General features: G+C 45.3%; 1 protein-coding gene across 1 annotated transcript; it reads left to right on the top strand.

Annotated features, from left to right (window-relative positions):
* The first annotated feature begins 25,190 nt into the window (after positions 1-25,190).
* On the top strand, positions 25,191-141,498 carry FAM81B (family with sequence similarity 81 member B). Its single transcript, XM_077462381.1, has 9 exons — positions 25,191-25,543; positions 31,583-31,642; positions 36,042-36,279; positions 38,570-38,688; positions 61,296-61,425; positions 103,615-103,721; positions 110,163-110,298; positions 137,284-137,479; positions 140,911-141,498. The coding sequence occupies exons 2-9, from the start codon at positions 31,599-31,601 to the stop codon at positions 141,042-141,044; spliced, it is 1,104 nt and encodes a 367-aa protein (XP_077318507.1). The 5' UTR covers positions 25,191-25,543; positions 31,583-31,598; the 3' UTR covers positions 141,045-141,498.
* The last annotated feature ends 2,681 nt before the right edge of the window (positions 141,499-144,179 follow it).

The following is a 144,179-nucleotide window of genomic DNA, read 5'->3' as shown; positions in this document are numbered from 1 at the left end:
TTGATATTTGGTTTATATTTTTGTTACATGTTAAAACTATTATTTTGATTAATAAAAGAGGCTGCTACGGCCACAAAATACTCCAAAAGGAAGGTGTGGTCTCATTTAATGGGAAGGGGCAAGGTATGGAGTTGGGTGGGTGGCACTGTAGCGGAGGTACATCAGTCATACTATAGTCAAGCACAGCCCGTACACGAGCGGAGCATAGGGGCAGGGCTGGCATGAATGAAGTGGACTGGCAACCATTGGCTGAGACAGCTGGGGGGGCGGAGCCAGCGCGAGGATGCGTGCGCGCGCTACGCCCCAGCGTCCAGTTGGTTGAGGAAGTTCCCGCCCTCCCTCCCTTACATCGGACGGAGTGGTTACGATGGGGACTCCGGGGGGGGGGGGGGGGGGATCGACAGGCTAACTCATTTTCTTTTTCAGGTTTCCGGTGTTGGATGTCGTAGCGGTTGGCGGGTGTTGGTCGATGCAGGTACAGGAAGATAACCCCTCCCCACAGAGAAGTTGATGCGGGACCCATTGGAGATATGGGCTCGTTGATGATATACCATATAGTGAGGGTTGATATGGCAGATGGTGAATGGGTGCACTGCGGTAAAAGAGTTGGCTGTCTTTGAGCTAGCATGTCAGCTTGAGGCCTAGTTAAAGGAATATTACCGCAGTGCTTGGTTTGGATCAATATGCTAATGGGGTGGGGAGGGGGAATTTCCTGCAGATGACTAACGCGCTCAGGTTTTTGACGTTTAAATGATGTTTGTTGATATTTTGTTGATATTTGGTTTATATTTTTGTTACATGTTAAAACTATTATTTTGATTAATAAAAGAGGCTGCTACGGCCACAAAATACTCCAAAAGGAAGGTGTGGTCTCATTTAATGGGAAGGGGCAAGGTATGGAGTTGGGTGGGTGGCACTGTAGCGGAGGTACATCAGTCATACTATAGTCAAGACAACGTTGTGTAAAACAAAAACATCTTGGTGCCATTATGCATCTACATACCCATACAAGTGTGCAGTAACCATATAACCATGGAATGTATGGCTGGGTATACCCAATGCCCAGCAAATACATCCTTACCAGTGCTCAGCAAATGCATCCCTGCATTCTGTGCATAACAAACTCCCGATCTCTGCATTCTGAGCGGAACGCACTCCTGATCCCTGCATTCTGAGCGAAACGCACTCCTGATCCCTGCATTCTGAGCGGAACGCACTCCTGATCCCTGCATTCTGAGAGCAACGCACTCCTGATTCCTGCATTCTGAGCGCAACGCACTCCTGATTCCTGCATTCTGAGCGCAAAGCACTCCTGATCCCTGTATTCTGAGCGCAACGCACTCCTGATCCCTGCATTCTGAGCGCAACGCACTCCTGATCCCTGCATTCTGAGCGCAAAGCACTCCTGATCCCTGCATTCTGAGCGCAAAGCACTCCTGATCCCTGCATTCTGAGCGCAAAGCACTCCTGATCCCTGTATTCTGAGTGCAACGCACTCCTGATCCCTGCATTCTGAGCGCAGCGCACTCCTGATCCCTGCATTCTGAGCGCAACACACTCCTGAGCGCAAAGCACTCCTGATCCCTGTATTCTGAGCGCAAAGCACTCCTGATCCCTGCATTCTGAGCGCAAAGCACTCCTGATCCCTGTATTCTGAGCGCAACGCACTCCTGATCCCTGCATTCTGAGCGCAGCGCACTCCTGATCCCTGCATTCTGAGCGCAGCGCACTCCTGATCCCTGCATTCTGAGCGCAACGCACTCCTGATCCCTGCATTCTGAGCGCAACGCACTCCTGATCCCTGCATTCTGAGCGCAACGCACTCCTGATCCCTGCATTCTGAGCGCAACACACTCCTGATCCCTGCATTCTGAGCGCAACGCACTCCTGATCCCTGCATTCTGAGCGCAACGCACTCCTGATCCCTGCATTCTGAGCGCAAAGCACTCCTGATCCCTGTATTCTGAGCGCAGCGCACTCCTGATCCCTGCATTTTGAGCGCAACACACTCCTGATCCCTGCATTCTGAGTGCAAAGCACTCCTGATCCCTGTATTCTGAGCGCAAAGCACTCCTGATCCCTGCATTCTGAGCGCAAAGCACTCCTGATCCCTGTATTCTGAGCGCAACGCACTCCTGATCCCTGCATTCTGAGCGCAGCGCACTCCTGATCCCTGCATTCTGAGCGCAACGCACTCCTGATCCCTGCATTCTGAGCGCAACGCACTCCTTTAAAAAAACACAAACTTTTTTCTGGGCAGAATCGTACGTTTTTGGTCCCTTAGGGCTCATTCAGAGGGATGATCAGTTCCTTCCTCTGTACAGAGCTGCTGGTAGGTTTAATTACGCGTTGGCACTTTGAAAAAAATATGTTGGTTTTGTGACGCTGTTTGGGCACTCGGGCTCAAAAATGTTCGCCATCACTGCAGTGGGATATTAAGCCAGGGTGTTTTAGTTTATTTTTTTCTGTTAGTATTGAACTAACAGGAAAAAAATCATCAACAACATACTGTATATATAAGACCATACACAACAGAATACACTGTACTCCAAATCACTCAGTAATATATACAAATTAACAGCTGAATATTATTTGTTTCTGCTGCTCTGGTGATACATCTGGGATTTCCCTGTGCTGTTCCATTTTCCAGCTGACTTGCTCCAGACTTACATAATGAGATCTGTATGTGGGATGGGAAAACAGGCTTCTGTGCACCTATGTGAGTAAACCTATGTAGGTTTATCAGAATGACGTTAGACACATCAAGTGTACAGTGATAATGTTCTAAAAAAAAATAAGGGTTATTACCAGGGTAAAGTGCAATTAAGTACTGCTGAGTACTGAAAAAGTTACATTGTGCTGTAAGGAAGACTTGTAATTCAATACATAGGGGGTTATTTACTAAAGGCAAATCCACCTTGCACTACAAGTGCACTTGGAAGTAAAGTCGCTGTAGATCTGAGTGGGACATGCAAGGAAAATAAAAAACAGCATTTTAGCTTGCACATGATTGGATGATAAAATCAGCTGAGCTTCCACTCATTTCAGATCTACCCCTTAGATTTACAGCGACTTTGCTTCCAAGTGCACTTTCAGTGCGATTTCAAGTGCACTTTGCAGTTGTAGTTTGCACTTGTAGTGCAAAGTGGATTTGCCTTTCGTAAATAACCTCCACAGTGTATAACAGACAATCAAAAAATAATAAAGTCCTACAAACGAAATATCAAAGTCCGTCAAAAGTCTAGAAAATCATCATGCAGGGGCTGTGCACCAACCACCAAGTGATTATAGTGCGTCGCAAAAGATTAGTGTGCTGCTCAGGCTCGGTCAACATGGGTAATAGCACAAATAACTCCACATCCATTGGGGGAGTGCCGGCGAGGGATGGAGCTCGTCTCAGCTCCTGTGATCGATGAAGAGAAAGGAAAGAGAGATCCCTAGTGCCGCACAGAACCCTAGAGTGGTGAGAGTGGCAACCACAGCCTGGGCTCCAACCAGGCCACACCCCCAACATGTTTCGCTCTGCCCCCCCTCTCCCCGGAGCTTAGTCATGGGGATGGAGATCCCATGTGTGTGGGGAGTATATATACACATCATCGGTGGTCACTAAGGCTGGGTTCACACATATAAGAATTGGATGCGGATTTTCCTGGCATCCAATTTGCATGATAGGAGACTGTGACCGGTTCCCAATGGAGTCGGTTCACACAGCTCTGGGGCGGCCACAGTCCACACTGGAAAAGGGTCCGGTGCGTCTTTGGCTCAATTTAAATTTTTGCCTGAATTCGGACCCGATTCGCACCTGAAACGGAGAACAGGGACGCAGCGGACCCACTACTGCGATCCGTGGCCTCAAAGTGTATAAAGGGCTGGCAGGTATATGTAATTGATCGTTCTGGCTGTAGGGAGAAAAGTGATGGAGTGAAGTGAGAAAGAACGTAAGGAATAAGGTGGAATCTAAAGAGAGATAGGAGGATAGGAAAATGGGAATGATATGATGAAATGAAAAAAAAAAAAGAAATAAAAGTACAAATATTAAATAAGAAAATAAATATAAAATATAAAGATAAAAAAATATAAAAAACAAAAATGGAAAAGAAAAATAAGAAATTAAAAAATGTCTTATCTCTCCCACAAGCAGTTCACACTGCGAGTGTCAGTACAATGTTACTGACACCCCCAGATCACTTCACAGATCGCAGTGCGAACTGTGGATTTGGACAGGAATCAAAGCGCATGGGTGAGAACACACATGCGATCTGATTCCAGTGCAGGGAAAAAAAAGTCCCTGCACCTTTTTTGTGCGAATCCAATGCAATTTCAGCCATACAACTGTATGGCTGAACTCACTTTGTACAGACATCGCATGTGATCTGCACAGCAATGCGGGGGTTAATAACATGCGATGTCTGTGTTCGCATATGTGTGAACCCAGGCTCAAAGTGCAATTTCACTTGCAAAGTGAAATTCACCTTTAGCCAATCAACCTAGTCGTGTGGCAAAAAAATGCAATTTTTTTACGGTGCAAGAGTTTGTTGAACTTAAAGTGATTGTAATTTTTTTTGTTTTTTTGTTTTTTAAATAACAAACATATCATACTTACCTAGACTGTGCAGCTTGTTTTGCCCCAAACCTCCTCTTCTGGAGTCCCTCGGTGGATCTCGCAGCTCCTCTCCGCATCAGATAACCCCCTAGGGCAGGGGTCTCAAACTGGCGGCCCTCCAGCTGTTGCAAAACTACAAGTCCCATGAGGCATTGCAAGGCTGACAGTTACAAGCATGACTCCCACAGGCAGAGGCATGATGGGATTTGTAGTTTTGTAACAGCTGGAGGGCCACCAGTTTGAGACCCCTGCCCTAGGGGAAGCGCTCTCCCGGGGGGTTACCTTGTGGGCACGCTCCCGAGTCCGGCATTCAGCGTCCCTAGCTGCCAAATGTATCACTTGGCCCCACCCCCGGCGCCCACATCATTGGATTTGATAGACAGCAGCAGGAGCCAATGGCTGCGCTGCTATCAATCTATCCAATCAAGAGCTGAGATTCCTGGGCAGAGAGACAGTGTGTCCCTGTCATGCCATGTTCCAGGGCTCAGGTAAGTAAAATGGGGGGGGGGGGAGTCACTGCCAGATCTATAGGTGACTGCCAGTCACCCATAGGTGTGCACAGCCTATTGCATTAGGGTGTGCCCCCCAAATGTATTAAAACATGTACGTTGTTAGTAGGGAAGTGGATGGTGTCAGTAGAGCAGTGGATTTGTCAGTAGGGCAGAGGTTGGTGTCCGTAGGGCAATGGAGGTAATTAGTAGTTTTTTATTTTTATTATTTGATTTTTATTTGATTTTTACCCTTTGTTTAGGAGCTCTGTTGGAGGGCTTTGGTGAAATATCAGCAGGGGGAATCTGCACCACACGGGGTGATTAGAGTCCGCACAGACCCCCCCTTACATCAGAGTCCACACAGACCTCCCCTTAAATCAGAGCCCCCTTACATCAGAGTCCACACAGACCCCCCCTTACATCAGGGCCACCTTACATCAGAGCCTGCACAGACCCCCCCCTTACATCAGAGCCCCCTTACATCAGAGTCCACACAGACCCCTCCTTACATCAGAGCCCCCTTACATCAGAGTCCGCACAGACCCCCCCTTACATCAGAGCCCCCTTACATCAGAGCCTGCACAGACCCCCCCCTTACATCAGAGCCCCCTTACATCAGAGTCCGCACAGACCCTCCCTTACATCGGAGTCCCCTTACATCAGAGTCCGCACAAAGGCCCCTTACATCAGAGCCCCCTTACATCAGAGTCCGCACAGACCCCCCTTACATCGGACCCCCCTTACATTAGAGCCCCCTTACATCAGAGTCCGCACAGACCCTCCCTTACATCGGAGTCCCCTTACATCAGAGTCCGCACAAAGGCCCCTTACATCAGAGCCCCCTTACATCAGAGTCCGCACAGACCCCCCTTACATCGGACCCCCCTTACATTAGAGCCCCCTTACATCAGAGTCCGCACAGAGCCCCCTTTACATCAGAGTCCACACAGACCCCCCCTTACACCAGAGCCTGAACAGACCCCCCTTACATCAGAGCCTGCACAGACCCCCCCTTACATCAGAGCCCCCTTACATCAGAGTTCACACAGACCCTCCCTTACATCAGAGCCCCCTTAAATCAGAGCCTGCACAGACCCCCCTTACATCAGAGCCCCCTTACATCACAGTCCGCACAGACCCACCTTACATCAGAGCCTCCTTACATCAGAGTCCTCACAGACCCCCCCTTACATCAGAGCCCCCTTACATCAGAGTCTGCACAGACCCCCCCCTTACATCGGAGACCCCTTACATCAGAGTCCGCGCAGACCCCCCTTACATCAGAGCCCCTTACATCAGAGTCCGCACAGAGCCCCTCTTACATCAGAGCCCCCTTACATCAGAGTCCGCACAGAACCCCCCTTAAATCAGAGTCCTCATAGACCCCCCCTTACATCAGAGCCCCCTTACATCAGAGTCCACACAGACCCCCCCTTACATCAGAGCCCCCTTACTTCAGAGTCCTCACAGACCCCCCCCCCCCCCTTACATCAGAGCCCCCTTACATCAAAGTTCGCCCAGAGCCCCCCATATTATTTAAGGGGGGAATCTCATGTGAAGTGGTGTTCTGAGAACCCTGATTTAGGCCAGGTTCACACTGTGCTGTGCGATATCGCATGTGATTTGCACCACACTGCAGTGCAAATCACATGCGATGTCCGTGTGTTGCGATTTCAGCCATACACATAGTACAGGACCCTTTTTTTGGTCCGCACCAGAATAGGATCACATGGGTGTTCACACCTATGCAATCCGATTCATGTCCGAACTGACAGTTTGCAGTGCGATGTGCGAGCTGAAATTGGGGTGTCATTAACATTGTATGAAACTCCCCAGCAGTTTGCATAGAGCAGTGTGAACTGCCATGTGAGTCTGGTACGATGCGGAAACCCGCAGTAGATTTGCAGGGTTCCCGCATCAGTGAACCAAGCCTATAGGGGGAATGCTGTGGTGCAAAGGGAAACTGATGTAAGGGGATCTATGGTCATCAAAGCCCCCTCTTGTATCAGAGTCCACAGAGAACCCCTTAAATGTGTTTTACACAGTGCGAGGCAGGAGAGAGAGTGATCTCACTCACCCCAAGATGGACTGTCTATACCATTTATCTAGTTAAATCTTCCTTCACATCTCCCTGAGTGTGTGGGTGGGGCAAACACAGAAGTTGAGGGGCGGGAGGAGGAGGAGCAGTCTGTCCAAGCAGAGAGCAGAACTGTTCGCTCTGAGGCTAAGCTATGTGTGAGAGAGACACACACAGCTCAGCCCATGCAGCCGCTAACGTCACTTGTAGTTCCGCCGGAGAAGGCAGGCATGGCCACATAGCGGTAGGTGAGCGGCGCCTGTGTTAACCCTGTCCAGGCTGCAGTCGCCGCTTACCTCCTGCTGTGCGGCCTGCACATCAACAGGCCATGGAGCCGGCAGCCCCAGCCCACGCGATCCCGGGCAACCGGGCAAATGCCCGGTCTGCCCTATGGCCAGTCCGGGCCTACTGTTGAGCAAAAGAAGTTATTTATAACCATGGGGGAAGGGATGCTTCCAACTAGTAATTACATTAAAATGATTCTAAACCTTTTTTTATATATATATATATATATAATAATCACAATAATAATATAGCGATACCCTCACTTAAGAGGGCCGCAAGTTTGGTTTGGGTCCTGAGCACAGCTCCGCCAACCCCCCGGCAATCTGCACTACCCACTTTGGCACAGTTAGTATCTAGCAATACACATTAAATCACTTATACTCTAAATATGTGTGTGTGCGTGGGTGGATAACTCAAGCTCATAGACAATCCTTGAAAGTATATAACTGACTTTACTTATTGTTTTTATAAAAGGAATAACATGAATCAACCATTTGGATTGCAACACATAAGCAGGTCCCTGCAGTAACCAGTGATAAGATAAACAGAGTCATCAGCATAATAAAGTATTGCTATGCAACTCTAACGCTGCCCTTTTTCAGCTACTTCCCCGCATGGGTAAACTAACACCCAGCACTATCTACCTATGCAGTCAGGCCTGACTGATCTAGATGGAAGTCCAGTAAAACAATATTCGCTAGCAATCTTTCGGTGGTGCACTTGAAGAACAACTTTGTAATCCAAACGAATAATAAAGATAAAGCATCTGTCTTTAACCACTTGCTTACTGGGCACTTAAACCCCCCTCAGTCCCAGACCAATTTTCAGCTTTCAGCGCTGATGCACTTTGAGTGACAATTACGCGGTCATACAACACTGTACCCAAATGAAATTTTTATCATTTTTTTCCCACAAATAGAGCTTTCTTTTGGTGGTATTTAGTTACAGCTCGGAGTTTTATTTTTTGCTAAACAAACAAAAAAAGATGCAAAAAAAAAAAAAAAATCATGTTTTAATAGTTTGTTATAAAATTTTGCAAACGGGTAATTTTTCTCCTTCATTGAAGTGCGCTGATTAGGCGGCACTGATAGGCTGCATTGGTGGGCACTGATGGGCTGCATTGGTGGGCACTGATGGGCTGCATTGGTGGGCACTGATAGGCTGCACTGGTGGGCACTGATAGGCATAGTTAAGGCGGCACTAATAGGCACAGATAAGGCGGCACCGATGGGCACAGATAAGGCGGCACTGATGGGCAAAGATGGGCACAGATAAGATGGCACGGATGGGTGGCACGGATAAGTGGCACGGATGGGTGGCACGGATGGGCACTGATAGGTACCACAGATAGATGGGACTGATGGGCACTGATAGGTGGCACTGATAGGTGGCTCTGATAGGTGGCACTGCTGGGCACTGATGGGCGGCACTGCTGGGCACTGATGGGCGGCACTGCTGGGCACTGATGGGCGGCACTGGGGTGCAGCACCTTTGAGGCAGATTTTGGGTGGCACTGTGGGTGGCACTGCTGGGTGGCACTGTGGGCACTGCTGGGTGGCACTGTGGGCACTGCTGGGTGGCACTGTGGGCACTATGGGCACTGCTGGGTGGCACTGACAGGGGGGCACTTACTTTATTTCAGGATGGCACTGCGGGTGGCAGGTGGGCACTGGCAGGGGGCAGGTGTCCGCTTGAATTGCTGGCCGTGATCGGGACTGATGTCCCGAACACGGCCGCCGGCGATCGGCTTTTTTTTTTTCTCCTCGCGCTGTCAGCGCGAGGAGGAATACTAGCCGATTACCGGCTCCGTTTTATCACATGATCAGCTGTCATTGGCTGACAGCTGATCACGTGATAAGGGGTCGGGATCGACCCCTTACACGGATCGGTGATCAGGCGAGTCTCACGGACTCGCCGATCACAGAGCGCGCCGCGCGCGCCCCTCAGGGGGCGCGCAGGCCGCTCCTAACCGGGACGACGTCAATAGACGTAGTCCCGGCAATCTAGGTCCGCGCTAATGCCGTCATTCGGCAATAGCGCGGTACCCAAGTGGTTAAACAGCTCTCACCACCCGGACAAGTCCAAGTCCGGTTTCTCTGCCTTTTCGTCTAGGAACAGGAATCCACGACCTCCGAGTCTTCAATCCTTCTGGTGTACTGCAGCAAGGAATGAGAAAATGTCTCTCAGGTGCAACTAGGCTGGCAGAGAGCTCTTTGGAAAAGAGCACAAGGCCCAGGCTTCAGGCCTTGTCCCTCCAGAGTTCAGCACAGACCTCCTCTTGCTAGGAGAGAGGGGGGTGTCCAAAGAGAGCGAACTAGGCCTCTCCCCCTCCTTATATATCCTCCCCCATGAGTCTTTGAGGCATAACTCCAAACATCCTGGGAACCAGCGGGGTTCTGGGAACAGTAGTTTTATAGTCCTTAACCACTTGCCGACCGCCGCACGCCGATGTACGTCGGCAGAATGGCACGGGCAGGCATAAGCACGTACATGTACGTGATTTGCCTCCCGCGGGTCGGGGGCCCGATCGGGCCCCCGCCCGGTGCCTGCGGCGGTCGGTTTTCGTTCGGGAGCGATCCCGGACGAGGGGACGGCCATTCATTCATGGCCACCCCCTCGCGATCGCTCCCGACGAATGGAAATCCCCGGTGACATCACTTCCTCTCCTGTAATGTAAACACAGGAGAGGAAGTGATGTATTCTCTCCTCCGTGTCGGTATTTTTCGTTCCGACACGGAGGAGAGCGGATCAGTGAGTTGCACCAACACATCCCACACACAGTAGAACATGCCAGGCACACTCACACCCCCCCTTTACCCCCCGATCACCCCCCCAATTACCCCTGCCCCCCCAGTCACAGTGACACCAATGTCATTTTTTTTTTTTTTTTTTTTTTGCATTGGTGTCATTTGTGACTGTAATAACTGTTAGGGCAGTTAGGGTTAGCCCCCTTTAGTTCTAATGTACCCCCCTAACCCCCCCAATAAAGGTTTAACCCCGTGATCACCCCCCGTCGCCAGTGTCACTAAGGCTGGGTTCACATTGCAGCGGTTTATGAGAACGAATGTGATTCGCACCGCACTGCAGTGCAAATCACATCCGATCTCTGTGCGATTCGAGTTCAGCCATTCGCCGCACCCGCCGCACCCGCCACACCCGCCGCACCCGCCGCAAATTCGCACGGGACCCTTTTTTTGGCCCGCAGCAGAATCGGATCGCATGGGTGTTCACACCATGCGATCCGAGTTTGCAGATCGCACTGCGATATGCGAACTGATCTGGGGGTGTCAGTAACATTTCACTGACACTCCCAGCAGTTCGCATAGGGCAGTGTGAACTGCCGCCGGGAGGCATGCGATGCGGGAACCCGCCGCGGATTCGCGGCGTTTCCGCATCGCTCCAGTGTGAACCCAGCCTAATAAGCGATCATTTTTCTGATCGCCGTATTAGTGTCACAGGTGACGCTAGTTAGGCAGGTAGGTATTTAGGTTCGCCGCAGCTTTTTATAGCGCTAGGGACCCCCATATACTACCGCATAAAGCCCCCTGATTGCCCCCTAGTTAACCCTTTCACCAGTGATCACCATATAACTGTTACAGGTGACGCTGGTTGGTTAGTTATTTTTTTATAGTTTCAGGGCACCCGCCATTTATTACCTAATAAAGGTTTAACCCCCTGATCACCCGGCAGGTGTCATTTGTGACTAATAACTGTTAGGGCAGTTAGGGTTAGCCCCCTTTAGTTCTAAGGTACCCCCCTAACCCCCCCAATAAAGGTTTAACCCCGTGATCACCCCCCGTCGCCAGTGTCACTAAGGCTGGGTTCACATTGCAGCGGTTTATGAGAACGGATGTGATTCGCACCGCACTGCAGTGCAAATCACATCCGATCTCTGTGCGATTCGAGTTCAGCTATACAGATAGTATGGCTGAATTCGTGTCGCACCCGCCGCACCCGCCGCAAACTCGCACGGGACCCTTTTTTTGGTCCGCAGCAGAATCGGATCGCATGGGTGTTCACACCATGCGATCCAAGTTTGCAGATCGCACTGCGATATGCGAACTGATCTGGGGGTGTCATTAACATTTCACTGACACTCCCAGCAGTTCGCATAGGGCAGTGTGAACTGCCGCCGGGAGGCATGCGATGCGGGAACCCGCCGCGCATTCGTGGCGTTCCCGCATCGCTCCAGTGTGAACCCAGCCTAATAAGCGATCGTTTTTCTGATCGCTGTATTAGTGTCACAGGTGACGCTAGTTAGGCAGGTAGGTATTTAGGTTCGCCGCAGCTTTTTATAGCGCCAGGGACCCCCATATACTACCGCATAAAGCCCCCTGATTGCCCCCTAGTTAACCCTTTCACCAGTGATCACCATATAACTGTTACAGGTGACGCTGGTTGGTTAGTTATTTTTTTATAGTTTCAGGGCACCCGCCATTTATTACCTAGTCTCACTAGTGTACCCCTAAATTTAGGGGTGTCTACTTTCTAAAATGGGGTCATTTGGGGGGGGGGGTTTGTGCCATCTTGGCATTTTATGGCCTTCAAAACTGTAACGCCCTTAGAAAGCCTGAAGGCGGTGCTTGGTTTTTGGGGCCCCGTACGCGGCTAGGCTCCCAAAAAGTCCCACATATGTGGTATCCCCGTACTCAGGAGAAGCAGCAGAATTTATTTTGGGGTGTCATTTCACATATGCCCATGGCATGCGTGAGCAATATATCATTTAGTGACAACTTTGTGAAAAAAAAAAAAAGTTTGTAATTTTCCCGCAACTTGTGGCAAAATATAAAATATTCCATGGACTCAACATGCCTCTCAGCAAATAGCTTGGGGTGTCTACTTTCTAAAATGGGGTCATTTGTGGGGGTTTTGTGCCATCTTGGCATTTTATGGCCTTCAAAACTGTAATAGGTAGTGAGAAGTGAACTCAAAAAATTACGCCCTTAGAAAGCCTGAAGGCGGTGCTTGGTTTTCGGGGCCCCGTACGCGGCTAGGCTCCCAAAAAGTCCCACATATGTGGTATCCCCGTACTCAGGAGAAGCAGCAGAATTTATTTTGGGGTGTCATTTCACATATGCCCATGGCATGCATGAGCAATATATCATTTAGTGACAACTTTGTGAAAAAAAAAAAAAAAAAAAAAAAGTTTGTAATTTTCCCGCAACTTGTGGCAAAATATAAAATATTCCATGGACTCAACATGCCTCTCAGCAAATAGCTTGGGGTGTCTACTTTCTAAAATAGGGTCATTTGTGGGGGTTTTGTGCCATCTTGGCATTTTATGGCCTTCAAAACTGTAATAGGTAGTGAGGCGTGAAATCAAAAATTTACGCCCTTAGAAAGCCTGAAGGCGGTGCTTGGTTTTCGGGGCCCTGTACGCGGCTAGGCTCCCAAAAAGTCCCACATATGTGGTATCCCCGTACTCAGGAGAAGCAGCAGAATTTATTTTGGGGTGTCATTTCACATACGCCCATAGCATGTGTGAGCAATATATCATTTAGTGACAACTTTGTGTAAAAAAAAAAAAAAAATTTTTTTTTTGTCATTATTCAATCGCTTGAGGCAAAAAAATAAAATATTCAATGGGCTCAACATGCCTCTTATCAATTTCCTTAGGGGGTCTACTTTCCAAAATGGGGTCATTTGGGGGGGTTTTGTACTGCCCTGTCATTTTAGCACCTCAAGAAATGAGATAGGCAGTCGTAAACTAAAAGCTGCGTAAATTCCAGAAAACGTACCTTAGTTTGTAGATGTGACAACTTTTGCGCAAACCAATAAATATACAATTATTGACTTTTTTTTTACCAAAGACATGTGGCTGAATACATTTTGGCCTAAATGTATGACTAAAATTGAGTTTATTGGATTTTTCTAATAACAAAAAGTAGAAAATATCATTTTTTTTCAAAATTTGCGGTCTTTTTACGTTTATATCGCAAAAAATAAAAATCGCAGAGGCAATCAAATACCATCAAAAGAAAGCTCTATTTGTGGGAAGAAAAGGACGCAAATTTTGTTTGGGTACAACATTGCATGACCGCGCAATTACCAGTTAAAGCAGCGCAGTGCCAAAGTGTAAAAAGACCTCTGGTCATTTACCAGCAAAATGGTCCGGTCTGAAAGTGGTTAAAGAGACCCCGCTACACACTCCCCCCACTTAAACTCTTTGGTCCCCAAAGATAAGCTTTTAACACATATCCTGTACCAATTTTGAAAGTGCTTGGTATGATGTTGGTACAGGGAATTTCCACCAGAACTCAGAGGTGGGATTCCCTGTCCCACAGGTCACACTGACATGAGTGGCCTGCCTAACTGTGCCAGAGAGTGAGCTGGGGTTGCCCTCCACCAAATGGTCAGTGGAAGGATTGGAGCGTTCAGCACTTCTTCTAGCAGTCACAACAGAGTCCTCAGAGCTCTCCCCCATTTGAGAGTAGGTTAGCTTCTTGGGGGGTCTCACAACTCGGCGAGCTCTCTGTTCTCTTGGGACTTCAGGCTCTGGTGCCACAGGCTCTACTTCAGAAACACATTCTGACAGCATCACTGGTTCTGGAACATCGGTTCCTTCCTCTTCTGAGTAAATGCTAGGGATATCTTCCCAGCCTTCAGGCACACCACTAGATGGAATAAACTCTGTAAATTTTTGGGTTCAGTGTCCCATCCTGTGTATCCTCAGTAGGTGGGAGATCTATGGCAGAATTTCCTGGAGTTGATGAAGGCCACAGCCACTCAAGCTCTCCTCTTCCACCTTCACCTCGTTGGGAATCTTGTCCATCTCTAACCCAGGAGGTCTGAGACCGAGTGCTAGGTCCCGGGGTATCCAGAATGGAAACAGATTCAGGTGGATTTCTCACTGGAGGTATTCTGACTGCTTCAGTAAGCGGGAGCAAATGATCCCTGTGCCAAGTCTTCAAGGGCCCCACTTTCCCCTCTGGTTTTAGCTTATACACAGGCAATCCAGGTAGCTTTCTGCAAATGACATAGGGCTCCGATCTCCATCTATCAGCAAGCTTGTGCTTCCCAGGGATCCCCAGATTGCGTAGCAGTACACGGTCCCCAGGCTGCAGGTCTTGCACTCGAACCTTCAGATCGAAGTTCCTCTTGTTGCGGGCTCCCCTTTGGTCCAAAGCCGTCTGAGCTCGTTCATGGGCCACTTTCAAATTGTGTCTAAGTCGGTCCACATATCCCTTGTGGGAGGTAGCAGAGGCAAGGTCTAGGGAAATGCCAAAGGCCAGATCCACCGGCAATCTTGCTTCTCTCCCAAACATGAGCCGGTAGGGGGAGTAACCCGTCACATCACTTGTGGTGCAGTTGTAAGCGTGCACCAAAGCTGATATGTGTTGGCTCCAGTGTTGCTTCTTCTCTGTCTCTAGAGTTCCAAGCATGTTTAGTAAGGTCCGATTAAACCTCTCAGGTTGGGCATCTCCTTGTGGATGATAAGGTGTAGTCCTGGTCTTCTCTACTCCCAATGAGTCCAGTAGGTTCCGGATCAGACGACTCTCAAAGTCCCTACCTTGGTCTGAGTGGATTCTCTGTGGTAATCCATAGTGGACAAAGTATTTTTCCATGAGCACCTTGGCCACAGTGGAGGCCTTTTGGTCTTTGGTGGGGAAAGCCTGGGCATAACGGGTGAAATGATCGGTTACCACCAGAACATTTCCCAATCCACTCAAATCGGGTTCGAGGCAGAGAAAGTCAATGCACACCAGATCCATTGGACCCTGACTCTGTAGGTGGCCCATTGGGGCAGCTTGATGGGGTAGAGTCTTCCTCTGGATGCATCGTGCACAAGAACGGCAATATTCCTCCACTTCTGCCCTCATACAGGGCCAATAGAACCGGCTTCTGACAAGCTGGAAAGTTCTCTCCGCCCCTAGATGGCCATGCTGGTCATGTAAGGCAATTAGTACCGTCTCTCTGTGCTTCTCTGGGAGAAACAACTGCCACTTATCTTCTGAGTTATCAGAGGGGCCCCTTCGGTAGACCACTCCCTGATGTACTTGTAGCTTATCCAACTCTTTCCTCAGCAGGCGAGCCTCCTTGGAAGGGTGATGTCGAAGTCCCTCTGGATTCTCGTTCTCCAAAGCTTCAAGGACCAATCTCCCCATGGGGTCTTCCAATTGGTCATAGCTCAGCTCCTTTTTAGACAGCTTTGGCAGGAGTTCCTCTGCTAGTTGAGTTACCCCACAGTAGGGTTGAGGGACTCCCACTGCGGTGACTCCTATCTCCTCTGCTCTGGGGCCCCCTCTTGCTTGAAACTCAGCACCCTGACAGAGTGCTCGCACTCCTTCCGGTGCTACCTGGGTCCAGTCTTCCCAGTCATTGACCATGACATGAGATCTTCGGGACAGGGCATCTGCATCCCTATTTCCAGCCCCTGGTCTGTACTTTAGACTGAAGTTGAATCCGGATAATGCAGCCAACCATCTGTGTCCGGTTGCATCTAACTTTGCAGTAGTGAAGAGGTAGGTCAGAGGATTGTTATCTGTCTTTACGGTAAACTCCGCCCCATAGAGATAGTCCTTCAGTTTGTCTACTACTGCCCATTTGAGGGCCAAGAACTCCAATTTATGAGTGGGGTAGTTCTTCTCCGAGGGAGTCAGGCTCCGGCTCACATAGGCCACTGGTCGTAGCTGCTCTTCATACTCTTGATAGAGCACTCCGCCTAGGCCCTCATGACTGGCATCGACATGTAGCTCATATGGTCTGGTGGGGTCGGCATAGGCCAGGACTGGGGCCGTGGTAAGGCTCCTCTTCAAGGTTCGGAAAGCCTCTTCACACCTTGGGTTCCACTGATCTTGAACCGACTCACCGGCCCTCCTAGGTCCCAAGCCATCCTCTTCTTCTTCAGTCTTGAGCAATTCGTTTAGTGGCTTGGCAATCCGGGCAAACCCATCCACAAATCTTCTATAATAGGAGCAGAACCCCAAGAAAGATCTGAGCTCTGTGACTGTTGTCGGTCTTGGCCAAGAGGTAACTGCCTCCAACTTCTCAGGGTCTGTAGCCACTCCCCTTTCAGACACTATGTGTCCCAGATAGTTCACAGAGGATTGGTAAAACCGGCACTTCTCGGGAGAAAGCTTGAGTCCCTCTTCGCTGAGTCTTCTCAACACCTTCTCCAACCTGGCCTCATGTTCTTCCAAAGTCTTCCCGAAGACAATGACATCGTCCAAGTACACAAGGACTTCTATGAGGTTCATGTCTCCAACGGTCTTCTCCATGAGGCGTTGAAAGGTAGCAGGGGCTCCAGACAGGCCCTGAGGCATTCTTTTGAATTCGAAGAATCCCACTGGGGTTATGAAAGCGGTCTTCATTCGGTCTTCCTGGTGCATGGGGATTTGGTAGTACCCACTCTTGAGGTCCATTACACTGAACCACTTGGCACCAGCCAAACTCTGTAGGGCATCCTCTATTCTCGGTGTGGTATACTGGTCAGGGATGGTCCTCCTGTTGAGAGTCCTGTAGTCAATACAAAGCCTCAACGACCCATTCTTTTTCCTGACCACCACTATGGGGGAGGCATAGGTACTTCTAGACTCCTGAATCACACCAGTCTTCTTCAACTCCGCAAGCTGCTCCCTCAGATCCTCCAGGTCAGCTAGAGGGACCCGCCTAACCCTTTCCCTGAAGGGTTTGTCTTCTTGGAGGCGGATTTGGTGGGTGGCACTCCTAGCACATCCCACATCAAACTCATCCTTTGAGAAAATCCTCTCCCATCTAGTCAGCTGGGCCTTGGCTCTCTCCTTCCAGGCTCCAGGTAGGTCCGGGTTCTTCATGGAAAGTTTCTCCCAAACATCTCCTCCTTCACCCGTTCCTTTTACTTCTGACCAGCTGACTGGGGCCGCAGGACTCACCTGCCCCAACAGCATCCTGGCAGGGATCTCTATGGGTCTCTCCGTAGGGTTTCTCACACTCACTGGGACTCTTCCTCGAGCCTTCTTCAGGGCCTTGATTGAAATCACTTCCGGTATCACTTCCAGGCCTGAGTGGTCCTCCCTTGGATCGGATTCCAGCATGACAAAGGGGCCAGGCTGCTCCCAGGTAAGCTTCACCGTGGCCCTGAGGCAGGCTACCTCTCCGGGCTGCAGCACCACTCCCTCTCTCCCAAGTCTCCACACCTTCCCTATCCCCTCTCCTGGGGTCTTCTGCTCTAGGACCAACCATTGGTAGGCTGTCTTCAGCATGGGATGGATATTGGGATCTTGATGGTTTCTCGTCTCCACTAGAGGGGTCAGAAGTCTTCGCACCAGATCCGTATTGGTCCCTATGATGAGGGACATCTTGCTGGCCCCGGGCGGTCTAGGACACACAACTGCCAGGGTGTCAAACACCTCTGTTTTCCCCGCCACAGAGGGATCGAAGGTCAGCTTTATGGGCAGGTAACCATCGTAGGGGAAACTCTGAGCTCCCAGGCCCCATATCTCCAGCTCTTCTATCTTCTGTATAGGCAAATGGCTCAAGTGCCTATCATAGAAGTCTCTGTACAACAAAGTCACTTGAGCTCCAGTGTCCAGGAGGGCCTTCGTGTAGACTCCTTCCACCTGGATGGAGACAGTGGGGGACGGGCCGACCAATTCTTCTGGGTAGGGCCGGGTTGAGGCCACCCTCTTCTGGGGACCCGTCTTCATCCAGTTGGTTTTAGACTTTATTCTTTTTCGAGCCTGGTATGCATTGACCCTCCCCACAGTAATGGGACTACAAACCCGCTGAGGGATGTTATTGTCTCTTATTTGTAGGCATTCCTTCTGAGGGGTCTGGTTTTCTCTCTCTCTCTTCCTTCTATTCAGTTTGGAGTTCACTGAAAGACATGGGCACCCGGTTGACTCCCTCACCGGGGCCCTCTGAAGTTTCCCGCTGGCTGGCGGTTATCTATCTTCTTCTTCTTGGGACTGGAACATCTACTGGTGAAGTGGCCACTGCCCCCGCAGTTGTAGCATAGCATCTCTTCTCGGTCTCGAGTGGGGCTTGGTGTTGGTGTATCTAGAAACAACTCCTTCCTAGGACTTGGTTTCTCGGCTCCCCCTTGACCTTTCGCCATCATAGCAGTCAACATCTCCATCACCTGGGACATCTGTAACTTCAAAGTGTCCACCTCCTTATCTCTAGCGGGAGTCATGGCCGGTTTAACTATTGCTACCGGTTGTTTGACGGGCTCGGTGAGATGTTCTTCCCTTTTCTCTTCCAGTAGGGCCTCTTCCTCTCTGATCATTCGGATGAGGTCAGTGTACTCCAGATTCTTCCCATCCAGTCGGGCACGCAGTGTCCATGCAATAGGATCCATGGGTTGAGCTCCCCTCAGTACCTGTTGAGCACGGGCCTCATCCACTTTTCCTGGGCTGATCCCCTTCTTTAGGATCATCCTATGCAGGATTTTATCTAAACGTCCCATGTAGTCTGATAGTTTTTCACCTTTCTTCTGGTAACAATGCTCTAACTGATAAGCAAGCTCAGAGATTTTCTCTGTCCCACCAAACACAATCTGCAGTACATCTAGGTACTCCTGCGCATTACAGTCTGTCCTGCTCATCTTCAGGTTGCGTACGGCCTCTAGAGCAGGCCCCTTTAGACTTTCCACAATCCTCTTCTTCTTTCTGCGCTCTGGAACTTCCCATTCCTCTAGTGCCTGAGTTGCGCTATCTAACCACTCTTCAAATCCCTCTTCTTCCGAAGGTACAGGTTTCCTCCCTGAAAACATCTGGAGTTTTCTGTACCCCGACATCGGGTAATCTGTGGGATCCTTCTTGCACTGGGCCACAATCTCCCCAGGACAGCACACAGTTCTGCGCTAAGGGTGGCCGGTGCTGATCTGAGACTCTCGGGTGAGGTACGGGCCGCAGCCTGCGGTGATCCCGTTGGCGATGGCTCCTCCTTTATTGCGTGCGCCAACCTAAAGTATCTGTTGTCTTGTGTCCGTACACGGTTGCGCTTGCAAGCCTCCGGCATCCCATCCCAGTATTCCACTAGCGCGTACTGATATGAGATGTCTGATTTTATCTCCATCACCCATGGTTCATGGTCTGGGGACACTGACTTCATTAACTCCTCTACGGTCTCAGTCGACCATTTCTCCCCTGGGAGGCTAATGACCACTGACTGACTTGGGTCGGCCTTAGCCGCTTCACACCACCCTCTGACTCCCTGTGGGTCCATGCCGGTACCTCTGGCGTGTTCACCGCTGTCTCAGAAATCCCCCAAGCCAACCCCCCGGCAATCTGCACTACCCACTTTGGCACAGTTAGTATCTAGCAATACACATTAAATCACTTATACTCTAAATATGTGTGTGTGCGTGGGTGGATAACTCAAGCTCATAGACAATCCTTGAAAGTATATAACTGACTTTACTTATTGTTTTTATAAAAGGAATAACATGAATCAAACATTTGGATTGCAACACATAAGCAGGTCCCTGCAGTAACCAGTGATAAGATAAACAGAGTCATCAGCATAATAAAGTATTGCTATGCAACTCTAACGCTGCCCTTTTTCAGCTACTTCCCCGCATGGGTAAGCTAACACCCAGCACTATCTACCTATGCAGTCAGGCCTGACTGATCTAGATGGAAGTCCAGTAAAACAATATTCGCTAGCAATCTTTCGGTGGTGCACTTGAAGAACAACTTTGTAATCCAAACGAATAATAAAGATAAAGCATCTGTCTTTAAACAGCTCTCACCACCCGGACAAGTCCGGTTTCTCTGCCTTTTCGTCTAGGAACAGGAATCCACGACCTCCGAGTCTTCAATCCTTCTGGTGTACTGCAGCAAGGAATGAGAAAATGTCTCTCAGGTGCAACTAGGCTGGCAGAGAGCTCTTTGGAAAAGAGCACAAGGCCCAGGCTTCAGGCCTTGTCCCTCCAGAGTTCAGCACAGACCTCCTCTTGCTAGGAGAGAGGGGGGTGTCCAAAGAGAGCGAACTAGGCCTCTTCCCCTCCTTATATATCCTCCCCCATGAGTCTTTGAGGCATAACTCCAAACATCCTGGGAACCAGCGGGGTTCTGGGAACAGTAGTTTTATAGTCCTTAAAGAGACCCCGCTACAATAATAATAATGTTATACTCACCTGCTCTGTGCAATGGTTTTGCAACGAGAAGCCCCAATAATCCACTTCTGGGGTCCCCCGCCAGTGCTTCTGGCTCCTCCTCTTTGACGAGTGCCACCATAGCAAGCTGATTCCTATGGATGCACACATGCAGGTTCAATTCCAGGCCACACTGCCTGCATTCATAGACACAGACAGCGGGGCTCACCCCCACCCCAGCCCCCTTCTCCTTCCTCACAGAATTTGATGGACAGCAGCAGAAGACAATGGCTCCCACTGCTATTAATCTGCCTTCTAGAGAGAGAGTGAAGAGAGCCGCTACTCTCGGTCACTGGATCAGGATTAGGCTTATGTAAGTATAAGAGGGGCTGGGGGTCCTGGACACAAAAGGTTTTTTACTTTAACGCAGAGAGTGCATTACGGTAAAGCGTACCTTAAGGCTTTAGAACCTTTTAGATCTACAGCCTTACAATATTTTCTCAGTGTTTACAGTAAACATTTCCATCACTAGGAGCTTTGAGGATTGTTTTCTCCACAGTGCCAGCAGTTACAAAAGTAATTGAGAGATTGTCCTAAAGCTGATTTGGTGCCTGTTAAGAATATGCAAATATTTGAATATCTCCTCAGCCCTTTATCTTTCATGATTAGATCCTGCCGGTTAGCCCTGGCGGGCAGCGGTGGGTTGTGGGCCTCCCTGGGAATGACCAGTTCCAACAAGTGTATGCTCTGTCCGCCTGGGGCCCGGCTCACCGCTCATCTCCCTCCTTTTCCCTTTCTTTATAAAACAACAAAACTTTGGGCATCTCGTTGTAATGCATGGCCATGCGATGATTACTACCCACCTGGGTGGGATTGGTTAGCCTAATTGGTGTTGGAGGTCTTGAGAAGGGACTCTAGCCCCCGGTTCGGGAATGTTTTCTTGTTTATTTTAAGCCTATATTGGGGGTGGTCTCTCTGTATATCCCACCTGGGTGATACTGTAAGCTGTATGTTGTGAAATTCTGTATGTTCTATTGTTGTTGTCCATGTGCCTGTTATTTCTTCCGGCATTAAATAAAAGAACTACAAAAAAAATATTTGAATATCCATAGTTTGGTTATAGGTTCACTTTAAGTCCTTGTTTGGCCTCACACTGTAGTACACATTTTATAGTCCAAGTTACTGTAACAATTTTTTTTAACGTTTATTCCAAACACACTTGTCACGTACCTGGTCGGAGGCCGAAGTGCTGAGAGGGCTCCCCTTGTGGCTAAGTGCAGTACACCCCTGAAGATGGTACATAAGGTGTAGTGCCCAATGAAGCACAGATTGCCAGATGGGTACAGGAGAGTAAAGCCGGTGGTCACTTGAAGTATATTGGATGATGCAGGATAGACAGCTGGGCCAAAGTCTCTAGGGATCCTCAGTACACTTGGCAATGATGTGTGCAGAAGACGGTAGTAAAAACCAGGCCTGGGGTCAAACACTGTGGCTCAACAGGAGGAAAAGGCAGTTAGCAGAAACAGGGTCAAGCCAAGGTCAAATACATGAAGGCCAGCCAAGAATAGGTAATGGTAGCAAAGTCCGTGATGCAAGCCAGGATCAAACACAGCAGCGAAGTCAGTAAAGCAAGCCAGGGGGTCAATCCAAGAGAGCAGATCAGACAGGTCAGGAGCAAGCTGGGCCACAACAGGAAATCCAAATAGAATATGCACAGAGGCTCAGGAACACGGGAAGGCTGATGACAATCCAGCAATGTGATGGGCTCAGCAGCAGTCTTATATAGGCTAGTAAGTGGCCGAATCTGTCACATTGCGCATGCGTGTTTGCCAATTAGTGCCGTCACGCATTTGCGCTATTGGTAACCTGCGTAAGCCGGCTCATTCTTCTTGTGCCAGTGCACATGACAATGCACCGGAAGCGTCCATGCCAGTACTGCCATTATTGCCAGTTCTCCTATGGCCATTTGCCTATACAATTCATACATGCAGTCACATCAAACGCCTAACCTGCTTAGATCAACTGAACCATTTTAATGCACACAGTAGTAGTACATTTTAATGCAGTTTTGTTTTAATGGATATGGATTTAAACATACAGTATGTAATGCCACAAATTAGATTTCTATTCAAATTAACCTACATTTAGAACATTTTAAATTTGCATTGTTTGTGGCAATCATAACATAATGGTAAAGCAGGTTATATGAGGACAAGAAGTACCTGTATTCAACACCTGGTTGACTGCAGTGAAACCACAATCAGATTTCACACTGTTGCCATACTACATATTATAAATGTATCTACAATCTGATCTTTTGTGTGTGTTTGCATGGTATATTATTCCTTTTGTGAATGAAGGTTTTTGAAGCTTAAAGTGGAGGGCCACCCTGAAAAAAAAATACATTAAAAATTAGAAAAAAATCAGAAAAAAAAAAATGAAAAAAATATTTTTTTTAATTTACCAGAAATGCCTGTTGCTAGGTACATCATCCTAATCTGCCTCTCCCTCCTCCACGGAGATCTTCTATCTTCTCTCCTCCATGCCGCGTCTTCTGGGTAATGGGTCGCGCTGTGTTCTGGGAACTGTGTGTCCCAGAACACAGCGCGCCCCATTCACAAAGTGCTGCGCGACTCATGCATGCGCAGTGGGAAACGGGCACTGAAGCCATAAGGCTCCACTGCCTGTTTCCCTTAGCCAAAATGGCGGTGCCAGGACCCGAGAGAGCCGAGGGACGGGTCAGCCTCGGGTGGCCGACATCGTGGGCACCCTGGACAGGTAAGTGCGCTTATTAAAAATCAGCAGCTACAGTGTTTGCAGCAGCTGACTTTTAAAAAAAATTTTTTAAAACCGGCCCTCCTCTTTAAAGTGTTACTAAACCCAGGACCCTGCATTCACTATACCTGGTCTCCCACAGTACACAGAACATGGAAATGCTATTATTTTAGTAAATATAAACTGCAAAATACCTTTTCTCATCAGCAGTATATAGCAGTCTTGTGACTTCTATAAGTGTCTGGTTAAAGCTTGTAGGAGGAGTTTTCATTCTACTCTGACTGTCCTATGAGGCTGCATGACCCCAAATTATCTGTCTGGACAGTGCTGATGACACCCTTCCAAGAAAGAAAAAAAACCTCTTGTGATACACACCAAACTGAGCATGTGCATGGCTCCAAAGGCTCTGTCTTATCAAGAGATGGTTAGGGGACAGTGGAAGAAGGGGAGGATCAGAGGAGACAGGATCAAAAAGCCTTTTTACACAATGCAGAGAATTAACCCCTTAAGCTTCACAGTAAGTATAACAAGCATGCTTTACTGCATATACAGACTGATTTTACTGTAGTGGGTTTAGTAACACTTTAATTATCCAGATTAGGTTTATCGACATCAGTATGTGTCATTTAAATTGACTATAATTAAATAATTAAATATAATAAAATATAATTAAATTGACTAGAATTGACATATGTCTATGACAAATTTGTCTGTTTCGCAGGGGGGTCTCAGAACTAGAAGCACGCAAAGTTGCGCACTCCCAAGTTCTTTGCTGCAAGGTTCATTAACATTCTCATGGCAAGGGAACTTTTTCATTTAGACCTAAAAAGGCAGATTGTGATCATGAAGGGGTTACAGGCCTGATACCCCATGGAAATGTAAGCAACGTAAACCAGCTCTAGTATTAAAATCTACAGCACATAAAACAAACATTCGCAGGCGCTTTTCTTTTCAAAACTTAATATGCAATGCTAATTTATGCAACGCAAATTAGCACAAACAACTTACAAAGAAAATTAAACACTAGTATTTTCTTTCAACCTTTTGTATCACATCATCTTCAAGGTATTCTTTTTTTAGATAAATCAAAGTCTAAACTTTAAAAGGAACAAGTTTCCAAGTTTATGAGATGACTTTGTTTTTAACAAGCTTGAAACTCCCAGGAGTTACAATTTTCATTCCGCTGAAATGCTCATTATTAATCATAAAAAGACTGTGAGGATTATTTACTAAAACTGGAGTGTGCTAAATATGGTGCAGCACTGCATAGGAACCAATCAGCTTCCAGGTTTTATTGGCAAAGCTTAATTGAGCAAGTGAAAGTAATGCCGCGTACACATGACCGGACTTTCCGGCAGACTAGGTCCGAAGGGTTTAGTCCGTCGGACAATCCGATCGTGTGTGGGCTAGTCCGATCGTTTAAAAAAAAAAAAAAAAATCCGACAGACCTAGAAATAGAACATGTTTCAAATCTATCCGACGGACTCAATTCCGATGGACTAAAATCGGGAAAACCGTTCGTTTGTGTGCTGGTCCGACGGACCAAATACAACGCAAGGGAAGCTATTGACTATTTAGTCCGGTTTACGTCATCACGGTTAAAACGCCCATCGTAACTCCGCCGAAAGTCCGTCGGGAAGACCATCGGACCTAGTCTGCTGGAAGGTCCAGTCCTGTGTACGCAGCATTGGAAGCTGATTGGCTACCATGCACAGATCCTGAGTGCACCAGCTTTAGTAAATCTCACCCTGTGTATGGATACCTCTGATTATATCTATTGTACTTTTCTCTTCTTTTGACACACACGATTAGGCAATGCTCACACCGAGTAACAGCATACTGGAATTCTTGAATACATAAATGACTGGAGTGGCCTGCTTTTGTATGAGCAAGTTAGTTAAGTATGCCTGTAGCCTAGGAACCGCTCCAAACAAAAGCAGCCTCCTATCCAGACATAGTGATGGCAGTGTAGTAGAGGGGGACGTGTAAGTCACATGTATAAGTATGCAGGATCTGACACTTAAACAGATCATACGTGTATCTCTATGTATTTCTGACCATTCCTGTATCAGATATTAAATAGGAACGTTGCTGGGAATACTGCATTGGATTTTTCACCATGTGAATTGCTCTGATGTGCAGATAAGACTGTGGAGGACTGACCGGTTGTGAAAGAGATTACACAGAGATTACACAGAGCATGTTTGGTTACTCTGGTTTCTAGGCTATCAGGTGTACAGGTGAGGCGCTGTCATCCTGAGTACAAAGAGGGAAGGAAGAAATTAATAATAAAAGTAAGTAATACTATTTTTCTGAATGATTATATATTTTTGCTTCTTTAACTAACTAAACTCTCATCATAAACCACTAATATAAAAAAAAAAAAGAAAAAGAAAATTTTCAACCTTTTTTTCATATAGTAAACTGTTTAATCATCTAGCAGTACTTACATGATGATTAGACGCAATCATTCTCTCTACAATAATGTGTATATACTTGAACTGAGGTATATTGATGTTTATTAATTCTCATACTCCAAAGACATGCTGGTAGGTTAATTGGATCCTGTCTAAATTGTCCCTAGTATGTATGAATGTGAGTTAGGGACCTTAGATTGTAAGCTCCTTGAGGGTAGGGACTGATGTGAATGTACAATGTATATGTAAAGCGCTGCGTAAATTGACGGCGCTATATAAGTACCTGAAATAAATAAAATAAAAATAAAATATGTCAAATTCTGAGTATTACTTTTTTGTTTTTTGGGAAGAGAGGGAATCATTTATTTATTACAATTTATGCAGCGCTTTACATATTGTACAGTTCTGCCCTCAAGGAACTTATTATTATTCGAGATTTATATAAGGCCAGCAGTTTGCACAGCACTTTACAACATGAGGGCAGACAGTACAGTTACAATCCAATCCGATACAGGAGGGATCAGAGAGCCCTGCTCGATAGAGCTTACAATCTAGGAGACAATCTAAGCCTACAACCTAAGGTCCCTATCTCACATACACAAGGGTGAATTTAGACAACTAACCCACCAGGATGTATTGGAGCATGAGAGGAAACCGCAGCACCTGAAGGGAGAATAGGCAAAATGAACGCATGTAGTGTCCTCAGTATTCAGGGAACAGAGGACCCCAGTGCTGTAAGGCAGGAGAGGCTACTACTATATACTATAACTACTATACTACAGATATAGATTCCTAAAGTTGTGTGATGTTTTCAGTAAAGACAATTTTAAATGACTTGTGTTAAAATAATGATGAAAACACTTTAAGAACAAGTATAGGCAGTTTCCAAAGGGTTAGGAACATGGTTAGGGACTGCCTGTTTGTTCTTAAGTCTGATTTTTTTGTAATTCGGACGCGCATGCGCAGAACAGCGTTTTCTGATGTTTTCCAATGTTTTCCAACGTCGTTCTCCAATGTTTTCCGTTGTTTTTCGCGGTTTTCCAATGTTTTCCAATGTGCCCACCGGCGCTGCCTGCCGTTCGTAAGTAGGAGTTGTTCGAAAGTCGGAGGTTCGTAACTCGGGGACTCCCTGTAGAAATGTACAAACAATAATGGTTAGCCAGGTATGCCTGGTGAAAGACATACAAGTATTATATTAAATGTAACAGCGCGAAAATGGTCCATAAAGAATACATGCTGCAAAGTTGTTCATTTTAAGGTTATTGAAACTGACAAGGGGGCATTCATGTGAGGAAGAGCGGCTTTAACCTTCACATGGGGAGAGCTGTGAAAATATGAAATAAACTCCCACAGAAACTTGTTCTAGATTGTTTAAAAAAGCTGTATGTGCTTTAAACTGCATAGAATATAACTGACTATTAATATTTTAAGTAATAGCACCATAGATTGTAGATCTAGGGAATATTTGATTAGCTTAGGAGATCGGGAATTTTTTTTTTCTATCCTGGAGCAATTTGAACCAGAATTCAGACAGTAAATCTATCTATCTATCTATCTATCTATCTATCTATCTATCTATCTATCTATCTATCTATCTATCTATCTATCTATCTATCTATCTATCTATGTATCTAAAGCCTCGTACACACGATCGGATTGTTGACCAACAGAGGGCGTGTCCAAAGGGAGTGTGCCTGGATCTTGTCTTGCATACTAACGACACACAATTGTCGGCCAACAAACACAAATGTAGTTATGTACTACATGGAATTTCAGCTCTTGAGCGCCACCCTTTGGGTACCTTCTGCTAATGTTGTGTTTGGTGAGCATTGATTCCAAGCATGTGTGTTTGTACTTTGGACTTTTCTGTGACGGACTTGTGTACAGACGATATGAAAATCTGACAACAGACCGCTGGCTGCTGAAAATTTACTAACTTGTCATCCAACATTTGTTCATGGAAAGTTGGACAACAATTGTCTGATGGAGCGTACTAAAGGTCGCATTTTAGGCACACAGTCTGTCATCACACAATTCCCTGCCCAAATCCGAGTGTACGAGGCTTTAGGATGGGCATACATTATACAATTTTCTTGTACAACTTTCCTTCAGATTTACCAAAACCATATAATATGAGGTCATACCTAAACACTTTAAATTTGTATGCAGCCCCCTGCACTACATAGTTAAAGATACATCTAAAGAAAATTAAAGAAGAAAATATATGGTGTATGGCCAGTTTATGCATGTTTAGGGTTCTGTGGAGGCAGTTTTTCAATTTTTTTTCGGGTCCTCTTACATTAGCACGTCTCCAAAGCTGCATAATTTCCAGTGCGACTTTGGAGCGCAACTTTGATGGAACTTTAGCTCCAACTTTGATCTGGCTTTAAATTCTCTGGACCAAAGTCACATCAAAAGTCAGACCAAAAAAGTGCAGGAACCTTTTCTGAAGTTGTAGCGACTTGTGTAGTGTGAGTAGGAATTGCCCTCATAGACATACATTGAATTTTACTTGTCCTGCGTCTTGGGGTCTCACAAGTCGGATCCTATGTCGCACAAGTGTGAAAGGAGCCTTAGTTGAACTCTATTGACATGTATCTTTTTTTAATCTGACTATTTATGTAATACAAATAAGTATTGCTGAGTGTGATAAATTTAAAATGGACCCCAGCTTTGGGTCTGTTTTTCCAATTTAACTATCCTCTATCAGTAGCACAGCCCATGGCACGATGTTACAGCATGAGTACCACAAGCATGTATTTAGAGTTTATTGTACTGACCATTGCTCTTAATCCATATGATAGGATCTGTTTATTTACTTGTAGCGCCACCCCCATAGGAGCCGCGTGAGTTCTCCGTTACTTTAACTCTTCAGCCAGGCACTCAGTTTTTTCCACAGCCAGGCACACACTTAGGCTCGTTTCTTGGGTAATCAGTCTAGGGGTTTTGGTTGATTTTGATGTTTTATTTGAGAACTTGGATAAGGAGAGGAATATAGTGGGATACACCAAATTCCACTAATTACAGGGAGGACAACTTCTTCAACTTAACTGTGGAAATTCAATTTGCAGCAACATTCACTCTTGAGCAAGTCCTCTTTGATAAGGATAGACTATTGCTCTTCAGGACACTAGCCAGTATCCCATTTCTACTGTACCCAGTAGCTGACTTTCCTAGCACAGAGGGGTAGCCTACAAAAGAACCGGCCCCTAGATCTTTGGCCTGTGCTCACAGGAGTTGCAAACAGATCCTCTCTGGCATGGCTCCCCTCAGTCAGCTCTTCAGAACACATGGGTCAGCTCTCCAGCTTCCAGGCCTCCAGCCTGAGGCCTCATGGCAGCAGATGCTGAGGAGGGAAAGACACCCCCCTTCTCAACTAAACATTCCTCTCCAGGCAAAAAACACTTTGTGTGTCTCCTCATCGAATATAAATACCCATTCCCAGCATGCATAGAGGCCCCTATGCCTGAAACTGGCTGGGATGGCTTACATGTTCATAATACTGATCTGCATGAGTCATTCCTAGTGTTGCCACCTGTCCGAAATTCACCCAGAAAGTCTGTGTTTTGAATCGTGTGTCCAGTTTTCATACTGCCTGAAACCTGGACACATTATTCAGACTGGACTGTGGTTCCAAGTAACCAGGTACCACAACCATCAAGTGCATAGGTGTCTGCACAGGCCGAGTGTGCCTGGGCTCACCCAAATCTTCAGGATTGCCAACTGTCTGGAGGGCTGACTGCAGTTGTCTAAGCTGAGTGTCTATGCCACTCTCTCTCTCACACTGTCCGAAGCCAGTAGAGTTCTGCTTCCCACCCTGCATGGACAGGAGAGGAGAGAGGGCTCATTCTGCTCCTCTTCCTCCCACTCCTACCCCTCTGTGTCTGAAATTTGAAGCCCAGCAGCTAGTAAGCCTAAGGCCGCGTACACACGGGCGGACTGTTCGCCCAACTTTGTCCGCTGAACAGTTTTTCAGCGGACAGTCCGCTCGTGTGTGGGCTTCAGCGGACAGTTTCAGCGGACAGTCTGACGAACAAAGTTTTTCGGAATTCCCGTAAGACAGTCCGCTGAAACTTGGTTTGAGCGGAGAGTCCGCTCGTGTGTAGGCTTGTTCGACAAACTAAGTTTCGCGCATGCTCAGAAAGGATTTACACGGCGAAGGTTGCATTGCAGTGTATTGGACGTCGAATTTCTCGTCCCGTCGTACGTGCCGTTCACGTCATCGCGCACGCTTTCAGCGGACTGTTCGTTCATCGTGTGTGGTCAAGTCTGCTCATGCAAATTTTGAGTGGACTGTTTGTCGGATTGTTTGACAAACTAAGTTGGGCGAACAGTCCGCCCGTGTGTACGCGGCCTCAGTCTCTATCCTTGGGTGAGTGAGCTCATCATCCACTGTCTGTGACTGACATCTCCCTCCTTTCACTCTTCTCTCTCCTACCTCTGAGAGAGTTAGTACACTAAGGTAAGGGGGACTCAGATGTAAGGGGTGCTTCGCAGACTCTAATGTAATAGGGGCTTTGGGAACCCTGATTTAAGGGGGAATGCAAGTAACTCTGTTGGAAGTTTGGGCTTTGAGTCCACAGCATTCCCCCTTGCAAAAAAAAAATTGTGCCGCTAAAGTGTTCAGGTTTGGTTTGAAGAAAAGGTAGCAACCCTAGTCACTCCTGTCCACCCAGCAATTTCCGAAACTGCCTGGATACAGATGAGTCCATGCAAATACAGTAACACTTAAACAAATAGGACTCACACTGTCTGTACCAATTCAGTCACCCTGTTAGACAGGAAAACGATATACTATATTTTACCTTAGCTTCTTGTTAACCTCCCTGGTGGTATTCCTGAGTCTGGCTCAGGGTGGAATTTCAGTACCACTAGCGGTAACCCCGAGCCAGACTCAGGATCGCATTGCAGAATACAGGGAGAGTTACTTACCTTGTCCCCTGGATCCAGCGATGTCCTCCCTGCTGTGTGTGCGAGCTCCTCTGCTCAATTCACACAGTGCCGAGTACCGCTGAGCTCCGTTCCCTGCGGCGTTACGACGCACGGGAGCGGAGATCGGTGCCAAATTCAAAAAAGTAAAAACCCAAAACAAATACTGTATACTGTAATCTTACAGATCACAGTACTGTATAAAAAAAATACACATCTCCTTTGTCCCTAGTGGTCTGTCCAGTGCCCTGCATGCACTTTTATATTATAAATACTGTTTTTTCTGCCTGGAATTTGGAGATTGTCCATAGCAACCAAAAAGTGTCCATTTATGTCAAAAGTGATTTTAGACCAGCTAGAAAACAGCGATAATAAATTAGAATCACTTGCAGAAATGAGCGATATCGATTCGTGGGGAAATTCGTCAAACACTAAATCAGCGACAATTTTGCAACTCTGCAAATTTCAGTGTTTTTGGGTTTGATTACATTATTGAATAATTTTTATTATTATTTGTTATAGTTATTTATTATATTATAAACTTTATCATACCTGGGATGTCTACTAAACTCTGGTCTGAACAGATTTAAGTGAGTTATTCCTAAGTATTGCAGGCCTACAATATAAAACGCCAAATTTCCATGCAAAATAATTGTACCGCTTTCAGCACCTAAAATCCGAAATAATTATACCGCCAGGGAGGTTAAGCAGGAGACCACACTATTCTAACTATATACATCCTAGCAACCTACCTAGGAGGGTGCTACACACTGCCTGTGTTTTATTTATTGTTTATATGTGTTTTTATGCCTACCTATTTATGTATTAATGTCTGCCTGTTTCAAGGTGGTAGGGCATTATTAGTTAAAATCTGCAGTGAATTACATATGTGTAACAGTAGAAATACTGTCAGAATAATTGGGTAAAGCTGTATAACAATTCTGCAGATGATGAAGCTAAATTTATACTGCTATATTCTCCTTTTAGGTAGAACTCAAGAGAAATGTCAAAAGACACTTCTGTGCAGCTCCTCCCTTACCAAGAAAGGTAATGCTTGTTTGGTTTATAATTAAAATACAAGTAGCCATAAAGTCAGTCAGTCCACGCAAAACTCAAGTTTCAGTTTTTGGTAGATGCTTTAGAACAGCCTTTCTCAACCTTTTTACACTAGGGAAACCCTTGAGATCATTTTTAGGTCTCAGGGAGCCCCTTCTAAAATGAATTAATTGGGGGTCAGTCAGACGAATGGAACTTACATTGGTGGTCAGCGGAAAGAATGCTCCCTTACAATTGTGATCAGAATGCCATCTTTACAGACAACAAAAAAAGATCACTGGTGTTGCCAAATGCCAAGTGCTCATGGACCCGAAACTACAGTATGTAGGCATCCTCAGATGGTTGAGAATGGCTTACTTATTAGCCCATTAAGGAGATATCTGCTATTACATTCCTGGAACTGGACACTTCATGTGGCCGTTATAGGGGCTCCCACTCCGTTAGAATTGTATTCTGTTTTACTTTATATTAAGCAGAATACAACACAAGGTGATGGGCTAGAAAAATGGCAGCATGGACCCCCAAAACTCATGGATAAATAGGAATTATTGTACAAAGATATGACATAACTCATAACTAAAATACAAAGTAAAGCAATATGAAAATAAACTAAGTAAATTTCATACCGCGCTCAAACAACATATAGTAGAATGAATAAACACATGAAAAATTTCTGAATAATAGTGTCCATAAAACCACCACCAATCCAAGTGAAAAATAGTGAAGAATTCTTCATTAATTTTTCATCTGTTTATTCATTGCACTATATATTTGAGAACGGTATGAAATTTATTCAGTTTCCTTTCGCATTTGGATTTTGGTCTCAATATGATCTGCTCTACGTATATTTATTTATTACATTTATTAGTTTGTTGTTGGTTCAGGGTGTGTGGCTTATAGGCTTACAACCTATATATTTTTTTCTCACAGGTAAAGCAATATGGTTGTTCCCCAAAGAGTGATGAGCCACAATCAGAGATTAACATATCATGCCTATAGATACCTTTAATCCGCCAATATTGTGCTTTCCAATACTTTTCGGCTATGTGAGGCTTGACCTTCAACACATTTCTCCACACATGGAGAACAAATAAAGTCAGCACAGACAACTGCCAGATGCTTATTTTATGGTTTAATATATTTGATTTAAAAAAACACACACACAGACAGGCCGATGTGGCCTTTAAACAATCATAGTGACTGTTGCAGTCATTTGTTACCTAAGCAAATATCAATTGGTACTGAAAATTGGTGGTGACTTATTTGTAGCCTGACAATTGCTGATTCTTATAGTATTCTGTCTATGTAGAGGCATTGGGAGAATAGTAGATCTGCACACCTGACGCTAGTCTAAAATAGGCTCCTATGCAGCATACAAAGAAGAGGGATTTTTGGGTGTCTGGGACTCGAGATAACCGTTATTGCAGTGCTGCGCAAACAGGAAAACTCACAAAGTACTTTTACATTGAATTAATAAGCTATTTGCTAGAGTGACTCAAACTGACTCCCTGGCCCAATGAGGATTTAAATGAACTCTACAGCTTCCTTGAAGTAAGCGGAAAGTTTCAGGAGCTGATACAGGTGAGGGAAAAGTAAATCAATGTTATATTAAAATTAAAAAATAAATATTGGGGCTTTGTATTGTAAGATTCACAATTTGTAGGTGCTATAAACCATATGTTCTGTATTAGAACTTTTTTTCTCTATAAGGGCTGGTTCACACCACAAAAAACGCACTCCAGATATGTTCCCGATGCATTTCTGCATGCACATTTTTAATGTGTTTTTGACGGGTTCCAGTGTGTTTTTTTATGTGTTTTTGATGCATTTCGGGATGCATTCCAGATGCTTTTTTTTTCTTTTTTTTTTTACTGTACTGGGGTCCCATGCATTATTGATGCGTTACATAGTTACATAGTTATATAGTTACAGTGCATTACAGTGCATTTTTGCTGCATTTTACAACGTTCCAGTACAGTCCAGTGCAGGAAAAATGCAGCATGTTCTACTTTTTTTTCTGGAACTGGAACGCTCTGGAACTGACTGTACTGGTGTAAACTTTGCCATTGGAAACCATTTAACCTACTTTCCATGCATTTTTAATGCAGAAAAAAACACGCACTGGACTGCATGTGGTGTGAACTGGCCCTTAGCTATGATTTCTAAATCTCAAAAACGATTATATATCCAGTAAAATCCAGTCAATGATTTTACCCTTCTACACATGTCTGAGGAGTCTCAGGGACGATTGAAGACTACAGTTGATGTGCTACCAGTTTGTTCCTCAGTCCTTTGGGTGATCTAATTTTAAGACTTGACCTATCAAGTTGGTTTTTCGTGATCTCTTTTGAACAGTCATAGTCACTATGAGGTTGATTTACTGAAGGCAAAAAGTCTGTTTACTTTGCAAAGGAAACTCCACCAGGCCTTAATGAATGTGGTGAAATTTAATTTAACAAAGAATATCCAATCCCAAGAAAAAAAACAAAAAAACAAAAAAACAATGATTGAGTGATGGAAGTTAACAGAACTTTACCTCATTTACTAAGCTAAGGGATAATTCACTTGCAAAATGAACAGCCTATTTGTCTTTAGTAAATCAACCCCTATATGTCTCCATATACTGTCTTTAGTGTGGCTTATACTAGGAAGGTGGTACTTCTGTATATCTAGGCAGACACTCCAAATTATGGAAACGTTTTTTATTGTAGCAAATAATATTCTATACCCTCTAAATGATAATAGGCCTAATGTTTAAACCTGAGGTAAAAGTGGAGCTTAATACCAAATCAACAAGTTGGTTATCCCTGTCACTTCTCTCTGTGGGCTGCAGTATTACTAAGTGCCAGGTTCCCATCTGTCAAACCATCATGTACCTGGTAAGATAATTGTTGGCAGTGCATCACAGGATACACAAGATACCTGGTCAGAAAATGTTTCATCTAGTAGAAAAGATTGTTAACTGTATATTTTTAAATCATGCATGGTTTCAGTGTACCAGACTAACCTGCTGTTTAAAGAAACCTGCTATATCCATCATATTGGCAAACTGTAGGTCAGGGGTGTCCAACCTTTTGAAGAGTGAGGGCCACTTAAGCGACTTGGTAACTGGTCGCGGGCCACAATTAGTGGAGTGGACGTAAGACAGATCTGTGTCCGCTCTGTATATGCAGAGCGGACATGGACACAGCCCACTCTACTCTGTGGGCCCCCCTATCTGATCCAACCAGATGAAAGGAGACAGATCCCCTACTGTTTTAATTTTTTTTTTTTTTTTTTAGGGGATCGAATTGGAGGTAGGTGGGTGCAAATGGACACAAGTCCGTTTACATCTGCCACTCCATAGAGGTGAACGGAGGGACCGCTGGGTTGAACTGATCATCTGAAAGGGGCCTAAGGCTGCACCTGTGGCTTTCCAGTAGGTTAGCTGTACTTTGCCATCGATGTCTATTATATCCTGCAGGTGTGGTGCACTTTCTGAAAGCGCACCAAACCCACAGATAATACCACAAGTCTAGTGCAGGTAACCCGAAGTTGCAATGTGCTGCACTTGTGGCTCAGTTTGAAAGCAGCCCAGTAACCACTGCAGAACAGATATGCCCATATATACACTGCTTTTAATAATAAACTTACCTTTACTAACCGTCTTCCATTCAGGTATTGCCAGCTGTTGCTGTCCCAGGCAGAATGCCTTTGGTATCACTTCACTTGAGACAGGAGTCGGCGCTATAAAGGAAGCATCTGCAAAGGCGGCTTTGCTCCCTCCACAGCCCCTTGCTTCCACTCAGTCTGGCTTCATTTAAAACATTAATGCTCTGGGATGGCAGGCCGGCAGCCCATGATCTGGGCTTGAGAACCTGCTATCCCAAAGCAGGAGGTCGCGGGCCACATCAGAAGGCTCCACAGGTCACATGTGGCCCCCAGGCCACTGGTTGGGCACCCCTGCTGTAGGTCAATAAAGCCAAAATACAGCATGCATGACCTAATTTCAATAGACTGGTGGAAACAGACTCTACTGGCAACAATGAATTTGACAATAAATGACAAGACTTAATACACAGCAGCTAGAGTTTGCTGGAAACTCTACAGATATATAGGCAGAACTAACCTTAAAGACTAATTGTACAGACACAGAGCATATAATATAACTCACACATTGAATAAACATGACCCAATTTTAGCTACAAATTATTTTGACCTAAACTTCTCTAATTTGGTAGTACTGAAGATTCGATATAACATGAACAACACAGAGAACTTGTATGTGATAAAAGTCTGTGGAATTGGTTTTACAGGTTTCGAAGCATATTCCAAAATATCTGCAATCATTCATACCTTCCCATGTTTTAAAGTTTTTTTGTGTTTTACTTAGCATTATTTTTTTATTCAGGGGACAGTCCTTCCTGCCTACCATACACGGAGGTAGAATGGAGTCACTGGAAGACAGGTTTTCCAACCAGGAGAAGACAACCACCATACTCCTAGAGCAGGCCTTTAAGATTAAAGAGGATGTTTCCATGTTGAGAGGCAACCGCGGCACCCAGTGGGACTTGATGGCTCAACGACTGCTTGAAAATCACATGCAGATCGTCACACAAATAGTTAAACAGCTTAGTAAAGACATTGAGGTACACAATTGAATATGTACAAATGTTGTAAATGTGCCATCATCACCCCCTATTCACAGCAATAGAATACGGCTTCCACTATTATGAACCATCCACATGTGGCCACACTAAGGAAGTTATGGCTGGTTGTGAAACAGGCCCTCTTTGTGTGTCTTCTAAACAGGCTTTTGTATAACACAAAAACAGGTGTCTTTGAATGTCTGTTAAATATTCTTCTTATGCTGATAGAACAGACGTGAATCATGATAACCATTCAAATTGATTGTATTATCTCTTAAGCATGTGTGTGTCAGGTAAACAGGGATCAGTCAGCAGTTTGGCTGTTCTGCTCCAAATATTAGGATCCTTGTGGAAAGGCCACCTTTTGCTTATTGTATAGGGGCATTAGACTCTATACAAAGTCAAAATGCAGCATGATTTTAAAGAAAAAGACCTTGCATTTCGGGCCTATCTGAGACCAGTTTGTGATGCATTAGTGGTGTGTTTGCCATGTTTTCACACTGCATTCTGATTACATTTAATAGAGGATTATAGAACCTACAGACATATGCACCTTTGCATCATGTTGGGGTCCTCAGATTATTTCAAAGAGCACTCACTATACAGATGGGAGAGTATTTGTAATCCAATGCCCATAAGTTGGGGTGCCTATGGCTACTATCAAAGAGGCAAGAGACTTATTACAGAAAGATAAAGATCCATGCAACTGAAGAAGAGCCTGTGACTGATCTTACAGGGTCATAAATCTGATTTGTCTGCAATTACAGGGCCCACTACTACCTAGAGGATACTATTAAAAGGCCAACTACTGCTATAATACCTGAGCTACTTTGATCTTTTTGGATATCCTGTGCCCCCAATCCTCTCTCCTAGAGCTGAATAAGACCAAAGTTCTTTCTCCCCACTATACACTAAGAATCCAAACCTAAAATAAAAATGTTAGCCTGCCACACTACTGAAGAGGTCATTCTGCACCACCTCAAGAGGTGGAGTGCTACACTTCAAAATCAAAAGCAAGACAAAAAATCTGTATAGAAGCCCCTAGAGGCACCTAAATGCCCCTAGTTAATTTCATAGTTTCACCCCCATAGTTTATCAATCTCTATTCATACAGTATATACTGTATGACGGTCTCTTCAATTTTACCTCCTGTCAGGGAAATAGGCGTAACCTCGCGAGGTACGATCGCGTTAACGCGCGTCAGCGCTCACGGAGGCGCAATGTGGTTCCCAGACGAACGCCCGATGTTGCATCCGATCGAGTGCGAGTACGCGGTGTAGGACGAGCGCATAACGTTACACGTCGTAGGCGTACGAACGCGATGGCGCGCTCACGACGTAACCCAAGCACCGTGCCTATTTAAACGTTCACCTGACAGTGCCGCATCGCTGGATTATCGTCAGCTTCTCCTGAGTACCTGTGCCCGTGATTCCTGCTGTTTGATCTCCTGTTTACCGACCAGGCTTGTTTGACCTGCTTCTGTTGTTCTCCTGGCTCCGACCTCTGGCTTGTACCCTATATTCCTTGTCTGCTCCCGGCACCCGACCTCGGCTTGGCTTGGCTTCTGCTCTCCGGTCTCCAGCTCAGGACCCGTTGCTCTGACCTCTGGACTGATCTCCCGTGTTTGACCCTCGGCCTGGCCTTGACCCTGCCTTTGGACTTCCTTGCACAGTTGCCCCCGGAGACTGGTCTTCTCAGCTCTTCCATCTACTACTGCTACCCGGCAACCTGTGCTACTGTGGGCACTGCATCCCTGTGTCATCTTCAGGGTTGTACTGCACTCAGCCGCAAGGGGAGCCCTCTCAGCATCTCGGCCTCCTTACCTTGATTGTGACACCTCCCTTTTATGGTATAGAGAGGGACAACAGAATAACTTTGTGCCAGCTTTTGTTTTTTCTTTTATGTATTTCTGTTTAATTTGTTCTTTAAAACATACTCAGATAACAAATTTGCCTGTTATTGACTAAAGCGTATATACTGTTTCATATTGATCGCCTTAGCTCTAATTTTTGGCATAATAATTTGTAATGACTACAGATGGATGTCAAATTGTGATATATGTATATTGGCAAAGCAGAAAAACATTCACAAGAAAACAATAGAATCATTTATAACTAGACCAAGTTAAATCAAGTTGTTAGTACAAGGAAAACATATGTCCAAGTGTGTCAGGAGAGTTAAAGAGAAAAGCCTTACCACCAACCAGAGGACAAAGTATTAGTTAGTCAGCCGGTTGTGATCATTTGCCATTGTCAGTAGAATGATTTCAGGTTTTCTCATGCTGTTGTAGGTTTTGGAAAATGAGATCCGAGCCAGAGACACAGTAAGCACCGGGACAAGCTTTGCCGTGCAGAACCTGGATAGGAAACATCTATCTGGAATTGGTGATCTACGTGGTCGTGTAGCCAGGTTAGTTCTATGGATTTACTTTGTGTCGGCATGGAATAAGGTGGAATATAATGTTTGAATTTTGTTTTTTCCAGGTTGTCTTTCATGGAGTCTGTTAACATTGAATGGATGTTCTATACACATTTAGCATGTTAATTTAATTTCAAATGGCAACATTTTATTAAATCTGCAGCTCTCATCAAAATAATACCTGGTGATCTTGCCATGAAGATCTTTGTTCAGGTATTTCCTATTAGGGGGCACAGCTGTCTCCTAATCATGCCCCTACTGAACCTCTCAGTGTGACTACAAGCAGCCATGCTGACATACATTGCACAAACATACAGGCATACCCCACTTTTAAGTACACAATGGCGTTTATTTACTAAAGCCGGAAAGTGCAAAATCAGGCTCACTTCTGCATAGAAACCAATGAGCTTCTAACCTCAGCTTGTTCAATTAAGCTTTGGTAATAAAACCTGGAAGCTCATTGGTTTCTATGCAGAAGTGAGCCTCTATTTTCACTTTCCAGCTTTAGTAAACAATCCTCATTGTGTACTTAAAAGTGGGGTATGCCTGTATTTCACCCTTGTGACTATAAGTAAATGGACCAATGATGTGCAGTTACAGGAGATCAGCAGCAATAAGTTGCAAAAAAAAAAAGATAAAAAAAAAAATCTTAAACAGTATTCTATGAGAATAATAACAACATCTGGATATGACTTAGATCTACTTTAATGATATACATATCCAATAGAAGCACTTGTATAAAGTGTAAATATAAACACGTTCATCCATTTACATTCTGTCCTCCCATAAACATTAATTTAAAGGACCCTTGTAGTGAGCAATATATAAAGGGATCTGACATTCGGAATATGTGGTCTTTGTTGGTAGTTAGTATGGGAAGTTCCTGTGTTGTTTGTGCTGAGTAAAATGTATAGAATCATAAAAAATAATCTACAATATCTACCATATAATCAATAATATCTGCTGTAACAAATAACTAAGCATAACAATAAAAGTTCATAAAGTGCTGTGATTCTTCAATATCGTGATGATTCCTTTACAGTGCCATCCGTGCAGAAAAAGTTCAATCTGTGCAGAAATATATGGCAAAAGCGCTGTCCTCCCCTTTCTCCCATTTTAAAGGAATCATCGCAATATTGAAGAATCACAGCACTTTATGAACTTTTATTGCTATGCTTTGTCATTTGCTATAGCAGATATTGTTGATTATATGGTAGATATTGTAGACTATTTTTTATGATTTTATATATTTCACTGAGCACAGACAGTGCAGAACCTTCCTATATTAATTCTTAAAGAAGTACACGCCTTTTTTTTACAGCAGTCAAAATCGAATTTAGTTTAAATTTATTTAAACACACCACAGCACGGGGACACTCAGTATTTTGTTGGTAGTTAGTCAGTAATAAAAATAAGAGCTGCTGACAGAATATATATTTCTACATTCCAAAATCAGTCTTTTACACATGCTTCACCTACTTCTAGGATTATGTTTAAATCAAGATTTAAATTAAGCTTTAGGAAAATGTAAAGGAATGGTTCTTGAATGCATATATCAACTAAATTTACAATATCTGGCTTTAAAAAAAAATAAAAAAAAAATAAACTCCTTATGTCAGGTCACCAGAGACCAGGTGACAATTGCACTCCGTAGGAGTTGGAAGTGCACCGCTAGGTAGTGGACCTTAGGACTGACTGCTGCAGATTGTACCCAGGGAGATTCAGGACACAGGTCTACAGGATCACTAACACAGATCCCAATGGGAGCTGGAGCATAGATTCCCCAGGGCGCGGAGTCTAAGAGCCAGCTGGTGTTCGCCAGAGCCTCCAGTGGTGAGGATGGACTTCGCTGCAGTCTGGCTCCAGGTCGCGGCCCCTAGGGTCTCACAGCTCACGCTCCCAGTAGACTACAGGAGAAGGAAGCAGCAGGCTGGAATGACAAGGATAGTAAGAGGATTCGGTAGAGGTCAGGGCAACTAGCAGACAGGAACAACTGAGTACACGCCAAAGGTTCAGGATCACAGGCAGACAGGGATGGTCAGGAACATGCAAAAGGTCAAGGTCACAAGCAGACAGGAATCATTGAGAACTCGCCAAGGTCGGTAACAGAGTCAAACATAGAGCACACGGCAAGCAGGAAGCCAAACACACAATGAATACACAATGGTTGATCAGCACTGTTGGCTTGCGGTGCACAGGTTAATATAGGGTTCCCTGATAGGGCCTGGGGTGGAGCCATGCTTAGAGGAGAGGTTATAAAAACCACCAGGTGGAAGTGGCTGGCCTCTTAGTCTGAACACATGAGGGGAGCTAAGCAACCAGAGGAAGATCACTGCATAACCATGACAAAATATTCTATGAAATAAAGATTTTTATAATCTCTGCCTGAGGTTCAAATTTTAACATGATCAGACTATATACCGAACAAGACATTAAAACAGTACATAAATAACACATCACCTACTTACTTTCCTATATCATAATGATATCTCACTTAATTCCGCAAATGGAAGCATCAGAGGAAGCTAATCCAGCCAGTGAATGAAGAGCAAAAGGTGGTACTGTGGTCAGTGTAACTGTAGTACCAACGTGTTGGCTGACAGAATCCTACTGTGGCCTTAGAACACACAAGGATAAAATAATATGCGGCCATACAAAACTAAACGGCATGTTAGAAATAATGCTAGAAATTATGTGAACAAAATTGAAGAACTGGAACTACTGAGTATTTCAACTTTGTCAGAGTAACAAAGACTTGGTTTGACAACACACATGACTGGCTTGCAACTGTCAAGGGGTACTCCCTGTATCGAAGGGACAAAGTAGATACAAGAGGGGGACGGGTGCGCATGTACATCAAGAGTGATTTACTGGTGAAAACAAGGGACAATTTTACTAACAGGGCAAGGGAGGAAGTGGAATCCTCGTGGTTTGAGATTTAAAGGGAAGAAACAAAAGGGATATGAACAGTCAGTGTATGCTACAGGCACCCTAACCTGAGGGATGAAGAGAAGACCGATCGCCTATAACAGTTAGAAATAGCGGCAAGACAGGGCAGTGATATCACAATGGGGGACTTTAATTATCCAGATATTGACTGGGCAGATGGAACTGCTCACTCTAAGACTCAGCATTTCTTAAATATCTTGAAGGACAATTTTATTTGTCAATTAGCAGATGCCCCAACTAGAAACAATGCTCTGCTAGAAATACTAATTACTAGGGCTGTTACTGATTACAATTTTCGTGTTCGATTAATCAATTTTTTTTTTTATCGATTAATCGACTAATTTTGATTAATTATAACGCACATACAGATCCAACTACCTTTAGCTGATCTCTTTGCATTGCAACTCTGCATTAGTCAGTGGTAAATGTGATATACACTTTATACAAGCACCCGACACTAGTTAGTTTCCACAATCAATGACTTAACTTCACAGTTCACACAAATACTTTTTAAATTCAAACTGTAGCACTGACGTTAGTAATTTTTTTTCCACAGTAGCGTGACAATCCCTCCACCTCCGGTCTAACTAATCACTTTCACCTTATGGCATGGACCCCTGTGCAAACAGGTGGTCATGCAAGCGGGTATCAAATGGATTAACACAGACCATAAACTTCTCTCATGTCTCCTTAGATCTCATATTTAACCTTACTCTGCGTAGGGGGTTCTTTGCTGTCAGAATGGTAAGAATTGGTGTCTTTATTCAACCTTACCAACTAAGCAACGATGTAACTATGTAGGCCAACACTACACAAATAATTGGAAAATTTTGATAATTACACAAATGTTGCTTCAGATAAGAGCTGGCTCTTTGTAGGCCTGCCTATAAATAATGTAGACTTTTTATTGGCTGATCAGGAAAGGGGGATACAGAATTTTGTTGATTTTTAGTAGTGTTCGCATTTTCATATTAATATGATTATAGTCAAAATAAATAGCTAAAAACAACTAATAGCTAATGTACACATTTTAGAAATTGCCTAAGTATCAATTTCTAAAATAGTCTTTTGCTACAGGATTCAGAGTTTTATAGATCAACATGCACCAAGACTAGCGTTTGGATGTGATTCTAGAATGAGGTTTATATCTATTATATGCATTTATAAAAAGATGACGACTCATCAATGGAGCAAATGCTCTCTCATTATACCCTTATGTGACAAAATCACGGACATTGACATTAAGCCTGACCATCACATTACTGTGTTGTCAGTTCTTCCATGCTTTTTCAAAACCATAAAAAAAAAGATCTCCTAAAAGACATGCTGATGCCAGCACATACAATTATAAAGAGGCACTGGAGGTCTGGCCAGGTTCCTATAGTTTCAGAGTAGGTGTGTCACATGAATGAGATTGACTCCTTTGAACAAATATACATTGAAAGGAAAGTATTCCTGAACCTTCCAGCATTGAATTGTTTCTTTAGGGATGATTTTAAGTCCTCTACACAGTTTTCTACCTTTATGTGAAGCTTTTTTCAAGAGCCAGTCAGGAACATAACTTCTCTACCTAATGGACAGATGGGAGTGACCTGGGGAGGGGTTACGCTCTCTTTTTCTAAGCACATTTTCTCTACCCCCACCTTTTTTTTCTCTTTCCCATTCTTCTTCTACTGTTCCTTCCCCTCCAAATGTATATGTAATGCCCCATACACACAGTCGGATTTTCCGACGGAAAATGTGCGATCGGATCATGTTGTCAGAAAATCCGACCGTGTGTGGGCTCCATCTGACTTTTTTCGGTCGGATTTTCCGATGCACAAAGTTTGAGAGCAGGATCTAAAATTTTCTGACAACAAAATCCAATCGCATAAATTCTGATCATGTGTAGACAATTCTGACGGACAAAGTGCCACACATGCTCAGAATAAACTAAGAGATGAAAGCTATTGGCTACTGGCCCGTTTATAGTCCCGACTAGTGATGGCCGAATGGTTCGTCCAGTGGTCGTTTCGTGGCGAATTTTGGCTGTTCGCAGTCCGCCCGTTCGGCGGACTATTGGCGCCGTTCGCCCGGCAGACTTCAGTGTTTACTGTGTAAAAGAACTTTGACCTATGATGACACATCCATCATGGGGTACAGGACAGCCAATTGAGACATTACAGCACATGGACACTTGGACATTCCCCCTAACTTATAAATACACCAGATCCGGCGGCCATTTTACATTCTTTCTTCTGTCACTATAGGGAGAGGTTGCTGTGTGGAGCAGGGAGAGATTGCAGTGACCCAAATCGCTAGCTATTTGGTACACAAAAGTTATTTTCAGGACTGGTATAGGTGTTAGGTGTATATAGGTTTGCTGTGCTACTGATTGTTGCAGCAGCCTGAGTGTCTTTTGTCAGTTTAGAGAAAGGGACAGGATGGTGTGTCTGCTGTAGGGACAGTCAGTTTAGTCATTAGCTGTTACTATCAGGTCCACAAAAGTGCTATTCCAGTTATTGTTCCAGTAGCCTCTGTTTTGTCAGTTTATATAGGGACAGGCAGGAAGCAGTGTGTGAGGCAGTGAGGGTCAGTGTAATCAGTAGCTGTTACTATATTAGGTCCACAAAGGTTCTTTTCAGGACTGGTATCAGTGGTATGGTAATAGGCTTGTACACGTATAATATTCTTTCTTCCAAATATAGAAAGAATATTATACTTGACTGCTGCCCTTCTGCTCCAGTCTGCTAATCATTCACAACCTACTTGTTCCACAAAGCTCCTTATAAGGACTGGTAATAACCTGGTGTAGGCTGCTATAGTACATAGGGTTGAGTGAGTTACAGTCTGCCATTCTATAAGGACTGATATAGGTCCACAATACATAGGGTTGAGGTGCACTACTGCTGACCGCTGCCCTATACTGCAGCAGTCCTTCATCGGTATAGGGACTGACGTACAGTCTGCTAATTACTCACACACAACCTACTTGTTCCACAAAGGTCCTTATAAGGACTGGTAACTTGGTCTGTCTAGGGTGCTACAGTACATAGGGTTGAGTGAGGTACAGTCTGCCATTCTATAAGGACTGATATAGGTCCACAATACATAGGGTTGAGGTGCACTACTGCTGACCGCTGCCCTATACTGCAGCAGTCCTTCATCGGTATAGGGACTGACGTACAGTCTGCTAATCACTCACACACAACCTACTTGTTCCACAAAGGTCCTTATAAGGACTGGTAACTTGGTCTGTCTAGGGTGCTACAGTACATAGGGTTGAGTGAGGTACAGTCTGCCATTCTATAAGGACTGGTATAGGTCCACAATACATAGGGTTAAGGTGCACTACTGCTGACCGCTGCCCTATACTGCAGCAGTCCTTCATCGGTATAGGGACTGACGTACAGTCTGCTAATCACTCACACACAACCTACTTGTTCCACAAAGGTCCTTATAAGGACTGGTAAGGTATAGGGTACTACAGTACATAGGGTTGAGTGAGGTAAAGTCTGCCATTCTATAAGGACTGGTATAGGTCCACAATACATAGGGTTGAGATGCACTACTGCTGACCGCTGCCCTATACTGCAGCAGTCCTTCATCGGTATAGGGACTGAGAGTTTTGTCACAGGGTCATTTAAAAAATGACAGGCAGAGGAAGAGGCAGGCCCTTCCGCAGGGGTGGTAGGGGTAGGGCAGGAGCAACAGGCTTGAGCCAAAGTGGGAAGTTGCAGAAGGTGCGTTCAATTACTTTAAAGGACGCACCAGACTTGGTTGAGTGGCTCACTCAGCCTTACTCTTCTGCACCCTCCTCATCCTCTCGTGCTGCACCCTCTTCTTCACTCTCTGCTATGTGCACCCCCAAAGACACTACCACCAACAACACCACCACCACATACCTTCCGCTTGAGTCACAGGAATTATTTTCCGATCCATATCAAGACATTTCTGATGCGCAGCCACTCTTGGTATTGGATCAGGAAGAGGAGGTAGTAACAACCGCTACTCAGCAGTCTGACGACAGTACCCAGATCAGCCCAAGGAGGAGGTTGGTCCCCGGTGTTGCTGCCTACTTCGAGATCTCTACTTAAAGCGGTGGAGAAGGTGACGTCGACGATGACGTGTCTAGTGATGTCACGTGGGTTCCCACAAGAGAGGAAGAGGAGGGGAGTTCAGAGGGAGATATGGACCAGCAGATAGGGAGGAGAAGCAGGAATAACTTACATTGCACAGGAGGGACAAAGCAGACTGCAAATGTATCAGGAGCGAGTCATCGACCATGTACGGTCACATCTGGCGCTCCCAGGACACCGGCACATGGCTCCGCAGTGTGGGCTTTTTTTAACGTGTCCGCTGCTGACAATAGCGTTGCCATCTGCAATCTTTGCAGTCAACGCATTAGTCGCGGTAAGCCCAACACTCACCTAGGGACGACCGCCTTAAGAAGGCACATGAGCAGCCATCACCGAGCCGAGTGGGAGCAACGGAACACACAAAGCCACACTCCAGGCTCTCACCGTCCAGCCTCGTCTTCTACTTCTCCTTCTCCTCTCTCCTCACAATTGTCCTCCACTCCACCTTCCATCACGCCAAGCTCACGTTTTTCTGCAAAAAGGCAGGCTTCCATGGGCCTAATGTTCGAGCGTAAAAAAAAATGATGACGCCGGATAACCCTCTTGCCCAACGGTTGACGGCTGGCTTGTCAGAACTGATAGCCCACCAACTACTGCCATATAAACTGGTGGACTCGGAGGCCTTTTGCAAATTCGTGGCCATTGGAACACCACAATGGAAGGTCCCAAAGAAATTTCTCAGAGAAGGGCATCCCAGAGCTATATGGCCATGTTCAGCGGCAAGTGAATGTATTTCTGGCACACAGTGTCGGTGCCAAGATACATCTGACCACAGACACGTGGTCTAGCAAACACGGGCAGGGAAGGTATATCACTTTTACTGCCCACTGGGTGAACCTTCTGACGGCCGTCAAGCATGTAACCCGTGGCACCCGTGTAGATTTGGTTTTACCGCCACGGATTGCATGCAGGCCTGACTCTTCTTCTCCTCCTCCTCTACTCCATCCTCCTCCCTCTCCTCCTCGGCTGACTCCTCCTTTTCCGCTGCTAGCGTCTCTTCCGCTGCGCCGCCCAAGCTCCCCAGAACCTATTTTACATGCCAGGTGAGACGTTGCCATGCCGTGCTGCGTCTGTTGTGCCTGGAAGCCAAGAGCCACACTGGCCCGGCACTCCTTTCAGCTTTGCGTTCACAGGCAGATCAGTGGCTAACACCGCTCAATTTGACAGTTGGTAAAGTGGTGTGTGACAATGGTGCCAATCTGCTTAGCGCATTGAAACAGGACAAAATCACGCACATGCCATGCATGGCACACGTCTTAAACTTGGTCGTGCAGCGATTCCTTGTCAAATACCCTGGGGTCCAGGACATCTTGCGGCAGGCAAGGAAAATCTCGGCCCATTTCAGAAGATCTTACACGGCCATGGCTCGCCTTGCTGACATGCAGCGGCGACACAATCTGCCGGTCAGACGTCTTATTTGCGATTGCCCGACGCGATGGAACTCAACCTTCTATATGCTTGATAGGCTGCTCCAGCAGAAACATGCAGTTAACGTCTACCTGTATGAACTCTGCGGCAGAACAGGTTCTGGGGAGCTGGGGGTTTTTTCACCGCGCCAGTGGCTGCCCATGCGCGACGCATGCAGACTTCTGCGCCCATTTGAGGAGATCACCAAACTGGTCAGTCGCAGCCATGGCGCCATCAGTGACATGGTACCTTATGCCTTCTTTATGGAGCGTGCATTGCGTCGTGTCATTGATCAAGCTGTGGAGGAGCAGGAGCGGGAAGATGAGGAAGTCGCAATGCTGGATGAATTCCCAGGGGGGGCTACTCTATCTGAGACAAGTCAACAACAGGAGTCTGAAGAGGAGTCAGAGGAGGATGGGCGGATGAGGAGGAGCAAGAAGAGCATGCTTTAAACCTTTCTGAGATCCCTGTTGTTGTGCGGGATGGGGAGAGGGGAATGAAGAGGACGACATTATTCTGGATGATGAGCAGGAGCCAGGCCACCACACCGCTTCCACTTTAGTGCAAATAGGGGCCTTCATGCTCCAGTGTTTTAATAGGGACCCCCGTATAAAAAGCATAAGGGTCAAGGACCAGTACTGGGTGGCAATGTACTTAGACCCCCGGTAGAAACACAAAATGGCGGAAATGTTACCGCCATCACAGAGGGCTGGCAGAATGGAGCACTTCCAGGCCTTGCTTCGAGAAATGCTGCATTCTGCCTTTGCGTGCGCTGGCAGAGGAGCAATTCCCACTCCCAGAGAAGGAGTTGCGGGTACCAATCCAACAGCGCCTGCAAGAAGAGACCGGTTTGAAGATGTGTTGGTGACTTCGGATATGAGGTCATTCTTTCAGCCGACCCATCGACAGGTGTCATCCGGATCCAGCATCAGGGAACGCCTAGACCGACAGGTGTCCGACTACATCGGGTTAACGGCCGATGTGGACGCTCTGAGGAGTGATGAACCCCTGGACTACTGGGTGGGCAGGATTGACCTCTGGCCAGAGCTTGCCCAATTTGCAATCGAACTGTTGGCTTGCCCCTCATCCAGTGTCCTGTCCGAAAGGACGTTCAGCGCAGCAGGGGGGGATCGTGACCGATAAGCGTACTCGCCTAGCTCGCGACAGTGTTAACTACCTCACATTTCTAAAAATGAATGAGGCATGGATCTCGGAGGAATTCAACACATGTGACCAGTAGACCATGTATATGTCTATAAACTATTTTTTAAATCAAGCACAGAGACCTTCTTTCTTCATTTGGCTCACGTCCTTGTCCAAAAAAAGCACACCGTACTATATGCCCGTACCCTCCTCTTTGAAGAGGTTGAGCGGTTTCATATTTCTACTGGGGCTGCTTATTATGAGGGGCTCCCACCATCCCTGTGCTGTGCTGACATCCTCCTGGGGCTGTACCTCTGCTGTGCATATTATGAGGAGCTCCCACCATCCCTGTGCTGCGCTGACTTCCTCCTGGGGCTGCTTATTATGAGGGGCTCCCACCATCCCTGTGCTAAGCTGACATCCTCCTGGGGCTGCTTATTATGAGGGGCTCCCACCATCCCTGTGCTATGCTGACATCCTCCTGGGGCTGCTTATTATGAGGGGCTCCCACCATCCCTGTGCTATGCTCATTATGAGGGGCTCCCACCATCCCTGTGCTATGCTCATTATGAGGGGCTTCCACCATCCCTGTGCTATGCTGACTTCCTCCTGGGGCTGCTTACAGTGCAGGTGTCAGTGCTGTATATCACGGTGCTGATGTCAGTACTCTCTATCACGGTGCTGCTGTCAGTGCTGTATATCACGGTGCTGGTGTTAGTGCTTTATGTCACGCTGCTGATGTCAGTGCTCTCTATCACGGTGCTGTTGTCAGATGACTCTATCACGGTGCAGGTGTCATTGCTGTATGTCACGCTGCTGATGTCAGTGCTCTCTATCACGGTGCTGCTGTCAGTGCTGTATTTCACGGTGCTGGTGTTAGTGCTTTATGTCACGCTGCTGATGTCAGTGCTCTCTATCACGGTGCTGTTGTCAGATGACTCTATCACGGTGCAGGTGTCATTGCTGTATGTCACGCTGCTGATGTCAGTGCTCTCTATCACGATGCTGCTGTCAGATGACTCTATCACGGTGCAGGTGTCATTGCTGTATGTCACGCTGCTGGTGATCATCTCCTGCACCCTCTTCTTTGCCTACCCTGGTCCCTGACCTTCCCTCTCCTCCATTGCTTTCATGCGCTCCACAGTCCTGAATTGTCACAACAATTTCCCATATAAAAAAAGAATGCTTGTAGTTGTCGATCCCAGATTCACCTCATACATGTGTTATGTCATTGGCCATGTGGTGGGACTATGTTTGCACAGCTATTAATTATTTTGTGGCTGCAAATTTGACCTGTAGGTTTGCGAATTTCGCCTCCCATTGAAGTCAATGGGGCTCGCCGCGATCGTCCCGGTTTACGAACTATCGGCCGCGTTCGCGGTCCGCGAAACGTCCCGTCGGAAGTTCGTCCATCACTAGTCCCGACGTACGTGTTTGACGTCACCTCGTTCAGAACGATCGGAAATTCTGACAACTTTGTGCGACCGTTTGTATGCAAGACAAGTTTGGGCCAAAATCCATCAGAAAAATCTGACGGGTTTTGTGGTCAGAATGTCCGACCGTGTGTATGGGGCATTATTCTTATGTTTTCAGCCTTCAAAGAGAACAAAATTGTACATAATTCCATAAAGAAAGGGGGGATGATAGTTCTATAAAGTCGGCACTCTGTATTGTAACACAACAGAATTATATTGTACATTTTTTAACTGCTCTGTTTTACAACGGTTTGACTTACTATGGTGTTTCTACATACTATGGGTATAGAAAATAATTACTCCCTTTAAAATAATCATATTTTGCTGCTTTGCAGCCTGAAATGAAGAATGACACCGTTTTTGTTTTAGCCCGCTGTAACTTATAACATTCAAGTGAAAGATATAACACTAACATATCAGAAATAAAAAATAAAAATAAAAATAAAAAAACAGCATCTCTGAATTGGAAAAAGGATCACCCCTTCTAGAAGATGACTCAATCAGGTGTAGCTAATCACATTCCATTTGACTTTCAACTGTGATATGGTATTGCAACTGAAGCAAACAATCAACTATGGGTGGCAAGGCACTGTCAAAAAGATCTCTGGGATAAAGTTGTAGACAGGCACAAATCAGATGGATACAAAAAATGTCAAAAGCTTTATCAATGCCTAGAAAGACAGTGAAGTCTATCTGAAAGAAGACCCTCCCTGGATCAGGACATTGCTCCAAACTGGATGAAAGAGTCAGGAGGAAACTGGTCATAGAGGCTACTAAGAGGCCTACAGAAACTCTGAAGCAGTTGCAGGAATTTAAGACAGAGAGTGTTCCTTGTGTTCATGTGACAAAAATGGCACAAATTCTCCACAAATGTGTCTTGTATGGGAGGGCTGCAAGAAAAAAGGTACTCTCAAGAAAGGTCACGTGCAGTCATGACTGAGCTTTGCCAAAACGCACTTTAAAGATTCTGAGGTCACATGGAAAAAATGTGTTATGGTCAGATGAGACTAAAATGTAATTATTTGACCTCAACACCAAACCGTATGTCTGGCAGAAATCCAATACAGCTCACCAACCAAATAACATAATTTCTACAGTACAGCATGGAGGTGGTAATATCCTTTTATAGGAGTGTTTCTCTGCAGCAGGAACTGGAGCACTTGTCAGGATAGAAGGAAAAATAGTTGGGGCAAAATACTGTCAAATTCTTGGGGAAAATCTGCTGCCCTCTGCCAGAAAGTTGTCACTGAGAAGAAGGTTTACCTTCCAACATGACAATGACCCATAGCACGCAGCACAAAATGACCACACAGTGGTTGAAGGTAGTGGTCTAGTCTAGGGCTGAAACGATTAATCGATAAAATCGATAATAATCAATAATGAAAATCGTTGTCAACGATTTTCATTATTGATTAGTTGGTCTGCTAACGGCACACACCATCTTCCCTGCCTTTCAGTTCCGCGTCCGTCTGAGTGTTACAATCCCCTGCGTAAAAAGCCGGCGCCACTGTATACCTCTCATAGCAGCTCTCATGTGACCAGGCACGTCTCTCTCCTTCTCTCTCTGCTGATGTCAGCGTGGTATTCTCAGCCCCGCTCGCTTTGCTGCCTTGAGGGAGAAGAGAGAGAGAGTAGAGGAGAGAAGCAGCCGGTGACCGGCCATGTGAGCACCGAGCTGCAATAAAGTAGCAGCTAGCTTTTAAAATATAGTGAACTTTGCACAGCATTCATCTTGGTATTTATGGGAGGACAAGTGCCCCATCACTGGTGTTCTGGGGGGGGGGTGCCCCATCATTGCCCTATCATTGCTGTTCCTTGGGGGAGGGAATTGTGCCCCATCATTGGTGTTCCTTGGGGGGGGGGAATAGTGCCTCATCATTGGTGTTCCTGAGGGGGGATAGTGCCCCATCATTGGTGTTGGGGGGGGAATAGTTCCTCATCATTGGTGTTCCTGGGCGGGCATAGTGCCCCATCATTGGTGTTCCTGGGGGGATAGTGCCCCATCATTGGTGTTCCTGGGGAGGAATAGTGCCCCATCATTGGTGTTCCTGGGGGGGTAGTGCCCCATCATTGGTGTTTCTGGGGGGTAGTGCCCCATCATTGGTGTTCCTGGGGGGGGGTAGTGCCCCATCATTGGTGTTCCTGGGGGGGGGATAGTGCCCCATCATTGGTGTTCCTGGGGAGGAATAGTGCCCCATCATTGGTGTTCCTGGGGGGGGGAATAGTGCCCCATCATTGGTGTTGCTGGGGGAGTGCCCCATCATTGCTGTTCCTTGAGAGGGAATAGTGCCCCATCATTGCTGTTCCCTGGGAGGGAATAGTGCCCCATCATTGCTGTTCCTTAGGGGGGATAGTGCCCCATCATTGATGTTCCGGGGGGAATAGTGTTCCATCATTGGTGTTCCTGGGGGGGAATAGTGCCCCATCATTGGTGTTGCTGAGGGGGGGAATAATGCCCCATCATTGGTGTTCCTGGGGGGGGATAGTGCCCAATCATTGCTGTTCCTGGGGGGGAATAGTGCCCCATGATTGGTGTTCCTGGGGGGGGGGAATATTACCCCATCATTGGTGTTCCTGGGGGCGGAATAGTGCCCCATCATTGGTGTTCCTGGTGGGAATAGTGCCCCATAATTGGTGTTCCTGTGGGGAATAGTGCCCCATCATTGGTGTTCCTGGGGGGGGGGAATAGTGCCCCATCATTGGTGTTCCTGAGGGGGGGAATAGTGCCCCATTATTGGTGTTCCGGGGGGGAATAGTGCCCAATCATTGCTGTATCGGGGGGGGTGGGAATAGTGCCCCATCATTGGTGTTACTGGGGGGGAATATTGCCCCACCATTGGTGTTCCTGGGGGGGGGGGGGATAGTGCCCCATCATTGGTGTTTCTGGTGGGAATAGTGCCCCATAATTGGTGTTCCTGTGGGGAATAGTGCCCCATCATTGGTGTTCCTGGGGGGGGAATAGTGCCCCATCATTGGTGTTCCTGGGGGGAATAGTGCCCCATTATTGGTGTTCCGGGGGGGAATAGTGCCCAATCATTGCTGTTCCGGGGGGGGGGGATAGTGCCCCATCATTGGTGTTACTGGGGGGGAATATTGCCTCATCATTGGTGTTCCTGGGGGGGGGATAGTGCCCCATCATTGGTGTTTCTGGGGGGGGGGGATAGTGCCCCATCATTGGTGTCAGTTTGAGGAATTCACAGACCTCTCCCACCCACACTCTGGTCCGGAGCCACCACTTCTCCTTCCCACAGTCCAGTCTGGTTCCTCCAGCCCGCTTTGGTCCGCTCCCTTGCCCCAGCCCACTCCCCCCTTTTTGGGTCTGGTTCTTTGTCCAACTAAACTCCCTTTCTGGTCCGGTTCCTCTCCCACATGCCTCTCTTCCAAACTCCCACCCAACTTCTAACGCTTGATCTCCAAACTAGCTAACTCCCTCCCACCCTCTAGTACGGTCCTCTCTCCCATTCAGGGCCAGCCTCCTCACTGCATTGTCAGTAATGAATGAGGAATTTATGTTAATAGTTATGTTGTGATGCAGTTTGAGTTTAACACTCCGTTTTGCCATTATTATTTTAAATAAACAAAATTTTTTATGATTTTATCTGATTAATCGATTAATCAAAAAAAAATAATCGACCGATTAATCGATTATGAAAATAATCATTAGTTGCAGCCCTAGTCTAGTCAGAGCCCAATCTTAAACCCCATTGAAAATTTGTGGAATGACTTAAAGACTGCAGTCCACAAACGGTCACCATCAAATTTAACTGAATTTGAGCAGTTCTGCAAAGAGTGGGCAAATATTGCAAAGTCTAGATGTGAAAAGTTAAAGTGATTGTAAAGTCTTGTTTAAAAAAAAAAGATAACAAATATGTTTCACTTACCTGCTCTGTGCAGTGGTTTTGCACAGGGCAGCCTAGATCCTCCTCTTCTCGTGTCCCTCTTTGCTGCTCCTGGCCCCTCCCTCCTGTTGAGTGCCCCCACAGCAATCAGCTTACTGTGAGGGCACCCGAGCTGCAGCTCCGTGTGTCCATTAAGACACAGCGCTGCCATTGAACCCCATCCCTCTCTCTCCTGATTGGCTAACTGACTTTGATTGACAGCCAATGGCACCGCTGTTGTGTCTCAGCCAATCAGGAGAGGAATCCCGGGTGGCTCAGGTAAGTATTATGCCGCGTACACACGACCAGACTTATGTCCGACAGACTTTCGAAGGAGTTCTGCTGGAGTTCTGACAGAGTTCTGACGGACTTTCCGAATGAGCGGACTTGGCCACACACAATCACACTAAACTCCGACGGATTCGAACGTGATGACGTACGACTGGACTCGAATAAGGAAGTTCATAGCCAGTAGCCAATAGCTGCCCTAGCGTCGGTTTCAGTCCGTCAGACTAGCACACACACGAGCGGATTTCTGGGTCTGGCGGAGTTCTGGCGGAAAAATTCGAAGCATGTTCCATTTCTAAAGTCTGTCAGACTTTTGCGAATCAAAAGTCCGTTGCAGCCCACACACGATCGAATAGTCTGCCGGAATCATTCCGTCAGACTTTGGATGTTGAAAAGTCCGGTCGTGTGTACGGGGCTTTAGAGGGTGCTGGGGAGGCTGCTACACACAGAAAACTTTTTATCTTAATGCATAGAATACATCAAGATAAAAAAAAACCTTCTGCTCTTACAACTCTTTGAAAAAGACATATCCCAACGGACTAAAGGCTGTAATTAAAGCAAAAAGCGTTTCAACAAAAACTGACACAAGGGGGTGATCCTTTTTCCAATCCAGTGATTCTATTTTTGATTTTTTTTTTTCCTGACATGCTGGACTTTTACTTGGATGTTATAAGTTGCACTTATGCAGCAATGTAGTAAAGCAACAGTAAATACAGCTGGATAAAACAAAAACCGTGTCTGTCTTCATTTCAGGCTGCAAAGCAACACAATGTGATAATTTTAAAGGGTGGTGATTTTTTTGTATAGACACTGTAACTTGAAAACCCAGATTATACATAACAAATGCATTTAATAATTTCTAAGGCGGTTCGAATCTTTGAGTTTCAAATCATCTATTGGCAGGCTGAATGTACCGATCAATCAATCAACTTGGGTACAACAAGCCTGCTGGATTTTACATACGATTATCGCTAGCGGCTGGCATAGCCGCTAGCATTAATCATTGTCTTCTCCCGGCGGGGAGAGCTTCCCCTGCCAGGAGAATACAATGGCCCAACAGGAAGGATGGCCTGTGGTTGCAGGAAAGAAATTCGCTCCATGTTTGGCCTGCATAACCATTAAATTACAACATTACTTTTGATGTTTACAATCAAATGTGTCATACCTTTTCTGGATTTTTTTTTTTTTTATGACCCTCTAAATTAAATCCTATTTCTGGATTATAGTCTCTCTACTAACAGACCTTCCAGGAGTCTCAAGAAAGCCAGCGTTTCCATTTGCTTCTGCCAGTCAATTTAACCATCATTAAGGCCCCTTTCACACTGGGGTGTTTTTCGCTAAAAATAGCGCCTGTATAGCGCCTGAAAAAAATCTGGCCCTTTTCACTCCAGCGTGAAAGCCGGAGGGCTTTCACACTGGAGCGGTGCGCTAGCAGGACGGTGAAAAAAGTCCTGCTAGCTGCATCTTTGGAGCGGTGAAGGAGCGGTGTATTCACCGCTCCTAAACCGCTCCTACCCATTGAAATCAATGGGGCAGCGTGGCTGTACCAGCGGCGTTTTGTGGGCGGCTTTAACCCTTTTTCGGCCGCTAGCGGGGGTTAAAACCGCCCTGCTAGCGGCCGCATACCACCGCTAAAACTACGGTAAAGCTGTGCTAAAAATAGCGCTGCTTTACCGCAGACGGCGCTCCTGCCCCAGTGTGAAAGGGGCCTAAGGGAACAGGCTTGTTGATGGTTTGCTACACTCGTTGACGATCTCTGACCTCCGCAGAATCGTCCATGTGTCTTTCTTTTTCTTTTTAATTTGGAAAGTGTTTTTTTCACCAAGCTAACAATAAAAGATGCAAAACATAGAAATAATAAAACAAAAATGGTACACATCATGCAAAGGTGGTCTGTGGACCATTACCTGCTAAATGAAATAAGGAGAACATAGGGGGTCGTTTACTAAAGGAGAATTCACTTTGCACTGCAAGTGCACTTGGAATTGCAGTCACTGTAGATCTGAGGGGGACATGTAAGGAAAATAAAAAACAGCATTTTAGCACATGATTGGATGATAAAATCAGCAGAGCTTCCACTCATTTCAGGTCTACCCCTTAGATTTACAGTGACTGCACTTCCAAGAGCACTTGTAGTGCAAAGTGGATTACCTTTTGTAAATAACCCCCATAGTCTTGTCTGTTTCAGGGTGGGGGATATCCCAAGTATGTAATGTTTGGGGTTTAAAGAAATGGGGGGCCATAGTATCAAGAAGAAATTGCACCAGTTGTTTCCAGTATCCCCAAATTATTAGGCAAGTCCACAATAAATGAAAGAAGGTGCCTGGGGCCGTGGAATATATGGTGCACAGGGGCCTATGGGTGGGTTGGAACCTAGAGATGTGAACTCGTCTGAGGCCGCGTACACACGCGGGGACTGTTCGCCCAACTTTGTCCGTCAAACAGTTTCGGCAAACAGTCCGCTCAAAATTAGCATGGACGGACATGGCCACACACGACGAACGAACAGTTTGCTGAAACCGTGCGCGATGACGTGAACGGCACGTACGACGGGACGAAAAATACGACGTCCTATACACTGCATTATAACTTTCGGCGTGTAAATCCTTTCTGAGCATGCGCGGAACTTAGTTTGACGAACAAGCCTACACACGAGGGGACTGTTCGCTGAAACAAAGTTTCAGCGGACAGTTTTTCGGAATTTCCGAAAAACCTTGTTCAGCGGACTGTTCGCTGAAACTGTCCGCTGAAAGCCCACACACGAGCGGACTGTTTGCCGAAACACTGTTCAGCGGACAAAGTTGGGCGAACAGTCCCCGCGTGTGTACGCGGCCTTACAGTTTTTTGTTTTTTTTAATAGTCTGTACGTAAAAGGTGCTTTTGGTTTCTCTAAAACAGAGTCAAGTAGGAATCTGTAGTAAAGTCGGCTAAAGTCTATTTGATATATGTAGTAGGCTTTGTATGTTTTTATAAATATAGTTTCACTTTAAATACAAAATCAATATTACATTTGAAACATTTAGAAAGGAAGTTGAATATCTAATGAGTAAAAATGCTGATCTGTTATTTCATGGTAAGCTAAATGATGGGGAAGACAGAGAAATTGCTGACACACTGAAATGCCTTCATTTGATAAAGAGGGAATTTAATAAGCAGGCCAGCTTATTTATTAGTGTCAGAAAGGACATTTGTTAACAAGTGCTGCCAGTACCTGAAGAAATGCCCATTATTGTAATTTTACAATTAAATCTAGGAAAAGATGTCGGGCCTAACACTGAGTGACACACAGCCATTCAGATATCTTTAACTGATCTGTAGCTTTATAAAGGTCAAAATATGCATAATATCAAGACTGTTTATTTCCATATATTTCCCATTCATATTTTATAATGAAAAGTAAAAAAGTGCAGGATAGGATAGGATTTTTCTTCTGTACCTGGATGCATTTCTAAATTAGATGCTGCTATCCTCATCGTCTGAGTGATCTAGAGGAAACTTCCAAAAATGTTAAAAAATTGTGGCATAGATCTTCAGGTGATAGCCAGGCAGTTTATTAAACAAAAAGGTTCTAATTCTTCAGTGCTAATTATTTCAGTGTAATAACCAACAACAATTAATCCTAATTCATCTGGTCCTTCTCTGAAGTCAGCAGAGTTCATTTTAATTGGCTGCTATTGAAGTCAGTGTGTCAGCATAACAAGGCGCTCCCATCTTCACCAGTCTTCCTTCCGGGTTTGGCGATTCCCGCTGTGTGACAGGCCAGAGTCGCGATGATGTCATTTCAACGCCTGCGCATGGGAGTCGCATTTTACAGCACAGGGCTCTGAAGGAACAGCCTAGGTGCGGTCATGTGCACTGCTCTATACAAATCTATAGTCCCTAATCCATCTCAACCGTGAGCAAGAGAATAAAAGGAGTTTGGAGCTTTGGAGCAGACAGAGAGCAATAGAAGGTCCTTTTTTGAGTTAAGAATACATACCAGATTTCAGTACCACTAGTGGTAACCCCGATCCAGACTCGGGATCGCATTGCAGGATACAGGGAGAGTTACTTACCTTGTCCCCTGGATCCAGCAATGTCCTCCCCGCTGTGTGGGCGAACTCCTCTGCTCAATTCACACAGTGCCTGAGTGCTGCTGAGCTCCGTTCCCTGCAACGTTACGGCGCACGGGAGCGGAGATCGGCGCCAAATTCAAAAAAGTAAAAATCCAAAACACATACTGTAATCTTACAGATTACAGTACTGTATAAAAAAATACACACCTCTTTGTCCCTAGTGGTGTGTCCAGTGCCCTGCATGCACTTTTATATTATAAATACTGTTTTTTCTGCCTGGAATTTGGAGATTGTCCATAGCAACCAAAAAGTGTCCCTTTATGTCAAAAGTGATTTTAGACCAGCTAGAAAACAGCGATAATAAATTAGAATCACTTGCAGAAATGAGCGATAGCGATTTGTGGGCAAATTCGTCATCAAACATTAATTCTAATGACAGTGACAATTTTGCAACTCTGCAAATTTCAGTGTTTTTGGATTTGATTACATTATTGAATAATTTTTATTATTATTTTTTATAATTATTAATAGTTATTTATTATATTATAAACTTTATCATATCCGGGATGTCTACTAGACTCTAGTTTGGACAGATTTAAGTGAGTTATTCCTAAGAATTACAGGCCTACAATGTAAAACGCCAAATTTCCATGCAAAACATTGTACCGCTTTGAGCATCAAAAATCTGACATAATCATACTGCCAGGGAGGTTAAATGATACTTTTCTTTTCTACTTAATTATTGCTGGACAGAGGATTCCTGTGGCGAGAATCAGCAGATGCCTGTGGCTGGAACCAGTTTTAGTGGAAAGGCTGTACAAAACAATGACAGGCTGAAAGGAGCTGTGGCTATCTGCTGCTGTTCATTGCACATGTGTCAGTTACCTACAGTGACTTGCAAAAGTATTCACCCCCCCCCCTTGGCGTTTTTCATGTTTTGTTGCACAACCTGGAAATAACATGGATTGTCTGAGGATTTCCATCATTTAATTTACAGAACATGCCCACAACTTTGAAGATTTTTTTTTTTTATTGTGAAGCAAACAACAAATAGGACAAAATAACAGAAAAAGTAAATGTGCAGAACTATTCACCCCAAGTCAATACTTTGCAGAGCCACCTTTTGCAGCTATCACAGCTCCAAGTTGCTTTGGATAAGTCTCTATAAGCTTGCCACATCTTACCACTGGGATTTTTGCCCATTCCTTCTTGCAAAAGTGCTCCAGCTCCTTCAAGTTGGATGGTTTGCGTTTGTGAAAAGCAATCTTTAAGTCTGGCCACAGATTTTCTATTGGATTGAGGTCTGGGCTTTGACTAGGCCATTCCAAGACATTTACATGTTTCCCCTTAAACCACTCAAGTGTTGCTTTGGCAGTGTGTTTGGGGTCATTTTCCTGCTGGAAGGTGAAGTTCCGTCCTAGCCTCAAATCACACACAGAGTGGTACAGGTTTTGCTCAAGAATATCCCTGTATTTAGCACCATCCATCTTTCCCTCAACTCTGACCAGTTTCCCAGTCCCGACTGCTGAAAAACATCCCTACAGCTGTCACCACCATGTTTCATTGTGGGGATGGTGTCCTTTGGGTGATGTGATGTGTTGGGTTTGCGCCAGACATAGCATTTTCTTTGATGGCCAAAAAAGTTCAATTTTAATCTCATCAGACCAGAGCACCTTCCTCCATACATTTTGGGAGTCTCCCATGTGCCTTTTCACAAACTCAAAACGTGCCTTTTTGTTTTCTGCTGAAAGTAATGGTTTTCTTCTGGCCACTATGCCATAAAGCCCATCTCTATGGAGTGTACGGCTTATTGTCATTCTATGTACTCCAGTCTCAGCTGTGTAACTCTGCAGCTCCTCCAGGGTTACCTTAGGTCTCTGTGCTGCCTCTCTGATTAATACCCTCCTTGCCTGGTCCATGAGTTTTGGTGTGCGGCCATCTCTTGGTTTGCTGTTTTGCCATGTTCTTTGCATTTGGTTATGATAGATTTGATGGTGGTCCTAGGGATCATCAAAGATTTGGATTTTTTTTATAACCTAACCCTGACTTGTACTTCTCAACAATATTGTCCTTACTTGTTTGGAGGGTTCCTTGGTCTTCATGGCAGTGTTTGTTTAGTGGTGCCTCTTGCTTAGGTGTTTCAGCCTCTAGGGCCTTTAAAAAAGGCGTGTATATGTAATTAAAGATCATGTGATACTTAGATTGCACACAGGTGGACATCATTTCACTAATTATGTGGCTTCTGAAGGTAATTGGTTGCAGCAGAGCTTTTTATGGGCTTCATAACAAAGGGGGATGAATACATATACGCACATGCCAATTATTAGTTTTTTATTTCTGAAATATAGTTTAATGTATATATTTTTCTAATTTTACTTCACCAACTTAGACTATTGTGTTCTGATCCATCACATATATTTCAGATAAAAAAAAAATGAACTAAAGGCTTTAATGTAACAAAATAGGTAAAAAGCCAAGAGAGGTGAATCATTCTGCAAGGCACTGTATGTCTGGGGACAGATGATCAACTCTGAATTGCATCCAGAACCAATCATCTGTACTTAAAGAGGAAGTAAACCCTGATGAGTTTACTTCGCATTTCATTCCCTGCAAAGGTAAAGCATAATGGACTGCTATGCATCACATAGTAGTCTATTATGTGTCACTTACCTGACACAGGAGGCAGCGAAGTCACCGCTGTCCCCTGTAGTCCGGCGCATCCATCTTCTCGGTGGGTCTCGCTGCTCCGCCGCTGTCAATCGGTGAAGATGGACAAGTGCACGGGAGCAGCCACGCGCGGCATATCGCTGTTGACAGCGGCACGCTCAGTGCACCTGCGCGCCGCTGTCTACGGCGCATGCGCCGTAGACAGCGGTGCCTGTCTTTCGCCAAATATCTCCTAAACAGTGTAGATTTAGGAGATATTTCTTGGACCTACAGGTAAGCCTTAATCTAGGCTTACCTGTAGGTCAAAGTGTGTTGTAATGGTTTACAACCACTTTAACTGCTCGATGTGTGGATACATGTGAACAGCAGCAGATAGCCATGGCTCCTGTCAGCCTGCCATTGTTTTGTACAGCCTTCCCATACGCAGATTTTCATGTACATCTGTGATTCCACCCATGGGGATCTGCTGTTCAGCCCTAGTCTCAGGTGTGAGTAAGCTATTATAATCATCCAATCTTTGTGGTCATTTAATTAGAAAAGGAAATCATTGTAGTCACAACTGATATTCGTAATTAATGTTCAATAAAACCTTCGTTTTTTGTGTTTTTGTTATTACAGGTGTGATGCCAGCATAGCAAAGTTATCCGGGGATCTATTAGCAACAAAACAGGAATTGCAGGCCCAGGAGAAGGAGAATCGCAGTAGCAGTGCAGCTGTGGTGGCACATGTGAAAGAGCTGGACCTAAAGGTTAGGATGCGATATTCTCTCCACAGGAAAGAGGAATGAGCATGGCCTTTTATGGTGACACATGAATATCATAACTGCTGGTTTTCCATGTCTTGCGATTGCTATCCGATTCAGAAGCACCAGGGCCTAGTGTAGGCTGGCCCCATAACAAGGGGTGAAAGGCTATACTTACCTGATCCTTCAATCCTCCAGAAAACAGAGCTCCCCGTGTCCAGTGATAGACTTTTCCTGCCATTCTCACGCCCAGAGCCAGTCTATGGGTGTGATGATGTCAGGAACAGTCCATGCACAAGACTGCTAGCATGGGGGGGGGGGGGGGGGGGCAGGAGCGGCAGGGACCGGTCTTGTGCTTGGGGGATTGGGTAAGATTAAGATTAGGTAAGTATATTAGGTTTAGGTAAGTATATCCGCTCTCCTCACCCCTAGACAGACACAAGCAGTTAACCCCATGGAGTGTGGGCACACACAGTGTGTGAAAAACATTTCCTGGAATTCTTTTTTAAATGAATGTTTCTCTATCACAATTCCAAAATTTTGACCGTTTTTGTGAGCCAGCACAGCCAGCTGGATATCATGCTGATTCATTGGCTGAACAGAAATAAATATGCAGATAAAGAGTTCACTTCACTGGTTGCATGCTTGGTGCTCAAACACAGAAATCTCATGATTAGGGCTCATTAACACCTGTGTCCGTCTGTCAGAAGTGATCCATGGCTGACAGGCACCCCTTTTTTCATTATGATAGCTTAACCACTTCAGCCCCGGAAGATTTTACCCCCTTCCTGACCAGAGCACTTTTTGCAGTTCGGCACTGCGTCGCTTTAACTGATAATTGCGCGGTTGTGCTACGTTGTACCCAAACAAAATTGACGTCCCTTTTTTCCCACAAATACAGTTTTCTTTTGGTGGTATTTGATCACCCCTGCGGTTTTTATTTTTTGTGCTATTACTAAAAAAAGAGCGACAATTTTGAAAAAAAAAAACAATATTTTTTACTTTTTGCTATAATAAATATCCCCAAAAATATATAAAAAAAACATTTTTTCCTCAGTTTAGGCCGATATGTATTCTTCTACATATGTTTGGTAAAAAAAATTGAAATAAGCGTATATTGATTGGTTTGAGCAAGTTATAGCGTCTACAAAATATGGCATTATTTTTGGCATTTTTATTATTATTTTTTTTTTACTAGTAATGGCGGCGATCTGCAATTTTTATTGGGACTGCGGCATTATGGCGGACACGTCCGACAATTTTGACAGATTTTTGGGACCATTGTCATTTTACAGCGATCAGTGCTATGAAAATTCATTGATTACTGTAAAAATTTCACCGGCAGTGAAGGGGTTAACCACTAGGGGCAATCAAGGGGTTAATGTGCTCCCTAGTGCATATTCTAACTGAAGGGGGGAGGGGACTGTGTAGGGGAAGCGCTAGATCGCTGTTCATACTCTGTATGAACAGATGATCTGTCACTTCTCCCCTCAGAGAACCGGAAACTGTGTTTACACACACAGAACCCCGTTCTCCGTGTGCCCCAAGCGATCACAGGAGCTCGGCGGTGATTGTGACCACCGAGCACTGACATCGGCTTCGTGGGCGTCATTTCGCCCAGCCGTGTCCTTCTGCTGCAGTAAAACTGTGGTGGATGGTCGGCAAATGCTTAACCCCCCTGGTGGTATGCCCAAGTCTGGCTCGGGGTGGAGATTTTGTACCAAAAGCTGTAACCCCTGAGCCAGACTCAGGACCGCATTGCTGAATGCAGGGAGACTTTACTTACCTTCTCCCCTGGATCCAGCGATGTCCCCTCACTGTACAAGCGAGCCATGCTCCGCTCGATCTTTCACGGAGCCGCGCACCGTTCCCTGCAAGCGTTGCAACGCACGGGGACGGAGAGCGGTGCCAAATTCAAAAAGTCACACACACTATACATACAGTATAATGTAATCTTACAGAATACATTGCTGTATGTAATTATTTCACATCCCCTTTGTCCCTAGTGGTTTCTCCAGTGCCCTGCATGCAGTTTTATATAATCAAAACTGTTCTTTATGCCTGGAAACTGGAGATTGTCCATAGCAACCAAAACCGTCCCTTTACATCAAAAATGATTTTAGACCAGCTAGAAAACAGCGATAATAAATTAGAATCACTCGCAGAATTGATCATATCGATTTGTGGGGAGATCCGTCATGAAATACTGAAAAGTAATGACAGTGACAATTCTGCAACTGAGCAAATTTCAGTGTTTTTGATTTGATTACATTATTGAATCATTTTTATTATTGTTTTATTATTTGGTACAATTATTTATAGTTATTTATTATATTATAATTTATGATTTCATTTTTCAAACTTGTCTGCTAGAATCTGGTTTGGACAGATTTAAGTGAGTTATTCCTAAGAATTACAGGTCTACAATATAAAACACCAAATTTTCATGCAAAATAATTGTACTGTTTTCAGCACCTAAAATCTGAAATAATCGTACCGCCAGGGAGGTTAAAGGATACGTAAACATTTTTTTTTAAAACAAACATGTCATACTTACCTCCTCTGCGCAGTTAGTTTTGCACAGAGTGGCCCCGCACCTCCTCTTCTGGGGTCCCTCAGCAGAGCTCCTGGCTCCTCCTGTTCCCAAGTGCCCTGTCGGAGAAGCACTCTCCCTCGGGGCAAGCATGCAGGCGCGCTCCCATGTCCTGCTGCTGTGTTCATTGAGACAAACAGCGGGACTCGGCTACGTCCCCTGGCTACCGCGTCATTGCATTTGATTGTCAGCAGTGGGAGCAAATGGCTGCGCTGCTATCAATCTATCCAATCGGGACCAAAGACACCAGTTGGAGAGGGTGTACTCAACCCTGGTGCAGTAAGGATCAGGCTCAGGTAAGTAAAAGGGGGCTCCGGGGGGCTGGTGCACTACAAGAGGTTTTTCACCTCAATGCATAGCATGCATTGAGGTAAAAAAAAAACACGAGGATTTAAAACCCCTTTAAACCTTAAACTCTTTTTTTTTTGTCTTTAAAGGAAACCTGTAATAAATCTGTAATACATTTTTAAGATCCACATTTTTTCTGTTATCAAATGCTCCTACATTGAAAACACCATAGACCACAAAAATAGACTTCAGATTAAATTTGTCACAAATCCATTAAAGACGTTTGAAGGGGTTAATGCAGTGCTGGCATGTACATTGGCACGGCTATACAGAGCCTGAATGATTGTTGAACCAGTTAGGTGTTCCAGTAAATTAGCCTTTTAGCGACTATGCTCCAGGAATGGGGAATAAAGATGAGGATGGCTCTATGCTGTATTATCAGGCTCTCCCAGCATATGCTGCCTGTTGTGACACTTCCCACAGACAGTGAGGGGGCTGAAGTTGGCATCATTTCTCCAAATGAGGAATGTCTTAAAGCTCCCATATTTCTTTTACGATTAGCAGATTTATCTGTTACATAGCAGAACCTGTGTGAGTCACTCTCAAGGTGATTAGCGTATCATTCACCCCAGTCTGAATGATTTGCTTGTGGTATCTGACTGTGTGCAAGCTGTAATAGATCACTTGACTTTAATCATGCAGTACCTAAGATTAGACCAAGTGGGAAAATATTTCCTATAAATTGGTTCAATTCTGTTTGCTGGTATAGCAAATTTTACTACTGTTAAAGTGATATTAAACCCGAAAGCAAACATTTAGTAAATTGCAGCTTACCATTTCTTAGATTTGATGGCTGCGTTCTTGTTTAGGCTTTCTTTCCCTTATTTCACTTTGTAATCTGGCCAGTAATGCCCCATACACACGATCGGAAATTCAGACGGAAAAAGTCCGATCGGATTATGTTGTCGGAAAATCCGATCGTGTGTGGGCTCTATCGGACTTTTTCTGTCGGAATTTCCGACGGAAAAAGTTTGAGAGCTGGATCTAAAATTTTCCGACAACAAAATCCGATCGGACTTTTTCCGCACAAAGTGCCACGCATGCTCAGAAAAAATTTGGAGACGAAAGCTATTGGCTTTTTTATTTTATTCAAAGCCACGTTTAGGTCACACAGAGTCGGTTGCAGCCTCCCCTAAAAATAAAAACTCCCAACCAGGAGTCTTTACAAGAGATTATTTAATGTACTGATGGGGTAGTTGGCGCTACCTGGTATATGGTCCTATATCTTATACCCTAGCTTATTCAATAGAAAACAGTGGAATTTGAAATTTTGTATATATACACAGGTATGTGTATATATATATATATATATATATATATATATATATATATATATATATATATATATATATATATATATGTATATGTATATGTATGTATATAAAATATACCATATATATATATATAATGCCAGTAAAATACTCTTTATATATATATACACATGGTATATTTTATATATATATATATATGGTATATATATATATATATATATATATATATATATATATATATATATAAAGAGTATTTTACTGGCAGTATGGGGGTACCTATATATGCATATACTGGGTCATATGATTTTATTTTTCATTTTTTTTCCCATATGACCCAGTATATGCATATATAGGTACCACCCCATATAATAGTGTATAGACAGTATAAGATTTATAGTCCCCGGATGGGCGGACAATCTGATACCCACAGTAGCCACAGTGTACCCACAGTAGGTTCAAGTGCAACCTCTTGGGAGTAAAAATAAAAATAAAATTCCGGTACGTTTTTGGAAATATAGAGATGTACATACATGTTATAAAATAGATCTTGGACCCCCATACTGCCAGTAAAATACTCTTTATATATATGGCCTCTACGTAGTCCTGTTGTACGTTTTGTACGTCACCTCGTTCCGGACGATCGGATTTTCCGACAACTTTGTGCGACCATGTGTATGCAAGACAAGTTTCGGCCAAAATCCATCGGAAAAAATCCAACGGATTTTGTGGTCGGAATGTCCGACCGCATGTATGGGGCATAAGTCTTTTAAAAGATCAAGCTCTCTTGCAGATGTAGAGTTGAGACAAACCATTTACAATAGCTCCCAACTGCCTCTGATTTGAAACAAAGTCCCTCTGTCCCTCTTTCCTCATTTGTTTTTCAAAAAGTTTTCCCAATGCTCAACCTTTCATCCAATTTCTAAATTGCTGCAATTGTAAATGTCAGAAGCCAGTATAAAGCAATAGTATTGGTAAAAATAAAGCATTTGTGGGTTTAACTAATCATTTTTTGTATAAATCTCCTTTAACTACTTGAGCCCCGGAAGGATTTACCCACTTCCTGACCAGGTCATTTTTTGCGAATATGGCACTGTGTCGATTTAACTGACAATTGCGCTGTCGTGCGACACTCTACCTAAAAACAATCGATGTCCTTTGATTCCGAAAAATAGAGCTTTGTTTTGATGGTGTTTGATCACCCCTGCGGTTTTTATTTTTTACGCTATAAACAAAAAAGTGCGACAATTTTTAAAAAAAAATTTTTTTTTTAACTTTCTGCTATAAAACATAAAAAAAAAAGTAAAAAAACGAATGTATTCATCAGTTTAGGCTGATATGTATTCTGGTGCATATTTTTGGTAAAAAAATCGTAATAAGCGTATATTGATTGCTTTGCGCAAAAGTTATCACGTCTAGCGTATTATTACTGTAACCAGTGCTAAAAATATGCATTGTTATTGTACTAATGTCACTGGCAGGGAAGGGGTTAAAGCGGGAGTAAACCCGCTGACATTTTCTTTTTTTTTTTTTGACCTGCAAGGGAAAAGTCATAATGAGCTAACTAGCTCATTTTGAAATACTTACCTTAGAACGAGGCCCCGACATCTGGGCTGATCCACGCCGAGGAAGCTGACATGTTCCCTCGGTGTGTCTTCCGGGTATCGCGGCTCCGGCGCTGTGAGTGACCAGAGCCGAGATATCGTCATATCGATTTCTTTCAGCCGAGAATCCCCTGTGTGCATGCGCCGCTGCAGTCAGCGGCGCATTGTGAGGGGAGTATTTTTTTTTTCCCTACAGGTAAGCCTTATTATAGGCTTACCTGTAGGTTAAACTTATAAAAAAGACTATACAACCGCTTTAACATTAGGGGCGATCAAGGGGTTAAATGTGTCCCCTGAAGGTGTGTTCTAACTGTATTACTGGGCAAACTGGGCAAACCCACAGATCCATCTTCCTGCATAGCAGAAAGACAGGATCTGTGTGATCTCCCCTGTCAGAACGGAGATCTGCCTTGTTTACTCAGGCAGACCCCCATTCTGTCACTGTGGGGAACGATTGCGGGTGGCCGACGGGCCCGCTGATTGACTCCGCCTGCTGGGCAATGGGAGCACGCATGCCCAAAAAAGCGAGATCCCGACCCGATGTACAGCTATGGCGATTTGCGAGATCTTGCTACCTTGCCACATTATAATGACAGCTGGTTGGCAAGTGGTTAAGGGGGTGTGGTAGCAGTGTGTTGTATGCCTGCATTCTTTTGCTAATAGGTGTCCCTCATTCCCATCACAAAAAGTTGGGAGGTATGCATTTACTACTGACAGTGATCAGCTTTTATTTATTTAGGCAAAACCTTTTTCTCAATAATGAAAAAAAAAAACTGTTGCTGTACTGGCTTATAAAGTGTGAGCTGGAGTTCGGCTTCAATTTGTTGAAGTGTATCTAAATCTACTAGTACATCTAACATCCCCCACCCCCAAGATTAACAATGCTGCGGTTCAAAGGTGTGTGGAGGCATTCTAACACAGGAGGTGTATTAGTGGCCAGCTCATCAGGTGAAACCAGAGGGAAAAGAGCCTAAAAAAAACAAAAAACGAATGCAGCCACAACATCTAATGATTGGTAATCTGATATATATTGCATTTTGGCTTTGGGTTTAATATCGCTTTCCAGTCTCCCAGAGAGGGGCATAGCACACATAACAATACAATAAAAGCAACATTACACACAACAACAAAAATATTATATATTGCAGTTAACCAATTCTTAGATGTGGTAGCTGCATTATGTTTTGCACCTGTTGATCCTGCCAGTAGGATGTGTCTGTCCTTCCTTCCTTCCTTCCTTCCTTCCTTCCTTCCTTCCTTCCTTCCTGTCTTGGGGTGTCTTGGGGTGGCTCCACTTCTTGGCAGAGCAAAGAGCCACTTGTCAGCAAGATGCCAACTGATTTTTTTTTGCCTTGTATTTTAAATCTTCAGTGCAGGTGCTGTAATTATAACCAACAAGAGGAGCTGGTAGGCTAGGCTTTAGAAAGGCAGAGTTAACAAATTCACCATTTTGCATGTTAAACCTGCTTGAGACACTTGTTCATGGTTAAATAATAAGTTCAACTTTTGTAACATGTTATGAACAGAGCGGCCCCCGATCTCCCGCTCTGACAGCTAGTGAGGATCTTCTGCCCCCCCCCCCCCCCCCCCACCACTAGCTGTCACAATTTAAAAAAATCACAGTCCTCTGTGAATGGAAAACTACAAGTCCCAACAGCTTTTGTGGTTGTCGGCTTCAATAAACTACAACATCGCTGCGGTGCGCTGTGATAGTTTATTCATGCATCCTGTCAGATTGTATCTGCTTGCCTGTATGATGTACAGGCACACAGATACACAGGTACAGTGCCTTGAAAAAGTATTCATACCCCTTGACATTTTCCACATTTTGTCATGTTACAACCAAAAACGTAAATGTATTTTATTGGGATTTTATGTGATAGACCAACACAAAGTGGCACATAAATGTGAAGTGGAAGGAAAATGATAAATTGTTTAAAATTGTTTTACAAATAAATATGTAAAAAGTGTAGCTTACATTTGTATTCAGCCCCCTTTACTATGATACCCCTACCTAAAATCTAGTGAAAGTAATTGCCTTCAGAAGTCACCTGATTATTGGGTATGTCTCTGCCAGCTTTTCACGTCTAGAGTGACATTTTTGCCCATTCTTTGCAAAATAGATTAAGCTCTGTCAGATTGGATGGAGAGTGTCTGTGAACAGCAACTTTCAAGTCTTGTCACAGATTCTCAATTGGATTTAGGTCTGGACTTTGACTGGGCTATTCTAACACATGAATATGCTTTGATCTAAACCATTCCATTGTAGCTCTGGCTATATGTTTAGGGTCTTTAACCTACTGGAAGGTGAACCTCAAGCCCAGTCTCAAGTCTTTTGCAGACTCTAGCAGGTTTTCTTCTAAGATTGCCTTATATGTGGCTCCATCCATCTTCCCATCAACTCTGACCAGCTTCCCTGTCCCTGCTGAGAAAAGCATCCCCACAACATGATGCTGCCACCACCATGTTTCACATTGGGGATGGTATATTCAGTTGATGTGCAGTGTTAGTTTTACACCACACATAGTGTTTTGCTTTTGGGCCAAAAAGTTACATTTTGGTCTCATCTGATCAGAGCACCTTCTTCCACGTGTTTGCTGTGTCCCCCACATGGCTTCTTGCAAACTGGACTTCTTATGGCTTTCTTTCAACAATGATTTTCTTTATTCCACTCTTCCATAAAAGTCGGATCTGTGGAGTGCACGACTAATAGTTGTCCCATGGACAGATCCTCCCTCCTGAGGTGTGGATCTCTGCAGTTCCTCCACAGTTACCATGGGTCTCTTGGCTGCTTCTCTGATTAATGGTCTTGTTGCCGGGCCTGTCAGTTTAGGTGAATGACCCAAGTCTTGGTAGGTTTGCATTTGTGCCATACTCTTTCCATTTTCAGATGATGGATTGAACAGTGCTCCGTGAGATGTTTAAAGCTTGGGATATTGTTTTATAACATAACCCTGCTTTAAAGTTCTCCACAACTTTATCCCTGCTCTGTCTAGGGTGTTCCTTGGCCTTCATGATGCTGTTCACTAAGGTTCTCTAACAAATCTTCGAGGGCTTCACAGAACAGCTGTATTTATATTGAGATTAAATTATGCACAGGTGGACTCTCTTTACTAATTAGGTGACTTCTGAAGGCAATTGGTTCCACTAGGTTTTATTGGTTCCACTTTTTACATATTTATTTGTAAAACATTTTGAAAACCATTTATCATTTTCCTTCCACTTCCCAATTATGTGCCACTTTGTTTTGGTTGATCACATAAAATCAACAAAATACATTTACGTTTTTGGTTGTAACATGAAAAAATTGGAAAATTCAAGGGGTATGAATACTTTTTCAAGGCACTGTAGGTCTGCAGGAGATCTGCTGATCACGGTTTTAGAGGGTTCAGAAACAAAAAATTATAATTATACATTTTTTTCCTTGCAAAAAAATGTGAATTTATTATTTTTTGTTAGAAGGTGAACTTATCCTTCAAAGTACCCAAGACTAGGAAAACTGGGCTGGGGACACTGAAACAGTTACTAGGCCCAAAACGATAAATCTAAGGGAAGCCAAAAACATCCTAATAATTACAACTTCCCAATGTTAGCGTCTGTTGCAGTTATCAAATTGTTTGCGAACCTCTAGAGGACATTACAAGTACCTCAATCAGCTAAAGGCACTTTTTATTGAATGGAGGGGTTTTCCCTCGATTTCGAGGGACTGTCCCTGATTTGGAACAAAGTCCCTCTGTCTCTCTTTCCTCCTAATTTGTCCCTCATTTTGGTCTGATCTATATAGTTGTATATAAAATTCACTTTTTAACTTTCAAAATTGGTTCACAGTGCTAAACCTTTCATACAATTTCTAAATGGTTGCATTTGTAATTTTTAAAAGCCAGTATAGGGAATAGTAGTGGTTAAAAAAAGCCCTTGTGAGTTTAACTAATATATATTTTTTTATAATTCTTCTTTAGGGGGGTGTGGCAGGGGGTGAGTCCTATGCCTACATACTTTTGCTCATGGGTGTACTAATTCCCATCTCAAAAAGTTGGAGGTATGGCTAAATACATTACTACACAAATGAGCAAAATATGTAGATAGCAGGGGCAGACTGACCATTTGACTACTCGGGCACTGCCCAAGGGCCCCGGTACACTAGGAGGCCCCATCAGGGTTGCCAGCCTCAGTAAAACCAGGGACAGTATGTATAAATCTGTGTTTTTCTTACATCTGTCTCTGAAATGTCCCTTACCGACATCCTTTTGGTCTAAAATTCCTGAGATTATAGCTGCCCCACCTCTCCAGTACCTTCTCAGCCAATAGAAACATGTCTGTGTATACTGTGTGTACATGTATGTGTATACTGTGTGATTGTATACTGTGTGGCCCCATAATCTCTGATTGCCTGGGGGGCCCATAATCTTCTATTGCCTGGGGGCCCCATGAGTTGTCAGTCCGCCCCTTGTAGATAGTCTTCCAAATGATTCAGTTCAGTGGTTTCCATAGAACTGTTAAAGTGATATTAACCAGTTGCCGACCGCCGCACGCCGATGTACGTCGGTACAATGGCACGGGCAGGCATAAGGACATACATGTACGTCCCTTGCCTCCCGCGGGTCGGGGGCCCGATCGGGCCCCCGCCCGGTGCCTGCGGCGGTCGGTATTCGTACGGGAGCGATCCCGGACGAGGGGACGGCCATTCATTCATGGCCACCCCCTCGCGATCGCTCCCGACGAATAGAAATCCCCGGTGACATCACTTCCTCTCCTGTAATGTAAACACAGGAGAGGAAGTGATGTATTCTCTCCTCCGTGTCGGTATTTTTCGTTCCGACACGGAGGAGAGCGGATCAGTAAGTTGCACCAACACTCACACACACAGTAGAACATGCCAGGCACACTCACACCCCCCCTTTACCCCCCGATCACCCCCCCAATTACCCCTGCCCCCCAGTCACAGTGACACCAATGTCATTTTTTTTTTTTTTTTTTTTTTTTTTGCATTGGTGTCATTTGTGACTGTAATAACTGTTAGGGCAGTTAGAGTTAGCCCCCTTTAGTTCTAATGTACCCCCCTAACCCCCCCAATAAAGGTTTAACCCCGTGATCACCCCCCGTCGCCAGTGTCACTAAGGCTGGGTTCACATTGCAGCGGTTTATGAGAACGAATGTGATTCGCACCGCACTGCAGTGCAAATCACATCCGATCTCTGTGCGATTCGAGTTCAGCCATTCGCCGCACCCGCCACACCCGCCGCACCCGCCACACCCGCCGCACCCGCCGCAAATTCGCACGGGACCCTTTTTTTGGCCCGCAGCAGAATCGGATCGCATGGGTGTTCACACCATGCGATCCGAGTTTGCAGATCGCACTGCGATATGCGAACTGATCTGGGGGTGTCAGTAACATTTCACTGACACTCCCAGCAGTTCGCATAGGGCAGTGTGAACTGCCGCCGGGAGGCATGCGATGCGGGAACCCGCCGCGGATTCGCGGCGTTTCCGCATCGCTCCAGTGTGAACCCAGCCTAATAAGCGATCATTTTTCTGATCGCCGTATTAGTGTCACAGGTGACGCTAGTTAGGCAGGTAGGTATTTAGGTTCGCCGCAGCTTTTTATAGCGCCAGGGACCCCCATATACTACCGCATAAAGCCCCCTGATTGCCCCCTAGTTAACCCTTTCACCAGTGATCACCATATAACTGTTACAGGTGACGCTGGTTGGTTAGTTATTTTTTTATAGTTTCAGGGCACCCGCCATTTATTACCTAATAAAGGTTTAACCCCCTGATCACCCGGCGGGTGTCATTTGTGACTAATAACTGTTAGGGCAGTTAGGGTTAGCCCCCTTTAGTTCTAAGGTACCCCCCTAACCCCCCCAATAAAGGTTTAACCCCGTGATCACCCCCCGTCGCCAGTGTCACTAAGGCTGGGTTCACATTGCAGCGGTTTATGAGAACGGATGTGATTCGCACCGCACTGCAGTGCAAATCACATCCGATCTCTGTGCGATTCGAGTTCAGCCATTCGCCGCACCCGCCGCACCCGCCGCAAATTTGCACGGGACCCTTTTTTTGGCCCGCAGCAGAATCGGATCGCATGGGTGTTCACACCATGCGATCCGAGTTTGCAGATCGCACTGCGATATGCGAACTGATCTGGGGGTGTCAGTAACATTTCACTGACACTCCCAGCAGTTCGCATAGGGCAGTGTGAACTGCCGCCGGGAGGCATGCGATGCGGGAACCCGCCGCGCATTCGTGGCGTTCCCGCATCGCTCCAGTGTGAACCCAGCCTAATAAGCGATCGTTTTTCTGATCGCCGTATTAGTGTCACAGGTGACGCTAGTTAGGCAGGTAGGTATTTAGGTTCGCTGCAGCTTTTTATAGCGCCAGGGACCCCCATATACTACCGCATAAAGCCCCCTAATTGCCCCCTAGTTAACCCTTTCACCAGTGATCACCATATAACTGTTACAGGTGACGCTGGTTGGTTAGTTATTTTTTTATAGTTTCAGGGCACCCGCCATTTATTACCTAGTCTCACTAGTGTACCCCTAAATTTAGGGGTGTCTACTTTCCAAAATGGGGTCATTTGGGGGGGGTTTGTGCCATCTTGGCATTTTATGGCCTTCAAAACTGTAACGCCCTTAGAAAGCCTGAAGGCGGTGCTTGGTTTTCGGGGCCCCGTACGCGGCTAGGCTCCCAAAAAGTCCCACATATGTGGTATCCCCATACTCAGGAGAAGCAGCAGAATTTATTTTGGGGTGTCATTTCACATATGCCCATGGCATGCGTGAGCAATATATCATTTAGTGACAACTTTGTGAAAAAAAAAAAAAAAAAAAAAAGTTTGTAATTTTCCCGCAACTTGTGGCAAAATATAAAATATTCCATGGACTCAACATGCCTCTCAGCAAATAGCTTGGGGTGTCTACTTTCTAAAATGGGGTCATTTGTGGGGGTTTTGTGCCATCTTGGCATTTTATGGCCTTCAAAACTGTAATAGGTAGTGAGGAGTGAAATCAAAAAATTACGCCCTTAGAAAGCCTGAAGGCGGTGCTTGGTTTTCGGGGCCCCGTACGCGGCTAGGCTCCCAAAAAGTCCCACATATGTGGTATCCCCGTACTCAGGAAAAGCAGCAGAATTTATTTTGGGGTGTCATTTCACATATGCCCATGGCATGCATGAGCAATATATCATTTAGTGACAACTTTGTTAAAAAAAAAAAAAAAAAAAAAAAGTTTGTAATTTTCCCGCAACTTGTGGCAAAATATAAAATATTCCATGAACTCAACATGCCTCTCAGCAAATAGCTTGGGGTGTCTACTTTCTAAAATGGGGTCATTTGTGGGGGTTTTGTGCCATCTTGGCATTTTATGGCCTTCAAAACTGTAATAGGTAGTGAGAAGTGAACTCAAAAATTTACGCCCTTAGAAAGCCTGAAGGCGGTGCTTGGTTTTCGGGGCCCCGTACGCGGCTAGGCTCCCAAAAAGTCCCACATATGTGGTATCCCCATACTCAGGAGAAGCAGCAGAATTTATTTTGGGGTGTCATTTCACATACGCCCATAGCATGTGTGAGCAATATATCATTTAGTGACAACTTTGTGTAAAAAAAAAAAAAAATTTTTTTTTTTGTCATTATTCAATCGCTTGAGGCAAAAAAATAAAATATTCAATGGGCTCAACATGCCTCTTATCAATTTCCTTAGGGGGTCTACTTTCCAAAATGGGGTCATTTGGGGGGGTTTTGTACTGCCCTGCCATTTTAGCACCTCAAGAAATGAGATAGGCAGTCGTAAACTAAAAGCTGCGTAAATTCCAGAAAACGTACCTTAGTTTGTAGATGTGACAACTTTTGCGCAAACCAATAAATATACAATTATTGACTTTTTTTTTACCAAAGACATGTGGCTGAATACATTTTGGCCTAAATGTATGACTAAAATTGAGTTTATTGGATTTTTCTAATAACAAAAAGTAGAAAATATCATTTTTTTTCAAAATTTGCGGTCTTTTTACGTTTATATCGCAAAAAATAAAAATCGCAGAGGCAATCAAATACCATCAAAAGAAAGCTCTATTTGTGGGAAGAAAAGGACGCAAATTTTGTTTGGGTACAACATTGCATGACCGCGCAATTACCAGTTAAAGCAGCGCAGTGCCAAAGTGTAAAAAGACCTCTGGTCATTTACCAGCAAAATGGTCCGGTCTGAAAGTGGTTAAAGCCTCATTTTTTTTAAAACACTTTGAGCAGCTCATTTAATCATCTTTACAGCTTATTTTTCCTTTTAATCCATGCCTATGTTTCTGTTTAGGCTATTGCCAGAACCGCTGCCCCAGATTTCCTGTTACTGGAGGGCTCCTTTATATTGGACTGTCCTATGAAGCTACCCTTGCATATAGAGATCAGAATTATGTCTGCCTACACTGTGTGCATCAATAGAAACACACAGCCTAGGATGGCAAGGTACCCCCTGCTTCTCCCTCCTCCTCACCTTCCTCCCACAATTTAGGAAAGGCTCTTTCCTCTTCCAGTACGACTATGCCTTTAAACACTTGACTAATATGTTTGGGGGGTGGAGAGTGGCCTGTACAAAGGCCTGACTTCAACCCTTTTTAACACCTGGGGCAGGGCTGCTGTTACAAATCATGGGGTCCTGTACAGCCCTCAGCAGCACTGACTTTATCTGCCTATACCTTGAAAATGGAAAAAAGGCCCTCCTCTGCTCCCACCTCCTGGGCCCCTCTGTTAACCTGATGGGGCCCACAGAAATGTAATTTAAGCCCTAGTAAGCAAGTAGGAGTAAGGGTGTGGTCTAGTAAAATCCATGTATTCATTTAGGCAGAACAATAAAGCTGCCCTGGACAACAGGACTGGTTCTACTTCCTGATAAGTGATCTTGCCATTGGGATAAATTAGAAATGACAAGCAAGGTCTTCTCATCATGGGTCCAAAAACTTTTATCCATAAAGGGTTTTTGGCTGTCTGTGGACACGCTACAGCAGGCAACATCTTGATAAACTTTTGTTTATATATTTAACCACTTCCCGACCGGCACACGCAGATGTAAGTCGGCAGAATGGCACGGACAGGCAAATGGGCATACAGGTATGTTCCTTTAAAATTGCAGCTGGCGGCAAGCTCGTGCGCCGGTCAGGACTCTATGAGTCTGATCACGGGTCCCGCGGACTTGATCGCCGTGGGGATACCCGCGATTGTCTCACGGGGAGGAAGAACGGGGAGATGCTAAAGTAAACAAGCATCTCCCTGTTCTGCCTAGCAACAGTGATTGGAGCAGAGATCAGTGATGTGTAAAACACAGCCACACCCCCCACAGTTAGCAACACACTTCTACACTGCTACCTAGTGGTTAACCACTGCCAGTGTCTTTTAAACAGGAATCACTGCATTTATTGCTGTATAAATGACAATGGTCCCAAAAATGTGTCAAAAATGTCCAATGTGTCTGCCATAATGTCGCAGTAACTATAAAAATCGCTGATTGCCGCCATTACTAGTAAAAAAAAAAAAATATTAATAAAAAAATACCATAAACTATCCCCTATTTTGTAAACGCTATAACTTTGCGAAAACCAATCAATAATCGCTTATTGCGTTTTTATTTACCAAAAATATGTAGAAGAATAAGCATTGGCCTAAACTGAGGAAAAAAAATATATACATTTTTGGGGGATATTTATTAAAGCAAAAAGTAAAAAATAATGCATTTTTTTCAAAATTGTCGCTCTTTTTTTGTTTATAGCGCAAAAAATAAAAACCTCAGGGGTGATCAAATACCACTAAAAGAAAGCTCTATTTGTGGGAAAAAAAGGACGTCAATTTTGTTTGGGAGTCACGTCGCACGACCGTGCAATTGTCAGTTAAAGTGACACAGTACCGAATCGCAAAAAGTGCTCTGGTCTTTGGCCAGCAAAATGGTCCGGGGCTTATGTGGTTAATATGTAAAGAGTTGTAATTTTTTGACAAACTGAAATCAATGTGTAATATTCATGGTTCTTAAGAGCTCTAAATTCCAAAAAACAGAGAGCGTATCCAAACAAAAACGATATAATCAATTCAATCATTACATAAAATCACAATGTAAACCTTGTAATGAATCATATGATAACAGATGGCTTATACTAGGCAGATGTAGCCTATATATTGTGCTTGTAGTAAATGTGTCATTGAATTAAGAGCTTTTTTATTGACGTGTGATAGAAATTTCATAGAATTAAGGGCTAGTTGAGTTTTTTTAAGCTGTACATGTCGTGAGCCATTCGGGGCTATAAATGTAGATATTCTCGGGAATGGACGTCTGCACATTTTTCAGACACCTAAACTGTATAATTGCTGCCAAGGCGAAACAGCTAACAGGATGGAAATATGTCAAAATCCCATCGTGCTGTCAGCCAGAATGTGTCAAACAAACTAGATCTGTTACAGCCAGAGTTTTACTAGACAGAATGGCAACCACACAAGGGGAGTAAAAAAAAAATTACTCCCTTCCACTTCCATCTACTCCAGACATGCTACACAATTACAGGAGAAAACCTGCTTTCAGTACTATCTGCAGCACAATTATCACATCATTTTAGGCCAATCAATGTCAAGCCAGGTGAAAGGTAGTTTTCAGGTAAGGATCTGCCTGGTTTGGGCACAGCTGAACCTGGAAAGGGATAGGGGCAGCATAGTGCAGAAGAGGGTTAGTTTAGTGTTAGGTGTTAGTTTAAGGGTTAAATTAGGTTAAATTGAGGTAGTAGAACTACAGGCTCTCCTCACTTAACGACCAGATTCCGTTCCAACGACCAGGTCATTAAAAAAATTGGTTGTTAAACGAGGAGCCACAAGTAATCAATATTTTAAGCATTCATAACTACTGTACTGTACTGTATTGTGAAAAAAAGGTCTAAACACAAAACCCCGGCTCAATAACGTTGTTTTAATTTGCATAAGTAGAACACAAATGAAAATTCTGTCCTGTACTGCACAATACAATGATATATATGCTCGCTGTTCAGGTGGGGAGAGCTGGTCCTAAGTCAGAGTGGTTGTTAAACGAGGAGTATCTGTGTAGGCAAAACTTTTTTTTTTTTTTATTTTGGATAGAATAAGGAAGGGTTAAAACCTCTGTAAGGTGTATTTTTGCCATATGTGTCCCATTGGAGACATTTCCCTTCACTTCCTGTCCCATAACCAAAGCAGGAACTGCTAATTAAGGGAATGTCTTAGGGACCCCCAGGTCACCAGAACTAGGGTCCCCATTGAAAGATTTCCCTTCTATTACTTTTCTGGGAACAACCTAAAATTTTGGATTTTCTTTTACTTCCGTAATGAAAAATGGAACAAATAGAGAGGGTGAATCTCCCTAACAGGGACACAGACAGCAATAAAAACTAACAGATATTCTAATCCATGTCCAAGCTATCCAAAACTAAAAAAAAAGGTTTGCCTTTAGTTCAAAACAATCGGTTACCTCCAAAGTTACACATATTTTCTGTTCCTTTCACTCCTCAACTATTCTATTCTGCAAAACGTGTGCAAGACGAATTCTCATTTGACTGGCATGGGACCCTACACTTAATGTACAAAGCCATCCACAACTCTGCCCCCAGCTACATCACTAGCTTAGTCTCTAAATACCAACCTAATCGTTCTCTTCATTCCTCTCAAGACCTCCTGCTCTCTAGCTCCCTCGTCACCTCCTCCCATACTCGCCTCCAGGACTTTTCCAAAGCCTCTCCAATCCTATGGAATGCTCTACCCTAATCTGTTTGCCTATCTCTTACTCTATTAGCTTTTAGACGATCCCTGAAAACCCTTCTCTTCAGAGAAGCCTACCCCACCCACACCTAACTGTATTTTCATTTTCTCCATCAGCTCATCCCCCACAGTTATTACCTTTTGTTTCAACTTGACCCTCCCTTCTAGATTGTAAGCTCTAACGAGCAGGGCCCTCTGATCCCTCCTGTATTGATTTGTATTGTAAGTGTACTGTCTGCCCTCATATTGTAAAGCGCTGCGCAAACTGTTGGCGCTATATAAATCCTGAATAATAATAATGACCGCTTAAAGCAGAGTTTCACCCTCATTAATATCAATGTCCCATTCAATTGCTAGTACCTTGATTATACTGTAAATGTTTGGGTATGCTATTGTTTTTTATTTTTATTTTTTATACATGTACTTTTACTTTGAAATTCAAATTCACTTCCGTTCAGTCCACTGCAGAGATTGATATCATCTAGGAGGTCCCATTGACTCCTGTGATATCTGTGTCATCAATCCTGCAGGTCAATGGGAATCCTCCTCTTCCATCATTGCGTTATTTCCAAACCGCCATTTTTAAATTTCCTTTTGTTTGTGACATTTGCCTCTGCTGCTTCCATGTTCCCTGTTGTTGACAAGTTGCCATAACAAGATAAAACAGCAGGAAATTCTGTCAATGTTGCCATTGCTATGGCAGCTTGTCAACAACAATGTGTGCATGCATGAAATCACAATGTGCATGCTGGGTAGCCAACTGCACAAAATACTGGAAGACTACAACAGTTTTGCATAATTTCAGGTACAGAGTTTAATAAGATACAGTGCATCTACATGCTAATGGATAATTAGAGGGAGAAGAGCGACCCCTCACATACCAGACATGTCTTTAGCTAAAATGATGCTGGCAGACTGCAGCTCCACTTTAAAGAGTAACTTTTTAATAGGTAAGGTTGCATTTTTATGATGTTCTTGGATTCTGTTAAAATGTATGTTTTACTTTCAAACTTTTTATTGGCAACAATCAAGTTACAAAGATAAACATATTCAATTTAGCATGTAGTGATAACAGACTACAGAGTATTGCCCATCAGTGTGTTATTACGTAGATGTACAGGTACATATTTCATGTAGTAGAGAAAAAACATTATCGTAAAAAATGATCGTAAGAGAAAAAATCTTCCATGTTAACTATATTAACTCGGGCCTATGCCCTAAATACACATAGTATACCGAACAGGTGATACTCCATGACATTAGATAAATTACCCATGGCTAACAGTGTGCAACTCTATGCTGCGTTATATGCATTCAATATCATATAGAAAAAATTAATCAAGTGGAGTAGGAAAGAGTAAGAAAAAGAAGATGCAGTAAGAAAGAGTGAAAGAAGGAGAGGTAAGAAGAGAGGGAAGAAAGGTCAGACGGCTTGAGCGGAGACCCCGCCCACTACAGGTAGACTGCAGAGGACACACAGTGAATTATAACTCTAACAGGTGCTTATCAAAATTCTGGTGTGGGTAATGCTCTACCCATGGTTGCCATATTTTTAGGTGTCGTGGGACTCTATCAAGGATGGTGGCTTCAATTTTACTGTGAATCATTGCTTGGGTACTTCTATTTTTCATTTTGACTATGCTTAGCATGGGTGTCTTCCATGCTCTGGCAATTGTTTGCTTTGCTGCGGTCGTAAGTTGAAGTGTTAGATGTTTCTGTGCTTTAGTGAGTTCTTTGGGCAGAGCATTCAATAATGCTACAGAGGGATCTGGATCTAGGGGCTCTTTGAGTAGGGTGGAGGCCATGCAGAACACCACCGCCCAGAACCGCTGTACTAACGGGCATGTCCACCAAATGTGTACATGGGTAACTTTTTCGCCACAATTACGAAAGCAATTTGGGCAGTACGATGGTAGGAATTTGGCAATTTTAGAAGGGACTAAATACCATATCATGAGGACTTTATAACTAGCTTCCAGAGCTACAATATTTTGAGATGCTGATTTGGCATTGTCCCATATATTTGCCCAATCTTCTAGATCGAGGTCTACCCCCAAGTCTTTGGACCATTGCTGGCTGTATAATGGAAGAGCAGAGGGGAGGGAAGTGAGATGAGAGTAGAGATGGGAAATAATACCTGGGGCGCGCGTGTCTGAGCCGCATATGGCCTCAAATAATGAAATAGTGTCAAGCTCTGTATTGGAACCTATAACGGTTCTAACAAAGTGGGAGACTTAAAGATAGCAGAAGCATTCCCGGCTAGGGAGCTGAGCTTGGGTTTGGAGGGTAGGGAATGTTTTAATTACATTACCAGCTACCAAGTCGCATATGCGTCCCAGACCGGAACAGGCAAAATGTATGTTTTTCTCATTCAAAAGTTTTTATTTTATGTTAAAATAAATTACATGTACAGAATATAAGACAAATTATGCGATACCAGAAATAAAAAGTAGACATATTGAAGTACGGATGATACAAAGCAAAGAAGAATTTCAAGATATTCTCGTGGGAATAACAATAAATGGCCTTATATATTTTAGAATTTGAAAACATTCTTATAGCTGAGTTTTAAACATTTTAATCCCAAGAAAATATAAATATGTCTAAAAGAGCAAAATGTATGTTTTAATCCAGCGTAATATATAGGCTGTAATGGAATTATAGTACTTTCAGAAACTATCCCCAGCAACCTAGCCTAGGTCATAGCTCCCAACTGTCCCTGATTTTGAGAGACTGTCCCTGATTTATATAAAAAAAAAGTCCCTCTGTTCCTCTTTCCTCCTCATTTGTCCTTCATTTTGGTCTGATTTTTATAGCTGTATATAAAATACACTATTTATGTGTCAAAAAGTGTTTCAAAAAAATTAGATAAAAAAAACTAAAAATAAAAAAAAATGAAATTTGTGCCTTATAAAAATGGAAAATAATGCTTTTAGACCAGACTGCAAAAATGAACCCGATTAGATGCCTGTGTGGCCCAGCTTAGTAGGTTGGGTTTAAAAAACCCACAAATGGTCCCCACATGTTATGTGCTTCCCTGCAGTTGGCCGGAAGACTGACATTTCCGCACATGAATATTTGTTTAGGTCTTTCTAGCAGCACAGCAAACAAATCAGCCGGTGCCCATATTCCTTACCTAATAGGCAGACTATAATTTTCAGACTCAGTGTAATACAGTAATGTGTCATTCCCCAGAGGCCATTAAGGGGATAATTGAATTTCCTAAAATACAGTGATTATCAGACATTAAGAGAATGCCAAAAATACATCCTTACAGTTATTCTCTAGAATCTAGATGAACAAGCTTCACAGTTTAAAAGTGAATCACGGCTTGAGACAAATGTTGTGTTCTGCTTAATTAAGGACTTACAGTGCCTTGAAAAAGTATTCCATGTTTTGTCATGTTACAAAAATGTAAATGTATTTTATTGGGATTTTATGTAATAGACTAACACAAAGTGCCACATAATTATGAAGTGGATGGAAAATGATAAATGGTTTTCAATTTTTTTTTACAAATAAATATCTGAAACGTGTGGTGTGCATTTGTATTCAGCCCCCCTGAGTCAATACTTTGTAGAACCACCTTTCACTGCAATTACAGTTGCAAGTCTTTTTGGGGATGTCTCTACCAGCTTTGCACATCTAGAGAGTGACATTTTTGCCCATTCTTCTTTGCAAAATAGCTCAAGGTCTGTCAGACTCGATGGAGAGCATCTGGGAACAGCAATTTCCAAGTCTTGCCACAGATTCTCAATTGGATTTAGGTCTGGACTTTGACTGCGCCATTCTAACACATAAATATGTTTTTATCTAAACCATTCCATTATAGCTCTGGCTGTATGTTTTGGGACGTTATCCTGCTGGAAGGTGATCCTTCGCCCCAGTCTCAAGTCTTTTGCAGACTCTAAGCCCTTGTACACACGGTCGGACATTCCGACAACAAAATTCGTCAGATTTTTTCAGACGGATTTTGTCCGAAACTGGTGTTGCATACACACGGTCGGACAAAGTTGTCAGAAAATCCAATCGCTCGGAACGTGATGACGGTCGTTCGTTACGACGGGACTATGTTGCAGCTAGTAGCCAAAAGCTTTGGTCTTGTAATTTGATCTGAGCATGCGTGGCACTTTGTCCGATCGGAATTCTCTACAAACGATCAAAGTCTGATTGGATCATGTTGTCAGAAATTTTATATCCAGCTCTCAAACTTTGTTGGTCGGACATTCCAACGGAAAAAGTCCCATGGAGCCCACACATGGTCGGATTATCTGACAACACAGTCCGATCGGATATTTTCCGTCGGAATTTCCAACCATATGTACAAGGGCTTACAGGTTTTCTTCTAAGATTGCCCTGTATTTGGCTCCATCCATCTTCCCATCAACTCTAACCAGCTTCCCTGTCCCTGCTAAAGAAAAGCATCCCCACAACATGATGCTACCACTACCATGTTTCACGGTGGGGATGGTGTGTTCAGGGTGATGTGAAGTGTTAGTTTTCTGCCACACATAGCATTTTGCTTTTAAGCCAAAAATGTACATTTTGGTCTCATCTGATCAGAGCACCTTCTTCTACATGTTTGCTGTGTCTGTCAAATGGGTTCTCGCAAACTGCAAACAAGACTTCTTTTGGCTTTCTCACAACAATGTCTTTCTTCTTGCCACTCTTCCATAAAGGTCAGATTTGTGGAGTGCACAACTAATAGTTGTAGCGTGGACAGATTCTCCCACCTGAGCTGTGGATCTCTGCAGCTCCTCCAGAGTTACCATGGGCCTTTTGGCTGCTTCTCTCATTAATGCTCTGCTTGCCCAGCCTGTCAGTTTAGGTGGACGGCCATGTCTTGGTAGGTTTGTAAATGGGTAAAACCTTGTGAGCTGCCAAACTACTAACCTAAAATGGAAATTAAACTGAAAATCAACTGCAAACACTTTCCACACTTCCCTAAATGGGACAATGCAAACTGCTATAACAAATGTGAGGCGCTAGAAATGAAAAATGAAAAACTATAAAACTAATATACATGTGTAGCACAATTGCAATAAATAACTAGAAAATATATCCTGTAATGCAAAAGGTAATTATTAAAAGTCCAAAATAAAGTGCACATGCTCCATGTGTTGCACAGAATTCTTAATAATATACGTAGTTACATAGTTAGTAAGGTTGAATAAAGACACCTGTCCATCCAGTTCAGCATCTACAATTGTCCCTATCCCTGTACATTGCACACTCACACCAGTCACCCTCCCCTCAAGGAGCCCACAATCCAAGGTCCCCATTCATATAGTAGGGCCAATAGCCAATTAACCTACCTGCATGTCTTTGGAGTGTGGGAGGAAACTGGCGTACCTGGAGGAAACCCACGCAGGCACAGGGAGAACATGCAAACTCCAGGCAGGTAGTGTTGCGGTTGGGATTTGAACCAGTGACGCTTTTTACTGCTAGGTGAGAGTGCTACCTACTACACCACTGTGCCACCAATATAATATTTAAAAGTCCATGTGCACACACCCTCCACCAGATGTACCCTCACCTTAAGGGCTTTGTATAAAAGCCTGTAGTAAATAATTATAATCAGCTTCAAAAAATCCTCCTGTGATTCCTCTTTCCTGTGGTGACTAATTTTGGCTTAAATGCTGGTACAAGGATCACTCCTTCCTCCTGATTAAAGTGCAGATCAAAAGCCACTGCTTCCTCCTGGCTATCAGCAGTCTCCTCATATAGATCACATGCGGAAACAATAGAGGCTTGCAATAGTGTGATAACGTTTTTAAAACAGGTTTATTGCAATTTAAACTCCACATAAATTTACAATCACATTTTCATGATAAAAACACACCTTGGTATACAGGGGTCAAGTGCTGGGGAAAAAAGTGTGGGAACTCTCACCCAAGATCCACTCCCCCACCAAAAAAAATAAAAATAAATAAAGGTACGCTCATATGCATATATATTTCACAGAAAATACAGTACATTTATTGTAAAGTGCCAGTTTACAAATACAAAATAAGTTAACTTGTCAAACAGAATAATCAACACAATGGGTGATGATCTTTCCCTCGCAGGGAATTTCTAACACAAATACACCCTGTTCCAAATTCAAATACAGCAAATTAGAAAATATCACACAAACTGGAATAACGTTGCCCTTGCCGTGCAAGATTATCGGCAACGGATCAAAAAACTCAAGGATCGGATCATTCCTTGGATCTGAGTCACAGATCGGATCTTTTTTCGGATCAGCAAATAATAATTGAATTTGCAAAAACCTGTGAAAAATGTCACCACCATATAGTCCCCACTGCAATATACATCTCCCCTACTGTAATATCCACGTCATCTCCCCCAATAATATTTTGGCTGAGCATGGATGGGTATGGCTGGGTATTAGCAGAATATGTATTGGCAGGGTAAGTATTGGCAGGGTATTGCAGAATATTGGCAGGATAAGTATTGGCAGGGTATTGCAGAGTATTGGCAGGGTATGGCAGATTATTGCTGGGTATTGCAGATTATTGGCAGGGCATTGCAGGGTAAGTATTGCAGAGTCTTGGCAGGGTAAGTATTGCAGAGTAAGTATCGGCAGGGTATGTATTGCAGAGTATTGGCAGGGTATAGCAGAGTATTGGTGGAGTAATGCAGAGTATTGGTGGAGTAATGCAGAGTATTGGCGGAGTATTGGCGGAGTATTGGCGGAGTATTGGCGGAGTATTGGCAGAGTATTGGTGGAGTAATGCAGAGTATTGGTGGAGTAATGCAGAGTATTGGTGGAGTAATGTGGAGTAATGCAGAGTATTGGTGGAGTAATGCAGAGTATTGGCGGAGTATTGGTGGAGTAATGCAGAGTATTGGTGGAGTAATGCAGAGTATTGGTGGAGTAATGCAGAGTATTGGCGGAGTATTGGTGGAGTAATGCAGAGTATTGGTGGAGTAATGCAGAGTATTGGCGGAGTAATGCAGAGTATTGGCGGAGTAATGCAGGGTATTGGCGGAGTATTGGTGGAGTAATGCAGAGCATTGGTGGAGTAATGCAGAGTATTGGTAGAGTAATGCGGAGTAATGCAGAGTATTGGTGGAGTAATGCAGAGTATTGGTGGAGTAATGCAGAGTATTGGTGGAGTATTGGTGGAGTAATGCAGAGCATTGGTGGAGTAATGCAGAGTATTGGTAGAGTAATGCGGAGTAATGCAGAGTATTGGTGGAGTAATGCAGAGTATTGGTGGAGTAATGCAGAGTATTGGCGGAGTAATGCAGAGTATTGGCGGAGTAATGCAGAGTATTGGCGGAGTAATGCAGAGTATTGGCGGAGTAATGAAGAGTATTGGCGGAGTAATGCAGAGTATTGGCAGAGTAATGCAGAGTATTGGCAGAGTAATTCAGAGTATTGGCGGAGGGGTAATGCAGAGTATTGGCGGGGTAATGCAGAGTATTTGCGGGGTAATGCAGAGTATTGAGTAATGCAGAGTATTGGCAGGGTAATGCAGAGTGCTAGTGACTAACCTGGTTTACTTCTCGGGAGAGCACTGGGTAGAGGGGAGGGAGGAGACAGTCCGTATGCTAGCGGCGTGTGTCTGCCGCTGGCTGCGCTGGAGGCCGTATGCGCACTGCCCACTGACTCCAGTGCGTGCCCACGTGTACGGCCGATGTCATGTGACTGGTTGCTAGACGCGGAGCGGCCCTAGCCTAGCAACCAGTCACTGACTCGGGCGGCAGAGGAGCGGCGGGCTACGCACGAGCGGCGGGCTACTCGGGCTGCTAATGGGAACGGCGTTCCCGTTGTGGAAATAGTACGGGAACGCCGTTCCCATGCGTTCCCGCAGGACTCGAGCCCTGTTGGTATACTTATAGACAGACTGGTGATAATATCACCTGAAGACTGGATCCACAGCCCCGGTTCCCGGCATTCACCCCGTCCTGAGCCTGTGCTGCAAGAGACTTCTTGCTTACATCCAAGTCAGCTGATCAAGCTCCTCCTCTTGGCTACTTCTCTGATTAACGCTCTCTTTTCCCGGCCGATCAGTTTAGGTGGACGGGCATGTCTTGGTAGGTTTGCAGTTGTGCCATACTCTTTCCATTCTTAGGTGATGTATTGAACAGTGCTCTGTGAGAGGTTCAAAGCTTGGGATATTTTTTTTATTACCCAAACCTGCTTTATACTTCTTCACAACTTTATCCCTGACCTGTCTTGTGAGTTCCTTGGCCTTCATGATGCTGTCTGTTCACTAAGGATCTCTAAAAAACCTCTGAGGGCTTCATAGAACAGCAGCATGTATACTGAGATTAAATTACACATAGGTTGACTCTATTTACTAATTAGGTGACTTCTGAAGGCAATTGGTTCCACTAGATTTTAGTTAGGGGTATCAGAGTAAAGGGGGCTGAATACAAATGCTCGCCTCTCTCTTCACATATTTATTTGTAAAACATTTTAAAAACGATTTATAATTTTCCTTCCACTTCACAATTATGTGCCACTTTGTGTTGGTCTATCAAATAAAATACATTTATGTTTTTGGTTGTAACATGACAAAATGTGGAAAATTCCAAGGGGTATGAAAACTTTTTCAAGGCACTGTAACTGTATCTGAGCACCTCAAGATGAAAATGCTAAATACAGTGGTGTGAAAAAGTGTTTGCCCCCTTCCTCATTTCCTGTTCCTTTGCATGTTTGTCACATTTAAGTGTTTCGGAACATCAAACCAATTTAAACAATAGTCAAGGACAACACAAGTAAACACAAAATGCAATTTGTAAATGAAGGTGCTTATTATTAAAGGTGAAAAAAAATCCAAACCATCATGGCCCTGTGTGAAAAAGTGATTGCCCCCCCCCCCTTGTTAAAACATACTATAACTGTGGTTGTCCACACCTGAGTTCAATTTCTCTAGCCACATCCAGGCCTGATTATTGCCACACCTGTTCACAATCAAGGCATCACTTAAATAGGAGCTGCTTGACACAGTAAGGTCCACCAGAAGATCCTTAAAAGCTACACATCATGCTGAGACCCAAAGAAATTCAGGAACAATTGAGAAAGAAAGTAATTGAGATCTATCAGTCTGGAAAGGGTTATAAAGCCATTTCCAAAGCTTTGGGAATCCAGCGAACCACAGTGAGAGCCATTATCCACAAATGGCGAAGACATGGAACAGTGGTGAACCTTCCCAGGAGTGGCCGGCCGCCCAAAATTACCCCAAGAGCGCAGCGACGACTCATCCAAGAGGTCACAAAAGACCCCACAACAACGTCCAAGGAACTGCAGGCCTCACTTGCCTCAGTTAAGGTCAGCGTTCATGCCTCCACCATCAGGAAAAGACTGGGCAAAAATGGCCTGCATGGCAGAGTTCCAAGGAGAAAACCACTGCTGAGCAAAAAGAACATCAAAGCTCGTCTCAATTTCTCCACAACACATCTTGATGATCCCCAAGACTTTTGGGACAACATTCTGTGGACCGATGAGACAAAAGTGGAACTCTTTGGAAGGTGTGTGTCCAAGTATATCTGGCGTAGAAGGAACACTGCATTTCAGAAAAAGAACATTATACCAACAGTAAAATATGGTGGTGGTAGTGTGATGGTCTGGGGCTGTTTTGCTGCTTCAGGACCTGGAAGACTTGCCGTGATAAAAGGAACTATGAATTCTGCTGTCTACCAAGAGATCCTGAAGGAGAATGTCCGACCATCTGTTCGTGTACTCAAGCTGAAACGAACTTGGGTTCTGCAGCAGGACAATGATCCTAAACACACCAGCAAGTCCACCACCGAATGGCTGAAGAAAAACAAAATGAAGACTTTGGAGTGGCCTAGCCAAAGTCCTGACCTGAATCCTATTGAGATGTTGTGGTATGACCTTAAAAAGGCCGTTCATGCTCGAAAACCCTCTAATGTAACTGAATTAGGACAATTCTGCAAAGATGAGTGGGCCAAAATTCCTCCAGGACGCTGCAAAAGCCTCATTGCACGTTATCGCAAACGCTTGGTTGCAGTTGTTGCTGCTAAGGGTGGCCCAACCAGTTATTAGGTTTAGGGGGCAATCACTTTTTCACACAGGGCCATGATGGTTTGGATTTTTTTTCACCTTTAATAATAAACACCTTCATTTACAAATTGCATTTTGTGTTTACTTGTGTTGTCCTTGACTATTGTTTAAATTGGTTTGATGTTCCGAAACACTTAAGTGTGACAAACATGCAAAGGAACAGGAAATGAGGAAGGGGGCAAACACTTTTTCACACCACTGTAACTAATTTTTAATATTTGATAAAACTCGCCCATCCATCCATGTCTTATTTTGTTGAGAGGTCACTTTGAAATTCCCCCTAGCATTTCTAGTCATGGACATCTTGAGTACGGGCAGATAATTCATGTAGCATTTACTTTCTGGAATCCATCTGCCCGTAGCTCTGGCATGCAGGCAAGAGGGTGTATATAACTGATAAAAGTCCCTCCTGCAGAAAAAAAAGAAAAGAATGAAGACTCATGGGATGTATGACATCATTTTGGCATAGGCCAGAAACCAGAAAGAAACTGAAGCTAAAGTTTAAAACAAGTAGATATACTATACACCTTCCTATCTATTTACTACTGCTAGTAGCATAAAGGTTAAAAATAGCTAATGTTGATTGAGAGTTTAGTTCCACTTAAAGCGGGAGTCCACCGGGACTCCGCATATATATATTTTTTTTAAAAGCCAGCAGCTACAAATACTGCAGCTGCTGACTTTTAAAATAGTGACACTTACCTGTCCAGCGCGTCCGCGATGTCGGCACCCGAAGCCGATCTGTAGATCGTCACTCGGGTGCTGCCGCCACCATCTTGGCTATGGGAATCAGGAAATGGAGCCTTTCGGCTTCATTTCCCGATTCCCTACTGCGCATGCGCGAGTTGCGCTGCGCAATAAGGACGGTCCCCGCTGCCTCTGGGATCTGTGTGTTTCCCAGCAGGCAGCGGGGCATTTGCGGAAGGGGCGGGCACTTGCGGAAAGGGGCGTAATCTACGCCCCTTTCCGCAGAGAGCTATGAGAGCCACCAAGGAATTGTAAGCACAAGGCAAAGCCAATGGCTCCCGCTACTATCAAGCTGCCCAATGAAGAGGGAGACAGCAACAGGAGCCACTGCTGTCATGCACATCAGTGGATTGAATCAGACTCGGGGTAGAATAAGGGGGGGGGGGGAGCATCTGGGGAGGAGCTGCAGCACAGAAGGTTTTTCCACTTAATGCATAGAATGCATTAAGGTAAAAAACCTTAAGCCTTTAGAACCATGTTAACTTGTTTAAAGCGGAGGTCCACCCTAAAATGGACCTTCCGCTCATCGGAATCCTCCCCCCCTCCGGCGCCACAATTGGCACCTTTCAGGGGGGAGGGGGGTGGGGGGTGCAGTTACCTGGATAATCCAGGTAACTGCACCCACTTCCGGGATAGCTCTCTGCGGAAAGGGGCGTAGATTACGCCCCTTTCCGCAAGTGCCCGCCCCCTTCCGCAAATGCCCCGCTGCCTGCTGGGAAACACACAGATCCCAGAGGCAGCAGGGCATTTGCGGAAGGGGGCGGGCACTTGCGGAAAGGGGCGTAATCTACGCCCCTTTCCGCAGAGAGCTATCCCGGAAGTGGGTGCAGTTACCTGGATTATCCAGGTAACTGCACCCCCCACCCCCCTCCCCCCTGAAAGGTGCCAATTGTGGTGCCGGAGGGGGGGAGGATTCCGATGAGCGGAAGGTCCATTTTAGGGTGGACCTCCGCTTTAAACAAGTTAACATGGTTCTAAAGGCTTAAGGTTTTTTACCTTAATGCATTCTATGCATTAAGTGGAAAAACCTTCTGTGCTGCAGCTCCTCCCCAGATGCTCCCCCCCCCCCTTATTCTACCCCGAGTCTGATTCAATCCACTGATGTGCATGACAGCAGTGGCTCCTGTTGCTGTCTCCCTCTTCATTGGGCAGCTTGATAGTAGCGGGAGCCATTGGCTTTGCCTTGTGCTTACAATTCCTTGGTGGCTCTCATGTGCAGGTTGTTTAACCATTTGCTGGCCCTTTTATAGCCAAAAGATGCAATAGACCTTTACTACGTGATCGGCTGTGTCCAATCAGCACAACAGACTTGCTGGTTATTGGCAGTCCTTTCCTCCCACGCTGTGTCTGTGGGAGTAAAGGAGAGCTGTCAACTGGCAAGCCTGTCAGCACATCATTTACCCAGATAATCAGGGTACTGATAATCAGTGCTCTGATTATCAGTGCAACCCTATCAGTGACAATCAGTACCCAACAGTGCAGCCTATCAGTGCCCATTAGTGCCTCCTCATCAGTGCCGTCTATCAGCGCAGCCTATAAGTGACCATCAGTGCCACCTATCAATGCCACCTATCAGTGCAGCCTCATCAGTTCTGCTTCATCAGTGCCCATCAGTGCAGCCTCATCAGTTCTGCTTCATCAGTGCCCATCAGTGCAGCCTCATTAGTTCCGCTTCACCAGTGCAGGCTCATCAGCGCACATTAGCGCAGAAGAAAATTATTTACAAAATTGTATAACAGAAACTAAGAAAAACTGTTTTTTTTTTCAAAATTTTCAGTCTTTTTCCGTTTGTTTAGCAAAAAAAAAAACAGTGATTATTAAATAACACTAAAAGAAGGCTTTATTTGTGTGAAAAAAATTATAAAAATGTAATTTGGGTATAGTGTTGCATGACCGCGCAATTGTCATTGAAAGTGTGACGGCACTGAAAACTGAAAATTGGCCTGGGCAGGAAGGGGGTTAAAAGTGCCCAGTATTGAAGTGGTTAAAATGCTCACTCAAGGTCTGTGGTACTAATAAGTGATGATACCCATGCACAATATCAACCAAAGACAGTGTAGGTTAATTTACTAAATGAAAATTGACTGTGCACTTTGCAAGTGCAGGTGCTCCAGGGCCTAGTAAAGGAAGATGCACTTTACAAAGAATATCCAAACACTAGGGATGAGCCGAACACCCCCCTGTTCGGTTCGCACCAGAACCTGCGAACAGACCTAAACTTCGTGTGAACTTTAGAACCCTATTAAAGTCTATGGGACTCGAATGTTCACAATCTAAAGTGCTAATTTTAAAGGCTAATATGCAAGTTACTGTCCTAAAAAGTGTTTGGGGACCTGGGTCCTGCCCCAGGGGACATGGATCAATGCAAAAAAAAGTTTTAAAAACGTCAGTTTTTTTCAGGAGCAGTGATTTTAATAATGATTAAAGTGAAACAATAAAAGTGTAATATTCCTTTAAATGTGGTACCTGGGGGGTGTCTGTGCTATGCCTGTGAAGGGGCGCATGTTTCTGGTGCTTAGAACTGTCCCTGCACAAAGTGTCATTTGTGCAGGAAAAAAAGTCTTTTAAAATCACTTGCGGCTAAATTGTCGGCTCCCGTAATACAGAGAACACTCAATGAGTGTTCTCTGCATTAGTCGACAATTCATTCATTCATTGATGAAAAAAAAAAAAAGCGTGGAGGTTCCCCTAAATTCAATTACCAGGCCCTTCAGGTCTGCTATGGATATTAAGGGGAACCCCGTGTCAAATTTAAAAAAAATTTGACGTGGGGGTCCCCCTAAATATCCATACCAGACCCTTCAGGTCTGATATGTATATTAAGGGGAACCCCGCATCAAATAAAAAAAATTGACGTGGGGTCCCCCTAAAAATCCACACCAGACCCTTTATCTGAGCACGCAACCTAGCCGGCTGCAGGAAAAGAGGGGGGGGGACGAGAGAGCGCCCCCCCTCCTGAACCGTACCAGGCCACATGCCCTCAACATTGGGAGGAGGCTTTGGGGGTCTGTGACCCCTCAAAGCACCTTGTCTCCATGTTGATGGGGACAAGGGCCTCATCCCCACAACCCTGAGTGGTAGTTGTGGGGGGTCTGCGGGCGGGGGGCTTATCAGAATCTGGAAGCCCCCTTTAACAAGGGGACCCCCAAATCCAGCCCCCCCTGTTTGAAATGGTAAGGGGGTACAAAAGTACCCCTACCATTTCACAAAGAAAGTGTAAAAATGGTTAAATAAGACAAACACACTTTTGAAAAATTCCTTTCTTAAAAATAAAAAAAATTAAAAAAATATTCCAGCGGTGGTAATCCACTCTTGCTATCCAGCAATGGATGATCATATCCAGCGACGGGGGATCTCTCAGTCCAGCGCTGTCCATACATCCGTCTTCTGTCTCCACTCCGGAGACACTGCGGGGATCCCAGCGCTGACGTTTCTTATATTAGGAGGGCGCAGGTTTCCGTTACATCAGAGGGGGCGGGGTCACCCATACGTCACTGGGGAACCCCTGGCTCCCCTCACCAGCGTCAGAGGGGGCAGGGTCAGGTGACGGGTGGCCCCGCCCTCCTAATATAAGAAACGTCAGCGCTGGAATCCCTGCAGTGTCTCCAGAGTGGAGACAGATAACGGATGTATGGACAACGCTGGACTGAGAGATCCCCCGTCGCTGGATGTGATCATCCATCGCTGGACCCCGGAGATCCGTCGCTGGATAGCAAGAGTGGATTACCACTGCTGGAATCTTTTTTTATTTTTATTTTTAATAAAGGAATTTTTCAAAAGTGTGTTTGTCTTATTTAACCATTTTTACACTTTCTTTGTGAAATGGTAGGGGTACTTTTGTACCTCCTTACCATTTCAAACAGGGGGGGCCGGGATCTGGGGGTCCCCTTGTTAAAGGGGGCTTCCAGATTCTGATAAGCCCCCGGCCCGCAGACCCCCACAACCACCGCTCAGGGTTGTGGGGATGAGGCCCTTGTTCCCATCAACATAGGGACATGGTGCTTTGAGGGGTCACAGACCCCCAAAGCATCCTCCCAATGTTGAGGGCATGTGGCCTGGTACGGTTCAGGAGGGAGGGGGGCCGCTCTCTCGCCCCCCTATTTTCCTGCGGCCGGCCAGGTTGCGTGCTTGGATAAAGGGTCTGGTATGGATATTTAGGGGGACCCCCACGTCAATTTTTTTTTTACATTTGACACAGGGTTCCACTTAATATCCATAGCAGACCTGAAGGGCCTGGTAATTGAATTTAGGGGAACCCCCACGTTTTTGTTTTTTTTTATCAATGAATGAATGAATTGTCGGCTAATACAGAGAACACTCATTGAGTGTTCTCTGTATTACGGGAGCCAACAATATAGCCGCAAGTGATTTTAAAAGACTTTTTTTCCTGCACAAATGACACTTTGTGCAGGGACAGTTCTAAGCACCAGAAACATGCGCCCCTTCACAGGCATACTATAGATACCCCCCAGGTACCACATTTAAAGGAATATTACACTTTTATTGTTTCACTTTAATCATTATTAAAATCACTGCTCCTGAAAAAACTGACGTTTTTAAAACTTTTTTTTGCATTGATCCATGTCCCCTGGGGCAGGACCCAGGTCCCCAAACACTTTTTAGGACAGTAACTTGCATATTACCCTTTAAAATTAGCACTTTAGATTTCTCCCATAGACTTGTATAGGGTGTTCCGGCTTTTCGAATTTGCCGCGAACAGCCCAAATTGTTCACTGTTCACAGGCCACTCGGTGCAAAACTTTTGCACAGAGCAGGTAAGTATGACATGTTTATTACTTTAAGTAAAAAATGGCTTCATTCTCATGAGGCGGATCCGCTGCCTCGGAGTCCACCTCTGTCTGCCAGCTCAGCAGGAGATTTCTCTGTTGATCTCCACTGAGCCGGTGGATGACAGGTCCCTCTCTGCTCACTGAGTTTTCATGGAGAGATCGGATGAAAACCGTCAGCGTGTGCATTTTCATCAGATCTCACCCGATCCGATCCGCCAGCGACGGATCCGAACATAGGTCCATCTGTCTGCTTTTGGCGGATCGGACCGGGTCGGATGTCAGCGGACATGTCACCGCTGACATCCGCCACTCCACTCCATAGCAGTGATTCTCAACCAGGGTTCCGTGGAACCTTAGGGTTCCTCCAGAGGATGCTAGGGGTTCCTTTAGCATTGGGCAATTTCTGCCTCTCAGATAAGTTCCCACTGACACCATTCTTCCCACTGACCATCACACTAATGTATCATGAGTTGTAGATTTCAAATTTTTTGAAGGGGTTTCCCCGAGACCGGAGAACTATTTCAAGGGTTCCTCTGTGTTGAAAAGGTTGAGAAAGGCTGCTCCATAGACTAGAATGGAGCACTCGGTCAGGTCCGTTGTCAAACCTGACAGGTGGACCTGAACGTTCCGACAGTGTGAAAGGGGCCTAAAGCTAAACAATTGCTTTAGATTCTTCAGAAACAACATCTTTTAAAGAGAAGGGTAAGCAATTTCTGGTTTCACACCTAATTGCACTATAATGTTGTATACAAAGATTTTTGCACTGCTCAGTAAGGTGTTGCTGAGTGGTGGAACTCTGGACACTGGTAGCATAGGGGGCATACGTTGACTCACATTTTACAGTGACTGGCAGGCAATCAAGCACATGAATAGGGTCTCTAAGATAACAAATCTGTTTCAGAATAGGTAAAGTAAGTGGATCATTTACAAAGTAGATTCCCTCAGGTAGTGTAGAGACATCAGATCCAGTATCAAGCTTCCAGATAATGGAGTAGCCTTTGTAAGTATAAGCAGTAGACATACTGTAGTTGAACTACACCCATAGTAGTATTTGTTCTGTATGTGCAGCTCTGCATTGTGATTTAGATTGTTTTTTTTTTTGTCCCTTTGTATTTGGACTGAATATGTGCCTTACAGGAGACAAATTCACAGCCAGTATGTTTTCAGTAGTCCCCTGACTGACTCTTTGCTCCAAGCATAGTAGTTTAATTTTGGCTTGAAATTGTAATAGTCTTTGCTAGAGTTAAATCATGTTCCAAAAACAATCTTATGTGGGCTGAGTTTGTTTTTTCTACTAATTGGTCTCTCATGATTTTATCTGTTAGCATTCCAAACTCATGGGTATCAGCTAAGGCATTTTCTTTTTCCGTTCAACCACTTGATGTAGATGGGGGAATCCTGCCCACTGGGCCTTTGTACTCTGACAGTAGGTTAGACCTTCTTCACCACTATCAGAATACAGTGATCAGCATTGCAGGGTGTAGCCTGCGGCACTGATCAAGCAGGGAAAACCAGACAGGGTGGTTGTACAGAAGTTGATCGGTAGAGTATAGAAGATACTCTGTCCTTCTGCTCTCAGGTGGTGAATAAGTAAAGCACACATTCTAGCAGTGTGCAAGTCCTCCTGATTAGCAGCAGCTATATCATAGGGCGGCACAGTGGTGTAGTGGTTAGCACTCTCACCTAGCAGTAAAAAGGGTTGCTGGTTTGAATCCCAACCACAACACTACCTGCCTGGAGTTTGCATGTTCTCCCTGTGCCTGCGTGGGTTTCCGCCAGGTACTCCAGTCTCCTCCCACACTCCAAAGACATGCAGGTAGGTTAATTGGCTTCTATCCCAAATTGGCCCTAGTATATGAATGGGGACCTTATATTGTTGGATCCTTGAGGGTAGGGTCCGATGTGAGTGTGCAATGTACAGGGATAGGGACAATTGTAGACACTCACTCAGGTTGAACTGGATGGACTGGTGTCTTTATTCAACCTTACTAACTATGTATTCCAGGGATCTGCAATTAGCGGACCTCCAGCTGTTGCAGAACTTCAAGTCCCATGAGGCATAGCAAGACTCTGACAGCAATAAGCATGACACTCAGAGGCAGAGGCATGATGGGACTTGTAGTTTTGCAACAGCTGGAGGCCCGCTAATTGCAGATCCCTGATGTATACCAATCCATACAGTAGAAGACATTGAAGGCTCACCAGCATATCCAGGACTAGGGGTGGTGGGCAGGAAGGACAGTTGCCCTGGCCGCAATGGTTTATTGCAGGGATGAGGATGCCCTGACCATAACCTTATGAGAGGAGGGGGGGGGGATATTTTGGCATCTTTGCCCTGGCTGACCTCAGCACTGCTCACCATGGTGTAGGAAAAAAGGTGCAGGCTGCTGAAGAGATTGAATAGACATTATTATCACCAATATTGTTGCGCCCTGTAGTCTGGGAGACAGCATAGCTATAGAGTACTTTATTTACAAGTTCAAACATTAATGAATTTATAAGTGTATTATACATATAACAACTGTAAGTAGTGACATCCACAGGACAGAGGTATGAAAACAGCACCAAACAAATCTATGCAGTCAAACTAATATGTAGTACCCCTGATCCCCAGACCAGATGTATCTCAGAAGCAGGGCGGCTTAGCATTTCACCTCAGGGTCTAGTCCTCTGCAATAGTGGAGCAATGTTAACAGATGACCGTCAGTAATTTTTTGATGCAAGAAATTGGGTTTTTCCATTTACAAACTTTTTTTATTAGAAAGTTACAAAAGGTGGTACATAAAATGTAGCACTTTGAAATATCATCATAACATCTTAGTACAGAAGTTTGTCAAGAATTGTACAACATGACCAAGATTGTCCAGTAGAAATTGAGTTTTTATTGACTCTCACTCAATATTCCTGGAAGAAGGAAATTAAGGCACAGGACACCCATGGATTTAGCAGACTCCAAATGAGTGAAAAAACGATGTACAGTCTTCAGATAGAGAACCTTCAGGCCAACACAGCAATCTGTGAAATCAGCTCCTGACTGTAAGACACCCGTTGGTTCAGCTACCAACACACAGGGTGGGGGGGCTACCACACTTCAGTCAAGGACCAAGCTTTTCCCAATGTCTCAGGTTCCACAATTAGGCTTAATTTCTTCCATTGTACTTGGATCCCCATGCTCAGCATAGTAGGCCCCACACCTAGGCCTCTGTCCAGGCAGCCTAAGACAATCAGGCAGCCATTTACATTCCTCCTCTATGCAGGAGGCCTGGGGGCCAACTGACCTCCCAAGCTCACTCTTGAAAATGTATACCCTCTTTCAGGCAGTCCCACTCACAATCCAACTAGTGATTGGCTAGACAGATACAAATATTCCTAACTCTGACTAGTACAGTCTTCCATGCTACTGCTAGGGACACTCCCCAGCAGTAGGCAGAAGCAATGGATACCCAGAGCCCTGGAGAGACCCACGAAAGCTAAAATATCATTCAATCCGTCTCAGGCAGACCCTAAGTCTAGCAAATACTACATGTGAATAGGCACTCTTGCTTAAGGCAAGGATAACACATATATGTATACATATATCAACTCAGAGTTTATACTCTCTCATTTATGAGTATTGCATTGGTATCAGTCCAATGATAAGACAAGCAGTAATGTGCAACTTGAAGTTTATTGTGTGAATGCAAGATAAATTGACAACGACAATAAGATTAAAAGGGGTATAAAACAAGCATCAGACAAGGTATAACCATCAGGAAATTATTGTTGTACCAATGGTGCCTAGGAGTAGCTTCTGCAAAGATCACTAGTTGGCAGCACAATACAGAATAACACTATTAAAAAAGATAAGAAAATAAAATTGCTAGTAATAAACCACATAGCACAGTTCAGTCTAATGATAATACAGATACTTGGTTCTTTGGTAGGGGATGACCCACCTCTCTGCTGGTTAACCACAGGATTCTCTGCGCAGGCTCCACAAGAGTCCTACAGACGGGTATACAAGGAAGCACCCGAAGAGTTCTAGGCCAGCTAGCACAGTGCCCACACAGTGACTGAGGCTTAAGATAAAGCTGTGTGCTGTTGTGCTCTTACCCGGTGTCCCATACCTCAGAGAAAATGGAGGATCCCCATCTGGTGACAGCTAATGTACCTGAGAGAAGGAAACTGTGTAATGAAATTTCCCCTGGGAGTGTCCAGATACCCTGGGAATTGTGGCCTGCACCCACTGCTGGACAAGGTGGGTAAAGAGGAACTCCACTGCAGAGCTCTCCAGATTCCTGGAGACTAGGCAAAGTTAATACAACTACTTCTAATTTTCAAATGTCATTGAACCCAACTGAAAATACGTGTCACTTCTTTGAAAATAGGGATCCCTATCCTGCTATTTTGGTTTTGTGATTGGATCCTTTATCCAAGTGAGCAGATTATTTTTAAACATTCCAATACATGCAGGTTTCTGAGAGATCTATCTGTAACATTAGAACCTAACATCAGAATATCAGACATTTGGTTTCTTTTGCCAAGAAGACATGAACATCTGAACATCAAGGTCACTGTAACCAGTGTGGCTGTGTTGATTGTGTTGTTCTGTTCTAAGTTTCATTAATTGTAGGATTGACTGTTGTCTCTGATTAGTCCAGAAAGCTCTGGAAATTAGTGAGCAGGAATAGACAGAGCAGCGGGGTCTTTTTCACTAGCTCACAGCCGGGGGGGGGGGGGGCTACTTGCCCCCTTAGGCTATCCTGCTATACACCTGCAGAGGCCTCATCTGGGCTATGTGGAGGCCTGCTTTGCTGAAAGCCATAGAAAGCTGCCGAGGGACTGTTATCTGAGGATCTAGTCTGGTATCACAGGGAAAAAGGTTCGCAAGGATATTGGAAGAAGACAACCAGTGGCAGCTGGTGCTCAAATTTTTTTTGGGGGGAGCAAACAAACTGAAACTGAACAAACTGACAAACTGAAAAAAAACTATCAATTGCAGCCTCACTGTGCCCATCAAATGCAGCCACTGTGCCCATCAATTGCAGCGACTGTGCCATCAAACGCAGCCACTGTGCCCATCAAATGCAGCTACTGTGCCCATCAATTGCAGCGACTGTGCCATCAAACGCAGCCACTGTGCCATCAAATGCCGCCATTGTGCCATCAAATGCCGCCATTGTGCCATCAAATGCCGCCATTGTGCCATCAAATGCCTCCAGTGTGCCCATCAAATGCCGCCACTGTGCCCCATCAAATGATGCCACTGTGCCCATCAAATGATGCCACTGTGCCCATCAAATGCAACCACTGTGCCCATTAAATGCAACCACTGTGCCCCATCAAATGCTGCCACTGTGCCCCATCAAATTCTGCCATTGTGCCCCATCAAATACCGCCACTTTGCCATTCAAACGTCTCCAATGTGACCCCCCCGCCCGCTCGCCATCTGCCCATCACTTACCCTATCTCAGTGGCGGTCAGGCAGCTGGCAACAGAGGCGAGCTGTGGGACCTTGCAATGGCAAGCTGTGTCCACCATGAGTCTCCTCCCCTACTCCAACAGCGTCCAACAGCTCCTATCCTTTGTGCTAACCAGGTGATGGTTATCAGACCTGTGCTACCTGATTGGCAGGGAGGCAGTTCAGTGTTAGAAAAGTGAATATTCATTTGCTTTTCTAACAGACCTGGGTGGACTCCCGAGCACAATGCTTTGCGCTCCGAGTTCACCTTTTTTGAAGCCAATTAGAGCCTATTAGAGCCTAATCAGGTGCTTCAAAAATAAACCCTGTAATTCAGGCGCCCGGCTTCCGAAAAGGGGCCAGACACCTGAATAGGGGGGAGGTGACAGCGGCCATTGATAGATTCATGCAATGCATGAATCTATCCATCAGTCATAGAGAGGGGTGGCTGGAGAGAGGGGGCAGCACCCGTGCACCCTTAATGGACGCACCGCCACTGAATGCAACCAATTTTCCAAGGACATTTGTGATTATAGACTGGAGAGATAGAGATCCTAATGACTGTGGGCTGAGGTCATCTCTTGTGTGTCGAGTCAGCTGTGTGCATAAAGGGGACATAGTGTCCAGTGTCCTGAAGAGCTTTCATTCTATTTAATTCCCAGTGAAAGAACTTCCCTTGGACTTTCCACTATAGGAAAATTACTGTTCTTAAGTTTGCTACAGGCTCACAGTTCTATGGAAGATAAGTGTCCTCCTATTTGTAGATAATTTTTGGAGCATCCCATTCAATTTCCTATCTGTATCAAAATTCCCTAAAAATACCAAAAGTACCAAAAAGAAATCCCCTGGACTGTTCATTGAGCCAAAGAGTGACTATGATCGTGTGTCTGGGTGCAAGGCAACTATTGAAAGGACTCTGGGCAATAGTCTAAGTGGCACTTTCGGGGGTAGTGCTACATGTCAAAAAGAATTCCCTGTTCTAACCAGGAACTCTCATGACTCTGTGCTGCATAGGGTTTCCACCTTGCTGGTATTTTGCAGGCCTAGTTAGAAAAATTGGGACTTTATATTATTGTTATTATTAGAGCCCATTCACACCAGGCACTCCACAAAAGTGTACTTAACACACATTAGCTTGCATGTTAATATACGTTGCATTAAGGCAGCCAATTCATTGGAATGACCTGTCTAACGTTCCTCCTAGCTGCCTAGCGCAGTGCATTGCAAAACACAGTACTGCGTTACCTTGAGTTACAGTGAGGTGTAACTCAGGTGCGTTGTTAAAGTGTATTCCAACAACCATTACCATTGGTAGGGACTGGCCCCTACCGGTAGGAAAGAAATCATTTTTGGCTAGAAAATTTTCAACCTTAGTTGCGCCCCCTGGTGTAAGCAGAAGTTACTGCTTTGCTTGTTATCCAAGGCAGCCTGAATACCCCTCACAGTTCTCTTCTATTACTTTGCCTGCACTGCAGATTGTGGACAGGAAAACCTGTCATCAAAGTTATAGTTCACTGACCTGGAACAAGGGAGTATCTTACAGGCTATAACTGACTTTTTTGGTCTGCACGCTTGATATGTGTTTGTGACTCCAAAAGTACTGAAGCAAGAGGCAGCCAGGCAACTAGCATTTTGAAAAGAAGGTCAGCAATTGTAGCATATGTACTGTATTTTTCTCATGAAGAGTTTATTTAGAGATTGTCCTGTGGACAGATCCTCCCACCTGAGCTGTGGATATCTGCAGCTCTCCAGAGTTACCATGGGCCTCTTGGCTGCTTCTCTGATTAATGCTCTCCTTGCCTGGTCTGTCAGTTTAGGTGGATGGCCATGTCTTGGTAGGTTTGCAGTTGTGCCATACTCTATCCATTTTCGGATGATGTATTGAACAATGCTACGTGAGATGTTTTAAGCTTGGGATATTTTTTTATAACATAACCCTACTTTAACCAGTTGCTGACCATCCGCCGCAGTTGCACTGCGGCAGAATGGCACGGCTGGGCGAAGCGACGTTATGTTATATCGCTTCACCCTGTGACCCTGTGGAGCACCCGCTGCTTGCCCCCTGAGCCGATGCAAGTGCACGGTGGTCACGATCACCACCTGGCTCCCACGATCGCTCAGGGCACACGGAGAACCGGGATCTGTGTGTGTAAACACAGTTTCTGGTTCTCTGAGGAGAGAACAGACAGATTGTCTGTCTGTTCATACAGAGTATCAACAGGGATATGTCATCTCCCTTGTACAGTCCCCTCCCCCCTTCAGCTAGAACACAAACTAGGGAACACATTAACCACTTGATTGCCCCTAGTGTTAACCCCTTCACTGCCAGTGACATTTTTACGGCAATCAATGCATTTTCTATAGCATTGATCGCTGTATTAATGCCAGTGGTCCCAAAAGTGTATCAAAATTGTCCGATGTGTCCGCCATAATGTCACAGTCCCAATAAAAATCACAGATCGCCACCATTACTATTAAAAAAAAAATTACTAATAAAAATGCCATAAAACTATCCCCTATTTTGTAGACGCCGTAACTTTTGGGCAAACCAATCAATATACGATTATTGCAATTTTTTTTTACTTAAAATATGTAGAAGAATACATATCGGCCTAAACTGAGGGAAAATTTTTTTTTTTTATATATTTTTGGGGGATATTTATTATAGTAAAAAATAATGCTTTTTTTCAAAATTGTCGCTTTTTTTGTTTATAGCACAAAAATTAAAAAGGCGATCAAATACCACCAAAAGAAAGCTCTATTTGTGGGGAAAAAAGGACGTCAATTTTGTTTTTGTGCAATGTCGCACAACCACGCAATTGTCAGTTAAAGTGACGCAGTGCCGAATCGCAAAAAGTGCTCTGGTCAGGAAGGGGGTAAAATCTTCTGGGACTGAAGCGGTTAAACTTCTCCACAACTTTATTCCTGACCTGTCTGATGTGTTCCTTGGCCTTCATGATGCTGTTCACTAAGGTTCTCTAACAAACATTCGAGGGCTTCACGGAACAGACGTATTTATACTGAGATTAAATTATACACAGGTGGACTCTAGTTACTAATTAGGTGACTTCTGAAGGCAATTGCTTCCAAAGATGGTTCATTTGGTCAGTTGCTTTCCAAGCTTTGCACGCAAAATGATTATTGCGCCCATTGACCAGTTTTATCAAAATTGATCTGATCATTTCTCCTCTAAAGTCTCTTTCCACATACACACAATGGGGGGATTTACTTAAACTGGTTCACAAAAAAACTGATGCAGCTGTGCATAGTAATCAATCAATCAGCTTCTAACTTAAGTTTGTGCAACTAAGCTGTGCCAATAAGACCTAGAAGCTGATTGGGTACTATGCACAGCTGCATCAGATTCTGTGTGCACCCATTTTAGTAAATCCCACCCCCCCCACTGTTGCACAACTGTATCAGTATTTTTTACACTGTGTGATAGCGTATACGCATTTCTGGATACGTTTTGAAAATGGCACTATATTGGTACAGCTTGCTTGGCATAGCACAGCCTGTGCTCTTTCTTCCTCTCCCGAGTGCTCAGAGTAAATGGTGCGTATTTTAATGAAAGAACTGATGGACTGTTCCCTGTTGAATTTTTATTAGGTAATGCAGCTATTAGGAAAGATGGAAACTTCAATTTTTGAGCAGAACAACAAAGTGAAGAGTGCCCAGGGGGAGCAGCGCCATGAGATCCAACTCCTAGATCTCAAGTATGTATTTTAATTACATTAATGCAGCTCCAAGAAGAAAATTGCCTTTAGTCTAATGACAAGCTTGGCATAAAATAAGAGACTAAATCAATACAGAGTTAAGAAGTAAAACTTGGGAATCACTATGACAACTTGATCGCTTACTGTTTTATTGAATTAGGAGAATGTGTTATAATGTGTCCAGTGGAATTATTCAGTATTTAAAGTAATCTTGTCTTTAACCTGGGCAAATCAGACTGAGCTTTTGATGAATAAAGTATACTGTATAACTGCTTAAGGGTCGCCTCCTGCACAAATACGTCGGCAGAATGGCATGGCTGGGCACAAGCATGTACCGGTACGTTGCTCTTTAAGTGCCTAGCCATGGGTCCTGAGCTCCGTGACCGTGGCCGTGGGACCAGCAGACCTGATCGCCGCTGGTATCCCACGATCGGGTCACAGAGCTAAAGAACGAGGTGAGGTCTGTGTAAACAAACCTCTCCCCGTGCTTCCTACTGTGGCTGTCAGTGATAGTCTGTTCCCTGTTATAGGGAAAGACGATCAGTGACGTCACATGCCAGGCCTCGTCCCTACAATAAAAGAAAACACATAACGTCCCACATAACCCCTCCTCGCCCCCTAGTGGTTAAATCCTTCACTGCCAGTGTCATTTCCACAGGAATCAAAGCATTTAAATAGCACTGATTGCTGTATAAATGACGATGGTCCCAAAAATTTGTCAAAAATGTCTGATGTGTCCCCCATAATGTAGCAATCACAATAAAAATCGATGGTCACCGCCATTACTAGTAAAAAAAAATATTAATAAAAATGCTATAAAACTATCCCCTATTCTGTAAACTCTATAACTTTTGCGCAAACCACTCAATAATCGCTAATTGCATTTTTTTTAACCAAAAATATGTAGAAGAATATGTATCGGCCTAAACTGAGGAAAAAAAATGTTTTTATATATATTTTTTGGGGATATTTATTATAGCAAAAAGTAAAAAATATTACATTTTTTTCAAAATTGTCGCTCTATTTTTGTTTATAGTGCAAAAAATAAAAACCGCAGAGGTGATCAAATACCACCAAAAGAAAGCTCTATTTGTGGTAAAAAAAAGGACGCCAATTTTGTTTGGGAGCCACGTTGCACGACCGCGCAATTGTCAGTTAAAGCGACGCAGTGCCGAATCACAAAAAGGGGCCTGGTCCTTTGGCTGCAAATTGGTCCGGGGCTTAAGTGGGAAAACCAGGAAACCTGCACTGAAAATTGCATAAAAAACACAAATCCAAGATAAAAGTAGCTAAAGTTATATGCAAATCATAGTTTGCTGTAAAAGTAGCACTTGGCCTGCCCCCTGCTACCTTTGAGGCTTCCTTGTTTGTCAGTCAGCTTTACTAATACATTGTAAAAATGTGACTGTAACTTCAGTTGCCGATATCACTACTGTTAGTTTAGATGTGTTTATTTTTAAATAAAGGTTTATGTATTTTTTTCATTATTTGTAGAGTCTGAGTTGCTTATGTTTTTGATGGTTTAATTATTGTCTTTTGCAGGATTTCATGTGTGCTACATGCTACAGTCTTAATAGGAATAAATATATTCTAGACCAGGGGGTGTTCAAACTTTCTGAACAAAAGGGCCTGTTTACTGTCCTTCAAACTTTAGGGGACCTGGACTGTGGCCAGTAGGAGAAGAAAATGGCCTGGCGTCAGTGGGAGTAAACATTGCCCCATCGTTGCTATCAGTGGGAGGAATAGTGTCCCATCATTGGTTTCATTGGGAGGAATAGTGCCCCATCATTGATATCAATGGGAGGAATAGTTCCCCATCATTGATATCAATGGGAGGAATAGTTCCCCATCATTGATATCAATGGGAGGAATAGTGCCCCATCATTGATATCAATGGGAGAAATAGTGCCCCATCATTGATATCATTGGGAGGAATAGTGCCCCATGGTTGGCTCCAGTGAGAGGACTAGTATCACATTATCAGTGGCAAGAACTATGCCTCACTGTTGCTGACTGTGGGGAGAATATTGCCCCAAGGGCCAGATAAAAGTGGGCTAAGGTCTACATCCGGCCTGGGCTACACTTTGGAGGCCACTGCTGTAGACCCAAAAGACTGTTTGGATTATACCAGTGTGTCTCACTCACAGCAAGTGTGCCCAGAAATGAATTATAGTTAAAAGTTTGGTGTGTTAATATTAAATTATACACAGGGTGACTCTATTTACTAATTAGGTGACTTCTGAAGGCAATTGGTTCTACTAGATTTTAGTTGGGGGGTATCGGAGTAAAGGGGGCGGAATACAAATGCACACTTTTCAGATATTTATTTGTAAAACATTTTGAAAACCATTTATCATTTTCCTTACACTTCACAATTATGTGCTACATTGTGTTGGTCTATCACATAAAATTCTAATAAAATACATTTACAAAATATAAAATGTGGAGAATTTCAAGGGGTATGAATACTTATTCAAGGCACTGTAGGATCCATGGTGAAGTGAGGTGGAAGCTGCAGTATTGTTAGGTCATGGTGAAGAAGTTATGGGAATATTGAACAGAATCCAGACTGGTTACAAATCCAGATACTCCATTCCTTAATCTATGCATTAACCAAAAATACAACATTGGGCAAATCTGAAGAAGTGCACAATGCTTCTTCTACCTAAAATAGTGCCATTATCAATAGTGCTACTAAAGTAGATCTACAGCCTTCTTCAGACCTGTGCGGTCCACTGTGGAGCATTACTGCATGCATGGTATTTTTTGCAATAAAACAGACCATTTTTTAAATGGGCCGTTGGTGCATGGCAATGGGCCACAAAACTGACCTGCAGCATTTTTTTTAACACAGTATGGGTCTGTTGCCACCTACTGTACTTGTGTGTTGGGGTGACATTCCAATCTAAATCAATGACAATGCACATCACAAAGGGTGTTTTACAGTGCATTACAGCTATGGATCGGTCTGAAGTGGTGAAAGCTCCATGGCTGCTATCCTCATTCCTATTTGCCAGCGTAGTTACATAGTAGATGAGGTTGAAAAAAAGACACAAGTCCATCAAGTCCATCAAGTCCAACCTACGTGTGTGATTATATGTCAGTATTACATTGTATATCACTGTATGTTGCGGTCGTTTAGGTGGTTATCTAATAGTTTCTTGAAACTATCAATGCCCCCCACTGAGACCACCGCCTGTGGAAGGGAATTCCACAGCCTTGCCGCTCTTACAGTAAAGAAACCTCTACGTAGTTTAAGGTTAAACCTCTTTTCTTCTAATTTTAATGAGTGGCCACAAGTCTTGTTAAACTCCCTTTTGTGAAAAAGTTTTATTCCTATTGTGGGGTCACCAGTATGGTATTTGTATATTGAAATCTTATCCCCTCTCAAGAGTCTCTTCTCCAGAGAGAATAAGTTCAGTGCTCGCAACCTTTCCTCATAACTAATATCCTCCAGACCCTTTATTAGCTTTGTTGCCCTTCTTTGTACTCACTCCATTTCCAGCACATCCTTCCTGAGGACTGGTTCCCAGAACTGGACAGCATACTCCAGGTGTGGCCAGACCAGAGTCTTGTAGAGTGGGAGAATTATCGCTTTATCTCTGGAGGAGATCCCCTTTTTAATGCATGCCAATATTCTGTTTTGCTTTGTTAGCAGCAGCTTGGCATTGCATGCTATTACTGAGCCTATCATCTACCAGGATCCCCAGGTCCTTTTCCATCCTGGATTCCCCCAGAGGTTCTCCCCCCAGCATATAGAATAGCTATACCGTATAGCTTAGTGAGTGGTAAGCATACCTACTGTCAGGGCTGGACGGGGACAAAAATTTGGCCCTGGACTTCATCCAGACCAGCCCACTTTAATTTTGCAAACAAGCACAAAAACAGTATATAAAACTATGTGCAATTGTGCAAAAAAAAACATAAGTAGCATAACATAAGGAGTCCTCACTAACCTCTTTTATTCACTTCTTCTCCTCTGTATTTTTCTCATCTTTCTCACATCACTGCGTGAAGTTGAGGGCAAGTCGCGCAGCCATTACTTAGTCACTGAAACTGGCCCACTGAGCCATCGGCCCACCGGGAAAGTCCCTGTAGTCCCAATGGGCAGTACATGCCTGCATACTGTAGGTCAGTGATTCACTGGGTAAATGAAACAAGGCTGAGGATGAAAGTTAAAGAATATCTACTATTTTAACCACTTGCCGACCGCCGCACGACGATATACGTCGACAGAATGGCACGGGCAGGCATATGGGCGTATATATACGTCCCTGCCTTCCCGCGGGTGGGGGGCCCGGTCGGGCCCCCCCCGGTGCCTGCGGCGGTCGGTATTCGTTCGGGAGCGATCCGGGATGAGGGGGCGGCCATTTATTCATGGCCACCCCCTCGCGATCGCTCCCGACGAATAGAAATGCTCCGTGACATCACTTCCTCTCCTGTAATGTAAACACAGGAGAGGAAGTGATGTAATCTCTCCTCCGTGTCGGTAGTTTTCGTTCCGGCACCGAGGAGAGAGGATCGGTGAGTTGCACCAACACGACACTACACAGTAGAACATGCCAGGCACACTCACACCCCCCCTTCACCCCCCGATCACCCCCCCAATTACCCCTGCCCCCCCAGTCACAGTGACACCAATTGCATTTTTTTTTTTTTGCATTGGTGTCATTTGTGACTGTAATAAGTGTTAGGGCAGTTAGGGTTAGCCCCCTTTAGTTCTAATGTACCCCCCTAACCCCCCCAATAAAGGTTTAACCCCGTGATCACCCCCCGTCGCCAGTGTCACTAAGGCTGGGTTCACATTGCAGCGGTTTATGAGAACGAATGTGATTCGCACCGCACTGCAGTGCAAATCACATCCGATCTCTGTGCGATTTGAGTTCAGCCATACAGATAGTATGGCTGAATTCGCGCCGCACCCGCCGCAAATTCGCACGGGACCCTTTTTTTGGTCCGCAGCAGAATCGGATCGCATGGGTGTTCACACCATGCGATCCGAGTTTGCAGATCGCACTGCGATATGCGAACTGATCTGGGGGTGTCATTAACATTTCACTGACACTCCCAGCAGTTCGCATAGGGCAGTGTGAACTGCCGCCGGGAGGCATGTGATGCGGGAACCCGCCGCGGATTCGTGGCGTTCCCGCATCGCTCCAGTGTGAACCCAGCCTAATAAGCGATCATTTTTCTGATCGCTGTATTAGTGTCACAGGTGACGCTAGTTAGGCAGGTAGGTATTTAGGTTCGCCGCAACTTTTTATAGCGCCAGGGACCCCCATATACTACCGCATAAAGCCCCCTGATTGCCCCCTAGTTAACCCTTTCACCAGTGATCACCATATAACTGTTACAGGTGACGCTGGTTGGTTAGTTATTTTTTTATAGTTTCAGGGCACCCGCCATTTATTACCTAGTCTCACTAGTGTACCCCTAAATTTAGGGGTGTCTACTTTCCAAAATGGGGTCATTTGGGGGGGGTTTGTGCCATCTTGGCATTTTATGGCCTTCAAAACTGTAACGCCCTTAGAAAGCCTGAAGGCGGTGCTTGGTTTTCGGGGCCCCGTACGCGGCTAGGCTCCCAAAAAGTCCCACATATGTGGTATCCCCGTACTCAGGAGAAGCAGCAGAATTTATTTTGGGGTGTCATTTTACATATGCCCATAGCATGTGTGAGCAATATATCATTTAGTGACAACTTTGTGTAAAAAAAAATTCAATCGCTTGAGGCAAAAAAATAAAATATTCAATGGGCTCAACATGCCTCTTATCAATTTCCTTAGGGGGTCTACTTTCCAAAATGGGGTCATTTGGGGGGGTTTTGTACTGCCCTGCCATTTTAGCACCTCAAGAAATGAGATAGGCAGTCGTAAACTAAAAGCTGCGTAAATTCCAGAAAACGTACCTTAGTTTGTAGATGTGACAACTTTTGCGCAAACCAATAAATATACAGTTATTGATTTTTTTTTACCAAAGACATGTGGCTGAATACATTTTGGCCTAAATGTATGACTAAAATTGAGTTTATTGGATTTTTCTAATAACAAAAATTAGAAAATATCATTTTTTTTCAAAATTTGCGGTCTTTTTACGTTTATATCGCAAAAAATAAAAATCGCAGAGGCAATCAAATACCATCAAAAGAAAGCTCTATTTGTGGGAAGAAAAGGACGCAAATTTTGTTTGGGTACAACATTGCATGACCGCGCAATTACCAGTTAAAGCAGCGCAGTGCCAAATTGTAAAAAGACCTCTGGTCATTGACCAGCAAAATGGTCCGGTCTGAAAGTGGTTAAACAAATCAGGAGTGGCAATGCTAATATTGAAGTGATAACTGAGCCTGCAATTACCCCCTGCAGATATTACTAAGAAATCCTGTAAGTACTCAAGATTACATGATGATAATTTTGTTATGTTGCTAATTATGTTTCTTTTTCTCAGACTTGGTGGTATTTTTGATGACATTCAAGGACAAATTCAAAATCAGCACAAATGGGCTGCATCTCAGCTAGACAGGCTAGCTGAAGAACAGACTCAGCATATTCAGCAACATCTTAATAATCTCCAGGAAAAAATGGTGAGTGGCATTAATTGATTATTTTTTAAGAATGCTAAGCAGATTGAGAAACATTTTCCTTCTTAATAAAATGTATGATATAAGGTATTTTTAAAGTTTCACTCATTTGCATATGGATGAAAGCCTACTGGGGTCATCTCCTGGAGAATCCACAAGAGAGATCTCGATGCCAAAGTTTCCAGGGTTGTCACGCTCCCAATAACCTGGAATCATTTAAGTAAAATCTAAAACCCAACAAAAAAAGTGAGGTACCTGGCAATGGCTGCAGAAGATATCGACTCCTTGGAACTAAGGTGTAGCTCAGTGTTTCTCAACCTTCTTTCAGTCATGTCACCCTTTCAAATTCTGCACCCCATTTTAAAATGAAACTAGTAGTTTAAGATAACGCAGCAACATCCACACATGTAGGACACCCAACATCAGAGGTGATATATTCTTCCAAAGCAAATACACCTTTGCACACTGCTACTGACTAGTATTCCAGAGTTTCCCATCTCCCTCAGCTTCTCCCCACTCCTTCAGCTAATGTGACACCAGTACTGATGGAGAGGGGCAGGGAAGGGGCAAACAAGTATGTTGTATCGACCAATGACATCATTTGTTGTTAGGACACCGGCAGCTAGAAGGTTGCAATGGTGCACAATGAAAACCTGTGGCTTTCTGGAACTAAAAGGTAGGCTTAATTTTTAGGCATTTTGCTAAAGCACCCCTGAAGAAATCTGAAGGTACCCTACTCAAAAGGCTGGTGTAGATGTCCCTCTACTGGAATCCACAACATGTACAAAGCCAATGGGTGATCCATGTCTTTAGAGGCTTACTGTAAAGTTAAAGTATTCCCAATAGAGGATGACAATCTTTTTATTTATATGTACAATACCACCTAACACTGGTAACTATTTCTGTTTACAGCACATGTACAGGTGATGGCAACTCTATAGAGTAAGTACAAACTTACTCACCCTCTCTGCCCAACTCTCCACCCAAACCACATCCAAACTCTGCCCCAACCCCACATCCAGCCACACCTTCCTTAGAGGAGAGAGTTACAGCAGCACCAAAAGATTATTATGAGTTAAAGCTTAGAACGGTGTATCACATAAGGAAAACCCCCCCCCCCAGGACTCCTATCATCACAAATCTCCCCACAGCTCCCCTCTCATCACAAATCCCCCACAGCTCCACTATTATCACAAATACCCCCACAGCTCCGCTCTCATCACAAATCCCCCCACAGCTCCCCTCTCATCACAAATCTCCCCACAACTCTCCTCTCATCACAAATCCCCCCACAGCTCTCCTCTCATCACAAATCTCCCCACAACTCTCCTCTCATCACAAATCCCCCCACAGCTCTCCTCTCATCACAAATCCCCCCACAGCTCTCCTCTCATCACAAATCTCCCCACAACTCTCCTCTCATCACAAATCCCCCCACAGCTCTCCTCTCGTCACAAATCCCCCCACAGCTCCCCTCTCATCACAAATCTCCCCACAACTCTCCTCTCATCACAAATCCCCCACAGCTCCCCTCACATCAAAAATCCCCCCACAGCTCTCCTCTCATCACAAATCCCCCCACAGCTCCCCTCTCATCACAAATCCCCCCACAGCTCACCTCTCATCACAAATCTCCCCACAGCTCCCCTCTCATCACAAATTGCCCACACACACTTTCTCAGCTCCCCTCTCTGCACAAATCGCCCCAAGCTCTCCTCTGTGTACAATGTCCCCCCCTCTGCTAAACACACACAAACGTTACCTCTCTGCACATATTCCCCCTCCCCCACATACTTTCATAGTGCACTCCTCTCTGAACGAACTCAGTCTCTGCAAAAGTTCTCCCTCGTTTTCAGTGACAGATTCCTCACCTCTTCCTCCATCACTGCACTCTGTGGTACATGCAGGCTTTTTTTTTCTGCACAGAGCAGTGGACTGGAGAGCTCCCCCTACTGTAGCACAGAGTTGAGGAGGTGTTTCAGGGCTCCTGTGCTCCATGCTACAGATGCTGAGTAGCAGCGGCAGGCAGGGATGGAAGCTTCCTTCCAAAGCACTGCAGCAGCTGAACGATGGGATCGGAAGCACTCATCAGTGATCGAGGGCAGCAGCCTGGAGTACCCAGCACTAGCATAGAGAAGCCAGTGGAGGACGTGCGCTGTGCAGAAAACTTCCTCTACTGGCTTCAGTATTAAATGACAGGCAGGAGAGGAGAGGGCTGCCAGAGGATCCGGAACACAGTTTCGCTGTGTTCCAGCAGAAAGAAAAGCTCTGGTTATAACCCATTCCAGTTTCTTCTTGTTATCTGTGTCCCATTTGGGAGCTTTCTCTTCACTTCCTGTGAAGTGAGAGGAAATCCCTCCAAAGTGAGGGAATCTTGATGTGTCCATAGGGTCACCAGAACTAGCGTCTCCATTGGAAGATTTCCTCTCTGTTATTGTTCTGATGTCAATGTAAAATTGTACCTTTTTCTTTTCACCTTTGATGATAATGGTAAAAAAAAACAAATAGAGAGGGTCAATCTCTCTAATGCCACATACACACGATCGAAATTCCGGCCAGAAAAAGACAGATGAGAGTGTTTCATCGGAAAATGCGACCATGTGTAGGCTCCATTGGAACTTAGATGTCCGAATTTCCGCCAGCCAAAAATTGATAGCATAATTTTCCTGACGGAAAAACTTTCTATCGGAAATTCCGATCGCGTGTATGCAATTCCGACACAAAAATCACGCATGCTCAGATTCAACTACGAGACAGAAACTATTGGCTACTGGCTATTGAACTTCCTTTTTCTAGTCCCGTTGTACGTGTTGTACGTCACCGCGTTCTAAACGATCGGAATTTGGTGTGACCGTGTGTAGGCAAGACAGCTTAAGCGGAATTCCATCGGAAATTCCATCGGGAAGACCATCAGATTTTTTTCCTACGAGAATTCCGATCGTGTGTACGCGTCATAACAGGGGCACAGACTGCAATAAAAACAGACACCTGTTCAAATTCCTCTCCACTCTATCCAAAACTAAAAAAAAGCTTTGTCCCTAGTTACACTTTAAGACCCGGCAGCACTTCATCTATCATTTGTGATGAGTTTAGAAACAGCAAAACAGGAACCCTCTAGCGGAACTTTAAAAGGCAATGACTCCAAAAATTGTGTATGTAGACAATAGATATAAAAATTAATATTTTATAATATATTATTATATATAATATTAATATAAGTTTAATAGTACAAATTCTAAAAACATAGATACATGGAAAATTTGTATCACAAGATTACAAGTTCAATAATATGTATCCACATGAGATCATAGAAAACTACCTATTTTTACATCACTGTTGTGCAACTGTACAGAGTGAAACTCTACGCGTTTCAAGATAATGCGTCATTCCTCTTCATCAGGAGAAAGTGATAGAAAGGGTTTATGATATCTACAATTCAAAAAATACAATGAGTACAAAATAGATGTATACAACTATTTTGAAAACAAACAAATTCTTTGTTGAAAAAACAGGCACTTGATTACAGTTTGAAAACATGTCTACTAACCAGAGATATAGAAGCAGGTATCTTGGATACGAAGAAAGGGTTGAAGACAACAAACAAGGAAAGAAATTTGTGATGAGTTACAATGTGGTCTTTTAAAACCCATGGAGGAGCCTATGGAAATAAAACGTATCACTTCCAAATACACATTAAGTGATAATACAGGAATTTATAGCATTAAATTGACACCATCTCTAATTGTTTACAATGGGTAAATGCACTTTCTTTAATTGACAATTTATTAAATGTACATCTCGATCTTTTAATTACACATTTCTGGGAACAAATAATTATTATTACAATCCAGCTGAAAAGCTGTTGTGTTCTAGCAGATTAAAATTGCTTTGTTCATGATGAATTACAAATATAATTATTTCAGTAAGTGCATTGTTTTAATTTACAGTACATTGGAAATGCTATTGCCTAAATACAACTCCTTAGTAAATGCAATAGCCTGAAATTCCAGGCATTTGAAATGAAGCAATTAAGGCAGATTTAGGAAAGTGCATCTCGGCTTTCTGTCTCATAAATTGGCAGACACTTCAACAGTCAGTCTCCAGGAGGAGAAGCAATAAGGCATAGACTCCAATGTATAACGCCTGAAGATTGTGGCAAAACACAAGTTCTCCTTAACCACTTCAGCCCCGGAGGATTTTACCCCCTTCCTTACCAGAGCACTTTTTGCGATTTGGCACTGCGTCGCTTTAACTGACAATTGCAAGATCGTGCGATATTTTACCCAAACAAAATTGACGCCCTTTTTTTCCCACAAATAGAGCTTTATTTTGGTGGTATTTGATCACTTCTGCGGTTTTTATTTTTTGCGCTATAAACAAAAAAAGAGCGATTTTGAAAAAAAAAAACACAATATTTTTTACTTTTTGCTATCATAAATATCCAATTTAAAAAAAAATAATAATAATTTTTTCCTCGGTTTAGGCCGATACGTATTCTTCTACATATTTTTGGTAAAAAAAAAAAATCGCAATTAGCGATTATTGATTGGTTTGCGCAAAGGTTATAGCATCTACAAAATAGGGGATAGATTTATGGCTTTTTTCTTTTTTTTTTTATTAGTAATGGCGGTGATCTGCGATTTTTTTTGTGACTGCGCCATTATGGCGGACACATCAGACACTTTTGACACATTTTTTGGACCATTCACATTTATACAGCGATCGTGCTATAAAATTGCACCGATTACTGTGTAAATGTGACTGACAGGGAAGGGGTTAACACCAGGGGGCGCTGTAGGGGTTAATATGTTCCCTATGGGAGTGATTCTAACTGTGGGGGGAGGGGACTCACAAGGGGAGGAGACCAATCGGTGTTCTTCTGTACTGGGAATACACCAGCGGTCTCCTCTCCTCTGACAGGACGTGGATCTGTGTGTTTACATACACAGATCCATGGTCCTGCTGTGTTCGCAATCGCGGGTGCCCGGCGGGTGCACATGCACCGGGTCCTGAGTGATGGGAATCAGAGGACGTTATATGATGCCCACCCAGGATGGGAGATCCCATCTGTGGGCATCATATGACTATAGGCCAGGGCTGAAGTGGTTAAAGTGGAGCATCACTCTCTCAAACCACATTAACTATTTTCAGTCCTCGTGTTGATAACGTTAGTAGAAGGGTAGGAAAGTATATAATTTGTATTTGTTTTAAACTTTTGTTTTACATTTTTCAGTTAATTCCTGGTTTCCAGGCTTAGGCAAATGAATGCATACATCACAGGGTCTTCAGGAGGGGAGGAGGAGATTTCTCAGCTAAGCACACCCTCCTGTCTGCATGCCTGAACTAAGGGCAGATGGATGCCACAAAGTAAATATTTCATAAATCATCTGCCCTTAGTCATGAAGGCTACAACCAAAAATGCTTGAAAGCTTTTTAAAGTGATTTCTTAGCAAAATAAAGCATGGAGACATGGATGGATGGGAGAGTTTGCTTTGAATATTAAAAATTAATTAAATAATATTTTAGGTTTGTACAGTGTAGTTCCACTTTCAAGATGAGCACCAATAAAAAAACAAAAAACAAGAAATGCAGTAATGCAGTGATGTACTAATAACAGGTGGAATGCCCTAGTGTTGGGGGGGGGGGGGGGGGGGGGGTCAGAAAAGTTGTATATTTTGGATTCTGAAGGAAAAGGAGAGGTGCAGCATGGGGGGGATGCCAGAGGGAGAAGAAGTGCAGTACAAGGAGCAAGCTAAAGAGACACAGACTGGAGGCAAAGGTTAAAGGGGGAAGAGAGACATATTATATGAGAGAGACTGGATGTAGAGATAAACACAATACAGGGGCATGCGTGAGAGGAAGATACGCACAGTACAGGGTAGACATAGGGGGAGGGAGGGAAAGGAAAGGTGATTTACAGTATACCAAGGGGCTGATTTACTAAGAATTTACTATGAATGCGCTGCACCTGTTCATACCTCCATTTGTGCACCAGATACATTTTCAAGTGAGCGTATGAACTGGTGCACACAAAAGCGCAACATATAATATGCCGGTCGCAATTGATAATAGCGAGCGTCATATCATTAACAGTCCATTCACACAGGGGCAACACGACTTCCAGCGTGACTTTGGGAGACAACTTGGACACGACTTGAGTGTGAATCACAGCGCGACTTGCGGCGACTTACAACACGACTTTAACCACTTTCAGACCGGACCAATTTGCTGGTCAAAGACCAGACCACTTTTTGCGATTCGGCACTACGTCGCTTTAACTGACAATTGCGCGGTCATGCGACGTGGCTCCCAAACAAAATTGACGTCCTTTTTTTCCCACAAATAGAGCTTTCTTTTGGTGGTATTTGATCACCCCTGCGGTTTTTATTTTTTGCGCTATAAACAAAAATAGAGCCACAATTTTGAAAAAAACGCATTATTTTTTACTTTTTGTTATAATAAATATCCCCCAAAAATATATAAAAAAACATTTTTTTCCCTCAGTTTAGGCCGATACGTATTCTTCTACATATTTTTGGTAAAAAAAATCGCAATAAGCGATTATTGATTGGTTTGCGCAAAAGTTATAGCGTTTACAAAATAGGGATAGTTTTATAGCATTTTTATTAATAATTTTTTTTTTTTACTAGTAATGGCGGCGATCAGCGATTTTTATTGTCACTGCGACATTGTGGGGGACCCATCGGACATTTTTGACACATTTTTGGGACCATTGTCATTTATACAGTAATCACTGCTATATAAATGCAGTGATTCCTGTGTAAATGACACTGGCAGTGAAGGGGTTAACCAGTGGGTGGCAGTGTAGGGGTTAAGTGTTCCTAGGGATGTGTTACTAACTGTGGGGGGGTTGGGCTTTCATTTAGTGAACACTGATCTCTGCTCCAATCACATGGAGCAGAGATCAGCGTCACTAGTTGCTAGGCAGAATGGAGAAATGTTGTTTACAACGGCACTTCTCCATTCGGCCGCTCCGTGAGACGATCGCGGGGATGCCCGCGGCGATCGAGTCCGCGGGTCCCGCGACCGGACTCACGGGGGTCCCAACCACCGCGAGAGCGCGCCGGCGCGCTCCCGATGGCAGGGCGGCAAATTTAAAGGGACGTACATGTACGCCCATTTGCCTGCCCGTGCCATTCTGTCGACGTACATCGTTGTGCGCTAGTTGGCAAGTGGTTAAGTTGCCCCCAGGCCAGGCGTCTTTATTAAAAAAAAAAACGGCATTGGTTCCCCTCCAAGAGCATACCAGGCCCTTCAGGTCTAGTATGGCTATTAAGGGGAACCCCGCGCCCAAAAAATAAAAAAAATGGCGTGGGGGTCCCCCTCAAAATCCATACCAGGCCCTTCAGGTCTGGCATGGATATTAAGGGGAACCCCGCGCCAAAAAAAAAATGGCGCGGGGGTCCCCCTCAAAATCCATACCAGACCCTTATCCGAGCATGCAACCTGGCAGGCCGCAAGAAAAGAGGGGGGATGAGAGAGTGCCTCCCCCTCCTGAACCGTACCAGGCAACATGCCCTCAACATTGGGAGGATGCTTTGGGGTCCCCCCAAAGCACTTTGTTCCCATGTTGAAGAGGACAAGGGCCTTATCCCCACAACCCTGGCCGGTGGTTGTGGGGGTCTGCGGGCGGGGGGCTTATCAGAATCTGGAAGCCCCCTTTAACAAGGGGACCCCCAGATCCCGGCCTCCCCCCTGTGTGAAATGGTAAGGGGGTACAAAAGTACCCCTACCATTTCACCAAAATAGTGACAAAAGTGTTAAAAATTACAGGAGACGGTCTTTGACAAGTCCTTTATTAACGTCTTCTTTCATCTTCATTCTTCTGATCTTCTTCCTTTCTTCATCCTTCGGTTTCTTCATCTTCTTCCTCCGATCCTCTTCTTCTTGCTCCGGTGTTCTCATCTGGCATCTTCCTCCACGGCGCCTCTTCTTTGTTCCTGGGCCGCTCCGCGCAATGGGAGGCTCCCACTATGTGACGCTTCTCTTCTTTTGACAGGTCTTATTTAACGGAGGGCAGGGCCACCCCGTGACCCCCGCCCCCCTGACGCATGGAACCGTGCGTCAGGGGGCGGGGACCCCCACGCCTTTTTTTTTTGCCGCGGGGTTCCCCTTAATATCCATGCCAGACCTGAAGGGCCTGGTATGGATTTTGAGGGGGCCCCCACGCCATTTATTTTTTGGTGCGGCGTTTCCCCTTAATATTCATACCAGACCTGAAGGGCCTGGTATGGAATTTCGGGGGACCCCCACGCATTTTTTTTTTCTTCCTTTTTTTTCTTAATGCTAACATGACCTGTGTGCAAATAGCCTTAAAAAAACCCATAGAAGTGAACCAGCGCAAAAAAAACAAAAGTCAAGTTGAGAGGTGCGCCTGTTCAACTTATGCAAATGTGCCTACGTGGCTTGACATTTACTAAGATTTTGCCGGCTCAGTGAACCAGAGCACTTGAACGGGTGCGATTGCTGTTTGCGCATGCGCAGTGCATAAAATGATCTCACGCAGTTCCAAGTGTATTTGCAGGCGCAGCAGGCTTGCTCAGAGAAAGTTTATATTCCGTCCTATTTTGGCCATATTTGTTACTTGGACAGTCATATCTATACTTCCTCACATCACCCCCATAATATTCGCACTTCCAGCTTCTTTTAATTCTGAGTTGAAGATGCCATGCGCCAGGTCTATAGCGGCACACAGATCGCGGCCGCCCGTGTGCCGGCAACATGACAGTAAATGGGGAATTGCGCTGTGTTACAGGTGCAAATGCTTTGTGAATACAAAAACGGCCATTGCACGTCAGTGTGCGCCGCTTTGTAAATCAGCCCCCAAGAATTGTATACATAAAGGGGAAAAGAGAAAAGCTGTATAGGGGTCATGCAGGAGAGAGGGGAGGTGCAGTACAGAGGAGAAGCAGGAAGGGGTGGAGAGGCGCAGTACAGGGAGACATAGAAGGGAGAGGTGCAGTACAGGGGAGACATAGAAGGGAGCGGTGCAGTACAGGGGAGACATAGAAGGGATAGGTGCAATACAGGGGAGACATAGAAGGATAGGCGCAGTACAGGGAAGACATAGAAGGGATAGGTGCAGTACAAGGGAGACATAGAAGGGATAGGTGCAGTACAGGGGAGACAGAAGGGATAGGTGCAGTACAGGGGAGACAGAAGGGATAGGTGCAGTACAGGGGAGACATAGAAGGGATTGGTGCAGTACAGGGGAGACATAGAAGGGATAGGTGAAGTACAGGGGAGACATAGAAGGGATAGGTGCAGTACAAGGGAGACATAGAAGGGATAGGTGCAGTACAGGGGAGACATAGAAGGGATAGGTGCAGTACAGGGGAGACATAGAAGGGAGAGGAAGGAAAGGACTGATGAGGCATAGGTGAGACACAGGAAAGAGGGGTCATGCAGGAGAGAGGGGAGTTGCAGTACAGAGGAGAAGGAGGAAGGGGTGGAGAGGTGCAGTACAGGGGAGACATAGAAGGGAGAGGTGCAGTACAGGGAGACATAGAAGGGATAGATGCAGTACAGGGGAGACAGAAGGGATAGGTGCAGTACAGGGGAGACATAGAAGGGTTAGGCGCAGTACAGGGGAGACATAGGAGGGAGAGGAAGGAAAGTACTGATGAGGCATAAGTGAGACACAGGAAAGAGGGGAACAGTAGAGAGAAGCAGAAAGGGGTGGAGAGGTGTGCAACAGAGGAGACAGAGAGAGAAGAGCACTACATGGGAGACATAGAAGGGAGAAGTATAAGGGAGCCGCAGGAGGAAAACAACAGGTATAGTACAGTAGAGACACAGGAGGGGTAGGTGCAGTAGAGTGGAGAAGGAGGAAAGGGTGGATAGGTGCAGTAGAGGGGGAAAATGGGCATGAGAGGAGCAGTAGAGGGTGAACATGGGCATGAGAGGTGCAGTAGAGGGGGAACATGGGCATGAGAGGTGCAGTAGAGGGGGAACATGGGCATGAGAGGTGCAGTAGAGGGGGAACATGGGCATGAGAGGTGCAGTAGAGGAGGAACATGGGCACGAGAGGTGCAGTAGAGGGGGGACATGGGCATGAGAGGTGCAGTAGAGGGGGAACGTGGGCATGAGAGGTGCAGTAGAGGGGGAACGTGAGCATGAGAGGTGCAGTAGAGGGGGAACGTGAGCATGAGAGGTGCAGTACAGGGGGACCATGGGAATGAGAGGTGCAGTAGAGGGGGAACGTGGGCATGAGAGGTGCAGTAGAGGGGGAACGTGGGCATGAGAGGTGCAGTAGAGGGGGAACATGGGAATGAGAGGTGCAGTAGAGGGGGGACATGGGAATGAGAGGTGCAGTAGAGGGGGAACGTGGGCATGAGAGGTGCAGTAGAGGGGGAACATGGGAATGAGAGGTGCAGTAGAGGGGGAATGTGAGCATGAGAGGTGCAGTAGAGGGGGAACGTGGGAATGAGAGGTGCAGTAGAGGGGGAACGTGGGCATGAGAGGTGCAGTAGAGGGGGAACGTGGGCATGAGAGGTGCAGTAGGAAGAGGACAGGTGCAGTTCAGTGAAGCAGAAAGGGATGGAGAGGTGAAACACAGGTAAGACACAGGAGAGAAAGTTACAGTATTGGGGGGGGGGCAGGGCCGGACTTTCAATAGGGCTTGACGGGGCTCAAGCCCATGGGCCCCGTCCAATAGGGGGCCCGCGAGCCCATACTTTGCACTAGGCGTCCGCGCTGTAGCAGTTGCTGGGAGGGTGTCCCTGGACATCCTCCTCTTGTCTACTTCCCCTGATGCGTGGCGCGGGCGCGCATCGGGGAAGTTCTGTGTCGGCAGTGTCCCTTGGACACAGCCAATCACAGATCATGCTAAATTGCCAATCACAGCGGCCATTTAGCACTGATCTGAGTGTCCAATGAGAGATGATATCATGAGATCATCTCTCATCGCCGGCTCTCCCCCTCACAGAGACAGCCTGTAAGGAGGGAGAGCGACGTGCAGCTTGTCACTGTGAGTAAAAAAATAAAAAAAACAATGTAAAGTGCTGTCCCCAGTGCCATCTGTCCTCAGTGCCATCTGTCCCCAGTGCCACCTGTCCCCAGTGCCATCTGTCCCCAGTGCCACGTATAAGTGCCATCTGTACTCAGTGCCATCTGTCATCAGTGCCACCTGTCCCCAGTGCCACGTATAAGTGCCATCTGTCATCAGTGCCACCTGTCCCCAGTGCCACGTATAAGTGCCATCTGTCATCAGTACCACCTGTCCCCAGTGCCACCTGTCCCCAGTGCCACTGCCACGTATAAGTGGCACCTGTCCCCAGTGCCATCTGTCCCCAGTGCCACATATAAGTGCCATCTTTCCCCAGTGCCACCTGTCCCCAGTGCCATGTATAAGTGCCACCTGTCCCCAGTGCTATCTGTCCCCAGTGCCACGTATAAGTGCCATCTGTCATCAGTGCCACCTGTCCCCAGTGAAACATATAAGTGCCACCTGTCATCAGTGCCATCTGTCCCCAGTGCCACCTGTCCCCAGTGCCACTGCCATGTATAAGTGCCACCTATCCCCAGTGCCATCTGTCCCCAGTGCCACGTATAAGTGCCATCTTTCATCAGTGCCACCTGTCCCCAGTGCCACGTATAAGTGCCATCTGTCATCAGTGCCATCTGTCCCCAATGCCACCTGTCCCCAGTGCCACATATAAGTGCCATCTGTCATCAGTGCCATCTGTCCCCAGTGCCACCTGTCCCCAGTGCCACATATAAGTGCCATCTGTCATCAGTGTCACGTGTCATCAGTGCCACCTGTCCCCAGTGCCATCTGTCCTCAGTGCCACCTGTCCCTAGTGCCATGTGCCATCTGTTATCAGTGTCACGTGTCATCAGTGTCACGTATTAGTGCCATCTGTCATCAGTGCCACGTATTAGTGCCATCTGTCCGGAGTGCCACATATTAGTGTCATCTGTCATCAGTGTCACATGTCATCAGTGCCGAATTTTAGTGTCATCTGTTATCAGTGTCATGTGTCTTCAGTGCCATGTATTAGTGTCATCTGTCATCAGTGTCACGTGTCATCAGTGCAACGTATTAGTGCCATCTGTCAGCAGTGCCACATATTAGTGCCATCTGTCATCAGTGCCACGTGTCATCAGTGCCACATCAGTGTCACGTGTCATAGTCCTGGTGCTCCTGGGCCTTCAAAAGTGTGAGCCCTTGTACACACGGTCGGAGAATCTGTCGGAATGAGTCTTATCGGACCGTGTCGTCAGATAATCCGACTGTGTGTGGTATGCATCGGACTGATTCCGTCCGAATCTCCGTCCGACCCAATTTTCCAACATGTTGGAAAGATTTCCCGACCAACTGGGCCAGACGGACCTAATCCGATCATGTGTAGAGCATTTTCATCGGACCAAGTGCCACGCATGCTCAGATCAAATTCCTACATCAAAGCTATTGGCTACTAGCCTGAATGTAGTCCCATCATAATGAAATTACGTCATCACGTTCTGAAAGATCGGCTTTTTCGCCAACTTGGCCCGACCGTGTGTATGCAACAGTTTCGGACACAATCCGTCAGACTAAATCCAACGGGCAAAATCCGACGGAATTGGTTGGCAAAATCTCCGACCGTGTGTACAGGGGCTAATAGGTAGTCAAGAAGTTAGATGTGTAATTTATGCTCCTAGAACACATGATGGCGCTCCCTGCATGTTGGGCCTCTCTATGTGGCCAGGCTGTGGAAAAGTCCCACACTTGTGGTATCGTAATACTCAGGAGGAGTAGAATGTACAATTTATCTTGCACTACTTTGTTCAATGAGTTATTTTGTTATATTCTTGCAATTGATTTGTTATGATTGCAACCTTACAAGGTAGTTGATTGTTTTTCAATATGTTTTCCAGGTAAATAAGGGTCCGTTCACACAGGGGCAACACGACTTGTAGGCGACTTGAGTGAGGCAACTTGGACACGACTTGAGTTAAGATCACAGCGCGACTTGGGACGACTTCAACACGACTTGTGATGACTTCAACCTGACTTGGGACGACTTACAAGTCGCCCCAGGCAAGGCGACTTTTGCCGTGGCCAAGCAGAGAATGAGCTCAAGGGGGAACTCCACTCCAAATTTCTGAAAAAAATTTGGCGTGGGTTCCACCTCCGAGAGCATAACAGGCCCTTAGGTTACATAGTTACATAGTTACATAGTTAGCCAGGTTGAAAAAAGACACAAGTCCATCCAGTTCAACCTTAAAAACAAATAAATAAAATAAAAAATAATCGTACAATCCAGATACCCAATTTTATGCCCACAATTGATCCAGAGGAAGGCGAAAAAAAAACCCAGCAGAGCATGCTCCAATTTACTACAGCAGGGGAAAAAAATTCCTTCCTGATCCCCCAATAGGCGATCGGATTTTCCCTGGATCAACTTTCCCTATGTTAGTACCTAGTTATATTATGTACCATCAGGAATGTATCCAAGCCTTTCTTAAAGCAATCTACTGGACTGGCCAGAACCACCTCTGGTGGGAGTCTATTCCACATTTTCACTGCTCTAACTGTGAAGAAACCTTTCCGTACTTGAAGCTGAAATCTCTTTTCCTCTAGACGTAAAGAGTGCCCCCGTGTCCTCTGGGTTGACCGTACAGAGAACAACTCAACACCAAGTTCACTATATGGACCCCTAATATATTTGAACATGTTAATCATATCCCCCCTTAATCTCCTCTTCTCAAGAGTGAATAAATTTAGTTCCTCCAATCTCTCCTCATAGCTGAGTTCCTCCATGCCTCTTATCAGTTTGGTTGCCCTTCTCTGCACTTTCTCCAGTTCCCCGATATCCTTTTTGAGAACTGGTGCCCAAAACTGAACGGCATATTCCAGGTGAGGTCTTACTAATGATTTGAACAGGGGCAAAATTATATCTCTTTCTCTGGAGTCCATACCTCTCTTAATACAAGAAAGGACTTTGCTCGCTTTGCAAACAGCAGCTTGGCATTGCATGTTGTTATTGAGCTTATGGTCTACCAAAACCCCCAGATCCTTCTCCACTATGGATTCCCCCAGTTGTACTCCCCCTAGCATGTATGATGCATGCATATTCTTAGGCCCCAAGTGCATAACTTTACATTTATCAACATTAAACCTCATCTGCCACATAGTCGCCCAATTAGACAGTGTATTGAGGTCGGCTTGTAAATTGGAGACATCCTGTAAAGACGTTATTCCACTGCATATCTTGGTGTCATCTGCAAAGACAGAAATATTACTTTTGATGCCAGACCCAATATCATTTATAAAGATGTTAAAAAGTAAGGGTCCCAACACTGAACCTTGGGGTACACCACTGATAACCTTAGACCATTCAGAGTAAGAGTCATTAACCACGACTCTTTGAATTCTGTCTTCTAGCCAATTTTCTATCCATTTACAAACTGATATTTCCAAACCTGTAGACTTTACCTTACACATGAGCCGTGTGTGCGGAACTGTATCGAATGCTTTTGCAAAATCCAAGTATACCACGTCCACCGCCACCCCTCTGTCCAAGGTTTTACTTACCTCCTCATAAAAAGAAATCAGATTTGTCTGACAACTTCTGTCTTTCATGAATCCATGCTGTCTGTTGCTTAAAGTGTTATTGTTCAGCAAGAACTCGTCGATGTGGTCTTTTATTAAACGCTCCAGTATCTTCCCAGCTATAGAAGTTAAGCTAACAGGTCTATAGTTACTTGGTAAAGATTTTGATCCCTTTTTAAATATAGGCACCACGTTCGCCCTGCGCCAATCCAGTGGGACTATTCCCGTCATTAATGAGTCCCTAAAAATTAGATACAATGGCTCTGAAATTACAGAGCTCAATTCTTTTAGGATCCGTGGGTGGATGCCATCAGGTCCAGGTGCTTTATCCACCTTTATTCTGTCTAAGTATTTCTGGACCATATCCCTTTTGAGCCATTGTGGATCATTTGGGGCTGTGTCACTATCACCCCCATTATGGTCATGCGCTCCCCCATGCTCTTTTGTGTACACAGAGCTGAAGAAAGTGTTTAATAAATTAGCCTTCTCTTTGTCCCCAGTCACCAACTCTAGATTGTTTTGTAAAGGGCCTACATGCTCAGACTTGACCTTTTTACTATTAATATATTTGAAGAATTTTTTGGGGTTTGTCCTACTATCTTTTGCAATCTGTCGTTCGTTTTGAATTTTTGCATCCTTGATTTCCTTTTTACATATACTGTTAATTTCTTTGTAACATTTAAATGACACTAGTGATCCTTCATTTTTATATTTTTTAAAAGCTCTTCTCTTACAGTTTATAGCTTTTTTAACTTTGGCCGTGAGCCACATAGGTTTTGTTTTTAGCCTTTTAAACTTATTGCCCATGGGAATATACTTTGCAGTGAGGTCCCCAACAGTCTTTTTGAAGAATTCCCATTTCTGTTCTGTGCCCATTGAAGCGAATATTCTCTCCCAGTCTAAGTCCTGGAGAGTAGCCCTCATCCTTGGAAAATTAGCTCTCTTGAAGTTAAGTGTTTTTATCTTACCCGTATGTATTTCTTGTTTAGCGCTAACATCAAAGGAAATCATGTTATGATCACTGCTACCCAGGTGTTCCTTTATCTGGACTAGTGATGGACGAACGTTTCGCCCGGCGGTCGTTTCGCGGCGAATTTCCGACTTTCGCCGTCCGCGGGTTCGAACGCCTTTTTCCGTCGTTCGCCCCGGCGGACTTACGTGTTTAATGTATACAAGAACTTTAACCTTTCGTGACACGTTTATCATGTGTTACAGGACAACCAATTGAGACATGACAGCTCATGGACACTTGGACATTCCCCCTAACCTATAAATACACCCGATCCGGTGGCCATTTTACATTCTTTCTTCTGTCACTGTAGGGAAAGGATCCTGTGTGGAGTAGGGACAGAGAAAACGCTAGCTATTTGGTACACAAAAGTTCTTTTCAGGACTGGTATAGGTGTTAGGTCAGCAGCCTGAGTTTCTTTTGTCAGTTTAGATAAAGGGACAGAGCGCTGTATGCTGCTATTTTAGGGACAGCTCAGCCAGATTAGTCTTTCTTCATCATCATCATCATCATCATCATTAGCTGTTACTATCAGGTCCACAAAAGAGCTGTTCCAGCTAATCGTTCCAGCCTACTCTTTTTTGCCAATTTGTATAGGGACAGGCAGGAAGCAGTGTGTCAGGCAGTGAGGATAATTTTAAAGACTTGCTGTTACTATTAGTTCCACAAAGGTTCTTTTCAGGACTGGTATCAGTGGTACGGTAATAGGCTTGTACACGTATAATATTCTTTCTTCCAAATATAGAAAGAATATTATACTTGACTGCTGCCCTTCTGCTGCAGTCTGCTAATCATTCACAACTCACTTGTTCCACAAAGCTCTTTATCAGGACTGGTAACTTGGTCTGTCTAGGGTGCTACGGTACATAGGCTTGGGTGCGGTACAGTCTGCTGTTCTGTAAGGACCGCTATCGGTCCACAATACATAGGGTTGCCGTGCACTACTGCTGACCGCTGCCCTATACTGCAGCAGTCCTTCAGCGGTATAGGGACTGACGCACAGTCTGCTAAACACTAATACACAACCTGCTTGGTCCACAAAAGTTCTTATAAGGACTGGTAACTTGGTATAGGGTGCTACGGTACATAGGCCTGAGTGCGTTACAGTCTGCTGTTCTGTAAGGACCGCTATCGGTCCACAATACATAGGGTTGACGTGCACTACTGCTGACCGCTGCCCTATACTGCAGCAGTCCTTCAGCGGTATAGGGACTGACGCACAGTCTGCTAAACACTAACACACAACCTGCTTGGTCCACAAAAGTTCTTATAAGGACTGGTAACTTGGTATAGGGTGCTACGGTACATAGGCCTGAGTGCAGTACAGTCTGCTGTTCTGTAAGGACTGCTATCGGTCCACAATACATAGGGTTGCCGTGCACTACTGCTGACCGCTGCCCTATACTGCAGCAGTCCTTCAGCGGTATAGGGACTGACGCACAGTCTGCTAAACACTAATACACAACCTGCTTGGTCCACAAAAGTTCTTATAAGGACTGGTAACTTGGTATAGGGTGCTACGGTACATAGGCCTGAGTGCAGTACAGTCTGCTGTTCTGTAAGGACCGCTATCGGTCCACAATACATAGGGTTGCCGTGCACTACTGCTGACCGCTGCCCTATACTGCAGCAGTCCTTCATTGGTATAGGGACTGACGTACAGTCTGCTAATCACTAACACACAACCTGCTTGGTCCACAAAAGTTCTTATAAGGACTGGTAACTTGGTATAGGGTGCTACGGTACATAGGCCTGAGTGCAGTACAGTCTGCTGTTCTGTAAGGACCGCTATCGGTCCACAATACATAGGGTTGCCGTGCACTACTGCTGACCGCTGCCCTATACTGCAGCAGTCCTTCATTGGTATAGGGACTGACGTACAGTCTGCTAATCACTAACACACAACCTGCTTGGTCCACAAAAGTTCTTATAAGGACTGGTAACTTGGTATAGGGTGCTACGGTACATAGGCCTGAGTGCGTTACAGTCTGCTGTTCTGTAAGGACCGCTATCGGTCCACAATACATAGGGTTGCCGTGCACTACTGCTGACCGCTGCCCTATACTGCAGCAGTCCTTCAGCGGTATAGGGACTGACGCACAGTCTGCTAAACACTAACACACAACCTGCTTGGTCCACAAAAGTTTTTATAAGGACTGGTAACTTGGTATAGGGTGCTACGGTACATAGGCCTGAGTGCAGTACAGTCTGCTGTTCTGTAAGGACCGCTATCGGTCCACAATACATAGGGTTGCCGTGCACTACTGCTGACCGCTGCCCTATACTGCAGCAGTCCTTCATTGGTATAGGGACTGACGTACAGTCTGCTAATCACTAACACACAACCTGCTTGGTCCACAAAAGTTCTTATAAGGACTGGTAACTTGGTATAGGGTGCTACGGTACATAGGCCTGAGTGCGTTACAGTCTGCTGTTCTGTAAGGACCGCTATCGGTCCACAATACATAGGGTTGCCGTGCACTACTGCTGACCGCTGCCCTATACTGCAGCAGTCCTTCATTGGTATAGGGACTGACGTACAGTCTGCTAATCACTAACACACAACCTGCTTGGTCCACAAAAGTTCTTATAAGGACTGGTAACTTGGTATAGGGTGCTACGGTACATAGGCCTGAGTGCGTTACAGTCTGCTGTTCTGTAAGGACCGCTATCGGTCCACAATACATAGGGTTGCCGTGCACTACTGCTGACCGCTGCCCTATACTGCAGCAGTCCTTCAGCGGTATAGGGACTGACGCACAGTCTGCTAATCACTAACACACAACCTGCTTGGTCCACAAAAGTTCTTATAAGGACTGGTAACTTGGTATAGGGTGCTACGGTACATAGGCCTGAGTGCGTTACAGTCTGCTGTTCTGTAAGGACCGCTATCGGTCCACAATACATAGGGTTGCCGTGCACTACTGCTGACCGCTGCCCTATACTGCAGCAGTCCTTCAGCGGTATAGGGACTGACGCACAGTCTGCTAATCACTAACACACAACCTGCTTGGTCCACAAAAGTTCTTATAAGGACTGGTAACTTGGTATAGGGTGCTACGGTACATAGGCCTGAGTGCGTTACAGTCTGCTGTTCTGTAAGGACCGCTATCGGTCCACAATACATAGGGTTGCCGTGCACTACTGCTGACCGCTGCCCTATACTGCAGCAGTCCTTCAGCGGTATAGGGACTGACGCACAGTCTGCTAAACACTAACACACAACCTGCTTGGTCCACAAAAGTTTTTATAAGGACTGGTAACTTGGTATAGGGTGCTACGGTACATAGGCCTGAGTGCAGTACAGTCTGCTGTTCTGTAAGGACCGCTATCGGTCCACAATACATAGGGTTGCCGTGCACTACTGCTGACCGCTGCCCTATACTGCAGCAGTCCTTCATTGGTATAGGGACTGACGTACAGTCTGCTAATCACTAACACACAACCTGCTTGGTCCACAAAAGTTCTTATAAGGACTGGTAACTTGGTATAGGGTGCTACGGTACATAGGCCTGAGTGCGTTACAGTCTGCTGTTCTGTAAGGACCGCTATCGGTCCACAATACATAGGGTTGCCGTGCACTACTGCTGACCGCTGCCCTATACTGCAGCAGTCCTTCAGCGGTATAGGGACTGACGCACAGTCTGCTAAACACTAACACACAACCTGCTTGGTCCACAAAAGTTTTTATAAGGACTGGTAACTTGGTATAGGGTGCTACGGTACATAGGCCTGAGTGCAGTACAGTCTGCTGTTCTGTAAGGACCGCTATCGGTCCACAATACATAGGGTTGACGTGCACTACTGCTGACCGCTGCCCTATACTGCAGCAGTCCTTCAGCGGTATAGGGACTAAGAGTTTTGTCACAGGGTGATTTAAAAAATGACAGGCAGAGGAAGAGGCAGGCCCTTCCGCACGGGTGGTAGGGGTAGGGCAGGAGCAACAGCCTTGAGCCAAAGTGGGAAGTTGCAGAAGGTGCGTTCAATTACTTTAAAGGACGCACCAGACTTGGTTGAGTGGCTCACTCAGCCTTATTCTTCTGCACCCTCCTCATCCTCTCGATCTGCACCCTCTTCTTCACTCTCTGCTATGTGCACCCCCAAAGACACTACCACCAACAACACCACCACCACCACATACCTTCCGCTTGAGTGCAAATGGGGGCCTTCATGCTCCAGTGTTTTAATAGGGACCCCCGTATAAAAAGCATGAGGGTCAAGGACCAGTACTGGGTGGCAACGTACTTAGATCCCCGGTACAAACACAAAATGGCGGAAATGTTACCGCCGTCGCAGAGGGCTGTCAGAATGCAGCACTTCCAGGCCTTGCTTCGAGAAATGCTGCATTCTGCTTTTGCGTGCGCTGGCAGAGGAGCAATTCCCACTCCCAGAGAAGGATTTGCGGGTACCAATCCAACAGCGCCTGCAAGAAGAGGCCGGTTTGAAGATGTGTTGGTGACTTCGGATATGAGGTCATTCTTTCAGCCGACCCATCGACAGGTGTCATCCGGATCCAGCATCAGGGAACGCCTAGACCGTCAGGTGTCCGACTACATTGGGTTAACGGCCGATGTGGACGCTCTGAGGAGTGATGAACCCCTAGACTACTGGGTGGGCAGGCTTGACCTCTGGCCAGAGCTTGCCCAATTTGCAATCGAACTGTTGGCTTGCCCCTCATCCAGTGTCCTGTCCGAAAGGACGTTCAGCGCAGCAGGGGGGATTGTGACCGATAAGCGTACTCGCCTAGCTCACGACAGTGTTAACTACCTCACATTTCTAAAAATGAATGAGGCATGGATCTCGGAGGAATTCAACACATGTGATCAGTAGACCATGTATATGTCTATAAACAATTTTTGGAATCAAGCACACAGACCTTCTTAATTCATTTGGCTCACTTCCCTGACCCAAAAAAGCACACCGTACTATATGCCCCTACCCTCCTCTTTGAAGAGGTTGAGCGGTGTCATATTTCTACTGTGGCTGCTTATTATGAGGGGTTCCCACCATCCCTGTGCTGTGCTGACTTCCTCCTGGGTGTTCTTATTATGAGGGGCTCCCACCATCCCTGTGCTGTGCTGACTTCCTCCTGGGGGTTCTTATTATGAGGGGATCACACCATCCCTGTGCTGTGCTGACTTCCTCCTGGGGCTGCTTACGGTGCTGCTGTCAGCGCTGTATGTCACGGAGCTGCTGTCAGCGCTGTATGTCACGGAGCTGCTGTCAGCGCTGTATGTCACGGAGCTGCTGTCAGCGCTGTATGTCACGGAGCTGCTGTCAGCGCTGTATGTCACGGAGCTGCTGTCAGCGCTGTATGTCACGGAGCTGCTGTCAGCGCTGTATGTCACGGAGCTGCTGTCAGCGCTGTATGTCACGGAGCTGCTGTCAGCGCTGTATGTCACGGTGCTGCTGTCAGCGCTGTATGTCACGGAGCTGCTGTCAGCGCTGTATGTCACGGAGCTGCTGTCAGTGCTGTATGTCACGGAGCTGCTGTCAGCGCTGTATGTCACGGAGCTGCTGTCAGCGCTGTATGTCACGGAGCTGCTGTCAGCGCTGTATGTCACGGTGCTGCTGTCAGCGCTGTATGTCACGGAGCTGCTGTCAGCGCTGTATGTCACGGAGCTGCTGTCAGTGCTGTATGTCACGGAGCTGCTGTCAGCGCTGTATGTCACGGAGCTGCTGTCAGCGCTGTATGTCACGGTGCTGCTGTCAGCGCTGTATGTCACGGAGCTGCTGTCAGCGCTGTATGTCACGGAGCTGCTGTCAGTGCTGTATGTCACGGAGCTGCTGTCAGCGCTGTATGTCACGGAGCTGCTGTCAGCGCTGTATGTCACGGAGCTGCTGTCAGCGCTGTATGTCACGGTGCTGCTGTCAGCGCTGTATGTCACGGAGCTGCTGTCAGCGCTGTATGTCACGGAGCTGCTGTCAGTGCTGTATGTCACGGAGCTGCTGTCAGCGCTGTATGTCACGGAGCTGCTGTCAGCGCTGTATGTCACGGAGCTGCTGTCAGCGCTGTATGTCACGGAGCTGCTGTCAGCGCTGTATGTCACGGAGCTGCTGTCAGCGCTGTATGTCACGGTGCTGCTGTCAGCGCTGTATGTCACGGAGCTGCTGTCAGCGCTGTATGTCACGGAGCTGCTGTCAGCGCTGTATGTCACGGAGCTGCTGTCAGCGCTGTATGTCACGGAGCTGCTGTCAGCGCTGTATGTCACGGAGCTGCTGTCAGCGCTGTATGTCACGGTGCTGATGTCAGTGCTCTGTATTACGGTGCTGCTGTCAGTGCTCTGTATCTCCTGCACCCTCTTGTTTGCCTACCCTGGTCCCTGACCTTCCCTCTCCTCCATTGTCTTCATTAGCTCCATAGTCCTGAATTGTCAGAACAATTTCCCAAATAAAAAAAAAATGCTTGTAGTTATCGATCCCAAATTCACCTCATACATGTATTATGCTATTGTCCAGGTGGTGGGACTACGTGCTACCCCCTAATAATTACCCCGTGGCCGCAAATTCGACCTAAAGGTTTGCGAAATTCGCCTCCCATTGAAGTCAATGGAGCCCGCGGCGAACGGTCGTTTTCGCGAACGTTTGTGTCCGTTCGCGTTTCGCGTTCGCGAAACGTCCCGTCGGAAGTTCGTCCATCACTAATCTGGACATTAGTAATAAGCTCTGCATGGTTTGAGATTACCAGGTCCAACAGAGCTTCATTCCTAGTTGGGGCCTCAATAAACTGGACCATAAAATTGTCCTGTAATAGGTTTATCATTTTTTGCCCTTTAACTGTCCCAGCAGTGCCATTACTCCAGTCAATTTCTGGGTAGTTAAAATCCCCCATTATTATCACTGTCCCAGCCCTTGCAGCCCTTTCCATCTGTGCAAGGAGCTGAGTCTCCACCTCCTCATTCACATTGGGTGGTCTATAACAAACTCCAACGATTAACTTTTAGGTCGATTAGGTCTGGTATGGATTCCAAGGGGAACCCCCTACGCCGAAAAAACGGCGTGGGGGTCCCCCCAGATCCACACCAGACCCTTATCCGAGCACGCTACCCGGCCGGCCAGGAAAGGGGGTGGGGACGAGCGGGCGCCCCCCCCCTCCTGAGCCGTACCAGGCCGCGTGCCCTCAACATGGGGGGGTGCCATGGTGACCCCGCCCCCTTACCATGTGACATCAACCCATGTGACCAACCCATGTGACATCAACCCATGTGACACCGCCCCATTGTCCCTATATAAGTGGCAGCGCAGCGCGTCCCTGGCATTGCGGCCGGAGAGCTCGTCGAGTCAACATCTCCAGGAGAAGAAGGAGAAGAACGGAAGGCAGCGGCGGCGACAGAAGACCAGGCCACCGCCTGTAAAAGAGCTATAAGAAGGAGCGGTGGCCCGGCAGAAGAACCGAAGAGGGGGACAAGACCCCCAAAGTCGGGAGAAGAGGCCGGCGGCGAGGAAGAAAGCCGGACTCCTCCGCTAGCAAAAGAGCTACAAGAAGATAGCGGAGGAGTCCGGCGAGAAGACCACCGAAGACGGAAGACCCCCGGAGTTGTGCAATAAAATATTTTTTCCCTGTGTTGTGTTTTTTTTGTACTTTTTTTCACAGGTGAATGGGTAGGGGTACATTGTACCCCATACTCATTCACATAGGGTGGGGGGCCGGTATCCGGGGGCCCCCTTATTAAAGGGGGCTCCCGGATTCCGATAAGCCCCCCGCCCGCAGACCCCGACAACCAATGGCCAGGGTTGTCGGGAAGAGGCCCTTGTCCTCATCGACATGGGGACAAGGTGCTTTGGGGTGGGGGGGGGCTGCACGCCCCCCCTCCCCCAAGGCACCCCCCCATGTTGAGGGCACGCGGCCTGGTACGGCTCAGGAGGGGGGGGCGTCCGCTCGTCCCCACCCCCTTTCCTGGCCGGCCGGGTAGCGTGCTCGGATAAGGGTCTGGTGTGGATCTGGGGGGACCCCCACGCCGTTTTTTCGGCGTAGGGGGTTCCCCTTGGAATCCATACCAGACCTAAGGGCCTGGTATGCTCTCGGAGGGGGAACCCACGACAAATTTTTTTCAGAAATTTGGCGTGGAGTTCCCCCTTCAGAGCTAATAATTCTGTCAAAGTCGCCTCCGTATAGACAGAAATCCGACTTGGAGGCGACCACCATTGAAATCAATGGGTACCGGTCGCCTACAAGTCGGATTCAAGTAGTACAGGAACTTCTTTTGAAGTCGGAGCGACTTCAGTAGTGTGCATTAAGACAGCTCTCATTCACTTACATTGGTTTTTAAATGTTGTCCGACCTGAGGCGACTTGGGGCGACTTGAAGTCGGATCCCAAGTTGCCCCTGTGTGAACGGACCCTAAGGCCGCGTACACACGGGCGGACTGTTCGCCCAACCTTGTCCGCTGAACAGTGTTTGGGCGGACAGTCCGCCCGTGTGTGGGCTTTCAGCGGACAGTTTCAGCGGACAGTTGGACGGACAAAGTCTTTCGGAAATTCCGAAAAACTGTCCGCTGAAACTGTGTTTGAGCGAACAGTCCGCCCGTGTGTAGGCTACTTTCGAAATGAGCAAACTGTTCCCGCTCGGAAAGTCCGCCCATTTCGAGCGCGTGTACAGGTAGGCGGGGCCCGCGAAGGAGACGTCGCCGGCTCCGCCGCCTGGAATGGGCTTAAAGGGGAACCCCAACGCCGAAAAAAATCGGCGTGGGGGTTCCCCCAAAGTCCACACCAGACCCTTGTCCGAGCACGCTACCCGGCCGGCCAGGAAAGGGGGGCGAGCAAGCGCGCCCCCCTCCTGAGCCGTACCAGGCCGCGTGCCCTCAACATGGGGGGGTGCCTTGGGGAAGGGGGGGCCGCGCGGCCCCCCCACCCCAAAGCACCTTGTCCCCATGTTGATGAGGACAAGGGCCTCTTCCCGACAACCCTGGCCGTTGGTTGTCGGGGTCTGCGGGCGGGGGGCTTATCGGAATCCGGGAGCCCCCTTTAAGAAGGGGGCCCCCGGATACCGGCCCCCCACCCTATGTGAATGAGTATGGGGTACAATGTACCCCTACCCATTCACCTGTGAAATAAAGTACAAAAAAAAACACAACACAGGGAAAAAATATTTTATTGCACAGCTCCGGGGGTCTTCCGTCTTCGGGGGTCTTCTCGCCGGACTCCTCCGCTATCTGTGTGTAGCTCTTTTACTAGCGGAGGAGTCCGGCTTTCTTCCTCCCCGCCGCCGGCCTCTTCTCCCGACTTCGGGGGTCTTGTCCCCCTCTTCGGTTCTTCTGCCGGGCCACCGCGCCTTCTTGTAGCTCTTTTGCAGGCGGTGGCCCGGTCTTCTGTCGCCGCTGCCTTCCGTTCTTCTGTCGCCGCCTTCGGTTCTTCTGCCGGGCCACCGCGCCTTCTTGTAGCTCTTTTACAGGCGGTGGCCCGGTCTTCTGTCGCCGCTGTCGTCGCCGCTGTCGTCGCCGCCGCCTTCCGTTCTTGTTCTTCTTCTTGTTGTTCTTCTTCTTCTCCTGGAGATGTTGACTCGACGAGCTCTCCGGCCGGAATGCCAGAGCCGCGCTGTGCGGTCACTTATATAGTGACAATGGGGCGGTGTCACATGGTATATGTCACATGGGTTGGTCACATGGGTTGATGTCACATGGGGACTATGACATCGTAAGGGGGCGGGGTCACCATGTGACCAACCCATGTGACATATACCATGTGACACCGCCCCATTGTCACTATATAAGTGGCAGCGGAGCGTGTCCCTGGCATTCCGGCCGGAGAGCTCGTCGAGTCAACATCTCCAGGAGAAGAAGAAGAAGAACAAGAAGAAGAACAAGAACGGAAGGCGGCGGCGGCGGCGACGACAGCGGCGACGACAGCGGCGACAGAAGACCGGGCCACCGCCTGTAAAAGAGCTACAAGAAGGCGCGGTGGCCCGGCAGAAGAACCGAAGGCGGCGACAGAAGAACGGAAGGCAGCGGCGACAGAAGACCGGGCCACCGCCTGCAAAAGAGCTACAAGAAGGCGCGGTGGCCCGGCAGAAGAACCGAAGAGGGGGACAAGACCCCCGAAGTCGGGAGAAGAGGCCGGCGGCGGGGAGGAAGAAAGCCGGACTCCTCCGCTAGTAAAAGAGCTACACACAGATAGCGGAGGAGTCCGGCGAGAAGACCCCCGAAGACGGAAGACCCCCGGAGCTGTGCAATAAAATATTTTTTCCCTGTGTTGTGTTTTTTTTTGTACTTTATTTCACAGGTGAATGGGTAGGGGTACATTGTACCCCATACTCATTCACATAGGGTGGGGGGCCGGTATCCGGGGGCCCCCTTCTTAAAGGGGGCTCCCGGATTCCGATAAGCCCCCCGCCCGCAGACCCCGACAACCAACGGCCAGGGTTGTCGGGAAGAGGCCCTTGTCCTCATCAACATGGGGACAAGGTGCTTTGGGGTGGGGGGGCCGCGCGGCCCCCCCTTCCCCAAGGCACCCCCCCATGTTGAGGGCACGCGGCCTGGTACGGCTCAGGAGGGGGGGCGCGCTCGCTCGCCCCCCTTTCCTGGCTGGCCGGGTAGCGTGCTCGGACAAGGGTCTGGTGTGGACTTTGGGGGAACCCCCACGCCGATTTTTTTCGGCGTTGGGGTTCCCCTTTAAGCCCATTCCAGGCGGCGGAGCCCGCGACGTCTCCTTCGCGGGCCCCGCCTACCTGTACACGCGCTCGAAATGGGCGGATTTGCCTCCTCCTTACGTGGGCGAGTCCGTTCATTTCAAAAGTTGAGCGAACTGTTTGGCAAACAGTTCGCTGAAACAGTCCGCTCGTGTGTGGGCAAGTCCGCTCATGCAAATTTTGAGCGGACTGTTTGCCGAAACTGTTTGACGAACAAGGTTGGGCAAACAGTCCGCGCGTGTGTACGCGGCCTAAGTGTTTTATGTTCTCATTCGGACCAAGACATTTGTGCATTGCAATAAACACTTGATCACTTTGAACTTTTTTAATCATTATTTATTTATTAGAAAAAAACTTTTCAAGCTTCAATCAGTAATAGATTATTACTTAGTTTAGCATTTAACACTGTCTACGGTACCAGTCACCTTTTAAAAGTAGCTTGGCACTTCAAATAACGATTGGATCGATTATATTGTTACGGCACCAGATGGCGACAAATTAATATAGAAGGTAGGGCCAGAAAGTGACTCAAGCCCAGGGGCCCCCAGCACCCTAAGTCCTGCCCTGGGGGGGGGGGGGGGGGCAGTACAGTGACAAGTAAGGCATGCAGTAGGTGGGTTCTTACGTGAAAAGGCCATTTGTTTGTTTTTTGTTTCTCCCCCAGACAAAAATTTCCCAGCCCTTCCTTGTATTAGTACAAGTGGATTTAGCTATTAAACAACATGGCAATGTTACACCATCAACCCAATATACAGTATCAGTGTAATGTCTGTCTAACATGAATGTGTTTAACAGGATGCAATAGAGAAGAGACTACAGGAAAATATGCATCACTTGACTTTGAAAATAGACAACACTGACTATGTCCAAAGACTGGAGGCAAAACTCAGCAAACTCAAGCATGCCGAGGAGAAAATGGGCACCAGAGTCATAAGACTTGAAAGTGAAATGTGGGACGAGATGGAGAATATGAAAAGTGAATACAGAGCAGGCAAGTTCTCCCTCCTACCTTTTGCAGTTCTGGCATTTCACAAGTGACTTATTCTGACATTATACTGGCCAGAAAAGTACTAGATGTTAATTAAAGCACAACAAATCAACATGTGGGGATAACCGGCATACATTTGAACTAGTGTGTGGGAAGCGGCAGAAAGATGTTCCTTATAATTACATTGTTGTCAGAAGAGCAGAGAAGTGTTCTTCAGAGCTCATGTTTGAACTTCTCTATATTCCAAACTAAAAATATTTTAAATCATTACATTCTCGCTGTTCTATGCTAGGAGGGAGATAATGTTGCACTGGAAGTAGGCCGAACCCCCAACCCTCAACTCCTGGAAAAAGGCAGTGGATTCAATGTTACCCCCTTGTATGTGAATGATGTAAATGAGGATCTCCCTCTCACCCTTCCCCCCTTTATTGAATGTCTATATATGTTGTATCCCCCTCTTTTTTTCCCTCCCTTTTTTGTTTTTTGTTTTCTTTCTTTGCCCAAGTTGGGCATTAATGAAACTTATACTTGCAAACCCCCCCCCCCCCCCCCCAAACTAGTGGGTTCTGAAAGGAGGTTTTCAGCTGTAAAAACGCCAAAAATGCAGATAAACACTCAAAACCGTTTTTTTTTAATTAGGAACATTTTATACTTACCTAATGGTAATTTTCCTTTCCTGATGCAAGCATGACAGCATATATGTGGGTAGGCTCCGCCCCCTGCCCTATCACAGGACCGGTTATACTATAAGATTAGGTCTCCTCCCTGCCCGCAACATTATTGTAATTTAGCATTACTGTGAGGCCATTTGTTTGTTTGTTTGTATCTTTTCTTTTTTTATGGGAGGGACCTATATGTTGTCATGCTTGCATCAGGAAAGGAAAATTACCGTTAAGTAAGTATAAAATTTTTCTAATTCCTGACACAGCATGACAACATATATGTATGGGTTGTATCAACTCACCAGACAACAAGGGTGGGTAGTGTTTAAGCTGAGGATTAGATCTATCCCCACTAATGACTGAGATGTATTGTAGTTGAGGCTGCTGGGTCCAAAAGAATGGACCCCCAGCATGTTGAATGTAGACAAGGTCATAGTTTACATATTAAAGGGACTCCTTTGGCGTTCCGCCCATGGATGCGCAATCAGTTTGGAAGAGCGGTCTTCTGATGTCGTTTGGCCTGACGAGCCTATCGTTTTGCTCCTTGAAAAAGGCCAATTCTATGTCTCTCTTCAACCTTGAATCTATTTTCAATGTTTGTGGTACTTCAAACACTTTAGTTTGGATATACCAGAAGGATGATGTTCTAACCCAGATTGCAAAGACACCAACCTTTGTATAGTGTTGGAAGAGTCTAGAGCCATTTTGCCTGATAATTTCAGCAACAAGATAGTTTATGGCTTGACACTTGGATGTCTGAGATCCTTCTAGATCTATTAGACACACAAAATACTTATTCCGTGTTACTGACCATATTGAGGATGTCTTATCCCTCTGAATGGAGAGTGAGACAATGTGTCTCACACTATTTGTAAGACCCCAAGGGGAAAGAATAATCTGGATTTGTGCACCTTGTGGTGCCTTACCACCTGCATGCTTCATGTCCAAACAGAAAGTCCAATGAATGTCTATCCATGGCGTCATGATAAAGGAGCAATCTCTAGAGACCAGATACCATCGCCCCCCCTTATCCTGGATCTTGAGGGGGGGAGGTCTTCCCCATATAGGCATTCATGTCTGCCTGTACAGTGGGGAGCTTCGACACAGGAGAGGCTTGAACCTGTGAGGCTTGGTCAGAAGCGTCTGACAAAATAAAAATCCTGCTCTCAGCAGTAGCATAACCGGCTGTTAGAAGTGAGGAAAAAAGAGAATGCTGCAGGCAGGGAGGAGACCTAATCTTATAGTATAACCAGTCCTGTGATAGGGCAAGGGGCGGAGCCTACCCATATGTATGTGCTGTCATGCTGTGCTGTGTTAAATGTTTTTTAACATTTTTGATCCCATTGGGGGAAAAAAAACACTTAAAAACACTACAAAATGCTATTGCAAAAATTTTGAAAAACTTTGAAAAATTCACTGCAAAGCTACTGCCGTTTTTATAATGTTATTATAACGACAAGTGTGCACGAGGCTTAAATCTGTCTAGTGACCAACCATGCAGCAGTAACTGGAAGAATCAGAGCTTTACCAATCAGAACACTCTGCAGGAATTTTTGGGAGGCTTGTGCACGTATATGTGGCTCTAGGTGCCAGTACTTCATACCTACAATGATTTGTCCCCCTCTCCACATGAAAGAGTCTCTGTAAGCTGGTTAATTAAATAAAATCATTTAAAAATACATATTTAACATTTCTAGTTTTTTATGTATTCTGCTTGGACATGCTCAGTGGCGGCTGGTGCTCAAATTTTTTGGGGGAGGGGGCGTAAGCAAACTGAAAAATACTGACCCCCCCCCCCCATCAATTGAAGCCTCACTGTGCCTGTCAATTGCAGCCTCCCTCACTGTGCCCATGAATGCAGCCACTGTGCCCATCATATACAGCCACTTGTGCCCGTCAAATGCAACCACTTGTGCCCATCATATGCAGCCACTGTGCTCATCAAACACAGCCACTTGTGTCCACTGACCCCCTACTCACGGGGCTTGTGGCTCTGGCAGCACCCCCCCCCCTCCCGGCACTTACCACCAGGCAGCAGCTCCTCTCAGTGCAGTGAGTGCACCAGAGCAGCTGTGACCTCTGCTGAGTCTGCTCCTCTTCCTAAGTGGCGGGCATCCAATAGGGTGGCCTGGCACTTTGGCCAATCAGCAAACAGGTCTGACGCCCTGCTTCCTTATTGGCGGGGAGGAAGGTTAAAGTGAAAATAGCAAAAATATATTTGCTATCGTCACACAATGGGGTGAGATCAGGGCGCACTCTCTGCGCCCCGAGCCCACCCTATTTTGAAGCCTATTAAAGCCTCCGGCTCTAATCAGGTGCTTCAACAGGTACCGCCCCTGCCATAGAAATCCATGTGTCTGGCGTCCTGAAAGGGGACTGGCGCATGGATGGGGGGGCGGTGCCCGTACACCCACAGTGCCCGGACCTCCACTACACGCTCATTATCTGTTGTTGAGGGCAAGCAACTTTAATGGTTGTAGTGCAACAAGCACTAATTATGTTCAAGTAATTAACTATAATAAAATACCTTATTCCAATAAAATAACACTGGATTAGCACAATAGTTATTTTTAGGAAGGTGTTTTAGTATGCAAGTTGCAGCAGAAACCAGTGAGAGTGGCTGGGGACGCAGGAGAAAGGCACATGTAGCAGTTTTATAATACTCTCTAAAGAGCTGACTTTTAATTATTGGAGAGAAACTGTCATTTAAAATGATGAGTCCTGTACCTATGACACCGAGGTTTATACATGTAATGTGCTTTATGCCAACAGGATTTCAAGCTATACAAGAGTCTCTGAATTCCCTTCAACAAATCCAAGAGACCAAAGTGAAACTGGAAAGCAGGAAAGTCCACAAAGACATCAAGAAAATTCAACGCAAGATTGTAGAATTGAAAGACATTTGAAATGACTATGATGTAGCGGGCTCACTATAATATAGTATATACACAAAGCATAATATCATTGATGTTTGCTGTGTATAGGGATACATGAGAGTTTAAAAAAGATACATATAGATGGGCTTTGTGGACATTGTATTTTATCCCCAGTGTGTTACAATGAAGTATTTCACCTTATGCAACAGGTCAGTTGTTCATTGCATGTTTTAATCAACAATGTGCCATATTTTCTATCTTCTTTAGTAATAAAACACAATCTTATGTCGATCGCTCATACAGATGCCGCTGGTAACTCTCATACATCCAGCATTAGTTTCCCTATATAATTCACACAGGAAGATTTCGGACCAATTCCAACTGAATCCCTGATGAGCAGGAAGGGGGGTTCTGACCCCTGAAATTTGTTGGCTGTTTTTTTTTTTCCTTACTGTAAACCAAATAAATGCATTTGTACTTTTTATCCTTTTTGTCTGGTAATCCTTCTATTGGTGCATTGAGGGACAGTAAGCAAAAGGCTTCCCGCAAGCTAAAATCTACAGCTAAAGATATTTGGTCAATGCAATCAATGACTGGAGGTGATTTTGTGCAATTGGACACAGCTGGAACCTATCAGCAGGTCTAGCGGACACAATGTCAGCCAGGACACACTGATCATTGATAGGAGAGGCAGAACGGTGGTCTGTAAACAAGGTAGATCTGTTTTCCTCCAGTTAAGCCACCCCCCACACAGTTAGAAAGCAATCCCTAGGAGCAAACTTAGCCCTTCTCTACCAGTGTCATTAGTACAGTGACAGTGCATTTTTTAGCATTAGTGTCACTGGTCCTCAAAAAGTGTCAGTGTCTGATTTGTTCGCCGCGATGTCACAGTCCTGCTAAAAATCGCTGATCGCCACAATTACTAGTAAAAAAATAAATAAAAATTCCATAAATCTATAAATTCCTATATGTGTACAATCTGAACTGATTATTTTCCCCACTTGTTCATAGTACTAGCAAAAAAAACGCTGTTCCTCTGAAAAGCAATCCACACTCAGATCGCTTTTCCGAGGCATTTGACAGATAAAAAGGCATTATGTTGCCCCTTGACCAACTGTTTTAATCCCCTAAATGCATCATCACTATGCTGCAACTGCGTGGAATGCACACAGTTGGGGAGTGGTTGCAGTGCAGCCCCATTCACCTAGGGGTATACTTCAAGGGCGCCCTGACTGGAAAAATATTGAGAAACACTGGCATAGAGGAACCGATCTCTCCATTTTCCTTCTGCAGCTGACAAATGCCTGCAGGAGGAAGAGGAGAAATGGATAAATCGGTTCCTTTATACAGGGCTGGTGCTACCACTAGGCAAACTAGGCAGCCGCCTGGGGCACACTGCTGCCTAGGGCGCCCGGAAACTGGTGTTCCTACTCTCTTCTCTCTGCCGCAAGCAACTAAGTCTTAGCATCAGCAGGGAGCCGCCGATCCGTTCGCACATAGCGTTAGTGTCAGAGGCGCAGCGGCAGGACTGTGTCTGTGTCCTGACTCCCGATTGAATGGAAGCAAGAAAACATTCATTGATGGGTGCTGGTAGGCTGCATTTGATGGGCGCTAGTGAAGCTGCATTTGATGGGCACTGGTGAGGCTGCATCGATGGGCGCTGGTGAGGCTGCATTTGATGGACACTGGTGAAGCTGCATATGATGGGCACTGGTGAGGCTGCATTTGATGGGCGCTGGTGAAGCTGAATTTTATGGGCACTGGTGAGGCTGCATTGATGGGCGCTGGTGAGGCTGCATTGATGGGCGCTGGTGGGCTGCATTGATGGCTGGTGAGGCTGCATTTGATGGGCGCTGGTGAAGCTGAATTTGATGGTGTACTGCATTTGATGGGCACTGGTGAGGCTGCATTGGTGGTCACTGATGAGACTGCATTTGATGGGCGGTGGTGAGGCTGCATTTGATGGGATGCATTTTATGGGCACTTCATTAAAAAAGTGGGTATACATAGGAAGAGCACAAGGGGTGGAGTCAGGGGTGGAGCGGCAAAATTAGGTTTTGCCTAAAGTGTCAAAAATCCTTGCACCAGCCCTGCCTTTATATGCAGCCATCCACATGCGACTGGTCCCTATTGTTTTGCCACAGGCCTCGGAGGAAAGGCCCATGTCTGAGGGCCCCTTCATGGTTTCTTGCATCAGGGCCTTGAAGGTTCTAGTTACGCCACTGGTCCAGCTAATACAAAACAAAAAATGGAGGCACAGCCCATTGCCTGCCTCCAATGACACAATCACAAAAGAAAGTCTTCAGAGACAGAGCAAAGGCAATACTAACAGCTTTATGACCTGGAACAAGCTACGCAGCTAACAGCACAGTGGTGTAGTGGTTAGCACTTTCACCTAGCAGCAAAAAGGGTCACTGGTTCAAATCCCAACCACAACACCATCTCCCTGCAGTTTGCATGTTCTTCCTGTACCTTCATGGGGTTTCCTCCTATACTCTAAAAATGTGTTGGTAGGTTATTTCGATTGTCTAAATTGGCCCTAGTTAGTATATGCGTGTTAGGGACCTTAGGTTGAGGATAGGGACTGATTTGAATGTACATGTAAATTGAGGGTGCTATATAAGTACCTGAACTAATAACCCTTGATGTCCAATGCAGCAGGGACCAGTCAAAGTAAAACCACACGTCAATAGCTACAAGAAAGCATGTTTTTGAGCCTGCGGACAGGAGGGGACCGCATTCCATAGATGGTGGCAATGCCCTAAGGATGAAGTGTTTTTTGGTTAGAATCTGTAATTTATTTGATTCTCTCACTCAAATAATTTGAAAAAATCTCCATTACAGGCATTGTTGTGTGGCCCCATGGAGAACAGCCTGAGAAATTTATGCACATTGATTTAAGCACTTCAGCCCCGAAGGATTTATACCCTTAAAGTAGGGGTCTCAAACTGGCGGCCCTTCAGCTGTTGCGAAACTACAAGTCCCATGAGGCATTGCAAGGCTGAGAGTTACAAGTATGACTCCCTCAGGCAGAGGCATGATGGGACTTTTAGTTTCTCAACAGCTGGAGGGCCACCAGTTTGAGACCCTTGCCTTAAAGGGATTGTAAAGTAAAAATAACAAACATGTTATACTTACCTCCACTGTGCAGCTCGTTTTGCACAG

The sequence above is a fragment of the Lithobates pipiens genome, unplaced genomic scaffold (assembly GCF_037356315.1).
Source record: "Lithobates pipiens isolate NorthernLeopardFrog02 unplaced genomic scaffold, aLitPip1_a1.2 Scaffold_3, whole genome shotgun sequence".
In the NCBI taxonomy this organism is placed as follows: domain Eukaryota; kingdom Metazoa; phylum Chordata; class Amphibia; order Anura; family Ranidae; genus Lithobates; species Lithobates pipiens.
Note: the sequence above shows the minus strand (reverse complement) of the source record. Positions and strands in the feature narration are given on the sequence as shown.

Coding starts and splice junctions, on each gene's coding strand:
- FAM81B (XM_077462381.1), top strand. CDS start 31,599: ATGTCAAAAGACACTTCTGTGCAGCTCCTCCCTTACCAAGAAAG. Junction 61,426..103,614: donor TGAAAGAGCTGGACCTAAAG/GTTAGGATGCGA, acceptor AATTTTTATTAG/GTAATGCAGCTATTAGGAAA. Junction 137,480..140,910: donor GAAAAGTGAATACAGAGCAG/GCAAGTTCTCCC, acceptor TTATGCCAACAG/GATTTCAAGCTATACAAGAG.